The 135,752-nt window shown below is 33.9% G+C and overlaps 5 protein-coding genes across 11 annotated transcripts; 2 read left to right on the top strand and 3 right to left on the bottom strand.

Annotated features, from left to right (window-relative positions):
- The first annotated feature begins 6,616 nt into the window (after positions 1-6,616).
- Positions 6,617-12,265, top strand: LOC101212233 (probable pectin methylesterase CGR2). Of its 2 annotated transcripts, none has more exons than XM_004142316.3 (7): positions 6,617-6,893; positions 7,040-7,179; positions 7,315-7,354; positions 7,481-7,519; positions 8,650-9,024; positions 9,663-9,718; positions 11,839-12,265. In XM_004142316.3, exons 2-7 carry the CDS (start codon positions 7,066-7,068, stop codon positions 11,989-11,991), a joined length of 777 nt encoding a protein of 258 aa, XP_004142364.1. In that variant the 5' UTR covers positions 6,617-6,893; positions 7,040-7,065; the 3' UTR covers positions 11,992-12,265. The 2 variants fall into 2 exon arrangements, with proteins under 2 accessions (XP_004142364.1, XP_004142365.1); XM_004142317.3 differs by having other exon boundaries at positions 6,620-6,841.
- A 9,780-nt stretch (positions 12,266-22,045) lies between these two features.
- LOC101219088 (general transcription factor 3C polypeptide 5) lies at positions 22,046-40,145 on the bottom strand. Of its 4 annotated transcripts, none has more exons than XM_011657658.2 (16): positions 39,678-40,145; positions 38,905-39,051; positions 35,483-35,594; positions 35,289-35,408; positions 35,090-35,182; positions 34,887-34,977; positions 33,175-33,250; positions 32,848-32,890; positions 28,701-28,872; positions 28,500-28,598; positions 28,077-28,145; positions 27,785-27,923; positions 23,559-23,757; positions 22,780-22,895; positions 22,636-22,675; positions 22,046-22,375 (listed from the first exon to the last, which is right to left on the bottom strand). In XM_011657658.2, the coding sequence occupies exons 2-16, from the start codon at positions 39,037-39,039 to the stop codon at positions 22,206-22,208; spliced, it is 1,674 nt and encodes a 557-aa protein (XP_011655960.1). In that variant the 5' UTR covers positions 39,040-39,051; positions 39,678-40,145; the 3' UTR covers positions 22,046-22,205. The 4 variants fall into 4 exon arrangements, with proteins under 4 accessions (XP_011655960.1, XP_011655961.1, XP_011655959.1 ...); XM_011657659.2 differs by having other exon boundaries at positions 38,905-39,070; XM_011657657.2 differs by having other exon boundaries at positions 38,905-39,048; positions 39,678-40,144.
- Positions 40,146-44,328: 4,183 nt separating this feature from the next.
- Positions 44,329-90,595, bottom strand: LOC101211991 (conserved oligomeric Golgi complex subunit 3). 2 transcript variants are annotated; one of them, XM_004142315.3, is made up of 25 exons: positions 90,372-90,595; positions 90,094-90,177; positions 89,826-89,933; positions 87,136-87,180; positions 86,976-87,050; positions 83,565-83,660; positions 77,013-77,090; positions 74,154-74,239; positions 74,009-74,075; positions 68,908-68,970; positions 68,618-68,719; positions 68,330-68,434; positions 68,146-68,238; positions 63,354-63,442; positions 59,239-59,458; positions 58,594-58,680; positions 50,635-50,751; positions 50,526-50,558; positions 50,258-50,344; positions 50,122-50,184; positions 49,028-49,144; positions 48,633-48,725; positions 46,803-46,928; positions 46,386-46,486; positions 44,329-44,758 (listed from the first exon to the last, which is right to left on the bottom strand). In XM_004142315.3, the coding sequence occupies exons 1-25, from the start codon at positions 90,453-90,455 to the stop codon at positions 44,638-44,640; spliced, it is 2,340 nt and encodes a 779-aa protein (XP_004142363.1). In that variant the 5' UTR covers positions 90,456-90,595; the 3' UTR covers positions 44,329-44,637. The 2 variants fall into 2 exon arrangements, with proteins under 2 accessions (XP_004142363.1, XP_031742126.1); XM_031886266.1 differs by lacking the exons at positions 89,826-89,933; positions 90,094-90,177; positions 90,372-90,595 and adding an exon at positions 89,271-89,623.
- A 9,569-nt stretch (positions 90,596-100,164) lies between these two features.
- LOC101211755 (methyl-CpG-binding domain protein 4-like protein) lies at positions 100,165-108,285 on the bottom strand. 2 transcript variants are annotated; one of them, XM_031885572.1, is made up of 3 exons: positions 107,047-108,285; positions 105,757-105,949; positions 100,165-100,721 (listed from the first exon to the last, which is right to left on the bottom strand). In XM_031885572.1, exons 1-3 carry the CDS (start codon positions 108,196-108,198, stop codon positions 100,669-100,671), a joined length of 1,398 nt encoding a protein of 465 aa, XP_031741432.1. In that variant the 5' UTR covers positions 108,199-108,285; the 3' UTR covers positions 100,165-100,668. The 2 variants fall into 2 exon arrangements, with proteins under 2 accessions (XP_031741432.1, XP_004142362.1); XM_004142314.3 differs by having other exon boundaries at positions 105,753-105,949.
- A 9,473-nt stretch (positions 108,286-117,758) lies between these two features.
- On the top strand, positions 117,759-119,949 carry LOC101211510 (putative pectinesterase/pectinesterase inhibitor 45). Its single transcript, XM_004142313.3, has 3 exons — positions 117,759-118,758; positions 118,840-119,000; positions 119,080-119,949. The coding sequence occupies exons 1-3, from the start codon at positions 117,824-117,826 to the stop codon at positions 119,766-119,768; spliced, it is 1,785 nt and encodes a 594-aa protein (XP_004142361.1). The 5' UTR covers positions 117,759-117,823; the 3' UTR covers positions 119,769-119,949.
- Positions 119,950-135,752: the final 15,803 nt, after the last annotated feature.

The raw sequence follows: 135,752 nt of genomic DNA on the forward strand, positions 1-135,752 counted from the left end.
ATGCACTCAAAACGAAAATATACATACAAACATATGATGTTCACGACAAGGGGTGAGGCACTCAATGGGCACCTAAAACTTCACCACTACCTGAGAAAGAAATATTTAAACATACTTTTGATAATAAAACCAAAACTGAAATTCTATTATCACAATTTATACGATTATTTCACATGATCAAAATGTTTCATACCACTAGTAAAAACAATTATCTTTCACTTTATAAACTATTTCTCTCTCATTTTGACTTAAAGATCTCTTTTACAATATTAGTGAATTATAACCACTCTCCTAATACACACATTTTTTTCAAAAAATTAATTTGCAAATTTAATGAGTAATGAATATAATATATATATATATATATATATATATATATATTTTGTTAAACATCTCGTGCTATCGTGGATTCAAATAAATTTTAGTAAGATAAGATTATAGTTGGAAAGAATAGACAGAGTTACAAATTGACCGTTTGTGACAACATAAAAAGCTTTGAACATATGTCATATCCTATACTTTGTTTTTGAAGATGAGAATACACTTCCAGTTCATAACCCAAGTCCAGATTTAAATTAATCAAATTTAGTTATTATTAAAACCTTTTGAGAGTAAATAAAACTTGCTTAACCTTTTATTAAATGGGAGAGGGCAATATAATTAAATACCCAACGGAGTTAATCACACTAATAACAGAATAATCAATTGAAACTAATTACAACAATATCCTAGAACTTCCCATCGGGATGGGCTTAAGAATATGTTTAAGACTTTCATCTTGGATAATAGAAGGTTCAAAGAAGATGAAGGTAATGCCTTTGTAAAAATATCAGCCAACTCAGAAATAATTACTTCGAATGGGCATCAGCTTTTATGCCACCTTTTGTTACATGGTCTCGGGTTAAGTGATAATCAAGCTCCATATTTTTCGATCTTTCATGGAATGCCGGGTATGATGCTATATGTATTGTGACCGAGCTATCATAGAATAGTAAGGGAGGAGCTGGAATAGTAACTTGTATGTCTTTAAGGAGTTGAACAATCCAAGAATCCTTAATAACAATGGCTGCTAAGGTTCTGTATTGATCTTGAAACTATTGTTTGGTTCTTTGATTTCCATGAAACTAACGAATCACCAAAAAGATATGCAAAAACCCATTATAGACTTACGAGATCAAGACAAGAGCCCAAATTAGCATCACTAGAAGCAGTAATCTGGAAAGAATTTGATGTTTTTGGGAAGCGTCCTTGGCCTGGTGTTCTTTTGAGATACCGAAGTAAGGTATGAGGTGCTGTCAAATTAGATTGTCTTGGTTGGACCACATATTGGCAGAGCTTGTGTACTGCAAACATGATGTCCGATCCACTGACGGTACGATATAATAATCTTCCAATAAGTTGCCTGTAAGAAGAAGAAGCTTCAAGAAGTTTGCTACCTTCAACTCTTAGTTTAATATTGGGATCCATTGGCAGAGATGCTGGTTTGCAAGCTAAAAGATCACTTTCTCCCAGCAGTTGTAGAGTATAATCCCTTTGAGAATCAAAAGGCTGGATGAGGATTGAGCTAACTCCAATGGTAACTACTATTTACTATAGTAATTAGACTATTTTTAGGTGATATTATTATGATTTTATTTACTTTAAGTGTATTTCTCTTGGTTATATATAGACATGTATCTCTACTAAATTATCAAATGAAATATAGATTCATTTCATAAAAATAACACTCTAGGTTTTCTTTTTTGTCTTATTGAATTCTAGCCACCGCATCCCGTTCTCTGCCTCCATTGATCCCTAGTCGACGGAGGCAAAACCATCTTCTATTGTTTCAGATCCGAACTTCAAAACCAAGCTAGTTGAGACTCCCAGTTCATATTCACCATCTCTTCTTCCCTTGCAAAATCATCACCTGCTGCCACCTTCTCGAGCGTGGAACTCCCTCTTGAAGCCAGTTATTTTGATATTATTTCCTTAAGTGTATTTCTTTTTGGTTATATATAGGCTTGTACCTCTACTAAATTATCAATGAAATAGAGATTCATTTCATAAAAACAACAATATTTTAGACACCCAAATCTTCAGTTTGAAAACCAAATTTAAATGTGCTTTGAGTTGGAAATGTCAATAGATGATGCACCAATAATCATTGTGTCATCTACATAAATCAGCAGCTTTTTCAAGAGCCACGAGTGAATCCCAAGGATAGGAAAACATGCGAAAATTTGTGAACTATGGTTCAGAAGCTTGTTTAAGACCATATATTGATTTTTGTATAATCTACAAATAAGTTACTTCCCTTTCAACAACCATATTATGCTTGGTAACCTAATGACACACCACAGACTATCAAGAGAATGAAAAATTATGACTTTTACTTAGAAAAAATAGCAAAAATAAATTTAACTTGTTAAAATAGCAAAGCATAAAAATTAAAAAAATAAATGAATAAAACAATCCCTCAAATGCCTCTAACCAATATCTAAAATAAAATTGTTCACATAAACCTCAAATACATTGTAACTGAAATAACATACATACTGCATTAAAATTTTTTCCCAAAAACATAAAGATTAGAAAAGTTGTCATTAATGGAAAGCTCAAAATTTAAAATCTATGTAAGTGATCAATGTTTTCCCTTGGATTTCGGCTACTTACTTTCTTCTCTCATTCGAAACTCTAGAGAAAGTTTGAAAACCATTTGAAATCATCAATTCATCAAATAATTCAAAAGGGGAGTATTATTGATATTATAATAAAGATAAAATCATGAAATTATACCATAGAATTCAAAACTTGTATACGTCAGTGAGTTCTTCATACATTCGAGATTCATTTGAACTTTTCCTCTCTTGTTTGCAAGAAAAAATTTATCTTTCTCATTGTCTTTGTCTCTAGTCGGCTGCCCCCTCTCTCAATCTCTTTCTTTTTTTTTTTCTCTAATAAACCCTAAAAGATGAATATTCAAATAATTGCAAAAATGTCATTGAGGCATAATTAAATTATAAAATTTAAATTCAAATTGTTACTAAAAATATATATTCAAATTCAAATTCAAATTGTTATTAAAAATATATGTTATGTATTATTTAATAAATTGTTAATAAATGGTTTAAAACACAACAAATTTGCAAATATGGTATATAATAAAATATAATAAATTATTTAAATATAACAAATTCAAATTTAAATTAGTGATTGCAATTATTTTAGGGATTAGATTGAGAAATTGTTGAAAATTTCCCAATTTTTTAGGGGGAATATTTATTAAACATAAGTTTTATGAATTAAATAAATAAATGTTAATTAATTTGATTTAAATATTAAAAATCCGAAAATTGGTTATGAATTATAGACATATATTTATGAGATATTGGTAAAATCTTGCCAATCCCAAAAATATCATAAATTAGTTAATATTTTTCAAAATTGATTGCAGTTTGCAAATACATTATATATGTGACGATATGGTATTTGGTCTTATTATTTGTATCATGCAAATACACCGTATCTGTAAAACATGTATTATCTTACATAAAAAGGTATAAACACATATTATACTTCTTGATTTAGACATGCATAGTAAGGATTGAAAATAAAATGTCACAAACAAAATAAAACGTTTAATTAAAATAAATATGAATAATAACGTAATTAAAAAACACAAGGTGAAAAAATAATTATTTGATACAAGAGTCACACCAAATTAATTTTTTTTAATAAAAATCAACCAAAATAAGCGTATAATCATAATTAGCACTATTGTAGGAATGGAATATAATGACTCGGGAATGGTTGAAATTCTCATAACCATTTTTTATATTAACCATAAGAACTATTTATTATCTAATAATTTTTTAAAAATAATTTGAAATATAAATCATACGAAAAATATTGAATCGGTGATCGTCATTATTCTGGGGATTAGATTTCATAATATTTAAATTCAAAATATTATAAAATCTAATGAATAAGGAACGGTTGAAAATCTTTTAGCAATTTTTCAGGGAAATCTTTATTAAACATCTTTTATAAATTAAATAAATAAAGGTTAATTAATTTAATTTAAATACTAAAAATCCAAAAATTTATTATGAATTATAAACATATATTTAGGGGATATTAGGAAAATCTTGTCAATCGTGAAAATATCATAGTTAAAATTTTTCAAAATTTTATATGTGATATTTGACCTCATTATGCAAAGGTTATGAAACCTACCTTGAAGGAATAATATTTAAATAGTGTGAAATAAATAGATGTTATTAAAAATAATTTGTTAAGCATTTGATTTGAAATGTACAAATCCGATAATCTGTTATAAATTGAAGGCGTGAATCTAGCATATATTAAATGAGATCAATCCAAAACATAAATATCTATTTAATATTATTATAAAATTGAATGATATGTAAATACATTGTAATCCAAATTTTATTTATATTCCATTATTTTACGTTGCACAAATATACTATAACTGAAAAAAATGAGTTGCAGAGTATCAATGGGTAAAATCAATTGAAAATTTGCAAAAAAAAATCTACATTATGCGATTTGTTATTTTTCAAATTATACTCTATTATTTTGTCATTTTCACGGTTATCTCTACACCATATGGGGCTGTTCGACCCCTTGACTTGGCATCAGGTGGACGTTGGCATTTGATGCCAAGCCCATGTTTGGTCCCTGGTGTAAAAGCTTGGGCAAAACATGTGGGGTAAATGAAATGTTCTCTTTTAGGGATAGTTACAAATTTAGCAATTAGATTCAAAATAATTAAGTATATAGCAACATTTTAAAAAATTTGCAGTGATAGACTATGTTGCAAATATTGATCTACCAGTGATAGATACGAAGTCTATCAGTGTTACAAGTCTATAAGTAATAGTTTTGCTATATTTATATATTTTTTAAAATGTTGCTATATTCTTAATTATTATTCCTAAAATGGTCATGAATTGCAATTTTCCTTTCTTTTATTTAAATTTTAGTTCTCAAATTTAAACAAATACTTTCACATCCATTTAAAATATTTTTAAAAATTATTACTATAGTTTTTGGGTGACAAGTCAAATAAGTTAAATATTCAAATAATTTGAGTTGGTTTAACTAAAAAAGATTAAAAAATTGTTTATAATTTTATATATTAAATAAGAATTTTTTTCCTCAAAATAGTTAGTGTAATTTTTATTGGTTTGAGTAAATAAATATATAGTTTTTTTATTTTTTATATATGCAAAATAAAAAGATTTTTTTATTACTCAAATAAAAAATAGAAAATTGTATATTTTAGTTCAAAGAATAAAAATAAATTAATACATTAGAACTTTTCTGTTCATCTTTGTTTTATCGTTTTTTGTATGGAAAAAATATGAATTATCTCCTCCAGTAAAACTTCAAGGAAAATAATAAATAACAAAAACTTAAAAATTTGAATATATTTGACCCATAATTAAATTTGAAGACACACGATTATACATAGTTTTAAAATTTAAAACACATGATTATTCATAGTTTTAAAATTTAAGAGTATGTTATACCTATCATTTGAAATTTAGGATTTAAATATATATTTTTCATTTTTTTCTTTGATCACTTTAACTAGAAAACTCAGGACTTATTTGGATTGATTTAAGAAAAAAATATTTTCCACTTTTTTAAAAACTCTTTTAATAAAAGCAGTTTAAATATTATATTACATGTACATCATAGACAACCATAACTATCACTAAATGTAACTCTACTTGACTTTCGCTTTTGCATGATCCTTTTGCTATCTTAATTTGAAATCTAACTATTAGATGCTTTTTAATTTGTTGCTTAATTGTAGCTTTTGTAAACTTCATTCGATTACATAACTTGTTATAATTTGTGAATAGTTTGTAATATTCTTAATTAAACCATTCAGGGTAATGCAACTGTAAATTATTGTTATTGAATGTTAAACTTTTTCGTTTTTACATTGTTGTCATGAAAATCAATAAGTCAAGAAATTGAATCAAAATATTAAAAAGACCAATAAAATATTTTATACATGATAAATCTAGAAGAAAAAAAAAGATTAGCTAAACATAGTAATTCAAAACCAGCATCCCAAACACAAACCTTAAAAATCCAAGTTACCAATTTCTACCCTCAATTCATGCATTTCAAACACAGACATTTATAATTTTTAGGCATTAGAACTTCATCAAATAAGTCTACAGTCATTTAATTCTTAGACATTTGATTTTGAATATGCACGTGAAACGCATTTTATATACTTTGTCAATAAGATGTAAGAAAACATCGTTAGACATAAAGTTGAACTAGCTCCCAACAATCTTTGTACCATTAACATAAATTTATAAACTTGCACAACTGGGAAGGGAAGTGAAGGGATATTTAGAGGGAAATGTAGGTTGAATTAGAATTGTTTTTTCTTTTTATAAATGTAAGGATTTTGATATGAAAGTGGAGTAAAGAGTTGTGTTTGAGTGGACCGTGGACAACGCATATGGGCTTGAAAGAAGAAGTGGAGGCTGGGCCCTGTGGGTATGGATTAGATGGGCCGAGTACGGCCGGCAGAAATGCCGTTCATTTCCATTTTCAATTATTACATCAAACTTCAAACAGCTGAAATTAGGACCCTTTCCTTTGTATTTCTATTTCCCACTTGCACTTCCTTCTTTCTCCACCTCTCCACCTCTCCACCTCTCTACCTCTCTACCATCCATCCTGTTGGATGTAACTACGCCACAACGAACTAATAAAACCCCCCAAAAGAGGAATTTAATTTCCAGATCCAAGATCTACACTTTCACAAACTAAATGCTGCTTTCCTTCTTGTCTGATCTGATCTGAGGTGGTTTTTCCAGATCCGATTCAATTTCTCTTACCTTTGTGTTTGATTCCAGGTTTCTACTACTTTTAGTATCTCAAAATTCCATCGAGTGTCCGTGACTTTCTGTGACATCTTTATGTTTAAACTCAGTTCTGGTTCCATGGAATCGTATTCCGTATTTAATGGCTATGCAATTTAACTATCAATTGTTAAATGCAGAAACATATTCTTTGGAACTCTTAATTATGCAACGGAGGCAACCCACTTCGACTCGTCGCAATGGAAGCTTTCCATTTGCTGGGGCCCTCAATGCCAAATCAAAAGCATCTCCCTTGCTATCTATATGCTTGGTCCTTGTGGTAATTGTAAAATCATTCTCTTTTCTCATTTGTTATATATATATATATTATCGTTTTCTGTAGACTAGTGTGGTTAGTTTTGCCACTTGGTAAAATATAGTTTGAATTTTGACTATTTTTTCTGGGTTTTCACAGGGAGCAATTCTTCTACTTGTCTATGCTTTTAGTGGACCAGGTTTGCATTCCATTTAACATTTTATAGACTTCTCATTACATGATAATGTTATAGGATCCTTGGTATGGTATCTTTACTGACTTTGATCATAGTAGAAGAAATGAACAATGGTACTATTGGGTACAGGTTTATTTGGAGGCACCAAGATAGTCAGCAAGATTGAAGGTAAAATAAGATTTCCCTTTTTTTTTCTTTAACCTCCTTGACGCTTAGGGAATAGGCGTATCACCTTTTTTTATGCGATGCTTATGTCTTTGAAAATTCTTTGATTTCTTTCATATCATAATCCTCCAGTGAAAGCTTTGATTCCATTGATCTACAAAATTTTAATTTTGTTTTTGAATCTATGCTTACCTAGCAATTGATACATTTTTTCCTTTGGGTAAGATCGAAGATTATAGAACATCCAAAGAGGTGAAATAAAGCCTCCAACATTTTTAACTATATGAACAATGAAAAAGAGAGAGAGAGAACTTCATCTTCCATTGCTTGCCAACAGAGCACGTAACAATTTGAAATTAAAAGTAGCTATATCGCTTTCTTTAGAATTCATGTTAAGATATTTACCCTTTTTAGACATTTTACCTACCATAGTTCATAGGTCCCGTAGGAACAAAGAATTTTTTGACTGGTAAATGACCCAAGAAGCCCAAATTGCAGAGTCTACTATCTTCTCTCCCAACAACCCTGGGATTGTGGCACTAGTTTAATTTATTTTAGTGAAGTATGCATTGGCTGAAAAAGTGCAATGAAAAATAAGCAAGTAGAATAAGCACTAAGGATGGATATGTTTTAAGTATACAATTGGAATTCCAATTGCGGCAAAATGATAAAAAAAGGAGGAACTTGGTTAGAGTGAGAAGCATCTTTGATAGATATTTCTTATATCCTTGCACCAGTTTTATTATTGTATAGTATAGTTTGCCTATTTTCAATTTCATATGGAACTTGCTTAGATAATTTTGCAATTTTATACTGCTTGTTTTCCTCCATGTCTTGATCCATTGGGGACAGATGCTATCACATTCCTATTTCTTGTGTCTTGTTTGATGGTTTATTTTTAACAAACTTGCAAGGCTGTAATGTTTAAGAATTTCATATGGTGGTTTGATAATCTGGATCAATCTTAGTTAATATGTGCAAGTGCTTACAATTTGTAATATGGAAGTATTTTAATGGTTAATCCTAGTGATGTTTCTATAAGATTTCAGTGCTTCTATGAGCATTTGCTTTTCAAAATTATAGTTTCGTTGGCTGGGGAGGTATTTGAACACAGATCGAAATTGAACCTGTAGGTGATTTTTCATGCACATTGGAGTTGCAAAGAGCAATACCCATCTTAAAGAAAGCATTCGGCGATAGCATGCGCAAAGTTTTGCATGTTGGTCCCGATACCTGTTCTGTGGTATCCAAGCTGTTGAAAGAAGGTGAAACAGAAGCATGGGGCATAGAACCATACGACATAGAAGATGCTGATGGAAAGTGCAAATCACTTGTGAACAAAGGCATTGTACGTGTGGCAGATATCAAATTCCCTCTACCCTATAGGTCAAAGTCATTTTCCCACGTTATTGTGTCCGATGCATTGGACTACCTATCCCCCAAATACCTGAACAAAACTCTTCCAGAATTTGCAAGGGTTTCTTCTGATGGTCTTGTTATATTTACAGGTAACTTCTTGAAAGCTCTATGCAACATCATAACGATTTCTTTTCATTGAACCATAATTTCACTACCAAGCACTTTCTGTTACATTAGCAACTATTTTTTGAAGTGTATTTGCTGTCACTCTGAAAACTCCACTATCATGTGGTGAATGTCCTCATCCAATGTTGGATGCTCTGCTCCTACTAACTGTACTGTACAAATTGGGTACATAGGATTTGAATCTAGGTGGAAAACTTAAATCAATTAGAATTTTCCAGTTGAGCCATCATTGAGGATGGAATTTCTTTGTTTTGAGATACAAGAAGCTACTAATGTTCAACTGTTTCACTTCTTTTCTTGACCCAAAAGGAACCGATTGAAAAGTTCCTCTCAGCTGATTGTCACTACAACAACCATACACAATCATTTGGACTATAAATCTTGTTACTACGTTATGGATACAAAATAACTTCTAATAAAATTAAAAGTCTTCTCTATTGCATCTCTTGTTTCTCCTATTCCTTTTGCTGACAACATTTTGATGCTGGTCTTCATTATTTCTTATTCAATGTTATTTTTTTTGGAAAGGGATTTCTTATTCAAAGTTAATGTTACTCCATTTGATAATGAACTTGGCCTTTTCTGTCTCTCTCTTGTCTAGGTTCCCCTGGTCAACAGAAAGCTAAAGTAAACGAGTTATCAAAGTTTGGACGACCGGTAAGCTACTACTTATTGCATGTTATTTGAATCTTGTGTGTGCCATCTTAATTAGATATGCTCATGCATAATGTTTTGTGTTTATCACATAAAATTATAAACAATATGGATAATATTTGAAGAAAAATATTTAAGTCCATCCCCAGTATCACCCATCTTTATGCATCCCAGTGATCCCACCTATTAAATCATAATTTTAGATGCGACAAGTTTTTCTTATTTCTTTTTTGAAATATTTGAATTCTTTGTTTGGTGTGATTGGCGAGAGAGGGAGGCAAAAAGATGAGTGCATTTTGGGGTTCATCCAAGTATTAACCTATATGTGAATTCACAATCTAATTTCTAGTGGAACTATAATGAATAAGGAAGCTCTCAAAATCAAAACGTACTCATATGGCTGCCATATTTCTGGTTTAAGTCATATTGCAATCAATAAGCTGACAAATCAAGTTTTTTTTTCCCTCTGCACAATTTCTGGAGGAATCCAGCTTTAGATGAAATTATACATTGGCTCTCCCTCAAATCATAGCCTATTTAAGATTGAATTGGCTTGTTCTAATTTTGAAAAATTGCCCCCTGTTGATTGTAGAATATGTACACTTTGTATTTTTCATGTTTTTGAAAACTATATACAATGCAATCAATTTCTAGTAATTTTATCCTACACGTACCTTCTTTTAGTTTGCCATGGAGCCTATTTTACAGTTTGCAGTGTTATTTAATATTTCATAATTTTGGGATATCTGTTTATTTAATAATTTTCAAGAATAACATTGTTTATAATGAGAAATCAGTTGAATAACATAGTAAACATAATAATGAAGAAAGGGTTGCAAACAATTTGAAAATTGAAGATTGTTCATATCATAAAAAAAACTGTTTCTTATGATAATAAATGAATAAAAATTCAAAGATTGAATTTCTTGTATATTTGTTGGCAAGCTGGAGAGCTAGAGATAATATGACCTATAGAAGATCAGTTTTCAAGGCCTGTTTCATAATCTGTTTTTTTTAGATAAGCTTGTATTAGTAAATACCTTTTGTTTGCCCTTGACTCACTTCTGTGCCCCCATTTTATCCAAAGACAAGTACTTTTGTAATCTGTCTTCAAATTAAGCTTGTTTAGTGTTAGGAGTGCAAACAAAATCCTACATTGGTTGGGAAAGAAAGATATATGGTATATAAGGGAGGACAACTATCTTCACTGATATAAGGACTTTTGGCTAGTTCCAAAAGTAGAGTCATAAGAGTTTATTTCTAAAGTGGAAATATCATTCTTAACATGGAGATAAGTAGAGGATCCACTGTGTCCTTATCATTTAGCTTCAGTCAATGAATTGTAAATCATTTAGTTTGAGGCTCCGTTTGTTTTGGATTTCTGGTTGGATATAGCCCATGCTTTTGTCTTTTCATTGTTTGTTAATAAAAGGTTTCATGGAAAGAAATAATATGCCTTATACTTGTCATATTTTTAAGGCATCGCTAATAATAACTAAGCTTAATATCAGAAACTAAAAGTAGCTGTTTCCAACGAAATTGTATGGGTTAATTCTTTTATAAATTATAGTGTTGAATTATTTAAATCTTTATAAATATATGAACTGACAACAATTTTGGAGAATATAGGTAGAAGTGTCTGAGTTGGAAGCTCTAGGTACGCATTTAAAGGAACTCAGTGTTTAGAGGATAAGGAGCCTAGTGAGGGTTCATGTTTCCTTTTGGGCTTGAAGTTTATATATGTATATATTTTCTTTTTATTTATTTTTTCATTGGAAGCAATTTCTTTATGTCTAAAGAATGATTGAAAAAGAAACTCAAAGGGGTAAAGTAAAATTTAAGGAATCGTACATTAAAGAGGTTTGTCTCTGCTGAATGCTTTAGGCTTAGATACCTTCATAGAGTGAATATCAACAGCAAGTAAATATCTTGATTTGATTTCAAATTAGATGAATTAAGGCTGGAAGAAGTTGGAGCCATATGTTTTACATGTATACTGGAGGTTGATAGTATGGTTCTTTGTTTTGATAAGAAGTATAATATGGTTGTGTGATTTCATGAATGTAATGGATATATTGATTTTTGAGAGGGTAAGGGTTATATATATTACTTGATATTTGAAGGCCAAATTGCGGAGCTCGTCTTGGTGGATTCGATTTTTTGTCCAAACAAGCTTAGAAGAGGACGAAGGTTCTGCCAAGAAATTTGAGCAAGCAGCATCGAAGCAGTCTTACAAGCCCGGTTGTCAAGTTTTCCATCTCAATTCATACCATTGATATCGTGAAATCACAAGCTATGAAATTATTTTCTTACCCCCTTTTTGTCTCCTTTTCTTCTCCGTCTTATGTTATAAACAAACACAAGAGAAGCTAGGGAGGTGGATTTGTTTTGTTTTGTTTTGTTTTTTATATGGTAGGTTGGGGGAACGTTTTTGGCACATAATTGTGAACCATAGGAGATTTTAGTGTTCTCAAATTCTTACATTACGATATATTAATTATTTTTTATTTAATGAGATAAATATAACTGATATTCATATCGTTTTGGCTCTTTGCTTTCTTATTTTCTACCTATTACTTGCCCACTTGATCGATTGAAACTCTGAACTTCAGCAAGCATATATCTGATGTATCTACTATCTTAAAGTGGAGATGAATTGGTTCCACATCTTAAAGTCTACAAGACAAATTGATTTCGATTTAAAATCATTGATGATTTGGTATTGTTGTGAAGTATCGTGTAATGCATATGCCCAACAGATTTGAATATCATGCAGGATACAACCAATCACAGCTCTGACTCTGAAAATTGAAAAACAGAGTCCCACATCCGAACAAAACCAAGCTTTGAGAGATTTTGTTAAGAGGTTAGTAATGGGTTAATTATGATTAGCTTTTGATACTTGGTTTCGTAGACCAAGAAATCGTTTAGCCTTATTGATTATAATCTCCCAATTCAACGTCACTTCAATTTTTTTTTTTTTTTTAATGTTTAACACACCCAAGTCGGAAGTCACAGCATGATAATAATTCAAAGGCAAATTCTGTCCATTGAAAGGTGAATAGCCGAGTGCTTGAATCAAACTGTTTAGATCATGTTAATAGATATAATAATTGTTGGCAGCAGTTTGGGTTATTTGCTACCAATTTCTGCCATCTCTGATACAGTTCCACTATAAGAAAACATGAAATTGTTGTACCAGAATGATGGGTCCTGATCTACCTGAGTCAATGCTGGTTCATGACTATCTGGCCGATTTCAGCTCTTGGTGTTTCCCCTTTGAGAACCCATCCTCAAATCTTTCTTATTAATTTTACAAATTACAAACTATAGGTATTCATATTCGTCTCGGTAAACCCAGCTGGCTGTGGGTCAACCCAACTTCCTTCATGGGCTTTTCTAAGTACACACCCAAACCCAAAATGGTCTCGTAGAGACATTAAGATGAATGAGTAGTTAAACCTTGAACCTTACTATCCCTAAAGTCTTTTAAAGATTCCTGGAGTAGTCCTGGTAAAGAAAGTTAATAAGAAATTTTAAGGATAATTGATTATTTACTTTGGATAAATAGCAAAATTTAATTTAAATCGGTAAAATAATAAAATTGTAAAAGATAAAAAAATATTGATGCAAAAATGTCTTAAATCTTCCTATTCTAGTGAAAAAATGCATCTGGTGCATTTTAAAGCTCCACCAACTTGCTAGAAGTCTGACTAGATTTTTTATGGTCCACTCCATGTTTGAATGATAATTTGTAATTACGCTAGTAGAAAATTCAGTTGTCGTTGTCTGTAATAAACTAGTATAAGAGTTTGTGGTTAAGTTTTGTTATAATGTTGCCATAATTGGGACTCCGAACTTAGTTTTGTCTATATAAGACATAATTAGTTAAGCATTCTCACATGTCATCGCCTGATACTTGAGTTTGCATTTCATTTCATTTTATCGCCATCTCTATCTTGCTACTCCACCGCATAGTAGTGTAAATACATATGATAGAATATATATTGTTTATATTATTATACTATATAGATATCATATAAGGTTAGAATTAGGAGTATTCACGATTTGGTTTGAAGCTGAAACCACATTGAACCGCAAAATGCAAAAAATAAAATCTCATTCGAAATCAAATATATTGGATCTCAGAGAGCTACATAAACATTATTCTTCCTTTAGATATTGAATCTTGGACCTTAGATAGTGGTATCTAGATGTCCACAAATGAAAGCTTCTATCTTTATGTAAATCAATCTAAATAAAAGTCCTACAAAGTTACAAAGACAAATTAAATTAATTTGTATGACACAAAAGTTTCAATTTCAAACATTGAAGTTTCAAAGTCCATCAAAATAATTTCATACAAAGTTACAAACATCAAAATAAAAGTCCTACATGAAATTAATTAATAATGGAATTACTAAAAAAAAAAAACAATTTCAATTTACTTAATTTTCACTAAAATTTAACTAATGTATTAATAATGTAATGCATCATTCAATTGAATATGCAATTCCCGGAATTCTCACACATTTTTTTTACGAACAAGAGGTGAAAATACGAAAACAAAATTGGAATCAAAAGCGTCAATTGTCTAATGGATAGGAGAGAGGTCTTCTAAACCTTTAGTATAGGTTCAACTTCTCCTTCACATTCTTGTTCTTCTAGTTCTTGTTTCTCTCCTTAACTTTTACCTCTATACCCACTTTGAAGTCTAAAAACAATATTGTTATTAATAATCAATATATTTGAATTTTGAAGTATACAAAATAGAAAAAACGTTTTACAAATATGAACCTTCTTCAACCGTTGCAACGTCCTCTAAGTATTTTTTAAAACTAACACATTCAATATTAATTACTCTTGACGTAACTAATTTTGTGCACATACGAGTGTGCAAACAGTGGTTGGAGCTAACATGGAACGAAAACGATCAATCACTTTGCTACTAGTATTAAATGCATACTTGGAAGCAAGTATTGGAAAACGAAATAGGGCTACACGTAGCGAAATTAACATAATTTTTTTTTATCTAACCCTATAATGTAAACGGATCATTCACAAATAGTTAAATTATGAATAAACATACATTTTTGTCGAACTTATCTAAATTGAATTGTTAATAAGAATGATCCTCCAACCCATATCACCAAAACTCCGCGAAATCACAAGCATTTTTTGACGGTATCCACACACGAACTGAAAATTCGAATCCTCGAATTCAAGTCTGCTAGAACCTCACGAAGTGAAAATTTCAACTCTCTCTATTCTCTCTCTATGTAGAGGAAATTTTGTGTATTTACTTGGATGTAAAATAAGACCCTTAAGGTTTTATTTATAGGCTTCTTGGGGTTTCCTCATAAGATTAGGATTCCTAGTAAGCTTCCAATTCTCTAACTAGGCTTATTAGTTACATCACCTGATAAGTTTCCAATTCTTCAATTAGACTTATTAGTTATGTTTCCTAATAGGATTCTAATTTTCCAATTATATTTATTAGTTACCTAACCTAAAGAAAAATTTGACCCAGTTCTTTCGTGTGCAACTTGTTAGTTTAATTTAAGGGTCTTTAACTCATATAGCCTAAATTGCTATATGTATTAGCTTTTTGGCTCTTAATCTCAAATTAATTTATTTTAATTATTTAATTAATTTATGTTTTGATGATAACAAATCTGATTTTTTTATTGAAAATTTTATTAATTTGAATAGACCATATCGTAGAGCTTGGAAAAATGATTCTAACGCCTCTTGAATCACCCAAATCGAAGTTCAAACAAAGAAAATATTGCTAAAAGAAGCTTAACGGAAAAATACGCGAGATGGTGACGTGGCGACCAAACATTCAATTTGAACCAATTAGAGAAAGCCACTTGGAGCAATGGAGGAGTAACAAATGTGGTTTTTGGTTATGTTTTATTGACTTTTATAAAGAAAATGAATTTAAAAAGAAAATGACTTTAATATTATTATTTTTTCTTGTGTGTAACGACTAGTTTTTTTAAAAGATGGCGAAGTTGCTTTATTGGTTTTTTTTTAAACAAAGTATTTTGAAAAGACATATTATTATATTGTTATTTGTATTGTGTCTAACGGCTAATTGAGTTTAAATCTCAACCACTCATTTTTCTTTAACTTATATCTAATGACCCAAAATGATTTTGAATTTATCTTTCATCTCTTTTTAAATACTTCACTTTTCCCAAACTTTAAACTGACAAGATTATTAAAACTTTACAATCCTAAAAAAATGTAAAAAGCCAATATTGTTATTCTATCTGAAGCTTCCAATTTTTATTCTTTTCATCTTTATTGTATTGTGATGATTAAATTTGTGAGCTTCAAATTGTATACTCACTCTTTTAGAGAGTTTTCTTTTGTGTGATTTAAAAACTTCAACATATTCTAACGGTTGGATCCTAACCCATGGAAAGGATCATGTTTGCTCTTGAACCCAAAGAAGGAGCAAGAATCGGTTCGGCTCAAATCCATGAAAAGAGTCAAAAGAAGATTTTCAATCAAAATCCAAAGAGGTGCTTGGGAAAGTGGATGTAGGTTGAGTTTAACCGAATCACTATAAAATTACGGTGTTTTCTTCTCTAACTCTTTTCTAATTATTTTTAAATTTAATTTTAGTTACATATTCTTATTGATTGAGTTTGATTGCATACTTCCATTCATATCTTTTTTATCAATCTTGTTATTAACAAAGTTTACAAAGTTCTTTATTTAAATTAAAAGATATCTAATTAGTTTATTTTACTTTTTATTTGTCAAAAAGTTTATTTAAACCCTATTCACCCCCTCTAGGTTGCCATACCGATCTAACAATATGATATTACATGAAGGATCCAAATTACTAATAAATTTCATAAAAGTCCTAAATGGACTAGTATATTACATAAATGTAGGCTCAAATTACTTTAATACCCATTTATATTATTTAATTGATTTATAACAAATATCTAAATGGAAAAAATCGTCGGTTATAGTTTTGGAAAGAAGTGGGGCCCAAATTAATTTAATGCCAATTTCTATTATTTAATTGATTTATAACAAATATCTAAATGGAAAAAATGGTAGGATACCGTTTTGGAAATAAGTGGGACCCAAAATAATTTAATACAAATTTCTATTATTTAATTGATTTATAACAAATATCTAAATGGAAAAAATAATGAGATACAGTTTTGAAAAGAAGTGGAAAACTTTTCATGATTTCCTTCCATGAAAACGGTTGTCTACTCTTTCCAACGTGGATTACGATTTTATTTCAAAATTTTAGAGAGTTCAGAGTTGAAGAAGAAGACAGTCGACGACCGAAAAATACAAAACTTCTCGAACATAATTTAGTTAAAAACTTCGAGGTTAGTATTGTATATATTCAACACATATGAAATATTAGGTATATTAGGTATATTTCAGATATTCAATTAAATAGCCAATCAAATGAAAATGTAGTTTTGAATGTGATACATTTTTGGGTTTATTGAGATTTCGACGGTGAAGAAGAAAACTTTCGATGACCGAAAAATACAAAACTTATCTGATAGAATCTAGCTAGAAATTTTGTGCTTAATATTATATATATTCAAAACAAATGAAACATTCGGTATATTTTAGATTATATTCAAAACATATGAAACATTTAGTATATTAGGTATATTTTAAATATGCGATTAAATAGGCAAACAAACGAAAATTTAGTTTTGAATGTGATACATTCTAGAGTTTATTAAGAATTCAACGTTGAAAAAGAACGGTCATCCTATCAAAAAAAAAATAATAGAACTATATGTTAGTATATAGTATTATTGTATATAATATGAGGTATATATATACTAAAACATAGAACATAACTATTATAGATTACATATATATTAAAGTATAATGTAATCAAATACATTTATAAAGGAAAAATATGTATGTATGATCACGTCGTTTACTACTGTTTTAGTAATATTTATTCTACGAACAAAAAATTTAAACACAAATTCTATAGAATTTATGTATAAGGTATTATTGTATATAATATGGGGTATATATACTAAATAACATATATAAATTCAGTGTATATTTTATTAGTGAAAGATTCTTATATCAATTTGTTTATGTATTTTATTTAAATATTCATATCTTATGTGGTAAATAATACGTTATGTTTGAAATAATATTGATTATGTATTAAAGTTGTTTATGGCTACAGGAACATGAATGAGAAATAATTATGATGAGTATATGTAATATATATCATCAAAACATTAATTGTTTTATAGTATATGTAATGTTGAGAAAAACTTAATATGATTGTAATATAGAGACTTTGATGAAAGAATTGAAGATCTAGGGAATTGTATGAAAAAAAAAAGAATTATTTAGTAACATACATGTAAGAAATATAATTAATGTTAAATGCAGTAAAAAAAAACACAGAACATAAAAGAAATGTGTATATATTATTGAATATATGGAGTGATATATATGTAACAAATCACAAAACATAAATGAATTCTTCAGTAACATATATATATATATATGTAAGAAATATAAAAAAGATAAGTAATGAATATATAATCTGTGTATATATTGGTATATATACGCGCTAAAAACATCACAAAATATGAAAAAGAACATGTGTATGTATTATTGAATATATGTAGTAGTATATATGTTACAAATCACATAACATAAATTTATTATTCAGTGGTATATCATAGTATATACGAACGACATGACATTTAATACTAAAAATTATATGTTGAACATGACAGAAAAATGAACTGAACAATAAAAAATTAAACAAAATAGGAGGAACATGACCGAAATATATATTACGAAACAGAAAAAGCTTCAAGTGATGGACAATAATAACTGTCGGAGATGGAGAATAATAGGTAAAAATATAATCTTGGAAAGAAGATATAAATAGGTTATTACAAATTAGAATAAAATTACTCATATTATAATATATTTTGATTTATAGTTAATTGAAAAGATACTTAAAATTTATTATCATAAAATTAATCACATTAAATTAAGAACGTTATGAAATTCATATTAAATTCAAATCATTTACAATAAGAAAATATTTCAAATAATATTATGAATAGAATATCTAATTAATAATCGTAATATCTAATTAATAATTATTGAAAGGTTAGAATTGTCCATAAAATATTATCTTTCCTATTTAAGAAAATAATTTTTAAAGTAGGACATTTGTGAAATTTTTTATTCAATTGATGCCTTTTGTCTAAATCTTTCTTAATTTAATATGTCAATGAGCCCATAACTCATTTTATGACCCATAAGTCATAATTGGTCTCTAGCAAGACCTTATGGCTACCTATATTAAATTAAGTCGGTGATCCAACATAACCTAATATAATTATTGCTTTAATCTTTTTATCATGCGATATCCATAATTGACTATAAGACATGAACAAAGTCATCTTATCTAATTCAATTGGTTTCTCGATTAATATGAATGCTGAAATAATAAATGACATTAATACCTTCCTTAATTCATTTATAGCACGACCATGCATTTCCAAAGCCATGCTTAATCGAGGGGTCCAAAGATATATCTCCATAATAAAAATGGATAAATTTTATCTTGATTAATTAGTATGGTTTTAAATGAGGGATTTAAGACATCTCCATACGAGAGATTGAAAGAAATGCATGATTCCATTGCTTGCGTTTGAAATGTTGTACGGTATGTTAGATCATCTCCTAAAAGATTGACAAAGTTTAAAAATTTTGTGGAACAAGAGAAAATTGATTGCAAAGCTCTTGTTTATTTGAATCTTCCAACAAGATAGAATTCTACATATCTTATGCTTGAGTATGCACTTGAATTTGAAAAAGCTTTTCAAATATTAGAGGAAGAGGAGTTGGATTATCAAGACTATTTTGCAGAAGATGAACATGGGAAGAAGAGGATTGGACCACCAAGTAATTATGATTCAAAAAAATGTTAGTATTTGTCATGTTTATTAAGATGTTCTAAATGTCACTAATAAGATTAGTGGTTCTTTATATGTGACTACCAATTATTTCTTTCATGAGATGTGGGAGATTAATGATCTTTTAATTGGTTGGAGCAACAAACATAACTCTATTTTACGGAATATGACTATAAACATGAAGTCAAAATATGACAAGTATTGAGATTCAATTGAGAAAATTAACAAGCTTGTATTTCTAGGTGTGGTGCTTGACCCTTAATATAAATTGAAAGCAGATTCTATATTATACTTGAGTCATCAGAAATTTATTGTGACTTTATAGGAAGTTTCCTGTGCACATAATGAGGTCATTCAGCAGATGTCTAGTTTTCCATCAAAGAGACTAGATAAAGATGAAAGCTTATCCCTTCTTAGAGCAGTTATATTGAGATGAGAGCACTCCTGATGCCTAGTTTTCCATCTCAGAGTTACACTTAGATTGAGGTTATAGAAAGAGAAAGGTAAAGTTTGAGAAACTATTTATTTGTTTTGCTATGTTTGTTATAGTTTTGCCAAGCATGTTTTATTTTAAAACTAATCACTTACTGGGTTTTAATTCACCATTTACAAAAAAATTTACTTACTTTTCAGGTAGAGAACGTGAACCTGGAGCTTGACTCAACTGCTGCCTAATCCCTGGAGTCTAAGTTGTCATACAAGTATGTTTAGTATCTTAACAATACATATGGTATGTATATATACATATAGCTACATTTGGAGTAAATTGGGCTTGTATAGAATGTGTTCTATGGTTTGTTTTTATTTTCTATATAGGACTTGGGAAAACTTAGTTGTTTATGGTTTAGGCTGCACTATAGTTATTAAAAGTTTATCACTTTGAGTTTGCATTTTTGTTCCATGTGTTTAGGTATAAGTTAGAAGTTAGAAGTTAAAGCTAAGGGTCAACAAGTACTGCTAAGAGAAGGATAATATTCGTTGGCTTCATGTCGTCTCTTAGGCTCAGAGTAGCTAGTTGGGGAGGGAAAATGACAAGTTATGCATTGAATTTGAAAATTTTGTTAGGCATCAAATTTTACCCCACCATGAGATGTTGATAATTCTTTCACCTGTCATATCACCTCTCGATTCAAGTAGGTGAATTAGGAGGGAGAGGAGAAGTATGAAATCAACGCAATTTGGTTTCAATCCAGTCAAAGCTTCTTTCTCAAACTATTGTTTGAGAATAATTTATGTATGCAATCATTGTTCGTACTAATAATTTTGGATTTTTAATTTTCAAAATGAATTGAATGTCAATCTACACAATAGAGAAAAACTCGCACCAATGTGGTACTTAAGCACCGACACTTTGACGACCAAGTTAGTGATTGACCAGAGAGAGCTAGAGAGTAAGGAGTTGATGATATATTTGAATGTACTTCATAAGTCTTAAGCCTTTTTGATAATATAGAGAAGTAATTCCATAACAGCACGTGGCTAATCGAACTGAAGAAAGAGCGTCATAAACCTCTCTCCGACAATAAAAAGAAAAAAGATTTAGAAGAATGAAATTTGACCACTTACCATACTTCTTGTAGCCATTTTCTATCTTAATGAACTCAAGTATCATCTCCAAGTCTCCATGCTTCAAAATTCTGACTTAATCTCATTTCTTCAACTTCTCTCTACTGTATTATAATTTGAGTTGAACTTCAATTGTGGATCTTAACTACGTGAGTATCATTTGATCTTAAACCCCAAACAAATGTTTCTCTATTTATTATTTCATATTAAACGTGTTTCCATCCTTCATTACTTCCCAACAGTAATTATACTCTTTTGTTCTTCCCTTCTTGGTTTGGTACTACTTTTTTAAACACAATTCTTAAAATATGTTTTCTTTTTCTTTCAAGAAACAATCAATAATGACAAGTGAGGCAATTAACGATCTCATACGATTCATATACAAAAACATTACATTGTATAGATTTTAATTTTTTATTTATTCATGTCTTTTACCTCTTTGATCACTTAAAAATTTCACATTATTCACTATTCATAGAATGAATGGTATGTCCATTTATGAATCATGTCACCTGAATATTTGTTTTTAATAAAAAATCGTCAGCCATATGCAACACATAACTATTTCAATTTAAATCCGTACTGAAATAACCTAAAACAATGACATAAAATTTTAGCCTGTCTTTGTTTTTTAACATTTTGAATGTAAGATATTTATTATTTGAACCCAATCTCCCATCATACAAAAAAAAAAAAAAAAAAAAAAATAATAATAATATATATATATATATATATATATATATATATATATATATATATTTAGATACATTTTTTATAAAACATATTTTCTAAAGACTTAAGTACATGTCAAGAAGTTCTACTGCCATTCCCACGACTATATGTACACTCCCAACATAAACTAAAAGATTTATATTATAATTACAAAATAACAAAATCAGTTAAGTACAAATAAATTAACTGACAAGATTATGAAAGAAAAAACGATAAGGTATTATTTATTCATCATCCTCGTCAGAGTCCATATCAGTATCTTGCTCATAAATTTGATACTCTTCGTCACTGCCATCTCCATCGTCCATCATCTTCTCCCCATCTTCATCCAACGACGGAAAGCTACCAAACAATTCTTGTAAATGTGTTCTTGAAACATCCTCCATGCCTAAATCTGAAATTCCATCACGTTACTACACCTCAACTCAAAAATCCAACCGAACAAAAATATATATTATATAATTTAAGAAAATTTTCAATATGTATCTCTTAACTTTAGAGGTTGTATCAATTTAAACCTCAAACCATATAGTTTATTTCATAAACCCTCACGTGATTATAAGTTAAACCCTTAAACCTCTATAAGTTGATCAAAGTAGACTATTATACAAGATTATAAAAAGGTAAGAATTGTAAAGAGAGGTTGGAAATTACATGAATGTGAGTGCAGAGAAAACTCATCATCGTCACCAACCTACAAAATAAGGAAATATTGCAGTGACATCACAATTTAGGACATGTTTGGAACAACTAATTCAAACAAGTTTTTAATACATGTAGAATGAACTATAAAATTACCATATTGAAATCGTCATATGCATCTAATGCCTCATTGCCACTCTCAACACCTATGCCGTCTTCTTCATCTTCTTCGGCGTAACTAGCATCCAGTTTGTCATCATGGTTCGCAACTGCTAAATTTAACCAGCATTAATAAACACCCTTCACCTATTAGGCTATTACTAAGCTACATCTTGTTCAATATATAATGAACCCTTGATGAATCTTGAAGATGATTCACTGACGAATAAACCCAAAAAGTTGAAAGGTGGGAAATAGGAGAATAACCAGAAACTAAACTTTACATTGAAGTAATCAATTAATAATATCATGAAAACATAATCAACGAGCAATTTAAAAAGAAGTCTATAGTCTAGGAAATATCAAAGCACGCCAACCAACTTCACTACTTATTCTTAAAAATCTTTAGGTTACTCTCAGAACTGAATCTTGAAATTTTTTTTAACAGAATCAACAAGTGAAAACTAGTTCACTAGTATTCTAATAACAGCAAAGGCCTGATAATGAAATTTTTTAGGATGGAAAATTAGTAACCGATCATCATTACAAGAAACCTCAATGTTCCCAGCCTTGAGATTTGGAGGATTTTCTTTTATACCTTAATAATAAGTTTGATTTATGCGATCTCTCTGTGTTTCTATATTATGCCAAATTTCACAGAAACTTTACTTCCAGTTCCAATCATGCTATATTCCTATCCCCAACGGAAGTAAAAAATAAAGGCAAACATAGGGAAACACTCAAAGAAATAGAAATTGTTGAATTTTAATTTGAACCTGCATTCGCTTCATGTTCCTCTTCCTGGTCAACCTTTGAGCAGTCTTTTCTATCCCCCCTCTTCAATTTTTCAAAGCTTTCAGAGGCTGCTGTGAGTAAAGCTTCTGCACCTGCTGTTGGGAACACTGATAAAAACCTCATCATGATTCGTTGTCGGATGCAATTTAGGATACGCAGAGAAAACCATCCAGATTCATACTGTATGTGCCAAAAATATGAAATCAGATCCCAAATCAACAATAGGATATCTATAATCCTATCACATTTAGTTGCTCAGGAAATTCATAGAATTGTAAATGAGTAAATCCAATCCAGGTACTAAATTACATCATAAGATCGTGACATTGCTACTAAATCACTGGTTTCATGGTTGTATTCGAGACCCAAATTTTCAGATTTTATTAATAGGAGGCCTCATGGTAGAATGCACTAAAGGAATTTGGCAAGGGGAACTCTCTCTCCTTTTCTTTTCCTTCTAGTCATTGAGGTATTGAGTGCTCTTATTTCTCTTATTTATGAAATTGGAGCTTTTGAAGGTTTTGTGATGGGAAAAGACAGAGTTCACATCTCCATTTTTCAATCTACTGATGATGCACTTTTATTTTCCAAATTTACAAAGTGACTACCCGCTGACATAGTCGGTCAGTTAGCCTACCCTATCCCTTCAGAAACCAATAGAAACCGATCAGTCGAAGATCGGCATCCATTTGAACAAAAAACCGACACCACCGGATTGATGGACACCACTATTCTTAATTATGTTGGCGGCCATTGTTTTCAATTTTTCATTTCCAGTGGATGTTTTGCAATATATTCAAGTAAGACATCAGATTCTGGTTGGCCCCTCTTTCAAATATAAATATAAACTACTATGGTCAATCAAAATCTAAATTACTATGGTCACATGCGATTAGAGCTATCCTCCCAGAGATTTGAAAGAAATTAGAGAATCTTCCAGGATAAGTTTCTTCCGACGCCTATTTGTTTTGACTCTACTTGAGTTAAAGTTTCATCGTGATGCTCTCTATCTATGCTCTTTGCATAATTTTCTATTGTTTTTTAAAAGATTTTTTTAATCCAAAAGCCGAGAGCCAAGAGGGTTTTAGAGAGAGAAAGAGATGGGATTCCAATTATTGTCCTCCCCCATCTACTGCTCCCCACCGTCTCCATTGCCCTACGCCTCAAGATATTTCCTCCCCTGATTAACGATGACAACACCATGGCTCTCAACGAAAATCAAGAATAAATTATTACTAGTGAGTTCGATAGAAACCCAAAGGGAGGGTGATCTGCATATCTGAAAATCATCCGAATAAGTCCTACACGCTCTTAGGAGAGGAAATTACTGTTGTATGGTTGATACTCTCTCGATGAGGTCCTGCAAGCCCTGAAGCTCCAAAAGTTCTTCTGAGAGACGTTCTACAACGGTGGGTTCATATGGATTCAAAAACCAACAAACAAGAGAGGGAGTTTGGTTGAGATATCAATAGTGCTGAAATCGGGGAAAAAAGGAAACCTCGTCGTTCCTTTGGGTATTGACTTGAATGGGTGGAACCGCTTTAGACATCTGCTGCTTGACTTTATGAATGGTGAAGAAGACACGAGGGCTCCTCATTCTGAGAAGAGAAAGGACCAAAAGCTTGTCTAAAGATCCAGTTCGGTAACTCCTCAGTCCCTTCTTCCTCTCCAGCTCTCTCAGCCAAAAAAGTTTCCAAGCTCAATACATTGTCACCTCGAGGAGATTAGAAATCAGCACCAAAAAAAGTTAGAAAGATTTATTGGGAGGACACTTTGATTGTCACCAAACGTGACTTCCATGACAACTGGAGTAGAATTTTGGAAGCTATCCAAATGCAAATGCAATGCCCCTTTGTCATTAATCTGTTTCATCCTGACAAAGCTTTGCTCAAATGCCCTGATCAGACATTGGCTTGGCAAGACTCCTAACGTTGAATAAAGGGTGGGCTACTTATGGCTCCTTAACGCGGAAATTGGAAAAGTGGAATCTGAAAAAACATGGGAGAATGTTGGTTTTACCATCATACAGAGGCTGGATCAAATTGAGGAATTTTCCTATGCATTTATGGAATGAGGTGCTCAAGGCAGTTGGTGACATGTTTGGTGGATTTATTGATTACGCTAAGAAGTCAAGTCTCATTGAATGTCTGGGAGTGGCCATAAAAGTTAGGAAATTATTGTGGTTTTATTCCGGCTAAATTCGAGTTGACAGATGGCACTGAAAATTTTAGTGCGCAGGTTGAAACCTTCCAGGATGCCAATCTTCTCATAGACAAAGTTGTCGGAATCCAGGGCTCTTTCTCATCAGAGCAAGTTGCGAGATTCTTCAAAGGTCCGGAGAAGTTAAGAAAGAAGGACCTACAAAACGATTGTTAGATGCAAAATTTCAGGCGAGAAAAGAGAAAGGACTCTGTTTTCGTTGCAATGAGAAGTATTTTCATGATCATCGATGTAAGAACAGAGAACAAAGAGAGTTGAGGATGTACGTCGTCAAAGGCTGATGATGAAGAGTTTGAAATTATGGAAGAAGTGGAATATGATAACAAAGAGTTGAATTGCATAGAAGTAGCAAGAGGAAGATCATGCCATCGTTGAACTCTCAATTAATTCAGTGGTTGGGCTAACGAACCCAAAGACAATGAAGGTGAGAGGGAAGATTGGTGATAGAGAAGTTGTCATTCTGATTGACTATGGGCGACCCATAACTCATCTTCGAGAAGGTTGTGAAGGAACTAAAATTGGCTACGAAGTCGACATCCCATAATGGGTAATTTTAGGCTCAGGTGCTGCTGTTAAAGGCAAGGGAGTATGTGAAAATGTAGAAATCAAACTAAGTGGATGGAAGGTGGTGGCAAATTTTGTACTATTAGAGTTGGGAGGAGTAGATGTAGTAATAGGGATGCAATGGTTGTACTCTCTTGGTATGACTGAAGTGGATCGAGAATCTGTCTTCCTTCAATAAATGCACTTTGGAAAGGGCTTATGATTGCATCCATTACTTGTTTCAAGCGTTCCACTAAAACCTTTGCTACTACCTTGTATGTTAAAGTAGCAAGACTGATAGGGTAGAAATCCTTAACAAGAGCCGCATTCTCTTTTTTCTGCATTAAGTAAATAAAATTCTCTTGAACACAAGTGTTTAACCTTACATTTCTGTGGAAATCCTCCATCACAGATTTGAAATTGTCCTTGAAGCTAGACCAGTGTTTAATTAGGAATTCCGCTGTGAAACCATCTGGGCCCGAAGCTCTGTTTCTGCCAAGTGCCTTTATTGCCTTAAAAATGTATTCCACTGAAAATTGAGAAACAAGAACATAGCATTCTGATTAGGGGTAACACAAGGCCAGTCATTGATAACAGGGATGAATCTGTCACCTGCAATTTTTTTATAGAGGTCCGCAAAACAACCCAGCACAAGCCTTTCTGTCTCGAAACGACTGTCACAGACCCTTCATCCTTCAATTTTGTTATGGGATTCTTTCTTTTCTTTGCATTTAGAGAACGGTGAAAGAATTATGTGTTCTCATCACCCACAGCCAACCAATTTAATTTTCTTTTCTGGATGAAATTGCGCTCTTCAATTTGATAAATACTGAGTATCTCCAATTGCAAGGCTGATCTAAAAACCAACTCTTCCGCATTTAACCCAACGAACTCTGCAGTTGCATCACAAATTTCCAGCACAGTCAGAAAGCTGTTTTCTCTCTCTTTTAACTTGGCCTGCATTGACATGTGCCATGCTTTAACTGCCACTTTTACCTTTCTCATCCGTTCATGCAAGATAAAACCAGCACAACCTTGATAGTTGAAACTGCATAAAGTATCTGCAATGACCTGATTCCAATCTTTGTTCATCAACCAACTGTTACAGGACCGAAAAGGAGAGAGACCCCATATAATTGCACGAGCCTCCAAGAACAATGGGAAATGATCCAAGAAGATGCGTGCTTTGCGGGAAACACGAGAATTTTCGAAAAGGTCATCCCATTCTTTGTTTAAAGAATATTAAAGATACTAATTAATCCTTGATATCGATGCCGAATCGTCCAATTTATAGACACATTGATGGATAGATAGATGTATTGACTGATATTCAATCCTCAATTAAAGGAATCTTCCAGCTCTTTTTTTCCTTAGTTTCCTTGAAATGAATACCAAAGCAGGGGAAAAGTTCTTTGAAAGTATAGTTATATGGCTATAAACTCACCGAACACAATGCTTCCTCGGAGGGTTTTCTTATCTCTTCTTGAATATACTCATCTTGAAGTTCAAAAAGTTGCAATGATGTTTGGAACTTGCGAGGAAAAACTTGAAATGCACTTATCCCTGCATGTCCGTAACACAACCTATGTGGAAGGAAAAATTAAAACTTTATAAATGATGAGGTAACAAAAGAAAGAGCACTTCAATATCAATCAGCTTATGTCCAAATGGATTACAATGAAATTTTGGTTCTTAATGTCTTAAATTGCACAGAACTTACTACTAAACAAACTTACTCGTTAGAAGCATTGGAATTGCAATAACTTCGTAATGACACGGGAACTCGAAAATCAATTCGTTGGTATCTGTTACAATGAAAATGTCAATTCATTAATTTCTTATAAGTGCTTATATTTGTGAATAAACATAAACGTGGAGCAAACTCTTTCTACATAGGTCAGTTGAGAAAATTCTTATCAAGAAAATATATGAATAAACATAAACGTGCAGCGAACATTAAGATGATGCAAGTTAATGTCTTATCAAGACAATGTGTGTTAACTTAACTGCATCCCTAGAAAAGATCATAAAGCAGAAAAAACTCATCTGCAAGCTAGGTTTGTTTCTTAGTCACGGAATCTATTTACATAGAACGATCCTAAGAAATGAAGGAGCAATTAAAATATAGAAAAGTGCAATCATTTAAACAGAGTGCTCACATTTTAGAATTGCGATCTTTTCGAGGATCGTAACCTTTTTTTATCCAAAATCTTTGGAAAGGTCCACTAGAAAAGTAATATGCAATCCTAGAAAGAAGCCTGCACAATAAAAAAAAGATCAAGAAAATCACACAAAAATAAGTTCTCTCTATGGACGATGAAAAGAAAATATCATGGACTGTGAGTAGTTTGGAGGTCAACCTTCTAAGCACTCCATGGCTAAAAGCTAGGCCCATATCAAGCATTCGTTGAACTAGAGAATCCTTTGGCCATATTGGACGTTCCTCAAACAACTTAGACACAGCAACCTGATAATCCCATTCATCTGAGCCTTGGGGTACGTACTTCTCCCATATCACAGTTTTTGGAATATGTAAGAATGTTAAGTCCAATAAAAGAAAAAGATTGTGTTCCAGGTTTACTAAAATAAATTCAATTCTTAGAAAACTTAATGACTAAAGATGACATAAAGACACACCAAGAGGAGGCATTTCGATGAGCATTTCCAAAACAATTGACCCAATCAAGATTTGTTGTGAAAAGGGGGTTTCTTTCAAGCCACAAAACGGCCAATAAGGCTTTGGTATTTGGCAATTTTCTCCGCAAAACTGTACACATTCAATTGACCAACCAGCATCATCCAAACCAGAATATTCACCCTTCTTGGGCTTTAGTCTTCCATATAGCCGTGTACAGCACATTATCAATCAACTCTTGAAATTTTGCAATCTCATCTTCCTTTAGTAATCGATGAAAATTAATAGACCAAGAGTTCAACTATAGAACCCAATGTTTCGCAATTGATCCTTTCGAAAGTGATGTAATTCTGAACAGTTTTGCAGACCGGCTATTGATAAATGGAAACTACAGCCCAGTTTATGCGTGAAGGAAAGTAGCCAGCTTGTGGAGCTTTTGTGTATAATAACTTGTGGAAGTCAAGAATTAAACCTTCAATATCCACATATGAGGAAGTTGGAACCCCTTGGTCGTTTACTAATTCGGAAATCAGATTTTCTTTTTTTGGCGGCTAGAAACCAATGGAAAAACTTGGTGTTCTCATCTCCTAATTTCCTCCAGATTAGTTTACTTTACTGAATAAGGTTTCTTTCCTCCCTCCTATATAGTTCCAGAAGGTCAGCTTCCAGCAACCATTTTAGAGTAGTTTTTAGGGTACTACTCTCTGTTGCCCAATCCAGCTCCTCATCCTTGTCTTCTTCATTTGCCACAGCTTTCAGCAAGCTTTCTTTCATTATATTTCCTGGCTTTTTCACTGTCAATGTTCCATATTTCAGCTGAAATTTGAAGGATCAAAGTTTAGAAGATATAGCAAAACCTGGTGAGTTCTGGAATCCAAGAAGTTCTCAATGAGTCTGTAACACCATTTGTCTAATAACCAACTATTACAGAATCGAAAAGGGGATGGCCCCCAACTAAAAGCCCCTGCCTCTAAAAGTATGGGGAAGATATCCAAGCATAATCAAGCTTTCCGTGTAGCGCTGGTGTCTGCAAACAAATCATCCCATTCAGAGTTAATTAAGAATCTGTCTAGCAAGGATTTGGAAATTGTGTTGCCTTCTCCAGACCAAGTGAATTTCCCATTTGAGAGTGGAATTTCAAACAAGTTTGAGTCTTCAATAAACTTGTTGAATTTTCTCATGCCCCTGGTTTGTCTCCCAATGGGAAATCTCTCCTGAATTATTCTTGTAACATTAAAGTCTCCTCCCACTCAACATGTACCTAAGCAAAGAGTTACAAGGGAATTATGTTCCGGCCATACAAGCTTCCTTTCTTGATGTTGAGTAGGGCCATACACGTTTGAAATCCAGTAAGGCTTCTTGCAAACAGTAGAGCATTTAAATGAGAGAGAGTATCTTCCTTTAATGACTTCAGACACAAATATTTTACTTTCATCCCACATAGTCAAAATTCCTCCAGATCTACCGATTGATTCAATATAATCCCAGTCAATTTCCTTCAAACTCCATAGAACCTTAATTAAGGAGTTGTCAATAGTCTCTTGTTTTGTCTCCAAAATTAGAACATCTGGATTGGTAAACTTCAGTACTCCTTTCAAGGCTAATTGTTTTGATTTATTTAAGATGTCTCTAGGATATGACTTTCATGTTCTCGCTTATTCAGATTTCCTTACATAAGATCAATTCCACAAGCAATAATGAAAGGGACTAACTTTGCAGGTAAGTTTTCTGCAATTCTTTACAGCATGCCTTGGGCACCCTTTACTTTATCTGCATAGCTTAAACCCATGGAGTTTACTGGAGGAATGATTATGTCTTAAGCAAGTCATGTTGAAGGGAGGCATGCCACTATTCATATTTATGAATCAACAAAATGTCCTTGATCATATTAAAAATGAAGACCATCCCTTCTTAGAATCACCTGAAAAGATGTGAATAAAGGAGAAGTCACTATATCCCATTCATGCTACACACCTCATGAACCACCCTGAAGGAGTTCGAAATTTAGTTAGCCTTGTTGATTCACATCCTTCATTTATGTTTTCCAAAAAGAACTTCCATTCTGGTTCTTTCAATAGGTTCGTAATAGCTTCCACAAACCGTTCAAGTTGGAGCTTAGACACTTTAAGAATTTTTCTAAAATCCACATCCTCAATATGGAAATATCCTCTTTCTTTTTTATTTAAAACGGAGACAAGCCTATTTATTATTAATAAATGAGACTAATGCTCAAAGTACAAGAGTAATATATTGATAGAACACTGATACAGTGTTTCTATTTTATTGATATCTTCGCACAAATTACAATATGAAAGCAGTAAAAGAAAAGTAAAAGAACCCTAACCCTATGCCCTTCCTCTCTTTCAAGGAATGTTGCAGCCCTAATTCTTCACCAAATTCTTCATACCCTTCTTCCCTCCTCAACTTCCTATTTATAACCAACTAACTACCAACAAATCTAATTACCCTTTTACCCCTACCCTATACTAATCTAGGTATCTAACATATACTAGAGCAAAATAAGAAAAAGACAGTCATCCAAAAAAAACTAAACAAAGATGAACCCAGATAAAACATATGGGAAAACGACAACCAAAAGATCACAAAGTAGAAACAACAAAAGAACCAAAGCAACAAAGAGTTGAGACACTAGTAAAGATCTTAATAGAAAGAAAATATAAAAACTTTGATGAAAAAAGCCCACTTCAGACTGAAATTTTGAATGCCACATGCTTCAATTTGAAACGAGAAGGGAAAACCAAGAAGAGGCAATTAGTTGCTTCAAAACTATCCAACCCAAATAAATTTTTACAGAGATCTTTGCCCTCCCTTCAAAATCATGATGATGAAGACAAAACATCCAAAAAGCTAAAACTTTTAAGCTAATTGCATCAATCAGAAAATTTTGCAACTTTTTAAACCATATGCAGTAAAATGAATCTTGGTTTTTGCAGCTTCTCATCTCCATTTCTGACACTATTTATATTGTCAAAGTTGGGGGATGCCAAAGCCGGGAAGAAGCCAGGGAGTGGGGGAGGGGGAGGGGGAGAGAGGAGAGAGGACTTACCTTTCTTGAGAGATTAGTATATTATTAGAGAGAACAATTCAAATTTGGGGTTCTTTGTTTATATAATTGTTCATAATTTTTCAGTTTATTCGAATGTGTGAATCTTGTCTCTTTTATACTTCTGCATTTCTTTCTTTCTTTTTTCTAATATGAACAAAGCACCATCCTGATATTCACAATATGTTAATGTTCCACTTGCCATCATCTCACTATTTGCTTTTATTGGCTTAATTCTTATTATTAATCTAAACTAATCACTTTGGTTAGCAAGTGTCGAAATGAAAAAAGCCTTCCTATCCACCAAAACCTTCCCCATACGGAGCGTACATTTTGGAGAAAAGAAGAACTAGAGAGAAAAACCTCTCACTATTCTATTTCTTTTCTTTTTGCCATCATCTCACTCCCCTTACTACTTAATTTTCTATCCAAAGAACAACTAATCCGACTATTTTATATTGGTTACCTTAAGTTTTTATTTGTGAATTGAAATTTTGCAATTCCCTTGTGAATTGATATTTGAAATATTAAAATTTAGTACTTGTTGCTAATGTATACTTGCACTAGGGGACTTTTGTCTCGACAATCATCAATGATCCAACCATCAAACTTTAAAATAATTTCTTTTAATTCGACTCTTGATATTTATTATGTATACCATTCAGTGAATTTCACAAGTACACATGCATGAGAAGTAGTTAAGGCCTAAGGGTAGCAAGAAAATACTCCTGCAGCCAAAACATGCTAAGTCTTCACAGGAAAAGAAAAAATAGCAATAAAATAAAGCAGCATAAGCAACCAAGGATATCTTTAATATTAAAATCAATTGCAAGAACAGGTTCTATATCCACCTACAAAACATGAAGACAAGCATATTAGTTAGAATATCATTAGAAAAATATAATGCAAAACATAAATGGCATTCACAACTACATATGGCTAAGTGTTAGAATAACCTTCATAATGGCGACAACACTCGAAAATGACCAATATACAAATCATTATTTAGTTGCATTTGATACAAAATACAAATACTTTGAAGACACATGCATGAGAAAATTAATAGCATGTAAAAATGAACATACTGTCGATCGTAAATTAAGATCTGTTAAACTAGCTGCAAGCAAGCTATTACCTCGCAAATTACTTCGCAAGGATTTTGTACAGTTTCTGATTTCTTTCTTGGAATATATATAGCAGGTGTTTTTAACCTGAAAAATAGAGCAAATGGTAAAAAGTTTTCAGTTCATACAGTAATCTATCTATTGTTACAAAAGATGACAAGTAAATTTAGGGAAAAAGAAAAGATGAACAATAAAGATAGGAAACTGTAGAATGAAGCAACAAAATAAGGGGGAGCCTCCTAATCCATTCGAGGGAAGTTAATTGTTGTTTGGTCCTTTATTATGTTTGGATATGATGAGGGTGCTAAGGGGGTTTCAACCTAGTTGAGATGCCTAGGTGCACCTTCTAATCCTTGTTTTGTTTGCTCATTGTATAATCCTTTCGTACTATGAGCTTTTGTCAAATTGATTATTTTTTTATAAATGAGGTTGTTTCCTTTTCAGAAAAAAAAAAAGCAACAAAATACTCAGATTTATTTTGTACCAAATATCGGAAAGAATAGCCTTGAAAGCAGTAGTCTATCACATTTTAACTAATCTTGACGAAGTTCAAATATGATAATGTTGAACTGATTTTTAAATTTGAAAATAAGTCAAATGCTGAAACATTTACAAAGAAGTGGTTTGTAAGCATCAAGTAAGTGTTGGTAATGATAACTAAGTTAGTCTTCAATTAGTGGCTAGTAAAAGAAGGTGTTTAGAGCCTTCAGCCTTTCCTCCTCTAGACCGTCCAGCCCAATTCAACTAACATAGCTTCAGTAAACTCAGGTTGAGTCAATTGATGTTGGAAGGCCACCGTACTTGATGGCACTAGCACAAGTCCATGCAGGTTGACCTACCACCATGATAATTAGTCCACTAGTCCTAGTAGCTAAAAAGAGGGACATTTCAATTGCTTTGGAATTAGCTAATAAAACCATGGTTATAAATTAGCTCAAAAATATCAAATATATCATGACACTACTAACCATTTCTTTTTGAAATAGAAACAACTTGTCACAAACAAGCATCTTGTTGCGAATTTGAAAAGTTACACACTTTCTATTATGAAAAGGAAACAAAGCTTTTCATTGAAATATTGAAAAAAAGACTAATTCTCAAGATACAAATACACAAAATAAAAGAAAATAAAAACGCTTTGGAAGCTAGTCAATCCAAGATCTCAACTTAAATTGGAGAGCTTTTATCTTTTCACCTTAATTCTGTTGCTTTTATTTCTTTCGTTTGATTTCTTCTCTATTATGGTTACTTCTTTTTGTCCTAAACTCCTTACTAGTCGTGACCTAGTAAAGACTCATTATCATGGCTTAGTTTTGAGTTTATTTTCCCATTTTTGCTTTTTTTCTTCTGAATATGATGAGGTTGGTAAGGGATGTCAACCTAGTTGTGATGTCCAAGTGCGACTATTGATCCCTATTTCTTGTTTAGTTCTTGTATATCCCTCTTGTACTAAGAGCTACCGTCTCTTTTTATCTATTAATAAAGAGACCCATTTCGTTTCAAAAAAGGTTTCCCTCTTTTGTTATAAAAAACAATGTGTAAATGGTGACTTTCTAATAGTCCAAAAATAAACTAAGAGCACTAATAAATAGTCCTAGTCCTATGTTTGGGTGCTTTTTCAATTTAGTTAAGAAAATCTATAATAACAGAAATATGAGATGTTGAAAGTGTTCCTAGCAAACAATTATGATATAACCAAATGATTAATGCACAAAATCCTTACACTAAATTTTCTGGCACATCCTTAATTGAAAATAGTGGAGGAACTAAAATCATAGTATCCTCCTTGTCCACATCAATGGCATTACTCTTCCCTGCATAAACCACATGTGGAATGTCTCATTTAATAAATTTAAGACAATTTTAGTAACCATATGTAAGTCGCATATGTATAGCAATGTATAAGTTAGACAAAAAGAATAACACCTAAACGTGGCTCGTGCATTTCTGCCCAATTCCCCTTCTTTCTTTGGGTAGCATCAGCATGAACAGCAACGACGTGTTGGTAGTCAACCATGCCTTAAAATATGTTGAAATAAATTTTAGAAAAGAGAACCTATAGGCATCCAAATATGAATAGCATAAATCAGAAAACTGAGTCCAAAAAAATAAGTATCCATCAAACCCTCAAAATGATATGCTTCAGGCACACGAGCAACCATCTCAAAATCAAGGTTTACTTCATCTTCTCCGGGTACTTCTTCAACTTTCATGATTCCCTCGTTAGTATCACTTTTTGAATGGCCTTTCATCATATCAATCCTTGAGTTAGTAATTTCATATGCTTCAAATATTGACAACGAATTAACAAATACGCACATATTTTCAAAAGAAAACCACTGCATGGACGAAGCTCCCCATATGTTGGATGTGAATATGGATCTGCAGGTCTAAAGCGAAGCTCTAATTTATTTGATTGGAGACCACGAACCTAGAACATCAAAGTTAAAGGAGAAAGCCGAATTATCAAGATATGAAGAAATAATGAAAAATATTTTAACAATAAATTAAGTAAATAACGCAAATATAAAAGATGATACATAAGAGATTTGGTCCGTGAACCATTCATGTTCACCAAATGGTGTTTAAAATAATAAATAAAATTCATGTTCTAAGAAATAATACAAGCAACCCCATTAAAAAAGGGCAAAATTCATCTGACACCAAAGGAATAATATAGTTATTTTTAACAAGACACGACACTTATCATTAAGAAAATGAAAAGAGAATAATGCTAAAGATACAAACTCAGAAAGGAGCAAGAGGTAACATTAACAATATAAAACAAAACACAAGAACTGAGACATGGAAAAAAGAATATGAAGAAAGCTAGACCAGAAGGATAGATTTGCTCTCTCCTCTCTGCTCTCTCCTCCCATTTCCCCTCTTTCCTCCTCTCCAATCAACCTTCTTCATCTCTTTGCCTTCCTTCCCCGATCTTCTTCCCTTTCTGACCATCAAAATTTAGCACCCTTTACGTATCCGGCCGTCAAAACCAAGATTACTTTTGTCCTTTATGAATTTAAGTTTATTACGGAAGTTCAGAGTTGCAAAGCTAATGGCTCTTACTTCTGCATTTGGTTTGAAGATGGTAAGTATTTTGTGGAAGATATTGAAAATAAAAAAATCCTTGTCATTAATCAATTCGCATTTAGATTGATTTGTGGATCAAATTTTGGAGCTTCTGCAAGAACGGAGGAGCGAACCTTGACATAATTCCTAGTACGACTCCTTTAATAGACTTTCAATGTGAACTAATCCAGAATGCTCCGTTAGGAGGGATCTCAACAACATAGACATCAAAGCGTTATGGCCAGAAGCATCGTTGAGGCCAAATACCGAGCTATGAGTTTGGGAATATGTGAGAAAACTTGGCTCCAGAAAGTCCTATCTGATCTTCATTAGGAGTGTGGACACCACCGAAGCTTTTTTTGTGATAATAAAGTCACTATTAGTATTGCTAACAACCTAGTTCAACATGATAGAATTAAACATGTTGAGATTGATTGACATTTCATCAAAGAAAGACTTGACAGTGGAAGCATATGCATTCCGTACATTCCTTCGAGCCAACAGGTTGCCAATGTTCTCACCAAGGGGCTTCTCATACCAAACTTCAACTTTTGTGTTAGCAAGTTGGAGCTCATTGATATTTACGTCCCAACTTGAGGGGGAGTGTTAGAATTAGTGATTTTGGTCCTTATAGTATTTATGGAAAGATTAGGGGAAGATTTCCCCTATTTTCTAAACCTTTTCCTTTCTTATTCAATTGTGTATTCTACTTATTCTTCCTCACTGTACCTATTATTCGTTAGAAAATAATAAACCAACAAAATCATGGTTTTTCTCTCGGTACTCAAGTTTCCAGGTACGCTTTGGTTTTGTGTTTATTGCTACCAATAATTGAAGAAGTGAATGCCTTAGATGATAATGGTACTTGGGATTTAGTATCGCTTCCTACAAGAAAGAAGACTATTGAGTGCAAATGAGCGTTTGCAATTAAGGCTAATCCCAATGGATCAATAGCTTGTTTAAAAATACACTTCGTGGCTAAAGGTTATGCTTAGACATTTGGGGTTGATTATTTTGGTACATTTTCTCTTGTTGCTTCACTTTTGTCAGGTTATTCATTTCTATGCAGCATCTCAAGATTGGCCTTTACATCAACCTAACATTAAAAATGTCTTTATCCACAGTGATCTTCATAAGGAAATCTATATGGAGCAACCAATTGGGTTTGTTGCGTAGGGGAGAATGATAAAATGTGTCGCCTTCGCAAATCCTTGTAGGGGTTGAAGGAGAGTCCACATGTAGGATTTGGAAAATCTAGTAAAGCACTTGAGCATTTTTTAATGAAGCAAAGCAAAGCAAATCACTCAGTTTTCTAAGTGGAATTATTCTAGTTGTTGTATATGTTGATGATATTGTTATAATCGACGGTGATACTTTAGGTCTATTGTCTCTCAAATCTTCCTCCAAAGTCAATTTCACACTAAAGATTTGGAAGTGCTAAAGCACTTTTTGAGCATTAAAGTAATCAGAAGCATGAGGGTATTTTTATGTCACAGCGAAAATGTGTGTTTGATTTGCAATATGAGACAGGATAAATGGGAGCCAAGCCATACAATACTATAATGATGTCCGGTATGTTGGTGATATATAATTAAATTTGCCTTCAACCACTAGCTTAAGCTTTTGGATGAATTGGTGGTTTAATATGGTATCAGAGTAGGTGATCAAGCTTTTGGATGAATTGGTGGTTTAATATGGTATCAGAGCAGGGTCCAAGGAGGTCTTGTGTTCAAGCCCCTGCATTATCGTTTCCTCCCCAATTAAAATCAATTTCCACTTATTGGGCCTTTCAAATATTTCAAGCCCACAAGTGAGGGGGAGTGTTGGTGATATATAATTAAATTTGCCTTCAACCACTAGCTTAAGCTTTTGGATGAATTGGTGGTTTAATATGGTGTACAACCTTTAAAAGATGGAGAACCATTTAAAGATCCTAAGAAACATAGAAGATCAATTGGGAAGCTGAATTACCTTACAGTAACACGTATAGACATAGCTTATTTGGTAAGCATTTGAGTTAGTTTATAACCTCACCCATAGTGGAACATTGGGATGCAATACAACAAATTCTATGATACCTTATGGCTACACCTGGACGTGCGATCTTATATAAAGATCATGGTCATATGAACAATTAATGTTTTTCACATGTTGATCGGGCAGGATCAAAAGAAGACAGAAGATTGAACTCTATTGTATAGAATGAAGTAAAGAGTTATTTCATATTTCGCTTTAACTACAACACCACTAATCAACTGTTTGGGGGGAAATTTCCCTTTCTTTCTAGAACATGTTTTCACAATAAAGGGCCTGCCACATTGTTTAACGGAATTTATTCTAATTGTGAAAAATGGAATTTCTCAAATCAAATTATATTACATTGTAAACATTTAGAGAAAAGCAATCAGTACTCAAGACCATAAAGAAAAAAAAAGTTCTTTATTTTGATCAACTTCAACTCCCAAAATGATATACTGTGCTGCTAACCTTCTTTCGTTCCACAAGGAAGTAATGATTTATTAGCGATGAGACCTATGCATAACTAGCTCAAAAAATATATACTCATAAATCAGCTAAGTCTTATATAACAGGGAAACATCAAAATCGAAAAGAGGGACTGAACATTTCAAAATGATTTCCAATTTTTTGATATCAACTATCAATTATACCTTGAGAATTGATTGTGTTCCTCCTAGACTTTCAATTGCCTGATGCTTGGACGAAGGATAACTAGGATAGTGAACTGCAAAATTCTGGGCAGTAGGTAAGAACCCTGAGATAGTGTTGTCTTTCAGCTTCCCCATTCTCAGTTTCTACTATGGAGACAATACACCTCTATTAGGAGCCAGAAACAGTGGTTTTTTCGTAAATTTCCCAATACAACTATTAAAAATAATAATGCAGAAACGTAACAATTAGAAACTATAACAACTCGCACAATTAAGCAAAAGAAACATACCCATTAGAAACTACAACAACTTCCACAATTTAGCAGAAGAAACATCACCATTAGAAACTACAACAACTCGCACAATTCAGCAGAAGTAACGTAGTACCAGCGAAATCTAAGATAAATGATCAAACTTCATTCTTTCAGAATTATCACCAAATCCTTCATTTGCCAACATTTTGGAAAATAAAAAAATGCGTACATAAATACTTCCAATTCAAATATCAAGCTTCAATATTGATGTTCATTTTCTTTAAAAAAGTTTGTAAACAAAAATTCAAATCCTCACAAAACATTCAGTAAACAATTTGTTGCGAACAATGCTTTCAAAGACAAAATCCTTCAGTCAAACAAGCTTTCAAAACCATACGTTTCAACGTGAAACTTTCAAATAGATTACAACTAAACAAAATATTGAATACTTAGTACATAACAAAACTTCCAGACTAATAGTATAAATTATTAAAGCAACGATCCTTAACCAAAACTTACCAAAAAGGCTCTGAACCTTGTTACTTGGTGTTCGGAAACGACCAAGGTAATCTGATTTCAGGCCAATCAGAGCGTGGGTAACAACTGAGAGCCTACTCCAAAGTAAAAAACAAAACGTTGATTAAAGACTCCACAGTTGTCGCAGAAGTATTGAACAATCTGATTGTTCTCGCCGGAGTCTCAAACGAAGAGAAAACACTTCTTCAATTGAACCGTTCGAAGTAGGAGATTGCAGGTTCAATCAAATGTTTCGTCGTCACTGTACAGTCGTCCACAGTTCAAGAAACCTGTAGCGCTAGCCTCCGTCGGGGTGGTTTTGCGTCGCTTGCTTGTGGGTCTACTGCGTGGTTTTTGCCGGAGAAGAAAACCGGAGGGAGGGTGGTCGGTGGCTGTGATGAAGGAATTAAGTACGATGGTCAAAATCCTTCTTCTATTAGAATTACGATTAGTTTATTTTAGGGAAATTTTGAGAGAGATAACAATTTTTTCTTGTAGAATTACAATAAATTTTGGGTAAAGTAGAGGAATAGCATTTAAAAATTTGTAATTTTAAAAAATAACAAAACTATTAGATATTCATAATTTAGAAGATGTTACTAATATTTATATAACTCTCCTTTTATTCTATGTTATAACTTTCATCCCATCAAATTTCATAATGTAACACATAACATGACATGTCCTATAAATAGAGGTATGTGGTGCATTTGTAAGTCACACCACAATTGAGTTCAATTGTTCTCTACTTCGCACATTCTCTATTTCTTCTCTTTTGTTGTTTCATTCTTCTTATTTAGTTTCTTTGTTTTTGTTTTATAACACGTTATCAATACGAGTCTCTACATTTATCATTTGCAAAAGATAAGCTATGAAGTGTTAGTATGTTTTATTGTTTTGTATTTGTGAATATTGCCTGAATTATTCCATGTATATATTACGCATAGTTTAAATGTTTGAGAGTACATACCTATTGCATGTTGTAATTTTACACATTATATTTACAAATTTATTGTTTGTTAAAAATATTATTGTTGGTTAAAAGTATTGTTAGTTCATAATAAGATTGTGATTTGATTCATCTTAATTTATTTATGACTTATGTGATTGTTTATGTTTGGTTCTTATTTCAATTATTTTAAGATCTATATATAGCTTATGGGTTCTTAATAGTTTGTGTCTATAATTTAATTGTCTACTTTATATTAATATAAGTTTTGTAATTATTTTTATGATCTAAATGTTTTTATCAATTTATCTAAACGTATTGTTTTAATATAAGTACTTGAAAATATACTTTATATAAGTGTTATGCCTGTTTCACGCGATTTTAATGTCTAAACGCAAGATAATGAACAAAGAAAGAAACTAGTGAACAGTAGGAAGCATCTTGAGTATAGGCTACGTGATGGAAACTCATCTGGCGATTAACGTCTTCAGGCAAGCAACAAAGTTATGGGTCACTAGAAGACAAGAGCGGTAGTTGGAGGTGATGTGACATGCGACATACATCTTTTGGTGGATGTTGCTAACAAGTTCAGAAGATAAAAGTTTTCCTCCCAATTGCTGCCTATATAAAGTCATCTCCGTCAACCTACAAAGGGAGGGCTCGAATAGGCCGAGAGGCCTGAATAGGCCAAAGGAGACTCAGAAACAAAGGAAGGAGAAAAATACAGAGAGAGAGAGAGCTTGAACAAGCTACCTGGAGGATATACAACTGTGATAAAAGAAAAGATTATTTGTAGTTGATCTTCTAACTTGTAATAACGTTTCCATTCATCCATCTTCCCACTTTTATTCCATTGTAATGTATGTATTGTTCATATTGTACAGTAACCAACGACCTATATTCTTTATACATAGATTGCACGTTTACACCTTTTCAATCCATCATTTTTTAACTTTTCATTTATCTTTATTTTATTAAGTAAGGAGAGTTGTGATAAGTTCTTGATAAGGAGTTCAACTTATAAACCTTATCGCATTAGTTGAGCTATATTCACTACTTGGCCAATGTAAATTGTCAACTGTTCGAATGGGTGAGTAGTAAGGATAGAACTAATGCGTGCAAGGAGGAGTTTGGTGACAACCTTCACCTTAGCGAGTTGACTTCTAATATTTGTATCCTAAAAGGTGACAAGTGCGGACCGTAGGCATCGAAAGGTTGTTGTCCTTAAAAAAGAAACCCTATAAGCATTATAAGTCACGTTCTCTAGGTATAATTTGCTTAAGCAAACATAGTTATTTGTATTGCGAAAGGTGAATAAGTGTGGCGTTTAAATACTTCGAGAGAAGATCGCCTTAATCATGTGCTAATTATGCAATTATAGCACATTAAAGCTATTGCAACACCTTGGCACATAATATCATGTAGGATTTCCTTCACCTTTTACCCGCACACAAGTTAGTTCGATTCATTCTCCATCAAGCCATAATATACTCTCTGTTCAGGAGTCTCAATTTGTAAATAAGTAGTTGTAGTTAATATTACATTTTTCCAATTTAATTGCCATAACGCCTAGACGATAAGTGAAATCTAAAACTAGCAGCTATAACAATTTTCTGTGTTCGACCTTGGATCATCTAGGTAAACCTAATGTTCGCTTGCACTTGGGCGAGCAGTAGGAAAACTTGTACTCAACAAGAATATACGCATCACCCACTGAAGAGGTCCATAGTGAGTATCTTACATGTTATGATCATGACCCATGACTCATCACCTATAATTGAAGCATGCTCTACAGAGAGTTACAGTAAACATATTTCATGCAATGACCTGACTCGATGATGAATGTCAATTGGAATCTACACGCGCAAAACTATTAAATCCAAAGTCCACCGAATCAACCTGGAAAGTAGAAAAACATTTTGAAAGGGTAAGTCAAAAGACTTAGTGAGCAACAATTTTATAAAACAAGTTTTCGTAAACATTTTGGTATAAAATCGTACCTTAAATATATTTATCAATAAACAGTCAACCCCTTCATTTGAAGTCTGAACAGTCGATGGGTAGCTAACCCTCCTACTTTAAGGCATAAAATACCCTTCTTGATTGCATAAACTATAAGTTCGTCAACCCTACCATCAATACGAAGTTAACCATATGTATACAATAGGTCTCATGATATATTTGGTCATGTCATAAAATGTGAGACCCATTTCTAATTTGAGTATAGGAAGTATAAGTCGGCTAAAATATTAAGAAGTTGGCGTTTGAATAAATTTGTTGAAAGGATTAAGCGATAAAATATTTTATGGTTAAGTATACTTTTTTGCAATTAAGTGGGTAGTTCGTTAAAGAAGTTGTGCGATAAAAAGAGAAAAAGTTTTCGCGTGAGTTAAGAAGTGAAAGTTTTGACAAAGTGTTAGACTAGGCGTTTTGGGTGGTCTTCGTAAGAAGAACCAAGTGTTTCGCGGAGAAGAAGTCTGCGAGAAAGCCTTGGAGTTTAAGTTCGCAATAAGAGTTCTATGCGAGTAAAAGTTGGTTAGTTTGCGTGGAAGGTTTCTTATAGTAAAAATATAACCACATGATAAGGTTCTTTGCGAGAAATGCTAAGTGGTTGAAGTTATTCATGATTTGAGTTAAGTGAGAAGCAAGATCTGATGAAAAAAATATCAAATCTAATTTAACAAAGGTTAATGTGTAAGATTAAGAACTTAAGCATGACTAAGTTAAATATTAAATTTACACGTATAAAGTTTTAAACAAGTTGAACTGAATTGTTCAAGTTAAGTTTTTCGCATTACGAACGTCTTTGAATGTGTTCGACATTCAGAGCGATAAGTTATGTTTTCTTAGTATTTAAAAGAATTTGAGGTTCAATTAGACAGTAAGAGAAATTCAAGGTTATAACTAAATCAAATCATATTCCCCTTACTTCGACATTTTGGTCATATTGTGGTTTAGGTCGGTACATGAAATTATTATTCAGGGGTCGATCCATCGTCTTCATACATAACTGTCGATCCATCAACTTCTTACATGTATGGATATGTACGTGGAATGAGGAACATAACAAATATATGTATTACCTGTAAAGGTATTAGATTGATAATAATACTAACAAGAACCAGAAAACCAAGAAAAGCCGGAACATAGAGTTTAGAGTCAACGACAACAACCAGTTCGAAATCGACAACGTTTGAGTTGTGGAATATATTGATATTTTTTAATCTTCTAAATGAATGTAATTTAATTATTAAAAAATATTTTAATTTACATTTAATTTTTATCAATTACGGGCCATTATTAAAAAAAACAATTCAAAAATCATCTTTAATAATAAAAACTACAATTATTAGTGATATTAAGAAAGAGAAGATGAAAATTTAAATTAATAGAAATTTAAATTAAAAAAAAAGAGAGATTTAATTTTTTTTTAAAAAAAGAGAATACAATCTCTTGGGTCGAACTGAAGACATAGGCGAGAGAAAAGACTTTTCTTTGGGTTCAACCCAAGACATAGGAGAGAAAAAAAAACTATAATATTTATATAAATATTTTAATATCTACAATATTTCAATAATTATTTTTGAAAACTACTTTATTTATTCAAATTTCCCTAAATAGAAGCTAAACTCAATCGTAAATAACTAAATATCCTCATGAAAAAAAAATGCATATCCAAACTTTAAAGGTCAAATAAATAGAAACTAAACTCAAAACTCCATAAACATTAGGTTAAGTAGGGCTAAAGCATATAAAAGAGTTCAACAATGAGCAAACTGTACTCTGAAGTGTAAATAATCAGTTATACCCGAAAAAATATTTGGAACTAAGTTATTTCTGTAAATAATGAGGAAACGGCATTTTGACTTTCCAAGCAATGTTTGAAAAGAGAAGGCAACAAGTGCAAGAAGGCTAGACAAAGAATTACAAACAAAAAACTACACATTCTTGCAAACAAAACATTTGTGAAAATGGATGCCACTGTTGGAGATAGGATAAAACTAGGCCAGCAATCTACAGAAGATTATCAAGTTGAGTTTGCAAAATATGGATGGGAGTCATATTGATTGCTTCAGAAGAGTACTCTGCCTTTATCAGATTTTGAACTTGTAGATGAGCTTCCACAATGTTCACTCTGCAACAATCCCGAGAAACGTCTTATTAGTTTATTGCTTAGTAAGGGAAAGAGATCAAGGGATGGAACCAATTCAAGCACATCAAACACATTATTGATTTTAGAAGTCCTAAAACTACTGAGTAGAAAAAAACAAATCAAGAACAGGGCTAAGATATTGTTGATATAAAATATATGATGTTGAAATTGAATCTCCTATATATAATTCTTACCTAATCCAAGAAAAATATCTCCGTCGGATGGAACAAGCTAGTAAATAATTACATGCTTGTATGACATGGAACAAAGGGGGAGCACTAAACTACCAAGTCTGAGTCGAATTTAGAGTTGAGTTTACTCTTTAACTTTGGTAGTAAATACTGTTTCTAATATCAAAAAGAAAAAAAACCATAAAAAAAAAAAGCTTGATAGTAAATGGTCGATGGTGCCGTTAAGCGTAGAACCCTCCTACAACCTTTGCAATTCTTCAGGAAAATATGCTCAAAATATTTGATTGATCATCATATTAGTAGAGTATTAAACTTCAAGCTAAAAAACACATTTTTATCTTAGGTGGTGTTCAAGGCAGTCCGCCATCTAATCTCTAATCCAAACTTAAGATTAATTTTCAAGGGATCTATAAAGCTAAAGAGATGATAGAAAGGCCTACAAGGCTCAAAGATTCCAAGGAGGAAGAAACTCCCAAAAGGTTGATAGACGCCCTCCTAAAGTCGGTGGCACTCCCTATAAAAAGCCCAAGAGGGCTTTTGTACACCAACTGTTGACAGACTCCATAAAGCTCTCATACATTCTCTCAAACTCACCTGCCTACTTTCTAAGCTCTCAACACGTTCCTTAGTGCCCTAGCAAGGCTAACACTGTCTCTACTGCCTACTTGGAGTGTCTTTTACAGCAAGATTGCCCCAAGTGCCGCACGTCTGGTTGGCTGAAACAACCACCACGTGACATAAAGGTTGTAATTTCAGTATCCTATAACTGCCATTGGGAGTGCAAAAATAACATATTTTTGGTCATCTTCTCTCTTGAAGAAGGGTTAGATTTCTTAAATGTAAAAACCCATTTTGCAAAAATGGAAAGGAAATAAAATTCAAGCAAATATGATACAATCAATACAAAAGCTTTGATAGACTACTAGTTTAAATTGGATTGCTTTCAATTCTCCTTTTTGTATTAGTTACCTGTTATTTCTTGCTAAGTGTTTGCATTGTCCACATTTTTATATATTGTTGGACCTTTTGTTTTTGTCATCTATCATATATTTTGAGCATCAATCCCATTTCATTATTTTAATAGAAGGCTAGCTTCAGTTTCAAAAGGGAAAAGGGGCTATAGCTTGTACCAAAAAAACCAAAAAGAGAAGAAAAAGAAAAAGAAAAAACCAAATGAATAACCAGTACAGTCTAACTTAGCTCTTTCCAGACAGTCAAATTTTGAAAAAGTACAGTAATCTCCAATTACGTTGACCCAATATTCTAAAGCGTCGTTGTCAGGTTTTATACCTGGTTTCCATTTCAAACAAGTATGCAAACTATATGGCATTCAAACTATATGTGATATTTCTAATCAAGCCTATCTACTCCATGGCCAGGGCATCATAATTTCAATTTCACAAATTATATCAACTTACTTTATAGGATTGAAAAGAATCATCCTTGTGGTAGGGTTTTGCAGATAGAGTTTCATTTTTTCCATAACCATAGGCAACTGTTGCTGGATAGCAGTATTAACCTGTTTGAGAAGAAAAAAAATTGATCAGAGAGGCTATATGACAATAAATATTTCTACGAATCATTCAAATCCTTCACAGCTACAGGGCATTATCAATTAAATGTCACAACAATGTGGTACTGGGACGAAAAAATAGATAAAAACCCATTAGCAATCTTTACAAACACATTAGTAATTGTTCATAGAGATTTGCACTCTGGCAGCACCTTAAAGACTGCACATAAAATTTAAGAGACCTATTGTATACAAATCTTTTAAGAGATTCTTCCTTTAATACTACTAATTTTTCCACATTCTTTTACGTTATACAACATACCTTTTGAACTAATTCAGCCACCTTATCTGGAGTGGCAAAAGCCTGATCTCTTAGTGGTTTCTCCATGGCCGGTTCTAACTTTTGGTTCTGATTGCCTGACGATAATGCCACTTTGACAGCAGTCACCTAAACAAAACAAACTAATAAAATTAGAAGTCATAAATATAATTTTAGGTCCCATAGGTAAGTAAAACATAAAGAAGGAAATAAACTCACTGAACCTCTTTTATTGTTCCTTTGTAATTTGATTGCACCAATTTTTGAGCTTTTTCTTCTTCATTATATCAAATGAAGATCTCTCATAAAAAGATTACATCACCGAAATGCAAAATCTTATGTTTCTTTAAACAAAAAAGAAATAAATTTATTGGAGAGTTTTTGACCTACAGAATTGGATTTTCAACCAGCCAAACCTCTTGGAAGTTAGCTGAGAGTTGAACAACATAATTCTCTACTACTTGAACAACAATTAACACGAAAAACTAATCCCCACCCCCTTCTATTAGAAACAAAAACAAGAGAGAGAGGGAGATGGAAAAAAAGGTTAAAAATGAGAAGAAAAAAGACAATCTCATCAAACCCATGTCAACAGAGTCATCTTGAGAAGTGGTAAAATGAAAAATTTACAAAAAGAAACTTGCAATGATGGAACGGAAAAAATACAACTAAGAACCAAAAATACAATAGACTCTCGAAGTCATTTTTAACCCAAACACAGTAAAACAATCTAACTCGCTTAAAGGAGAAGACCTTTTCGGTAAACAAATGGAAAAAACAGCGACTTCTCCACCAAATGCTCCAAAGAAAAATTTCAAACAGGAGACAACGAAGAAACATTTTCTTTTGGGTTTATGCCACTTAGGCTTTGTTCGTGATAATCTGAAAGATTTCTCATGATCTCACGTGTTTTGCATGTCTGAAGTTGGAGCATCTCAAAAGCCTTATCCTATTGCACTCTTTATCATCCTTTTGCAAGCTCCTTTATTCACCTCTTTACCAACCCTTCTAAGTAGCCTTTTGTAAGGCATCTCTCCTTAACAATATATTGATAGAATGAAAACGGTAACAGCGCTAGGGAAAACAAAATTCCTAAGTCTTAAGGTGTTAGTGCTTTCCCTTGGGCTCAATTCATATTTTTCATGAAATGACCTCATTTTCGTTTTAAAAAAAAGAATTTCCTAAGTTAAAAGCCCAAAACTGAAGAAACATTCCCTCTCCTTATTTAAAGAATCTCTCCATACGAACTCAGTACAAACTCTCCCTCAGTACATGGTTCCCACTCAGATAATTCCCAACCTCATTCACCTATCATGAAAGTAAAGAACTTGATTCCCCTTCTTTACCATCATCCCCCTCCTGTGATAGATGTATCGTGGGTGGCCTAACAGATTTCTGAAAATTAGTTACCAGGTGTCTAACCTCCAACTGTTTGGTTCAAATGATCCTACTACAAAATGGAAGATTCAAAAAATTAGGTAGACGAAATCCTTTTAGGACTTAGGTGGAAAATTAACTAGCACGAGATGATTGCCATACATCTTTCGGTCTTCCAATAACAAAAGAATTGTTCACATCTAAAAGGAAACTATGGATAGGTAGGGATAATCACCCCTCTTTATTTAAACATTTTTCATTTGGTACAAGTACAACTATTTCTTACCCGATTATTATTCTCGCACGAAGGAAAAACAGAAAGAAAAAAGAAGCTGTCTATAGTAGCCCAAATCAATATCAATCAGACGTGGTCAACTATCTTACAGCTTGGGAAGCATCCCCTGTTAGAATCTATAACTGAATCACGAGTTTCAGAATTTGGGAAAAATGACAAACCTTGGTAACGAATGAGAGCATGGGATCCACAACCAGCTTAGTGACAGACATAATAAACTCTTCACAGGTTGCTTTCAAGTTTTTCTCCAGATCCTACGGAGTAAATAAATAGGAAAAGAGTTCATTGCATGGGACATAATTGTAGCTAGACTGTGTTATTATTTAATAATAATAACATAACCATAGCATAAACATTATTAATGCAGTGCTCAAGAAAATTAAATCTACCCTGCCTTTTTTTCTCAATGGTATGTACATGGTAACAACTACAAGATTGCTATTAAGAAAGAACGTTGCTAGTAAATTGAATGTTAGTGAAAAATGTATATTTTGTTAAGCTCCAATGTGAGATTTGATGGCTCAAAACAATTCCCATTTGAAAAGAAATAAATTACCTTCTTTGCATCAATTTGACTCTCCAAAACTCGGGGGGATAACGTCCTTGCTAATGAGGTTGATTTCGTCCAGTCAAACAGAGAGGCCTGACCTCTAAGAATCCTTCTAAGATGCTCCTGGAAAACTTAAAGTTAATTAATGTTGTATCCAATCAACAGATGACAATTTAAGTCCGCTATGAAGTTGTACCTCAAAAGAAAATTAGGACAACAATATGACGAAGCAGAATATTCATGCTACAATCAATAGAATAGCTAACTGCAGAGGTCTTGTGAATAATGTTTTTGGTATGATTTGTGCGTTTACTTGAGATCTCTACCACCCACATTGGTTCGGTCTTTATCTTCTAGGTTTCCTTTTGTGATCATGGCCTATCTCATTTAACAGTTCACTGGTTTCTCCAACACACAAGGATTATTGTTTTCAGTTGCTCCCTGGTCCTTTTTTTGGTATTGGCTTTGAAGTTCTTATAATCTTGAGCATTGGGATATTTGTTCAGTTTGTTTTTGGTTTGTGAGGTATAAAGGTTTGGTTGATTTGGAGATTTCTACATCGTCTTCCAATTTACAAGTCACACATGGGAAATTGCTAAAAGATCCTAAAAGATGTAGGAGGTTAGTTGGAAAACTTAATTATCATACAATAACTCGAGAGCATATTAAATGAATATTGTGGGATAGAATCTATCTTGTCTCATAGTTGACCATCGAACAAATTTGAAGCTTGCCCCAGGCCACTCTTGAGCAGATTTTACCGGTCCTTTAGTTTTGGTTTGCTTTATGGAGCTAGTTCCCTAGGTTTTAAGTGTTTTCTTTTTGAAGTCTTCCCCTCTTTGTGTCTCAATAGTATTTCTCTTATTGTGTTTTTCTCAGTCTGTATTCGCTTCAAGGTTAATGTATTTTTTTAGTCACTTTTCATTTTATCAATGAAAAGTTCATGTTTCTTTTTCGATAAGCCCTTTCCAAAGTGCATTTATTGTAATTCGAGCATTAGACACTTCCATTATATCAATGAAAAGTTGTGCGTCCTTCCAAAAAAATAAAAAGTGCAAGTCATCAAACATGGAGGAAAAGTTTGCTTCAAAGTTACCAACCAAGACATGAGAGAAATCGAGTTCCTTGTGAGTTGCCGAAAATTCTACATCAAAATTCGCAATCTGAAAAGCAAAATAAAGAAGTTAAGAATCATGTCATGTAGAAGAAGAGAGTAGGACTATAACTAGAACGTACCTGCTCCCTTAGAATGAGGAAGTGCTTTATCAAAAAAAGTTGCCCATCCATAGGGGACGATCTTTTTGCAATAAGTTTACTTGCTTTCTGGAGTAGATAACAGGAAGCACATCATGAAAAAAGCATAAAACTTGGGGGAAACCGTAGAGCAGAAATCATGAACAACATCAGTGAAATCAGGTCATAACAAAAAACGGATCAAATCTCTTCTATTATACGATTCAAATATCTAATTTGACCTTCGAAAAACATTAATTGGCTGTCTTACTTGAATAGATGTAGAACAAACTTCTACAGCTTCCTGGAAAATATCAGAAAAAACAGTAAATAAAAACTGCAAGAATACCATAGGAAATTAGAACTGATTACACGAGTACCTGAGCTAAACCAGTGAATACAACTGGTTCTAGACAACGATACAACTTCGAAAGGTATGATAAAGTTTTATCTAGAGGTGGATACCAAGCCTTCGGTGCACCTTGACTCATGCCAACCTACAATAAGATAAATCTCAGTTTTGTTTGTTATCGATATAATATTTGGGTTGGGGAGGGAGGGAAGGGGGATATGTCGTGATGCATAAATAAAAATTAAACGGAACTTTTAATTGAAAAGTGCCCAATTTAAGGAGTCCATATAATCTCCTTGTGGCCACATCAAGATTTTTTCAATATCAAACAATTTCATCAATTAAATGAAATGATTCAATAGATAGATTTCATCCAAACAGATCACAGAATATTTATCAAACTAGAAAGGATATAATTTAATTAGTTGAATGGAGCTAAATTTTTACACTAATAAAGAGCCATAAAAACAGATGAATCAAGGACTTCTTGTGGAGAATTTTCCTTTGTCTTAGATATTCTCAGAGTTCCATTAATTCTAAGCTAGGAAGCACAGACACCAACATGCAACACATGACACGACACGGCGAAGAACTAAGAATCTGTTGCCGATCTTCTTGAATGAGTTCCATCCAGAGTCAGCTCGAAGTTCGTATTCTAAGTTGCGGAAGTACTATGAGAAAGTCTGATCTCTTACCGAAGCAAGAGTCTCGTACTGATGAAACTCCCTCAAACCAAGGGTTCCAACTGAAATTTCTCATTCAATCGCCGACCGCTCCGTCTCATAAAAGAGACAAGCCTCTTTATTTATTGTTAATAAATGAGACTTAAAGCTCAAAGTAGAAGAGTGTTATACTAAGAGCAAAAAAATAGAGAAGAATTCAGTCAACAACTACAACAAATGCTAAAATTAGGCAAACAAAAGAGATGGCAAGCTAATAAGTGAGTTCCAACAGAAAAATTTAAGCTAAACAGAACAAAAACAAAGAAATCTGAATACAAGCATAACGAAATATCTCTCATAAGGAACCCACTTCGAATCTAAAGACTTGCAAGAAGATGCAACTGGCAGCCTCGTAACTATCATGCCATTGTAGTCCAAAAACCAGAAGAGGCTCGAAAAGGTCTTTCAAAATATCAGCATCAGCAAAGAGGCTTTACTTGCCCCCAGCATGAAGAGAAAACCTGGAAAGACTAAAGATGGACCAAAATCTGGAAGAATACATTTAACGACTGAGACAAGTTTGGCTTCCACTACCCGACCAATGGAACTGCATACCATTCATTTGACTGACACATGGCCTTTTGGCCCCACCAGATCTCCAAAAGCTGTAACCTCCGGCTTTTGGTATGCAATGGACTCAATAATTCAGAGAAAAGTATATTTCTTATTCATATAGAGTCGGAGTAAAGTTACATATATATAGGAAACAAAGAAACCATGAACTGTATGTACAATTACAATAATGGACATAGAATATAAATATATACTATAACACTCGCCCTCAAGCTGGAGCAAATATTCGACTTCATGTTGGGAAAATCTGTTTAAAGAGTTTAATCTAAGGACTCAATTTGTGTAAGATGATGCATAAGAATCTGGCCGTATTGTCTAAGTGGGGACGACGTTTCTCAATTGAACAAAATTCCCTTCGGTGTCAAGTGATTAGAAGCATTCATGGCAGCACCACCTTCAATTGGCATTCAAGTGGAAAAGAAACCGTGAGCCTAAGAAGTCCTTGGATTAGCATATGGCATAAAATTGATTCATTGGCCCTCTTCAAATTAGGTGATGGTAGCAGAATCCTATTTTGGTAGGACAGAATTACCCTGGAGTGTCAATTTCCAAGATTGGTTAGGATTGCACTAATTCCAAATGGGTCAATTTCCGATCATTGAGACTCTTCTACCAGGATTGCACTAATTCCAAACGGGTCAATTTCCGATCATTGAGACTCTTCTACCAGCTCTTAGTCCATTTATTTTAGAAGACTTCTCAACGAAGAGGAAATATTAGACTTCCAGTCCTTATTAAATCAGATTTCTTCCTCACAACCAGCCTCCTCTCTTTTTTTTTTTTTGAAAAGTATACGAGTCTCACTATTATTGATAATGAAAATAGAGAGACAAAGCTCAAAGTACACGAGGGACATACAAAGAGCAAAAGGGAAGGGGGAGGATCAGCAGACGCACCCAGGCATCTCAACTAGGTTGACACCCCCTTATTAAATCAGATTTCTTCCTCACAACCAGCCTCCTTTTTGGATCGAAGGTTTTGGTCCCTTGAAACTTCTGGCTCCTTCTCAGTCAAGTCTTTGGTTAAGCATCTTTCTACATCTTCTCCAATGGATATTTTTCTCTACAAAAGCCTTTGGCAATCTAATAGTCCAAGGAGGGTAAACCTCTCCATATGGATTATGCAGTTCGAATACTTAAATTGTGCATCAGTACTTCAAAGAAAACTTCTCTCCCATGCTCTCTCACCTCATATCTATCCCCTTTGTGTTGATAATCTGGCAAATATCCAGAACTTTTTAAATTGACTGTTTTTGCATCTAAATTGTGGTTCCGCCTTCTCCAAACCTTTTAATATTTGTTGGGTTTTTTATCAAAATTTTAAGAAGAATGCGACTCAAATCCTTGCTGGTCCAACCTTGAAGAAGAAGGCAGTTGATTTGTTGTGGGTAAACGAAGTAAAAGATCTCTTAGTTGAAGTTTGGTTTGAAAGAAATCAAAGGGTTTTCCATGATAGGCCATCGATTTGGATGGAACGATATGATTCTGCTTGTTTGAATGCAACTTCATGGTATTCATTATCCAAAATTTCAAGAATACTCTTTGCAGGAGATTTTGTTAAACTAGTCAGCTTTTATAGCTTTTCCACTTTGAAGTCCTCGGACATTATGTCTTCCAGATTAGCCCTCTACTTCAACAGTTTTCTGCTTAATCGAGGATTAATCTTCATTTGTTCTCAGCCTGCTGCCTTTTTGCTTTTATGTTTTGTATGGACAGTTTATTATTATTATGTTTGGCCTTGTATTTGTGGCTTTTTTGTTGCTCTTGTATTGAAAATAGGAGCCTACTATAAGGGTTTTTATTTTTGCGTCTTAGATATGATGAGGGCGCTAAGGGGGTGTCAACCTAGTTGAGATGCCCAGGTACGCTTGCTGATCCTCCCCCATTTTGCTCTTTTTATAACCCTCCTTTGTGTACATTGAGCTTTTTGTCTCTTTATTTTTCAATATTAATAATAGTGAGACTTATTTCCTGTTAAAAAAAATCTATCGCGGGTTTTTAGAGCAAATTTTAAAGACAATGTGAAGGCCTTATGAAGAGGATCCAACTTGCACAAAGAGGCCACACTACTTTAGGAAAATGCAGTGAAAGCTACCTTGGCTGATATGGTTTGAAAGGAATCAAAGAATCTTCCATGATAAATCGATGGGCTGTTTTGATCGCTTTGAGATAGCACACAGAAATGTTTCTTCCAGGTGCAACCTCTCAAAACTTTTTGTAAGCTACTCAATCCAAGATCTCAACTTAAATTGGAGAGCTTTTATCTTTCCACCTTAATTCTGTTGCTTTTGTTTCTTTCGATCAATATCTTCTCTATAATAGTTACTTCTTTTTGTACTAAACTCCTTGCTAGTCATGAACTAGTAAAGACCTATTATCATGACTTAGTTTTGAGTTTATTTTAACATTTTTGCTTTTGTTCTTTTGGATATAATAAGGGCACCAAGGGGGTATCAACCTAGTTGACATATTCGGGTGCGACTACCAATCCCTTTTTCTTTTCTTATTTAGCTCTTGTATATCCCTCCCTCCTGTACTAAAAGCAACTATCTCTTTTTATTTAATAACAAAGAGACTCATTTCCTTTTCAAAAAAAGGAGGAAAATTCAATCCTAAAAAAGCTTCGAACAAAGTTGTTGATGCTTTAAATAGGAAAACCCACCTATTAACTCATTTACTTGGAACTATTATAGCATTTGATTATCTTCCTAAAACTTATGAAAATGACTGTGATTTCCATCTTATTTGGCAATCTTGTTTTACTAACAGCAATTGTAAAGATTTTCATCTTTTGGATGGCTTCCTATTTTAAGGATACCAATTATGCATACCTCAAGGATCTCTTAGATAAGCTATTTTGCAGGAAGCCCATTTAAATGGCTTGGTATGCCTCGTTGGGAGGGACAAAACACTCATTACTGTGAGTGAATGATTTTATTGGCTTCAATTGAGAAAGGATGTCAATAACTTTGTAAAAGGTTGCTTTATATGCCAAACATCCAAGGTCAATATAATAATATTTGACTTTATACACCATTACCAATTCCTAGGTCTATAGGGGAAGATCTATCCATAGATTTCATCCTTGGATTATGCAAGGCCCCCAATCATCCATAGGTATAGAAGGAGGGGCAAGAAAGGCAATTCAGGATAGACAACATGGTAGTTAGGGGGTCAGTGGTCTGGGCTCCACGTGGCAGTAGTAGGATGGAGCTATATAGTCTGGTATTTTGTGCTAGGGTTGTTATCGAAAACATTAGGTATAATTTTTGGGATGAACTCTGTTTCATTGGGAGAGACACAACCCTCTTATTTGGTTGGAATCTTATCTTGAAGACTTTATGTTTTGTGTTAGCTATTATAAATCGTATAATCGTTCTATTTGATATTTGTGCGTGAGTTACAGTGAAGTGTATGTGGATTTGGGTGTTGTTGCTAGTTAAATTATCTACAGGTACTCGGGCGTCCAACATTGGTATCAGAGCCAGTCGACATCCTGGGGAGGTGGAAGAAAATGGCACAGAAACGAATCGAAGAACGTTTGGATGCTTCAGAAGCAGAGATTGAGGCGATTAAAAAAGTTCAGAAATTACCAGCTGTGGAGAAAACCATGGAAAAAATGCACGCCATGTTGACCGAGATGTATGCGGAACGTCAACGTCAACAAGAAGGGTCGGAACTGATCGGAGTAAGCATCGGCAAGAGGAAACTTCGACCAGACGACATCACGGACGGAGACGAAGAAGGAGAAACGTCTCTGAGCTTGGAAACAGGGGCTGGGCAGGATCAAATCAAATTTAAAAAACTGGAAATGCCGGTTTTCAACAGAGAAGATCCAGATGGCGGAGCATTATTTTCAGATGCATTTACTGAATGAACAAGAGAAACTGAAGATTGCGATAGTTAGTATGGAAGGGAAAGGATTATCCTGGTTTCGTTGGGCGGAAAATAGAAAGCGTTTTAGATCGTGGAAGGAGTTGAAAGATCGGATGTATAATCGGTTTCGATGTCGGGAACATGGAACCAGCTGCGCACGATTTTTAGCCATCAAACAAGAACAGTTGGTGAACGAATACCTGCAACGTTTCGAGGAAGTATCGGCGCCGTTACTGGAGATGGCCGAGGACGTGTTAGTGGGGACATTTACAAATGGGCTGGACCCTATTATTAGGACAGAGGTTTTTGCGATGCGAGCCGTGGGCCTGGAAGAGATGATGGATGCTGCCCGTTTAGCTGAGGAAAAATTGGAAGCGGCTCGGAATCCTCAAGGCCCATATTCAAAAGAAATTAAAACAGGCCAGAAACAAGGAGGGAAAACTTTCGAAAACCCTACGACAAAAATCGTGACGCTAGCCGAGAAGGTACCAACGCACTCCTCTACCCCGATCTCCTCCCAGGTTACCGCAACGGGCAGTGGGGTTTGACGCAAAAACAACTTCCGCAGGTGGACCGGTTCTGAGCTCCAAGCACGGCGAGAAAAGGGACTTTGCTATCGGTGTGACGAACCGTTCAGCAAGGGGCATCGCTGCAAAAACAAAGAGCACCAGTGAGCTGACTGGAAAAGTCTTCTAAAAGCTGAACGGATTCCTAGCCCTAGGAAGAACAGCAAAAACTGATTTTGGAACGTTAATGATGGGGAAAAACCTTCATCATTCAAGACTTCCCTTATACGCAACCTGTCAATTGAATGGCTGAAATTTCCTTGTAAACTGGAGGCTAAGCTTGAATTAGGTGGACTTAAAAACTCAATATCCCATAGTGCATAAATATGCTGCCCCTTTTATGATCAGAGATTTCAATTGTTGAAGGAACGAAGCCACAAATATTTCTTTAACCAGAATCCAAGCTTCACTGCAGTTTGTTCAATTTAAGGTTTCTGTGGCAATGTCAATTACGCCTCCAAAGTGGTCTCTCCTATAGCTTCAAAGGTGCTTCTTCGCCAGAAATCTAAAGGAAGATTCTTTATTTTAATCCAACCCCCAAAACCTTTGATCACAAGTGGCCTACCATTTTTTTCCCCCTCCAATGAAGTCTATGGATGGAGTTTTGTGAAAACTGATGAGGACATTATCGTCGTAGAGGGGGTTTATGACAATTTTTGTTTGGAAAAGCAATTCCAACCACTTGCAAATCATCCTCCAATCATCTGAAACAAACAGTTTTGTAATAATCCAAAGGTAATCAAAGTCGACCTTGACCAATTCATAATTCTTTATTAGCCACTGCTTGCTTGTGTTTAGGAGGAGGAAGACGAACAGGAGCTGGATGAGTTCTAATTGGATTGGTCCTTATTCTCGGATTTTGCTGCTGGATTGGAAGAGCTGGTAGACTTGACCATCTCCACATAAATAGGCCTGTTTGCCAGAAGCTGTGGGAAGGACTTCGAGACATTACCTGAAAACCAGCTGGTGTAATTAATCGTTTCTACCAATTTAATCAACATATTACAAAAGGACCACCATCCTTGCAAATTTTCACTAGAACAAACTCTAACGTTGGAATGCCCTCCTCAATACGGTGAGAAGTCACAGCTAAGAATTCGTCTGGAGTTTGCTTGGAACTTAGACTTTTAGCCGGGCTCTGTGAATGTCTATGTTCTTTTTAAAGAAACCATCAGCGGGAAAGTTGATGAGTTCGACAATGGCTTCCTAGAGCCATCGAATTTGGTCATCAGAAAGGGATAGAGTCCTGTGGGCTTGCAAGTCTTCAATGATGCAGCAGTCGATTTTCTTCCAAATGCAGTAATGAGAATGGTTGATCTTGCAGCTGAAGACCTCCATTCTGAGAGAGCTGGTGGTGGCCAGAGGGGTTGGCTGCCAGAGGGGAAAGAGGAGAGAGGAGAGAGGGGAGAGTTCTTATAAGTCTTCAGGGTTTTAAGACAGATTTTTGGGCTATGAGTTTTTTTTTTGGAAAATGTTCGTAACAAGCTTGAAATTCAGCATAACTAGCCACCCACAAACGGATGGCCAAATCAAGATCACTAACAGAACATTTTGGAAATCTACTTAGATGCCTTTCACGTGACAAACCAAGGCAATGGAACACTTGCCTAGCTCAAGCCAAATTTGCTTACAATTACATGCAAAACAAATCAACAGGGAAGTGTCCATTTGAGGTAGTTTATACTAAACTCCCCCGTCTCACCTTTGATCTTACTAATCTTCCATCTATAGTTGATCTTAGTAAAGAAGCAGAGTATATGGTGGATAGAATACAACAACTACATCAAGTTATAGACCACCTAGAAAAAGCAAATGCATCCGACAAAACTAAAGCTGATGAACATAAAATATTTCAAAGTTTCCAACCGGGAGATCTAGTCATGGTGTTCCTCAGAAAAACAAGACTTCCAGCTAGCGTTCACAACAAACTGTCCAACAAAAAAGTTCCATCACAGTGCCAAGGATGTCTAAAAACCATATTAACTATTGACTCATATGTACAACAGTGCTCATATCAAGTACACAAAACTTAAAAGATATTCAAATCTAATATATTGTTCTTTTTAGCATGCATTATCTGGTCAAAAATTTCTACAAGATGAAAAATGATAAAAAATAAATTAGAATTTATGAAGCCTTGATTGCCTAGGCATAATATGCAGGAGAGAGTAGATGTCATCTGAAAATAGAGTAAACACCAGACCACAAGTACACAAAACAAGGGGTTCAAATTTAGGGTAAGAAGATTTACAGAAGTATTTTCTGCCGATTCCACTGCAGTTTTCTCAAGCTTTTCTGGATACTCCAAGTCTTCGTTGGAAGGAAAATAATTTCCAATCTACAGAAGAAAGTAATGAAAATTTAATGCTGTAATGTTTTTTTTTTCTTTTTGGCGTCATTGCTGGGATCGAACCTGAGTCACCAGCACTTGCTACAGGGTATATTACTAATAATAATTAAAAAAAAGAAATAAATTACAGAAGTAAAGAGAAATACCAAAAATCACAAGAGTTAAAAGTGTATTAAAAGAAAATCCTTAATACAACAATATGCTAAACAAGTGTATTACTAGGACCCCGACTCATGCTGTGCATTAGCACTGGGGTCATCATAGCAGTGTTATGCTCTAGATTTATGTTTATTTGATTTATTTTATGAATAAAAACAAAATTTCATCTAAAGAGTGACAAGAGACTAAAGAATGCAATATAGAAAAACTACATAGAAACAGGAAGTATGGCCTATAAGGAGAAAATTGATCTCACAGGAGTTGATGCATATAAATGAATAGAAAACTTAGTTTAAGACAAGAGTAAAAGATAAAACAATATTCCTACAATCAGTTATATAGCCATAGGAGACAAGTGCAAATACTAGAATCTAATATTAAAATTACCTCATCACGAATGTGTGTTCGAGCACGAAATGTTAGTCGCTCATGAACATCAGCTAAAATTCTCTCGAGTGTGGGACGTAATCCAACTAACGACTCTCGCTGTTGAATGAGTCTTTCTCCCAAAACTTCAACTTTAAGAATATCAACTAGTTCACACAGAAAGTCCAAACTTGTTTCATGAACAAGTCGAGGACGCAATGTATCGTACAGGTAAGTAGATCTGCACAAAAAGTTTTACAAACTTTACATGTTTGTGCAAACCGAGGAAAAGGTAAGCCATATCCAAATTATGCAAAAAGCTAAAAAGAGAGGAATTGATAATACGAAATCAAGAACAAGAAGTATAGTTTTTCTGTTTTTTAAAACGAAAACAAGGCTTTTTATTAATGATAATAAATGAAACATAAGCTCAAAATACAAGAGTATTATACTAGCAAAAAGAACTAGGGGAGAATACAATCTCACAAGAAAACAAAACTATACTTAGGCAACATAAAAAGATGGCAACCTAAAACTAAATACAACGCAAAAAACAAAGCATAGCTTAAAATTTCTCTCAAGAGCAGCCCATTTGAATATTAAAACTTCCACGTCCAAAACATCAAGATGAAAGTAGAAAGAGAAGTGCCAAGGAGAAGCAACTGGCTGCCTCAAAACTTTCTTTTCAATACCATCCAAAGCCGAGGAGAACTCGAAGAAATCCTCCAAAACAAACAAAACCTGATTCCAAAAGAACTCCCCAGAAGATACTCCCCTTTGGCAAGCCAGAAAAACAAAGACCAAACACAAAAACAATATCAAGCAAGCTACCACAACAACAAGGCTATACTCATTCTCCCACACAAGAGAAATTAGGGAAAGACATAAGTTGGTCCAACAACTAGAGGGACTACAATGAACGCCTGAAGAATCAAACTAGAATAAGTCTGCAATCAGCGACTATTGACTTTAGATGATTGGTATTTTGCAAGACTGAGGAAAAGGGCGAGTAGCAGAGGGCAATTTTTCAAAATTCGAGTCTTCCTCATATTGAAATAAGGCATTAAGATCTATTTGTAAAGGCTCAAAATGCCTCTACATCTCAAGCTCGATTGACTTATCAATATGTTCCATTTCCTCACTACTAACGCTAAAAGGAGAGATGAAAGAGAACTCGCCCTTCTTTCTAGAGGTGTTTTGCTTGAAGAGCCCCTAAAAAGTTTCACCTTCAAGTTGAGCAAAGAAAACTCAGGAGTACTTAAACTACATAAGATGAGAGGAATTAGAATCTGACTTAGTAAAACGGGCGGGTTAGAGCATGCAATAGGGTGCAAATAGCTTCCAATAAAACTGGATTAGCCTCTAAAAACACCTTGGAACTGCAGCAATGAACTGAGGAACAATGAGAAAAGACACGATTTGCCTCTAACAAGTCAGGAGCTTGATCTTCAATGGTTTGGCTCTTAAGGATCATTTATTTTTTTCCTTCAAATGAAACACTTGGGAAAGGGCTTAAGATAATTTGGGAAGATCTTTGAAGATTTCTTTCTTTCCGATTTTAATCTTGACCCTGATCTTGCTAAGGAGTAGAGAGCAGAAGAGGAGAAAGAGCCTAAAAATGAAGAGTTGATGGGATCCTGGCTGAAGCAAACTCTGAAGAGCATTGGATGGGGTGGGAACATCTAATGGCCCAATAGGAAGCTGTCGTACTTCAAAGAATTCTAAGTGCCAAACATCTAACTTTTTGCCTTTTGGCATTCCTTTAATGAGGTAAGAACAGAGTTAACTCTGAGAGGAATTTAAGTGAATGTTTAATGGCAGAGTGACTTTTGGATTCTCATTTGGGAAAGCAAAAGTGTTCAATTTCCTTCTCTTGTATTACTATTTTCTGAGTAATTTACATAAATGTAACAAAAACCCATAATATTTACCGATCGTCTAACAAAATAAGAAAAACTCATGCCACGCAATCATCTTTTCATAAATTTCATATATGCCCTTTCGAGTTATATCTTTTTTGCAATTTATTAAATCCTCGACCATCTCGGTGCAATTAAAGCCAATGATCAAATAACTAAAGGTAGAAGTCTTTCATCCAGGCACATATCGAAGCAACGTATTCCCAAGATCGAATAAAATAAAGGCATAATTCTTTCATTCTAGCCATCTCGATGCCACTAAAGCCCGAGATCCAATAACAAAAGGAAGAATTCTTCCATCCCAGGGTATCTCGGTGCAACTAAGGCCCAAGATCATGCACGATCGTTTAAATTTGAAAGTCATCGTTTAAAATGAAGTACAAGATCATGTAGATCTAAACTTCTGTCTTTCATCTCGGACCATCTCGGTGCATTGTATGCCCGAGATCGAATGAATTAAAGGCAAAATTCTTTCATCTCGGGAAATCTTGGGGCATGGTATGTCAAGATCATGTATCAAAACGCTGCTATTTACCAAGAGTCTCAATCAAATTTTCCAAATTCCCTCGTGAAAGACGGTTTAAGGCCTTATATGCAAACAAAGGGTTGATGCTGATTTTTGGTTGAAAGTGATTCTCTAAAGTTTTAACGGTTTTCTTCCAATCATTTTATACAAAGAGCCTAAAGATGATCCATAGACGGTTGAAATCTTCCACAGAAACGTCCTTATCCTTGTGAACCCAGTAAGAAGACCTCTGATTACTCAATTGATGGAAGTTTTGTGCTCCTGAGATTATGCTCTGTTTTGCTGCTGTCCGAACAGAGGCCTGACAAATCTGCTTTTCTGACTTCAGAACAGAGGAGGCCTGAAGAACTTCACTCTCCTTTACTAACACACTGGAATCCTTTATTCTTGTCAAGAAGAGTAAAACCAAAAGACGTAACTCTATCTACACAAGATAAACTTTGAATCTGTGAAGAAAGTTGAGCTGGAAGACAATGGCTCGAAAACCATTTCTTATATTCCAAATTTGATAAGAATCTTTCCAACATCTGAAGAAAGGACAACCACCCCTTTTTGTCATCCCCTGAAAAAACCCAAATGGTTGAGCATCCACCTAAAGCAGACCAGAAGTTGCAACATAAAACCCATCCATTTTCGGATCTAAACATTGAGAGCTTCGTTCTCCCATGGTCTAACTTCCCAAATTTCATAAAGAATCGATCTTCAAGGCCACTGACTAACTCTACGATCGCTGCAAGGAACCAATTCAGATGTTCTTCTGAGACAACTAGTGAACGTTGAGCTTCCACATCTTCCACATTGAGCTTCCACATCTTCCATGTGAAAGCGGGTCTGCCGCATTCAGAGCCTGTAGAAACAGACGCTAATGTTTTGTTTCAATTGGATGAAGATTTGAAAGATGATTAAAAAAGTGCTGAAAAGTGCTCAGTTTGCCCACCATCAGTTCTGCGCTTTTGGCTTCCACGTTTTTTTTCATCATTTCTTTTTCAAATCATGTATCTAAGTTGACGATATATTTGTTTGTGAAATATTTCACAACTATCATTCCTAGTTATATTTCTTTGTGCAATATTGCGGAATTAGAGGATTAGTAGCTTTGTACACCTCCAAATATATAGTTTTCCTACTTAACGGATAAAATAAACTTTTACTATTTTGTGCATATTCAACAATATTAGTACACCTAAAAATGACCAAATAGACAATGAATAACTTGACCTAAAATCCAACATATTTTTAACAATCTTTCTATTTCCATTTACAAAATACGATATTAAAGGTAGTATGACTTGTATAATACAATACCAAAAATAGATCGAAAACTCTAAAACCGAAACTCATACCGAAGAACTTTATCTTAATCAAATTAGGAACTCAAAGACACACCCTACATGCAGACTAAAATAACATGGACCTCATACATAAACTTCCTAAACTAAAACAAAAATAGTTTACACCAACACATACTATTTGACCAACGCTGAAATAGTTTGCACCATAAATAAAGACTATTCAACTTCACATATTATTATAACAACCACAAAGTATAATAACTACAAACTATTATGACCAACTTTGGTCCCAAACAGCCATATTAATATAACAACCACAAAGTATAATAACTACAAACTATTATGACCAACTTTGGCCTCAAACAGCCATAAAAAAAAAGTACTAGACAGTTTACTTACAATGGATCTATTAAAGATGCCAAACTTGAAACATTGTCTGAGGAAGACGGAAAGAAATGATGAAAGAGCTGGTGCTCAAGCTGACACACCTAATAAGGAGACACTTGAAATCAGTATTTTAATCATAGATCATCAATTTGCTTCTTGAAAACACAATTTCACACAAAATGATTATGATGAAGCCTAAGAGATAAGAGAGCTTTCACCAAAAATCAAATGAAGGTCTTTATTATTAATCAAAAGTTATAAATAAAAGAAGACAATCTGTCTATTTAAAGAGAATTGAAAAAAAAAAAAATTATAATCCTAATTAATCACCGAAATTAATCCTCATCCTACTTGTTGAGGATTAGGATCCATTTTCTTGGTTTAGTCAAATGGGATTCGGTCACTAATTGCCTTTTTTTTTAAAGGAAACCTGATTTTATCGATAATAATAAAGCTCAAAGTAGAAAAGGTTTATACAATGAGCTAAACAAAAAGAGACCCTAGGATCAGCAGCCACACCCAGAGACCTCAACTTTGACACCACCTTAGCACCCTCATCATATCCAACAAAATATAGCCCAAGATACAAAATAAAGTCTTACAAGAATACAACAAGCATGGGCTGTAAAGCCAATAAAATAAGAAACAAAGAAAAAACAGCAGCAACACAAAAGAGGTTTGAAAGGCCTGAAGAAGTGTAGGCAAGAATCTTCCAGTGATGGCTGCAAAACACAAGCATAAAGAAGAAGATGACTATTAATCATCTGGAAAAATGAGAGAATTAAGAAAGATTTGTCTTGGAAAGAGACAAGAGAATCTCTTTGAAAGCTGAATTGCAATCACTTAACCGAATAGATGAAAGAAATTTAAGGCAGAAAAGTCAAACAGTACAATAGCACCTAAGGCTTTGGTTTGAAGGGCTGTTTTTACCAGCCTCACAGCAAGATCCGTACATGAAATTAAAAGAGTCTTTTTATCCAGAATATTCTTCTCTTGGATTATTTTCCTGTGACTTTTCTAAAAGTAAATAGGTCTCTTGATCATATAAATGTCAAATGAAAGTGACTAATGGTCTAAGTACATGAGGGCTATACAAAGAGCATAAGGCATAAAGCATAACGAGGATCAGCAGACGCACCCAGACAACTCAACTATGTTTACACCCCCTTAACGCCTCCTTCAAAACATAACATCAAAAAATGGCCAAGGCTTATAAATTCAACCATTACAAATAGGACAAAAAGACAAAAGATCACTAGGCTTGCAAAGGATTCAACAAAGAGCATACAGAAAGCCTAGGCAAAAGTGCAGAAAGTGATTTAACTCAAAACAAAAATTAAGCTAGGAAGATAAAAACTCTCCAATTTGAGTAGATTTCTTGAATGTTGTAGCTTTCAAAAGCCTTGGAGAAAGAACACCAAGAGGAGGCATTCTTACGGGCAAATTCAAAGCGATTCAACCAAACAAGGGCTTTATAATGGCATACCTTTTGATTCCTCTCAAACCATAATTCCATCAAAAGTGACTTTACGGCATGTACACAATAGTGATTGAGGGATTTTTTTGAAATCCACCCCAACTAAAAGTTGCTGGATATTTCCTTGAAAGACAGCACCAACACGCTAGATTAAAGAAAGTGATGAAGTAGGAATAGGGTATTATGGTCAAATCCTTGATTTATTAGATTAGGATTAGGATTTGTTTCTTTTACTATTTAGAATTAGGATTCAGTTTCTTTTTGTCGAGCTATCCTTTTCTTCATTCAATGTTGATGATGAACTTTACAACAGTTATGAATACAGCCTTCTGGGGAAGATTTCAGAAGTTCGTGTTGTGTATTTGAATCATGGGAGCAGAATTAGGGGTCAGCATAATTGAAGTTGTCAAGGGGTTTCTTTGATCATCCCAAGTCACTTTGGGATTTATTATGTCAAATACCAAGTTTGGAAGTTGATTTCAGACATGAGTGTTTTGACTCTTCGGGAGGCCCTCTTTGTAGCTCAGTTTTCTCATTTGGACTTGTTTTCACAGTAGCTGTTTAGTTAGGCTCCATTTTTTTATACTGGTTTTGGTTCTCTTTTGTTTCTATTTCTTTCTAATTTTTCCTATCACAGCCATCTGTATTTAAGCTGGACACTGTTGATTATTCTCTAGCTTTTTGTCTATTCACATCATGTTTAATTGGGATATGATGTTTTGGTGCTATAGAGTGTCAACCTAGTTGAGATGCACGATCCCAACTGCTTTTTGCACTTTAGGCTTCTTTATTACGCTCATTGTATATCTCTATTGTACTTTGAGTTTCTATTAGTAATAAAGAAGTTTGTCTCCGTTTCAGAAAAGAAAAAAGATTCAGTTTTTTTTATTAATTAGGATTAGTTTCTTTTTTTTTCTTTTTTTTTTTTGAAATGGAAACAAGCTTTTTTATTAATGTAAAACTCAATGTAAAAGAGAATTGTACAATGAGAATAATAGAGAAGCACCCTAACGTGATAGTTTTTGAAAAGTCGGTTGATAAAGAGAGTCAAAGACAAACCGAACAAATAGTGGCAGACCTGAATGCTCTATTCCAGCGTCAGGAAGATCTGGATGTTGTTCAGCTGTCCTTGGATAATTAAGTTCAGTCCTATGGAATCTCATAATCATCTGAAGTCACTGGTATTTGAATGTAATCATGTCTTGGTTTAATTTTCCTTTTCATTTCATAACGTGATAGTGAAAAGTTCGATAGTTAATGAAACTTGTTTTATGGAATAACGGAGGATTGAAAGATTCAGAAAGAGATCGACCCCCCAAAGATTTTTTTGGAATCACATAATTCGGTCTTGGCACTTATTCAAGATTAAAAAAAAGAGAATCAAAGGGTATTTCATGACTAATCCCTTGGGTGGATCTTTACGAAATCACTTGTAGCAATGCTACATCTTGGTGCATCCTTCTAAGAAGAGTTCAATGATTACAGCATTTCCAGAGTTCATCATGATTTGGAGAGCTTATACATTTTCACCTTATCTGTGGACATAGAGCCGATGGGCCTTTTTGTTCTCTTTAGTTCTTTTGCTTTTGTTTATAGGCTTCTAGTTGGCCTCAAATGAAAAGTTTTGGTAGTTTTGTAAGAGTTTGTTAAGGGCCTTGGAGGGTGTCAACATAGCTGTTTGTCCAGGTGCACCAAATGTTCCTTGGTTCTTTAGCTCATTGTATAATTCTCATATACTTTGAGTTGTCTCATTATTATATTAATAAAAGAGACTTGTTTTCTTTTCAAAAAAAGAAACCCTGATCCTACTAAATTATTCTATCCCTCCCAAAAAAGCTCATCCTCGAGTTCCAAAAAGAAAATAACACAATTTTTCTCTTTTTATAATGATTTGTAAAAACCCCAAATAAAATTGTTGGCCTATAAAAATCTTGCACTGCAACGACAAAGATTAAAGGAGACCATAAAAAATCTGGAAACTGTCGAGTGAGAACGTCATCAAAAATTTTCTTTGGTTGTCGAGAATTATATACACGTCTGCCAGCAAGATTTTTGCAGTCAAAGCAACCCATAAACCTGTTTCAAACTTTATTGTTGCATAAGCCTAAATTAGCATCCTTACCCAATTTGTACATTCTGATTTCATTTTCTTAATGAGGAGACTTGATTTTTATTTTTTATATAAGAAATAAACCCAAAGTTTGTGAAATGGGTTGAAATAAACCCACACTGAGGAAGGCAGCAAATCGAAACTGGGGAAGACTGAACTCAAGACGGGCTGCACAAATTTTAAAAAGATCAGATCTCATGGAAATTATGTTAGAAATTAATACATTAATGGATAGAATTGCGTAGGTCGAGTCAAATGAATCATGATTTTCCACATATTCTACCCTGCCGTGTTCCAAGGAATAAGTTGCAACCAAAGATTTGAACTTCTTCAAATCGAGTTGCCCATGACTATCGTCCTATTCATCGAAACCGTCTCTATCTATTATGCTGTCTTCTTTCTTCTTAGACACAACTTCCCTAATTTTAATCACAGTCTGATATGTAATCAGATGATTAAGGCATCCATATAATCTGATTTGTAATCACAGTCTAGTCTTGTAAGTGAGAAAAGGGAGTCTCAAATTTCCACAAAATTACATCAACTCTTACCAAATTCTATCAATGGCTTAGAACGAACCACATCAACTTTAAATGATCAGGTATTTCACAAGACTGGGACAAGAGCGAGTTGCAGAAGGAAAATTTGCAGATTTTGGCTCTTCCTCACATTGAAACAGGGCATTGAGATCTGTTTCTAGAGGACATATTATAAACTTCACCTTCTTGTCTACTTTCAATTGATCTCACAAGCATGGGATGAAGCAATACAGTCAGTGATTATACCTCTAAATGCCAACCAACTCCCTGTTAGCTGCTAATGGAACATATATTTGCTTTCTTGCCCCCATCTCCGGCTAAACCAAACATTCCATAAACCATCCATCTCCAGAAAGGAACTTTGAAAAACGAATTACTCCATAGTTACGTCCATCTTTCATACAAAAGAAAGCATTAATCAGGCCCTTTAGCAGCTGAATCAAACCATCTTCTAGCCATTTTACCATTAACGTTGAAAATTAAGACCTTAGGCTTCTTCCTCAAATATTCCGCAAATAAGCCATATTCTTCTCTCCAAATACAAAAGAATTAGTCGCTGATGTTAGCTCTCGACTTCAATCAGTATGATACTTAACCAAAACTAAATAATAAAGTTAATGAACAAGAGGCATCCTAACTTTCATTGACTGAATACCATTTAATGTAAGAAAATATTACCTGCATCAGATACCCACATCCAGATCTAGTCAATGATGGGAGAGCCTCCTTCTTGGAAAACTCAGATATCCGTTGATGCACTATGTTTTTTATCTAAAAAATATTCAATATGAGAGAAGAAGATATTGACACATCACCATCTATCCGAAGGCTATAATGTAGGAAAACAACTAAGTGAGCTCACCAGGGAAAGTCGTTGCTCACAGTAGAGTCTATGGCATTCTGCAAGGATCTCAGTATATTCTTTCCTTGTTGATCTGCTCTCAATTTCTTCCAGTACAGGTTTCAGCTACACAACTACAATATTTAGTCATGGATACTACAAGAACTAGAAGTCATCCAGCTATAATGTTTCCAAGGATTTCTAGACTTTGGTCGTGACACCACTTGGCTCCTTATATGGAAAACTGACAGCTTGTTTTAGAATAATAGTGACAAAATATTTCATTGTAAATGCAAACAGAACCGTTACCTCATCTGCAGCTGCCTCAAATCGCACATAGATAAAAGATGCTTCTACACCCTCAGAAACAGCAGAATTGCTGCCACTACTACTACGCATTGCTGCCTGAACCTGGTAAATGGAAACAGCTACTACAATTAAGAGATCTAACAACGAGTTAACAAGATATTTTGTTTAAATTTATATTTAAAATAAAACAGAGAGATGGAGAGATCAACCACTGTGCCTAATCATGCTGATATAGGTATTAATCAGATATGCACTATAGATAATTATGAACAAGAGTTATTATTCTTCACCTGAGAAGAAGCACTTTTGAGAACAGATACAACATGAAACCGAATCATACCAAGTGCCCGAGACTGTACAATGATAAAAAAAATATATATACATAGTTAACAAGATGTACATGGCTGTCATAAGAATGGAAAAAGATGGGGAAAAGTAACTTGCTGACAAGTAAATGAATATAAAATGTGTCAATAAGGCTAAGACTCAAAATCAAGTTACCATTTTTATTGTCTCAAAAGGGAAGCATAATTTATTTGCTGGGAGCTCAATTGACCCAGGGGTTGAAAGATGGGCATGAGCAAAACAAGTTCACCTTTTTTACCTCCTATCGTCCTTCCATGAATCCCACTAATAATATTCTTCGCTACTGTTACTTATTGTTGAATTTCCTTCTTTTTTATCTTGTAATATTATTTTGTGTTATTCTTCATTTATGTCTAATATTTTTTTCCTTACTGGTTTGTTGGTGTTTCTCTATATAAGAAGACCGTGTATGTTTTTATTTTAAGAACATGCTGGTAGCAAAATTAACCACCTTGTAAATAGGAGCAAGGTCTCATCAACAATAAAAGATGGGGTCTCCGCTTAGGTGGCATTAAAGTTCATAATACTGCTTTGCTTGCTAAGTGGGGGTGGAGATTCTCAAAGGAAGAGTCAGCTCTTTGGAGACAATTAATTAGCAGCATCCATGGTAAAGAGGCATTTGACTGGTTTACAAAAGGAAAGTCCAGTAACAGTCTAAGGAGTACTTGGGTAAGCATTGCTAGAGTGTGGACGTCGGTGGACTCACTAGCTTTATTTAAACTAGGCAACGGTCGTAGAATCAGATTTTGGACAGATCTTTGGGCTGGTGTCACCCCTCTTAAGGAGCAATTTTTCAAGCTTTTCAGAATTGCTCTTTTGCCCAAACAGCACGGTTGCAGCGCATTGGGACTTTGAAACTTTATCTTGGTCCTTGTTCTGATGTTTGAAAGATGATGAAATTGCATAATTTCAATCTTTATTATCTCTTCTCTTGTCTAAAAAAGTGAATAATTCTGATTATTACAGATATTTCGGTCCAATGATTACCGGTAAACTGTTAAGTCTCTTTCGGCTCACCTAAAAATTGGCTCCCTGATGAACAAACGTTTATTTACAACTTTATGGAAATCAAGCAGCTCATGAAGAATTAATATCCTGATTTGGATTATGGTGTTCGGGTTCCTTAACAGCTAAGAAATCTTGCAAAAGAAATCCCCCAATAAATGTCTCCTTCCTTCTCTTTGTTCAACTTTGATTGGGTTTTTGATTGATCCCTAAACGCAAATTCAGCTTCTGCCGAGCCCATCTCTACATATGAAATCACGTTTAATATGGAAAAACTTCTCAAAAACTCTCCTCGCAAAATTAAGGTTCAAGCGTAATCAACAAATTTTCCATGATAAAGAAAGACCAAGGGCAGAAATCGGTTGTTCAATAGAACATAACGCAGCAGCTTGGTGCTCCTTAAATAAGGATTTCAAAATTATTCCATGCATTTGCCTCAACTGAACTGCTTTTCTCTCTCAACCAGCATTTTAGTTGTTGATTCAGTTTGCAGATTATTCAGTCTGAATGTTTCGCACAGCAAGCCTCTTCCTGTGTTCTAAAAGTCTTGGTAGATTGTTCCTTTTTTAGCCTTGAAATTTTGTGTTTTTATGTTCTTTGGCCTTCCCAGGTGTTAGATTTTCTTCTGGTTCTTTATTGTCTGCTGGCCCTATGTATTAAGCTGGACATTAATTAACTTATATAAGTTTTGGTTTTGTATGCACAATATATGATGGTTGGCGCTAAGGGGGTGTCAACCTAGTAGAGATGTCTGGGTGTGCCTCCAAATCCCCCTAGGTTCCCTCTTTTAGACTTCTTTATTGCTCTCATTATCTAAGTCTCTTATACTCTGAGTTCTTATTAAGAAGTTTTGTGTCCGTTTAAAAAAAAAAGAACTCAAGAGCTAAGAAGACCTTGTATTTTCTTTTTTCAAACGGAGACAAAAACTTCTTTATTAATAAGAACTCTAAGTACGAGAGATTTATACAAAGAAAGCAATAAAGAAGAAAAAGAAAGTGGGAATCTGAGGTACACTCGGACATCTCAACTAGGTTGACACCTCCATAGCGCCAATCATCATATCTCGAGAAAGAAAACATCGAAGCAACACAAAAAACCAATAGAGGAGCAACCAAATATCAATCAACCTCTTTATTAATATGAACTCAAAGTACAAAACATTTTATACAAAGAGGAATAAAGAAGTTATAATCAAGGGAGTCCTAGAGGGATCAAGAGGCGCACTCAAACATCTCAGCTAGGATGACACCCCATAGCGCCAAGCATCATATCTCGAGAAAACATAAAAAACCCAACAAAGATACAACAATAAAACATTCAGCTTGATACAATGGTCCAGAAAACAATATGGGACCAGAAAAAACAGCAAGAAACAATAGGGAAGGCCCAAAATTACAATCTCAAAATTAAAGGCTACACATGAGCAATCCTTCAGCATCAGCTGTTATGTGATTTAAATGATTATAAAATGGTTTTCAAACTATTAGTTGCTTCTTGAATGAGCTAATTGTTATGTGCACATAAGGTTAAAGGCAGCCATGTAGAAAAGGCTTGCATGGTGGAGTGAAGTCAGCTAATGTAGAAAATGACTGCATTGTGTTAGGCGGCCTGAGCAACAAGGATGAATCTATATGTTCTCGAATGCCGTTGATACAATAGTCTAAATGCGAGGTAATGAGACCAAGCGTAGAGAACGATTCGGGATCCTTGGTGAAAGGAATGATTGTGACTAATTGGTGTTTATGCGAAATGTATATTTGATGTGATTTGCGAGTTGATCTACTTCTATTGTAAAAATGATTATATGTGTTTTGATGTGTTTTGTGAAATTATGTATTTATTGATAAACTGATTTGTATTGAAATTTATGATTGGGCAAAAAGGATTTATCAAAGGGTATTGTGAAAAGGTTTTCATAAAACCTCACTAAGTCTTTTAGACTTATGTTTTAAAATTTCATCTTCCAAGATCAGCCGTTTAGGCCAAGTAGAGAAGAAGGTTGAAGGGCTTGCAGAGGAGTTGAGAAAGCTACAAAGTGTTTAAAAAGTTTTGATCAATGTCATTTATTTTGGTCAAGGTGTTGTAATTGTATGTTCATATACTAAACGTCTGTTGTTGAATAAAAGTTTAAGTTACTTTCGCTGCGTTATGTTTATCTTTATCGCTTGGTAGTTTAAAGGAGTTAAGTTTGAGCTAGGCGATAAGACCAATTTCAAGGTTTTAAGCTAAATCGCATCCTATCCGCACTACTTCCTGCGTTCTGGTTGTTTTGCGAATCGGGGTGTGACACTGAGAGTTCTCAACCCCGCCATTGGAGTCATGGGTGTTTCTATCCTTCCATAGTTGACAGTCATCGAGTTCACATCAACCGTCATCGTCAAACATCATCGAGTTCACATTTCAGTTTGCCATCAAAGGTCAATTTCTACTTACCCCTGATCGTCGCTTGGTTCTCTCCAACCTTTCTCCAGAATCGTCATTGTCACTAGTGTTGTAAGCCATCACTCAGAACCCTAGTCTTCTTTTGGTTTGCAAATCCATTTGTGTTTGATGATCATTGGTTCAGTTCACACCAACCAGACTAAGACCAGTTCAAATTTGGTGGTTCTCATCTAGTTTGGCATTTTCCAATTCATTTTTTTGGTCTCAAAGTGTACTTACCATTTTTGTTATTAAGGAAACAGGTTTCTTCCACTAATGTGGCTGCCATTTCTTGGTGGTTGTTGTGCCTTAAAGTTTACCTTAGTACGGAGCAAATCAATCAACTTCCACAACTTCTACGACCGAACATCTCTTCCGGTAATTTTTGTGTTTCCTTGGCACAAATAGGTAACTACCCTCACGCCTTTCTTTATTTTTCTTGAAAAGGAGACAGACTCTTTAATAATAAAAATACGACATACCCGAACATCTCAACTAGGGTAACACCCCTTAGCATCCTCTTCGTATTCATAAAATAACAATGATAATAATAAAATAGTACATCAATAGAAAGCAAAACAACTAAACCACAAAGTTAATAAAATTGCCAGAATACAAAAGCAAAAGCCAACCAAAGAAGTGAAAAAACTCATCACAAAACATTTTAAAAGTAACTCGATAAATGCTGAGAAGAAACAAAGGAAAGAAATACAAAAGCAAAAGCCAACCAAAGAAATGAAAAAACTCATCACAAAACGTTTTATAAGTAACTCGATAAATGCTGAGAAGAAATAAAGGGAAGAAATCCACCATCTTCCACTTCTAGCAGACTTGAGAGATAAAAGGCCGACCAATTCAAACACAAATCTTGAATAGAGTAGTCATTAAACTCCTTATAAATCATCTTCACGCCTTTTCTTTAATAATTCATCTTCATGGATTTTTGATTTCAGAGTCTCTAATCACATTACTAGTTTTTTTTATACATAAATCAAGACATAGATTAACCAAAGGTCAAAGTGGTCTGAAAACAATCATCAGAAATCCATAAACAAATTAGTAAGAAATGAAAATAAGTTTAAATATTGAAAGCAATAACATCATCAAACAAAATTCTTATAAAGGAGAAGGTCGATTCATATGTAATATGCCTATCTTATCTTCCTACGACAGAACAGACAGCGGATATGCTAATTGCTTACTAAAGGCATTTTGAAAAGACAATTTGATAAATGTCTTCGCAAGCTGACTAGGGATGATATCTACAAACCAGTTTGAGGGGGACTATTGAATTTTCTTTTTCTCTCTTGTAATATTATTTTATGTTATTCTTAATTTATGTCTACAATATTTTTTTCCTAATTGGTCGCTGGTCTTTCTCGATGTAAGAAAACCTTGAAATTTGATTCATAAAACACAGATGATAATATTACACTATTTTCTTCCAATTTGAAGTTTTATCAAACTCAAAAGTTGGGTACTTGTTACAAGTCTATATCCTTCACTCTTATCTCCAAGTTCTAGCTACCAGCCGTAGAGAATTACAGGAAGAAGGGGAATGAAAAACATCTCAAAACAATATGTACATCATCAAAATACCTGAAGTTGTCGAAATTTGAGCAAATAGACGCTGGATTCAGCATATTGGGGATTACTTTCAGAAAATCTGAAGAAAACAAAACAAAAACTTTAGAATGTCAAGCTCATTATTAACATGAGTAACAACGACCTCTTAAGCACTTACAATATGCAATCATCAAGCCTTTTCAGCATGGGAAGAAAGTTCTCGTTTCCAACACTCATGTTGGGGGAATAAAAAATGGTAGTAATCTGCGAACAATTGCCAAAAGAAATAGGATAATCACAATGCATTATTGTCTACCATAAACGATGGAAGAGTTTTTTTAATTAAAAAAAGTATTACTTCAAGTAATGAAAAGAGGCTAATTTCTCGAAAGTACGAGATAAACAAATAAAAAGAAAATAAAACAGCTTTATTAATGGATAAATAAATGCATTCCAGTTGAGACATATGTCATGGATAAAAATATTGCAAAATGTCTTAAGAGAGAACACCAAACGGATCCTTCGAGACGAGAGAGCTAAAATAATCACACCAAAGACAGTCCTTTTAAGACAACCTTGGAGAAGCATCCCTCGGTAGTGGCATAAAGTGGCATTGGCAGTTTTTAAGGTGGGAAACGGAGACAGGAATCCTTTTCTGGCTGCATCCATGGATGGACAGCATTGCTTTGCGGATCAGATTCCCGTGCCTTTTCAGAATAGCCCTACTTCTCAAAGGATCGGTTGCAGATTATTGGGACTCCTCCTCCTACTCTTGGTCCATTATTTTTAGACGTATGCTTAAAGAGGAAATTTCTGATTTTCAAATTCTGCTTGAATCCTCAGATGCAAGAAGGCCAACCAATATGGAGGATAAAAGAAGCTGGTCTTTGGAACATCATGGGGAATTTTCAGTGAAGTCACTTTGTGCCAAATGAAGCTGGTCCCGCATCCCCATTGGATCCCCTCTTGATTAAGTCCCTTTGGAAATCCAAAAGCCCTAGGAGGGTGAATATAAACTATATGGGTTATGATTTTTGGCAGCTTAAACTGCTCCTCGGTATTACTTAGGTTGGTCTCCTTTCGTTTGGATATGACGAGGGTGCTATGGGGTGCCAACCTAGTTGAGATGCCCTCATGCACCTGTTGATCCTTCACGTTCTATTGTTATAGCATTTGCTCCTTGTATAACCCTCTTGTACAATGACCTATTGCTTCTATTCTTATTATTGCATAAATTTGTTTCACTTTCATAAAAAGCAGATGCACAATTTAAACTACCAAACAATTGGTAGTTTAAAAGAATCAATCAAGCTATACTCACCCTTCTCGTACTTGTAGATTTCTATAGGCATTTATCCAAGTAGATGCATAGGAAAGGCTGGAGTTAAATGCCTAGATAATGATTTAACTAAAAAACCCCATTAGTTTCCAGCAACCAGATTCTCTTATTATCCACAACATTGGATAATCTCATCCTTTCCAAATAAAGGAGAAGATGAAAATTTGAGATTTCAACCTCCTCCACTTATACTACTGGATTATTTTTAGTTTAAGTTACAATAGTATGTGTTTGAGGTGTACACTATTTTAGTTTGAGAATAAAATAGTAAACATCGTAGTAAAGAATAAAAAAAACGATGAATGTAAAATAGTAAATACGGTAGAAAATAGTAAATATTGTAGCAAATGGAAGATTTTAAAACAGTGTTTACGCTAATTGGGAACTTTTAACGGATAAGTGATGGGGGCCGCCTTATAACGTAATCCCCACCGATCGACTGGTAGAATCCTTTGCAGACGACTGATATACACGACAGGGTATTTTAAGTGGCAAAGTGACCTTGCTGCCACAAACCACCGAGATTCAGCCCTCCGTGGCTCTGATTCGAAAAGCTACCGGAGATTTTTAAATAGTATTTACAGTAACAAGAGCTGGTTATTATAGTCTTATATAGTCCTTTCCCTAAACACTCCTTTAGAAGATTTTGGAGGAAAGATTTTTGTGCCTCCTTAATGAATGTCACCTTTGTAACCAGGAGGGTAATAATAGACCGAAAAGGAACTTTGGATGGGGGCTGGTTGAAATAGAACTTCCCTTCTTTGAAGCCAAAGAAAGTATTTGCAAATAAACACACCTTTCTTCTAAAACATCTGGATTCACTTCAACACTTTGTCATCCCACCTTTTCTCCCTTCTTCCCATATATGTACAATTTGCACACCTTCCATTCATAAACTTGAATTAACAGGACGCAGTATCCATAAAATTAAGTTTACAGCAAGTGTAGATTCCAAGGTTAACAAAAAAAAGACGGCATCCTATAAGAGGTAGAAAGTCCCATGCATCGAGGATCAGGGAAAAGGTAAAGGCCTACCCAAATCACTCTTTTCCGCAAGTTCTCTCGCCCTTCTCTCTCCTCTCTTCCCTTCCCTTTTCGACAACATTCCAGTAATTTTTCTTTTTTGGCATCCTTTCCTTTCTTCTCCAGCAGATACACTCGGTTTAGCCATAAGTATGGAGTTACAAAGCTGCAAGGTGAATGGCTCTTCCTATTGCACTTGGTATGATTCTGACAACTTCTACGCCGAGGATATGGATGTTAATATAGTCCTCCCATTGGCTAAGAGTCACCTTCAAGGGTTTGTGGAGCGGATCTCATAACTTCTTCAGGGGTCAAGTAACCGTTTATTTCTCCAAAATGACATGGATGACTCAAGGGCAACAAGGTTGTCCAAATTCAGAGACACTACCAGCTGGGTTATGAGATGTATAGTCTGGCCAAAAACAGCGGCAGTAAACAGCAAAGGAAAAGACCTTACACTTATCTTACAAATTAACAAGTTATTCATTAAGTGCTCAAATAGTAAGGAGGATACCTTAACTCTTTTTTTTAACAAATATATGACACTTTTCATCAAGTTCTAAAAGATATAAACTCCTGAAAGAAGATATCTTACAAAATGACAGGAGCAGTTTATTATCTAAATAAGAGTGCAACATTCATATTGAAATTTTTATGTCAAAAGTCAAACCTTACATTCTCCAACTCATCGAAGTAGTTAAGCTTAGTGCGAAGTGCTTCAGCAAATTCAATTAGCCTTTGCTTCTCCATTACCTATAATTAAAATTTAACAAACAAAGAAAAATTCGTGGTAAGTTTCAAATCCCAAAGTTCCTGATTATTCAAACACATTAGTTTTTTTTTTAACAAAGTCAACCACATTAAAGTTTTACATGTAAAAAACAAAATGTCACTCTCCACTTAGCATCATACAAGAGCAGTAAAGTTACCAAGAGCAGTCTAATCTCTCTCTCCTGCTTCTTTAATATTCCTTTTTATCGACGATAGTAAACAATTATCTAATTTTTAAGAAGCTAAGCTTTCATAGATAAAATGAAAAATAACAAAGGCATAGAGAAAACAAGCTGAAAAACTAGAGTCCAAATCCAACAAAATCAAACCAATATCATGATTATAAAAAGGCCTAGCAACAGACCACAAAGTGGTATCCTTGCTGCATCTCGAGGGGTACGAAGAAGAAGCTTATTGATAGTACAAGGGATACGAAGAAGAAGCTTATGTACACTTTCATCAAACAGAAGAAACACCAATGAAAAAAAAAGAACTAGTACAATGAAGTTATGAAGCAAAACAATCAACAATGTATCAGTGGAACAACATTATAGTGAAGATATAAAAGCACTCCAGGTTAGGCAAATGTTTTGAATAGAATAATCTGCGTAGGGCAGAGATAGAGATGACCATGAAAAAACTATGAGCTGTGTTGAGGAGAAACAGTCTGACCACGCAAGAGGTTTATCGTGGACGACTCTCTGGTTCCTTTCAAACCATAATTCCGATAGCAAAGGTTTGACTGTGTTAGACCATAAAATATTTGATTTTTTGGATGGGGTAGGGCCACTAAAAATACAGAGAATATTATCTTTAAAGCAAGAGCTAAAACACCCAAGAAATCTAAAAATATGAGAACAGCCTCCACCGATATTCACTCGAGTAGGAGCAATCGAAAAATAAATGTTGCAAATCCTACCCTGCAGCATGGCAAAGTGGACAAACTAAAGGAGAGAGAGCATGAGCTTGAAGTTTTCGTTGAAGAGTTACAGCACAGTTTAAGGTAGCAGTAAGCATCATCCAGATCAGAATGTTTACTCTCTTTGGACTCTTTGCTTTCCACAGTGCTTGATAAATGTGGTTGTCAAGAGGTGAAGAGGCATTTAAGAACTTACGTTAAAGATTTAACCAAGAAAGTTCCTGAAGTATCTAAAGACCATACCCTCAAGTCTGAGGTACAGAAAATTGCTTTGGCTTGTAATCCACCGAGAAGAAGCTGAAATTTTCCTCATCTATTAGTGCAGGTCAGAATGCAGGGCTCCAAGAAGTTGAAGAATCCCAGAATGCACTCACTTTGGTCGAGGGATTGGCAGCAATTCAGAAAGAATTGGGAAAAGCAAGGCTGAATGGTTGGGATAAGCACCAAGGATCCTTCCAGAATGTGATTCTTTGGCCATCACGTAGCTTAAAAGATAGAAGGCGGTTAAAGAGCTGCATTTTTTCGAAATACAAATCTAGGGGCTGCAAAGACTTAAACCGGATTTTCCATAAGTGTGCCATTGAGATGAGTCGGATACATGAATGCTTCTCACTATTTTACACCAAAAAGCATGGTTCCTTCAAGAATCTCCAATTCCATTTAAATAGAAGAGCTGAGTTCCTGAGGTTTCCTAACCCAAAACCTCCATTCCCTAAAGCTTGTGAACAGATTTTCCAGTTTACCAAGTGATTTATTTTGCTGCCTTGCTGTCCTTCCCAGAAAAAATTGCACATAATTCTCTCTAATTCTGCTACCACCAAGCTTGGCATTTGAAAGATAGACATATAATAAGTTGTGAGGTTTACCAGCACTGAATTGCAGAGAGTTAAGCGACCACCATGTGACAGATTATATCTTTTCCAGCAGAAAATTCAAATTTTGATGAACGGAGAATTCAAATTTTGCTAGTGTAGGGGCCCATCTTTCTCCAGATTATGAAATTTCCAATCATTTCAAGTGTGCCAAAGGAAGTAAATCATCTCACACTCCAAAAATTCCCAAACATTACATCCGCGAGCAAACCTCCTTCAACAATGTTTTGACTGCCCTACTAAAATCAGAATTAAATGGGGCATGTGACCTTAAAATTCCCTCTTTGGACTCTCTTCGGATCCATCCCATCAAGCACTCCATTTCTGATAAAAACCCGGATCTTCTGGAAGTATACAGCTCTAATGTTCAGGCCCCTGAATGCTTCATTAGGTCAGTAAATGCAGATTCCACATCTGAGCTTTTCAATTTTTCTAAATCCACCATCACTAACAAAATGGCTTCTATTCTGCAAGGCTCCCCCTGCAAAGCTGATTATTCTTTCAAGAACCAACTTGATATTTCCTCTCCATTCAGGGTTAGTAGTGAAGAAATAGCCGGTGCTCTCAGCGCATTTGAACTTAAATTAGACTCAGAAATTGAAGGGGTGGATCTTAACGTCTGTTTAATGATGAAGGCTTCCCTCCAAATAAAACTTCCCTTGGATCTGCCAAAGGATTTATTGACAATAGTCAATTATTGAGGAATTATTTTGGCTTAAATTATCAATTCAGCCCTCCCATGTTGTTTGACATCCAATATTATTCCAATATAGTAAGAGAAAGCAGAAAGAGAAGTCGGAAGTTTGTGTAATGGCTTTGCTCAGGATGACTCAGGGGTGGAATGGCTTTTCTCTGTTTCAAAAAAGAAAAAAAAAAGATTGAAGCTAAAGTTCACTGCTTTAATCCTGAAGGCTTCACTAGTTTTATTGGTTTGCTTGAATCAATTCCTTCTCATGATCTTGGTCCGAATTATCAACTATTTGAGCATTCACCTTCAATTTTGAGGTATGTGTTGAAAAAAAGGTTTGCTCGTGGTTCCTATGGTAATGTATTGCTGGCTTTTCATGGTGGTAACTGCCAAGAAGTATTTAGTTCAGAAGGCGAAAATGTTAATGTTCCGTGCAACTCATCTTTGAAAGTCTTCATTGCCAGAAACTATGGCTGCTCTTCTAATATTTCTCAAGCTTATTATCTGAGATTATCTTGTTCATCATGAATCGTGTTATGGTCAAAAAAGGTGCTGGAATCTATTAAAGAGGCTTATGGGAGAAATATTTTGGTGAATATTTTTAATACTTCTACACGCTTGGGGGATGAGTTTTCAATTGGAACATCAAACTTTGTGTTTGAAGATTCAACACACCGTAAACGAAGTACAACCTTTTGCTGATACTGATATTTTGAAAGGTTTTTCTGTTCCTCTTATGGGTTTGGACTACTTTGGCAAGATAGCTTTGAGATCACCAAAATTGCATCTTTTTCCTAGTCTCTAGATCTAAATGGTTTCCTTTTGAGAGAGTCATTTCGTTATGCTTTGTATTTAGATCTCTTCGTTTTGGTTTTGTTTTAACTTCATTTTTTCTGTTGGATTTCACTTTTTTAGGTTTTTCTTTGTGTTTGTTTGTTTTGGTCGTTTTCCCTTGTTTTGGCTGAGATCTTCTTTGGGCAGTTTGTTTGGATGTTTTTTCTTTTCTTTTTTTTTTTTTTTGCTCTTAGTATAATTCTTTTGTACTTTGAGCATTAGTTTCATTTTCCTTTATTAATAAAGAGGCTTGTCTCCGTTTCAAAAAAAACTTTACTAAGTACTATAAAAAATTGTAAAAAAATAATATTAATAAAAAATAGAAAACAGAAAGTTACCGAATGAAAGGAGACTTTTTTAAGCGCAAGAAAACTTAAAGGCCCAGAAGAAGTTTTTTCTTAAAAAATGATTTTTTATGGCTGAAATTACTTCCTGGTATGATTTGTTAAAATAAATATATTAAATTTGTTTATTGGATATACATTAAAAAAATATCATAACACTACTATCATAATCCTTCCCCCAAACGCATACTATCATAACACTACCTATCATAATCCTTTCCCCAAACACATATTATCAAAACACTACCAATAATAAATCTTCCCCCAAACACATATTATCATAATACTAGTTTTATCATAATCCTAGGATTATCATAACCCTTATCCCCCATAACTCTTTCCCTCCCCCAAACGCCCCCTTAGTGTTAGAGTTGGGAAGTTTTGAATAGTTGAAATGCTTGGTAGGAGAAAATGAATTTACTGACCTGGTGAGGCCATTAGAGGTCTGAATTTTGGAGCTACAAACCTCCAAAAGGTCTAGATTAATTTCTGAAATAGATGGCTCAGAACGGTGAATCCGAGAAGGGGCTAGATTAGTTGGTTGGTGAGTGTTGTCAAAGTAGGGCAATGCTTGCCATCCCTCGCACTCTCTTTTGGGGGCTCCGAGAGGGGCTGTGAAAAATTACCTTAGAACCTGGATCACTTCAAAATTTTCTTGGTCTTCTATCAATAAAAACCGAGAACATAGGATTCCTAATACAACCACTGATCCACTCAATTCATTTAGGATGGAATACCATAAACTGGATAGAAGACTCTAAGAAGCTCCAATTCACCCTATCAAAAGCTTTTTCTAAGTCAAGAATCCACCATTTTTTCTTCCTTGCACGATAGTCGTCAACACCCTCATTGGCTACAAGAACCTGATCTTCCTTGTATGATAGTCCTCAACAATCCTCGACAGCCTCATGAGGAGAAGGTTAATCAAAAAGCCTTGATTCCACCAAAAATGATTTCTTAAAGGACATATAATCTTGTTAATTCAGAAACTCAGAGGAGCTCATCTTTTTGGACTTGCAAAGAGGAGGTGGATATGAAATTACATTCAATCCTTTGATTATTAATTTTCCTTTTCCTTTTTTTTTTTTTGAACAAGAAACAAGCCTCTTCATTAAGATAATGGAATGAGACTAATGCTTAAAATACAATAGGAAATGAAAAGTATACCAGGCATGTCAACTAGATTGACACCTCGCAGCACATCACCATATCCAATAGAAATTTACAAGAAGCATTAAGGTCCACTCCAAGTCAAAAACCTCTAAAGTTTTACTTTGGTGCTTTTTCGATAGCAAAGACACCATGGTGTCGTACATCCAGTCGCATGAAATTAGCAACTACTGACATTTATCCCCAATTTCATATATTGTCCTTATTGAATAGTGACAAATTTCATCATTTTAGACCCATTTGTATAGGTGTTAAATGAGCGAATTCTCCCTTTGAGTTAGCTAAATCATATAGTCCAAAGCTAGAGTTTGATATTTTCTTACATTTCTTGACAATCACTCTCGCATGACTTGGTTATATTTTATGAAAAATCGTTCAAAGTTGCATTTTGATCTCCATTTTCATGTTGAAATTTGAACTAAATCTAGTGTTTCCCTTATGGCTTTCAGAAGTGAGTACATTTTAGAAGCACTTAGATCGTGTATCTCTATAAGCATGGAATCATTCATCAATTACCTTAAGCAACTCCGTTTCAATATGGGTTCCTGAATAAAAGAAAAGACTTCTTCTTGAAAGTGCAAGACCATTACCCTTTGAAATGCACATTCCAAAGCATTTATGGGTCGATGCAATTTCCACTACTTTTTTCTTATTGATTGGTTGTCTTCGTCTGTTCTTCCAAGTTAGATTCCTTATCATGTTATCTTTCCAACAAAGTCACTGTTTCCTACTAAGCCAAAAATATTTGGTTGCACTTATTTTGTTCGAGATGTTTACCCTAATTTTACAAAAATTAGGTCCTAAGTCTTTGAAGTGCATTTTATTAGGCTATTGTTGTGTTAAAAAAAAGGATGCATATGCTGCTACAGCATTCAGAAGTTCAACTTGAATTGGTGAGCTTTTATTTTCAGATTTTTTAAGAAAAATAAAGAAACAAAACAAAATATCTACACTTCATGGTAAAAACCCACTGCACAATTTTGCTACAAAGTTTAAATATTTTGTCAACACAATTCCCCTTTTTATTTTTCCAGCTTAATTTTGGGCCTTGTATTGGTTGTCCTTTTTGTTTCTTTATTGGTTTCTTCATCTTCTTGTACTAGTAAGGATAGCCCTTTTTCAATTCTTTGTTTGAGTTGTCACTGTTGAATAGGTTTTTTATTAGCCTTGGAAAGTACCTATTTCATTGTTTGTAGGAGATGATGCTAAGAGGGTGCCAACCTATTTGAGATGTCAACCCTTTGGCTTTTTGCTCATTATATAATTCTCTTGTACTTTGAGCTTTTGTCTCATTCTTAATAAAGAGGCTTGTTTCCTTTTCAAAAAGAAAAAAAGATAAATATGCTATTGTCAAATTTTGAATCGGTATCTTGTATCTCAAAGGTGTTATCATCTTTGAGGACAAGCCTTTCCCATCTAAAATATTTGATAGGAAGGAACTACACAAATTCACTCTTGTTCCCATTGTTTTATCAAATTAAGAAACAAATAAAAAATTGAAATGAAAGCCAACCATTTCATCAACATTTTGTTCTAAGCCCTATTAACATGATGCTAAAATATATTGGCAAAAAAGTTTGGCAATTGAACACTAGTACATCATAAGACAATAGAGATCAAATGTCATACCAGTCTATCACATGCATCATGAAGCGTTCTAGTCTTTGTTGCTACAGCCTGATGTTGCAATTGAAGTTCGTTAAATAAGCCCAGTGTATCATCTACCTGAATGAGAAATAAAGCATAATAAGTTGTAACTACCATTACTACATTGAACCTATTCATTATCATGCAAATATAAAAATAGTTCTAAAAAAACATTCTTCAAAATTCAAATAAAATACAAATAAATTAGACTATAATTGTTATGTTTCACACGTTATTTTTTATTATTCTTCCACAAATTAAAAGATTTTAACAATTTTTAGTAGCTAATATCTTATTTGACTACTTTTAACCTTAGCTTTCAGCATCTTTCCAGAAGAAAGTGAAAAAAATGGATAATGATGCATTAGCCCAACTTGACCAGAATAATCATCTGGCTAAAATAACCTTACACTCGATAACATGTTTTTCCTCCCTTGAGTGATTCCCAATTTGCTTCCTCATGGAAGGTGGAAATTACCAAGAAGTTAGTATTTTGTCTAGCAGGTTATCCACTGTTAGACCTCCCATTAAGCAAGTATATAAGAGAAGGGGCAAAAAGGAAATTAACCCCCTGAAAAAGGGGTAGTTGGCTGTGGACACGAGGGCTGAGGTGGCAAGGGAATGTTGGTATTGTATTGTAGTTTTGTGTTAGGGTTAGTTATCTTGGTTTATGTGTTTTGAGTTGAACAATAGTTCACTTTGGAGAGAGCAGCCCTCTTATTTGGCTGTGTGCTACTTGGTTATTATTAATATAGTACTGCAAATTCCTTGGGTGTTGCCCTGTTCTTGTGTTGTTCTTTTGTTTATTACAGGTGACATCGAGCCTTGCATCCACAAATTTCATTCTGGAATTTATAAAAGGGCAAAAGATCAAGCCAAATGAGTTACAAGAGTGATATATGAATCAAGAAATCAGAATTGAATCAAATGAAGAAGTTGAAGAGATGCAATGCTTGGAAGTTGAACAGTTATTTGGACAACCCAAAAGTCATAAAATTAAATGTTTAAAGAATTATGTATTTATGTGTTTTCATTTATTACGGTAGTTGAAAAATGTTGTGACCTTTCATTTCATATTTTAACTAGTATAAATAGGGTTTAATTTCCACTTTAAAAAGGAGAATTTGGATGAATGAAATCTAAAAATTCTAGAATGTAGAATTTTGTAATTGTGTGTTCTTGTGATAGAATGCACGAATATTTGGATTATTCAAATGAGAATTGATCTATCTTGCTTGTGGACTGTGAAGTGGTTTGAAGATCGAGGACTGATGGGAGTTTCTAACTTTGTTCGACCCTTGGTTTCTTAGATCACCTAAGTAACTTGAATCAAGCCTATCTTAGGGGTTGAAATCAAATTAATTTTGTGACTGTTGGGGTTGTGTTCTTTTAAGTCTTGTTTAACATGGTTCTTATATCCAATGCCCAGGGATTTCATATCATTTTTAATTTTATGCCCTTTCAATTACTATAATAAATGAAACCACATAACAGTAAATAAATACATAATTTCTTAATAAATATGACTTTTGAGTTGTCCAAATAACTCTTCAACTTTCAAGCATTGCATCTCTTCAACTTCATTTGATTCAATTATGATTTCTTGATTCATATCAAAGAGGCTTCTCCAAATTGTCAAAAACAAATGTAAAGTTATAAGAACTATAGAAATATGTACACTTGAACCAGAACATAGCAACAAGTATTGTAAGTTCAAAATCATAGTCAAAGAGCTTCCTCTTTCCGTTCAAGAGGTGGTTGTTTCTCTCCTTCCATGAAATCTACAAGAAAGCTGGAATAATATCAAATATGCATCAGAGAGGGGGCTCATAAGCTCATTGAATAGATAAACTCATCCTTCATCAAATTCCAACACAATTTTCAATAGTCAAGACGACCAAGAGGATTATGGTTAGAAATTGTAAATTGTGCCCAGCAGCTTGAATCATATGTCCTTGTTACATCATATATGATCGTTAGATCACCCTTTTGATGAGGCAAGAACTCCTGAGTTGTGACATTTGTTTTCACGTATCGGGTATGCAACAAACGTGCATCTCACTCTTTCCTTGTATCGTTGGTCCAAGGTAGAGAGATCCATCATAGTGAGCATCTCGCATGATATGATCATGACCCATGACTTATCATATAAAATTAAGCACGCAATACAGAAAGATATGGTGAGCATCTTACATGCAATGAACCTGCTTCATGATATATTGCGATTGCACTATGCAAATGCAAAACCACTAAGTCCCACAACAACAACCAGTTACATTGATTAAAGTTCCAACTTGATGAGGTTTGGGCATTGGTGGCTTATCTAAGAAAATTTTGGTTTTGCTTGCAAAGTGGGGCTGGATATTTTTTAGTGAGCCAGACTCTCTTTGGAAGAGAGTGGTTTCTAGCATTCATGGTTTGGAAGATTTTAACTGGCACATACTTGGGAAACAATTTTATTGTCTTTACAATCTATGGCTCAATATTTCTAGAGCTAGGAAATCAGTGGAATTGTATGCTTCTTTTTCTTTGGGTTGTGGATCCATAATCCATTCTTGGCATTATCATCACTGAATCGGTCCATCACATTAGAGGCTGGTTTTCATTGACTTTTCTGCACTTCTTCCAGACCAAATGAGATGGGTTTTAATTTTAGGTATTCAAATTGCTCTGCTTGGAATATTGTATTTTGAAGATTGGTTAAGATGAAATTGCAGATTTCGAAGCTCTCCTTGAAGTTCTTCCAAAAGCTAAACCTGGTTCTATATTTTTTTAAAGGACATAGAGGTTTCAATTGATGAAATGAAAAGATTCTAAAGCTCTAAATACAAGCATACAGAAAGTCTTTTCAATTCATCAACGAAAAGTTGTCTCTTGTCAAAAAAAAAATTAGCACCTAGGATAGGGTGGGGAGGTAATTTGATGGTCTGCATCTGTTTTATCTTGTGTAGGAGTGTGCCAGAGGATATTGGTGCCCTCTTGATAAGTCTTGACATGGTGGAAGACAGCCTCGTAGAATGGTTGTTGGTGATTTAGAAACAAAGTTAGGATCTTGTGGTCTAGTCTAACATAGTGATAGCGTTCCTTTTGTCTCCTTTGAAAAGAAAGAAACTAACAAAAGGAAAAATTAAGAATCTTGCATCTAAGTAGAATGCTAAATGTCTAAGAATCTTGCATCTAAGTAGAATGCATCTAAATAGAATCTTGCATCTAAGTAGACTGCATCTAAATAGAATCTTGCATCTAAGTATAATGCTAAATGTCTAAACATTTCCATGATCAATTGAGTTTTTCTTATTCTCAGTGATTAAAAGTATATATTAGTTAATTAAATATAAACACAACCCAAAAAGTTCTTTCATGTTGATTAAGGAAAAAGTAATAACAAATTACCTGACGAAGTATAACATCACATGTTCTTATGCGATCTGTTAAAGAATTCAAGTAGTGGTGGTATTTCTCCTCTGTCTACAATAAGGAATAGAATGCTCATAGAGAATCTTCTCGGCTTGCAACGGAAGAAAAATTAGAGAAGAAACCCAATTGTACTAACCTCAGATTTCATGGCTGATTCTAGATCAGAAAACCATTTGTAGAACTGCAAGAGATTCATTAGGAAAAGCAAAAGTTATAGTGATATGACTTCAACAATACCAGACAACATACAATACCAGACAACATAAAGTGAAAATAGATTTTGCTAAAGAAGATAACAAGGTGATAGAACACCAAGTAATGATTCTATTGGTTCATTAAGCAACCTAACTAACTATTACAGAATACAATACTCAAACCAGTCTTGAAAACACAGAACAAACAAGTACTATTACAGACAATAACCAAGTTCAAAATAAAATATTCAAACATCAAAAGTAATTTACGATAATGGAAAACACTTTCTAAGATTAAAATAACTGAACAACTTCTGTAATTCTGCTCTCCAGAAACTACAGCCCCTCCACTTCCAGAGCTGATTAACCACCCTATCTTTCCTTCCATGTCTCCCTTTTAACCTCCCCCCATGTAACTAACTGTGGTTTCCACTTCCATCACCTGTGCACGTGCAGTTCCACTTGTCTTTCTTCTCCTATATTGTATTACAATCGGTGGTCTATCATTACTCTCCCTCTCCAAAGACACCTTGTCCTCAAGGTGGAAATGAGGAAGCTTTCGTGCAAAATCATCACAATTCTCCCATGTAGTCTCATGAGGTGGTATTCCTTTCCATGTAATAAGCACTTCCAACTCCTTTGTTGCTGATTTTTAGGATAGCCAAAAATGTCTGCTGGTAGTAACTCTTGAATCGTAGGAACATCATCAATCCCATATAATTCGGTAAATGTCATTCCTCCCTCCAAAGCTCGACATTCTATCAAGAAACCTTGATCAGATGGGATCCATGTCTTCATCATGTGTTTCCAACTCACTCTAGTCTTTGTCAAACTCGGGTCACCCCTTATAACAACATTCTTTTCATTTTGTATGAAAGTTAAAGTGAGTTTCCGCCAATCCACTTCAGTTACCCCCAACGTGTGCAGCCATTGCATTCCAAGGATGATATCCACTCCTCCCAATCTAATGGAACAAGTTTCCAATCACCAAATGTTATTTCCACTTGACTACATATGCCCTTACCTTTCACAGCAGTACCCGACCCCAAAATGACCCTGACCCCATAGTGAAAAGTTTCCTCCAAGGGCAATTTCAACTAAACCATAGTTTTTCAAAAATAAAGTTATGCATTGCACCGCAATCTATCAAAACCACCACTGACATCCCTTGAATTACTCCTTTTATTTTATCGTGCCCGGATTTGTTAATCCCACCACCGAATTTAATGACAATTCTATCCCTGGTTCTTTTTTTTAATATCAAGTTCAATAGCTTTTACCTCAAGTTCCTCCGTATAGTCATCCTCTTCCACTACTTCCAATTCCACCCCATTTGCTTGAACAACTAACACTCTGAGTTCCTTTTGATCCTTCACCTTACATCTATGGCCTGCATAAAAATTTTCCTCACAATGAAAACAGAGTCCTTTCTCACGTCTAGCGTGAAACTCCGCATCAAAAAGTCGTCTTCATGGTCCTTCCCGTCAATTAGTTTGCGCAGCCACTCCACAAAGTGTGATAGTCCTCATTGGAACAGTACCTCCTGACTTATTGTCATTGGAAACTACAGGAAATTGTGTATTTAAAGAAGTAGAAACCTGGGTTTTATCATCTCCTGCACATTTGAAGTCTAATTCACCCTTTATCACCTCTCGGTCCTCAATTTTTTGGGCCAACTTCATCATTTGAGCAAGCCCAACAAGTTCCCACCATTCCAATTCTGCCTTAATCCAAGGTTTCAAACCATTCATAAATGTCTCTTCTATGACTGTCTTCTGCAGAAAAGGCAAAGGTGCCACCAATTTATCAAATAAATTTTTGTCCATTGTAGTGTCTAGTTTTATCGTTAAAAATCTGCCCAAGATTGATCCCTCACGGCCTGATCGAAATCAAATAATAAGTCTTCTCTTTAAATTTTCCCAATTAACAAACGATTCACGATCCTCATGAGATCTATACCAATCCAAGGCTGCTCCATCAAAACTAATGATTGACACCGTCATCTTCTCTGATTCAGTAAGTTTGTGTGTCTGAAAATAACGTTCTGCTCTAAATAACCAAAAATCCGGATCAATACCTGCAAAAACTGGCATGTCAATTTTCTTGAATTTGCTTCGGTCCCCTGCAGATTCTTCTCCTTCCAACTTGGTGTGTTTTTCTTCAGATTTTCCTCCCATAACAAATGAATCACTGACATCAATCATAGTTTCTTTCTTGCTGGACGAACCTTATGGAACTTCTTCCCATGTTGTCTTTCCCTTAATCATTCCTTCAATATATTTTATGAAAAATTGTTGTTGCTGCTGTTCCGCCTGCACACCCAGCCTTTCAATGCTCTTTGCCAACAATGAAATATCTTCCTTAATAAATGGTAATCCATGTAACTAACTGTGGTCCCCACTAAGGTGGTTTCCCTTTCCTCCACTTCACGTGCAGTTCCACTTGTCTTTCTTCTCCTATATTGTATTACAATTGGTGGTCTATCACAAGGCAGGACATCAACAAATTAAATCATGTACCAGAGTTAAAATCTTGAAGATTATGATTGTTACCATCACAAATACTGTAATAAAAAAATTAAAAATAATGAAGAAGGCTGAAGACATTGAATCCACCGTACAGTATAGGCTACCTGATTGGTATTGACCAAAACGGCTTCAACAGCATCGGAATCATCGTTGGTGGTATTCTTAACCGAAATAGACAATGCATTTTCTTTACCTCCTATCCTGTCCTGTGCCTAAAATAATATTTAACATGAAGCTGTAGTTATGAAACATTTCGTCTCTAAAACAAACGTACGAAGTGGCAGTCAGCACTAGTTGAATTCAAATGAAGAATTAGAGAACACGAAGAAGAAACGAGTTGAAAATGAATGAAGAGCAGAACAAAAGTCTCACCAAATCAACGGGAAAAGGTCGCTCAGAAACGGCATGACCGAGTGTGGCAATAGCCGCTTGCTGTTGCTCCGTTAGAGGAGCATTCTGGAGGATTGGGAGATAACAAAATTCCAGAAAACAAAACAAAACTGTAAGCATCGAGAATGAAGAAGTGGCGCAAACAGATCTCATCGCATAAAATCACATCGAAAGCGAGATCGAACAGATAGAAGCAAATTTCAGGATTCAAATTGGAAAAGGGAAAGAATTAAGGAGTAAAATGGAAAAGATGAAGGTACCTGCTCCCAGGTAGAAGCAAAATTGTAGCCCTTAGAAATTGCACCGGACTTGGGTACACCGAGAGGGGCGGCCTTCGCAGCCATGGAGGTCGTCAGACTTGTTCGTGATCCAGAGCCCGTATATGCTATCCCCTTCGGCCAACACACTTCTCTCGTCCGTTCAGACTCCTATTCCAGGAAGACGGGCTTTTTAGGCATGCCAGTTCCTTCGAGTGCAGTTTTTTCTGTCAAAAAAAAATAATAATAAAACAAAATATGATTGCTTAATTTTCATAGATTTGAAAACAAACAATAAGTCTATTTTCATAATTTTTAAAGTTGCTCTTCAACAATGTAGATCATTTTTTATTTTATTTTTTTCTTTTCTCCTTGTGATTTATTAATCCATATTATTAATTTCTTCGTATTATTTTTTTTTTCATTTTACACTATTATGGTTATTTAGGTAAATATTTACCAATTCTTTATGTTATGTTTTAGAATTTCTTTCCTGTTCTTCATTTCTCAAATTCTTATTTTTCTTTTCGATACAAAATCTAAATGATATTGGTATAGGATCTAAATAATACTGATGATCTAAATGACATTGGTATAGGATTTAAACGACACGATCCTATACCAATATCTCAACAATTAGTTGTCTATTCTAAATAGACCAATATCACTAATAAATCGTTTTGATTTTGTACAAGATCGTTTAGACTAAGTACAAATGTACAAAATTGTTTATACTTGCTACAAGATCGTTTAAACTAGGTAGAATGGTATAAGATCATTTAGACTTGCTATGAGATCTCGCTTAGACTAGGTAGAATGATATAAGATCGTTTAGACTTGGTACAAGGGTACAAGAACGTTTACACTTGTTATGAGATCATTTAGAAGTAAAAAAATTACTTTTTTCACGTGTGTGACTAATTAATTGGAGGGTACTTTTGTTATTACACGTTATAGGCTTTTTCCTTTTTTAAAATTGTACTATACGGTGCAAACATTTTTTAGCTTTGTTCTTTTTCTAAAAAAAACTCATGAAAATTTGCAAAAGCAAGGGAAATTGAGAAAAACTAACACATATTTTGTTTTACATCTTAAAAATCGTACACTTTTTAAAATTTTCGTAAATTTATTTTTGGACATTTTTTAAAATATCAAAATAAATTAAAATATCTAGAAACTATAACAAAATTTTGGATTTCATCAATGATATAAACTGGCACACTTTCATCACTGTCTATCAATACACTAATAGAAGTATATTAGTGACTATAAATATTTATTGATATAACCTGAAAATTTTGTTATATGTTGAAAATATTTTTGTCAAATTTGCTAATTTTAACGATTTTCCTTTATTTTTCTTGGTCAATCTCGATTGACCTCGACACCGACATTTTTATTAAACTTTAAAAAATCATTTCAACATCGGTAGAACTCAGCACCAAGATTTTAGGTTTTGTTTTTAAATTTTAAAATAAAGGGTATTTCAAAATACCCTTGGAAGCCCGAACATTCGATATTCGTAAACTCTAAACCATGTGCCTATTTATGCCGAGACAAAACCTGTTTGCTCTTAAAATTAAAGAGATTTGATGGATTTTTGCATGCCCAAATTTCAAGAAGTCATTCTCAAGCTTAAATCTATGAAGGTAATTTACTTTGAATAGTTTCATAGTTTAGGGCTAGATTTTAAGTTGTGTAATAGTGTTTTTTGTGAAATATGAGAATGATGAAAAAATATGTAGTTAGGTAAGATTTTAAGTTAATGCAAGTGGTTTTGTTTGATGAATCTCGACAACTTCGTCAATTCGGACTCGTGAAGATGAAGAATCTCGATTGAGATTGATGAAATTGCCCCGAGATTTGTTGAATGAGACATGAGATTTGTTGCATTTCATATGCATTTTATGGGATAATCTCAAGGATGATTTCGCCTGAGATTGGGCAGAGATACATTATAGAATGCATATAAACCCTTATCCATTGTTAAGTCTTGTTATTCTCAACCAAGATTGTCTCAAGTTTAAGGACATATTACTAATTTTGTTTTGTTATGTGTGCTTTTCATTTGGCATATGCCTCTGTCACAAAAATTCGTAGTGCAGACTTCACCCTTGCAAATTTGAATTGTTGTTCACACCTAACGAAATCGTCTTGAACAATAAAAACAAATTAACACCTATGTAGATGTATATGTTTAGGAAAACCATGTTTGAACATTTCTTGGACGTTAAGTTGGTTTTCAATAGACCCTTGTGTCATTACATCTTGCGTATAGAGGTTAAGAATGAACGAGAGGACGTTGTTAGCTTTAAATTACTAGGTGAGAAGATTTCCTTCGGGCGAAAAGATTTTGACATTATGGCGAGGTTGAGGTATAGGCCGAAACGTGCAATTGAATTTAAACAGAATAAATCTTTTAAACTATGATGATTATATTTAGGCGATAGGATGAATATGAATGGTGCTAAGTTGGATAAAGATTATCAAAATATTCAACTTTAGTATGATGAGAATGCAATAAAGATATCCATAATCGAGCTGGCGCTGATGAGGAGGGAGAGAAGATAGCCATGTTAGACCTTATAGATGATTTGGAGGACTTCGTCAAATACCATTGGGGTTGTGAAACTTGATTCTAATTTGAGTATAAGAAGTAAAATTTGCTCAAGTGTTCAATTTCTCGATTTAGACAAAGCGTTTTGGTTAGCTTACGCGATTAAGAGGATAGTTCGCGAGGAATCTTTGAGAAAACAAGGATTTGCGATAAGACCTGTGAAGTCTAGGTGTTTACATGAGAAAGAGTCTTTGTGAGAAAGTTGGGTAGTCTGCGAGAAGAGTTATGCATTAAAACCTTTGAAACTTATGTCAAACGGTTAAAGCTATTCGCAGAATGGAATTAGGCGAGAAGAAAGATTTCACGGAAAAATGTCAAATTTGATTTGGCAGGGGTTAACATATACGATTAAGAATTTAACCATGACTAAGATAAATATTAATTTTATACGTATGAAGTATTAAGTATGAGCTGGCAATCAGACAAATAACTAAGGATGACTAACTTTGGTTACAAGAGTATAAATAGAGGATTTGGTTATTAAGTAAGCACTAAGATTTTTTTTAAGTGCTAAAGTTGATAGAAATAAGACATGCACAGCGGAAAAAGAAATCGAAATTCTACCATAATTGCCACAATTAACAAGTAACCCTAAACTAATCAAATTAGGGTTTTAGGAAATATTACCTTTGAAGCTTTCAAAAAACTTTGATACCTTCTTAGCAATTCAAACCGAGACCACCACTAATGCTCAACTATTATCCTCTGGACAAAGAACCGGGTTGTGGGACCCAATTTGATGTAGAAAGTAATGGAGATAAAAGAAAATTGGAAGGTAGAAGTATTTTGTTCTTGGTTGAGATTTTTGGAGTATATTCAAAAAAGGCAAAAGTTTTCAACCATTTGAAAACTCCCATATTTATAACCTAAATACATGCAAAAATGCATGTAATTAATTTGCAAAATCTCAACACCTAATATTGCACTAACAGTTAGTGGAACTTAGTGGGTTAGGTGCCTACATCTCTATAGCCACATATCCCACTAAGAGTTAGTGGGATTATCCAACAAAATGTTGGATTTTCCCACTAACTTAAGTCAAAAGTCCAACTTTGACTTTTCCAACTCAAAAATCAATATTTTGACATTTTACCATTTTGTACGTCTTGACTAATTCCAACCTCCCGAGCATGAATCCACATTCATTTTTCCAAATTTCAAATCACATTTGAATATAAGGCCGGTCAAAGTTTGACTTTTCAAAGTCAAAAGTCAACCTTTTGACTTTTTTACTATTTTTTGACCAATTCCATCAATTCCGAGCTTCTTAGTATGAATCTACATTCATACTTATAATATGTAAAACATAAAGCTCTATTTTTAATTAGAAGACTGACGACTATATCACTATATTTGTCGGTTTCTCTTTCTTCTCCCAATTCGAACAATTCGACTTATTTCATCACATTGTTCTAAGTTTAATCCAAATGAGCTAGCAGGGGAACTTAATGAACCTATAGATCATGGGCTTCAACGATTCAAGATTAACTAGCTAAACTCTTTTAGACCGAGTTAATCAACATTCGTTAACTGACGGGTCATTCCACTAAAGTCCCGTAGTTGCACTCCCTTCACTATAGATATATTTGTGTCCATTTGATAAAACCATAATCAGTAACTTAATCCTTCACAGGTTGCTCGTAACCTTGGCTGGGTCAAAATACCGTTTTACCCCCAAGATTACATCTTGCTCCTTAAGTCCCACTAATCCACTATTGAACAATTGGTTTAAGGTTCAACCTATAAACTTAATCCCTCTCAGGCGAATGAGAGGGTGGGCCCCCTTGTTTAAGACTTGGATTAAGTGCTTAAGAAAACAACCTATCTACTAACCCTAAAGCGGGTAGGAGTGAATTCCATCTTGTAACCTATGTTCCCAGCTATCCACTCGATCTTACCCCTGAAATGGGAGGCTTATTGGGCCAACGCTGATGAGACCCATCCTCTCTCAAAGAACTACCTCAAGACGCTTGTTGTCCATGGCAACTTCTGTGGAGAGAATCGAAGCTACACTTCAAGAAGTCTTGCAACGACGTGAGAATTTAACACCTCCCCAAATAGAGCATAAAGAAGATCAACAAATTGTTCGTGACTGGGGGCAGTGGTGCAGGAATGCATAAACCTAGATGAGTTCATGAAGAAAGAAGATGTGAAGCTTAAGAAAGAAGGAGACCATTTAAAAATTACCAAGTACCCCTTCTAAGAAACCAAGAACTTCAAGATTGGAGTTCCACTGATGAAGAACTACCATAAAGGCCAGTTTTTTTTTAAAACATATGATTCCAACCTCAGTTTGATGAAAGAAGAAGGAAACCAGCAGAATATAGGAGAATATTGACCTTCCTAGGTATGATGGTAAACATAATCTTGAAGTTTTCCTTGATTGGTTGAAAAATATTGATTCTTTTTAATTGCAAAAATACTCCCGAGATGAAGAGGATGCATCTAATAGCATTAAAGTTGAAAGTTGAAGCATTTGCTTGGTGGGAGCAACTTGGGGTTAATAGGCAAAGAAATGGGAAGAAGACCTATTACCTCGTGGGAAAAAATGAAGAGATTGATGAAGACTCGTTTCTTCCACCTAACTATGAGCAAACCCTCTATAATCAGTACCATAATTGCCAACAAGGAACAAGAACATTTGCTGATTATATAAAATAATTCCACTGCTTGTGTGCAAGAACCAATTAATGAAAAACGAAAATCTTATTGCTCAGTTTGTCGAAGGTTTGAGATTTGATATCAAAGAAAAGGTAAAATTACAACCTTTTTTTAGTCTTTCTGATGTTCTTACCTATGCAGAGTTGGTAGAAGAAATTAATGAATTGAATTCAAAGAAAAGTATAAGAAGGGGATCGTGGAATACCAATAGTAGCTCTAAGCCTACTTCTACATAATCCTCTCTTACTCAATATGCTAAAGATTAAGAGAAAGATAAAGCTAGCAAACTGAACGGGAAGAAATCTGATGCAGTTCCCAAGAAACAAGAAGAATATAAACTGCTTATCAAAGACCCAATTTGAGTAAGTGCTTCCACTGTAATCAATCTGACAATCTCTCAAATACTTGCCAAAAAGGAAAGACAGTGGTTATTCTTGAGGAAATGAAGATTGTATTGAAGAGTAAGAAGTAAACTTCTCTCAAGAAGAAGAAGTATTAGAACCCGATGATGGAGAAAGGTTATCTTGTGTACTCCAAAAAGTCTGAATTGCTCCAAAGAGTGGCACCTCTAACCTACAAAGGCATAGCCTTTTCAAAACCTGATGTACCATCCAACACAGGGTGTGCAATGTAATCATTGACAATGGTAGTAGTGAAAATTTTGTGTCTAAGAAGCTGGTGACAATGGTAGCAATAATGGAGTTACATCGTGGTTATTATTTTGTGGTCCGATATTATGCAATCTTGTTGCATATGATACCCTTACTTGCATGTCACCTATACGAATGCATTATATCATTGTGTTTGTATCAAATACGAATTGAGTCGTATTCATAGTGTTACCAGGTTGAGGTACCCAACCTTATCCTTATACTATAGACCCTGTAAGCTGATCTCGAATATTGATCCTTGAATGTCTCTACATACTGTTCAAGACTCATTAAACAGCTTACGATGTTAGTTTATTAGATTTGGGTTATTAAGACAAAACTAATAATATAACTCATAACAATTATTACAGTAATCACACTTTATTAACAATCGTCAATGGATTATATTTACAATCGACGAGTTTTAGGACATAAATATTAACAAATGGCATGAGGAACCTCTAAAGGACAATGTCATGCGTGGAGTTACTAGGTTGTTGGCTTGAGACTAGGCGAGATAACCTCTAAAGAGGTTTATCTAGGCGTTAAGGCAATGGGATAGGCGAGCAAAGGAGGCTTGGGCAAGAAGAGGTTTGCGACCAAGAAGTTTAGAGGTCTTGTTGGCGAAAAGACTTGCTGTTGGCGAGTAGGATAATAACAGTTAGGCATTTGAGGTTGATCCTAAGCATTTTAGGAAGTCAGCGTAGTGGTTTCCAAGTATCTTTAGCATGCAAAGTCTGGTTTCATGCAAAGTCTGGTTTCATGCAAGTAGAAGGCATACAAATCCACTTTACAAAAACCTCTTTAAATAGACTCAATTCAGAATCAAAGTTCTCTTTTTTCCCTCGTGCAAATTGAGAACTTCCCATTGGAGAAGCTTACTTTGTGAGGTTTCCATACGAAGAAGATCAAAGGAAGTTTGAGTTAGAAGATGAAGAACACAAGAAGGTCAGATTTTGAAGGATTCTGAGCAATGTTGGGTTTTTGAGGCCTAAAGAACTAAATTCTTCCAATTTGAAGCTGAATTTTTTAGGTAAGGCCGTTGACTAAATTTTAAGCATGTTATAAGAAGCAAGTTTTCCATTTTGAGTTATGGTTAAATAGTTATAAGCATTTGGAGTTGATAGTAGATTTTGGGAAGTTTTCAGCGTTCTAGGTTGTTGCTGAAGTTGGTCGAGTTTCAAGGTGGAAGAGTTTGGTGAATGCACAAGGTAAGTGAAAAGTGGTTATTTGGGCGTTAGTGTGTCATGCGAGATGGCCAAGATGCATAGCTAGACGAAAAGGGGCGCGCGTTAGGCTATGCGACAAGCCATGCGCAAGGGTGTGCGTGTACGCGGCCATGCGACACGAGATCCATGACACACTACGTGACAAGGCCAGACATGCATGGAAAGCATGTGGTTAGATCCCCTCATGGTCTGCATGCGCATGCCTGCCACCTAAGTCTTGCTATAAGCAATTCCATTAATTCCAATTGTGACGGTTTTGATGTTTTTTGAATTTTTGGAGTTAAACTTGAATAGTTTTTACTTTAGGGTTGATTTAAGTTAAAATTCACTAATTTCAGGACAAGAAAGTATTGAGCAAATGTATAGGCTGAAAGGCTAATCGAATACTATGAGTGACCTTTAAATGTTTTAAAAGTAGTTTCTAACTTATTTAAGACAATTGTTTTACAAGCATACTTCCTTAAAGAAAATGTTTGTTATTAAGCTTCATGGAAAAATTTATGTTTAAAGTATGATTTTGAGCAACTGATTTCAAAATGCAAATGATATTTAAAAGCTATAATAATTGTGAAAGTATGTTTTATGAGTAAAGCAATTTTAGTACTTAAGTTTGAGCATGATTTGGGATTTTTGAATGAGATTTCTACAAGCATAAGATTTAATGTTTTAGTCTATACCGAGATTTAATATGAGATACATATAGCAACCCTACAAGGGTATTATAGTTTCCTGCGCAAAGAGGTTCTGTGGTGAGGATATTCAGTAGATACCTAGCATTTCCACCATGGTGAATATGTTTGAGATGATGGTCTCTACGGACGCCTAGCTTTTCCATCTCCTAGCTATCTACGAGATAGGGCACTACTAATGCCTAGGTTATTCGTCCAGTAAGTATCGTATCACGAGATAGGGTTTCCATCCTCACTTATTCGTCTTGATTGATACATAGACATATATGGTATAACAAGACAGAGAAAGTTTAATTTATTATTTCAGAATTCTATTTCGTAAGTACTGGTTAAAGCGATGTTTATTTGAGATGAAAATTTATGAGCTTTGCATTTACTCGAACTATTTTGTTCAAAGCATTTATTTAAAGCATGTTTAAGTTATTTATTTAGTCACTCACTAGGCTTTCCAGCTCATGCTTTACAAAATATTTTCTAACTTTTCAAGTAAAGATCGTGGAACCGGTACTTGACTCCATTGTCAATCTGCTAGTGGCTGGCACAATTTTGAGTTTCCTTCCAGTATGTGTTGTTTAGAGTTAGTCTTTTGGGTTGTTTATGAGATTGGAGTTCTAGTTGTAGGTTGTCCGAGTCTGTTAGATTTAACTTTGATGTTAATTTATTTTAGCTTTGATGTTAGTTTATTGTACACATGTCTATGTTAGACTTGTCGTATTGTATATTTTGTAGATGCGGGCTACATTACAAGTTTCTATGTGTTTATATTAGTTGAATGTATTTTATGTTTTTGCTATGTTATAGAGTTTTTAGTTAAGAGTAAGTTTCAAAGTCAATAGGTATCGCTAAGGTAAGTGGTGGTAACTATTGACCAGTTGCACCGTTTCTTAGGCTAAGAGTAGGTGGCCTGAGAGGGGGTGACAAGTTTGATGCCGGGTAGAAGGATGTAAATTGTCTTTAGCTTTTGTTCTAATTCACTATTATTTAACTACGGTCTTTTAGCTTATGTTATATTTTACTGTTATGCATTAATTAGTTAACTAAAACTACCTTAGTTAATTACTATGTAAACAATTACTAGTACTATTTTCCCCTGCAAATAAGCATCTTCTCTCAACATCAATTACTAGTACTATTTTCCCCTACAAATAAGCATCTTCTCTCACATTGAGTGGCCGAATATAAATTGAAATAAAAGATTATTTGGTTTACACCACATACTTTCTAATACATTTTGTTATAATAGTTGCGAAGATCATTCTAGTGAAAGATGTCCTTACTTGTTTATTTTGTGTTTATTGCAGAGAAAACATGTGATTTACTATTGTCTTATGCTCGATAAGAGAAAAGAACACCAAAAGGATGGAGGAAAGTCAAAACCCTTTCTCATCGCAAACATGGAAAAGACTCCGACGCAATCAAAGATGAGTCCTCCAAACCTCCTATACCATGCTTTGTTTAATATGACCCCGTTGAACTAGAGACTACATGAATTGTAAAGCCATGAATGCTGGCAAAGATCTCTAGCCCCATTACAATAAGCTTGCGAATGACTCACATTTTTCTCCACACCCCATATAAATTCTAAGTTTGTCAATGAGGTCTCAATCTCAATTATCTAAGCTTTTATACAAATATAATGCCAATGAGGTGCACAGTTCTTTACAAAGGAAAAATAGGAATACTGAAAACTGATTCAGAAGATAAAGAAAATTATTATTATAAACACTTCATTTTCAAGACATTCATAATTATTATGTTAATGACATAAAGTTTCAATATCCATAATATATTTATAAATTCATGCGGTGCTCAAATATTCAAACAGAGATTCATGGTTCATATCTAAATCATTATTTTTAGACTATTTAAACCACATGGAACACATGTAGAAAGATTCATGGTTCATATCTAAATCATTATTTTAAAACTATTTAAACCACGTGGAACACATGCAGAAACCAAGTACATCATGCAGTAGATTAAAATGCAAAGGTTGCAGCCATATACAAAATATTTAGTGAAGGGTAAGCCACTCTTGGTGACAAGCCAAGACGTTTGGAGACAACGTGAACAAAATCCATTGACCTCACTAACAGTGCACAGCTTCAGCTTCAGCTACAGTCTAACCTAACCAGCTAGCTGTTGGAGGAGAATTTCCTTTTCTCCCCTTCCTAGTATATAATGTTAATAATAGGAGATAGATCGATAACAAGTTTAAATAGTTCCCAACCAAACTCCCAAGTCCCAACATAAAATAACATTTACAAAACCGATAGCACAAAAGAATTTCTTTTTGTCAGAACATTCCAAAATATGCGTAGAAAGGGAAGTAGAGCCTGAAATTCACAACTTCCGCTTCTCGAACAAAACCATCTACAGCCAAATAAGATCAGAGCAGGTGCTTAATGCTGTGGAGAAAATCCCAGTAATAATTAAGCATGTGATCTTTAGGTTCTACTTCACTCCAATATCCAGTGCAGAATATCGCATGTGCATCAGCACCATACCTGTCTCAAATCACATCCTCAGCTCAATAATAAAACGTAAGAAAAAGTCCCAGTATCATAATTTATACAGAATAATGAGCAATACAAGAAATATAGAAACATAATCCCTAGATGTCTACATCGAGCTATTAACTTAAGAAATTAACTTTCAAGATCTTCCCTTCAACCTCCAGCCACTAACTTAAGCCGAAAGTACCCTCAACGTGGTCAAAAACATAATGATCTTTGCCACAATATTATAAGTACAGTCTACAAACGTTGCAATTTATGTGTGGACTTTTCACAATGTTTTTACTCTATGTGTTTAACTTCGACTTTTTCCTCTTTTATCTTTGCAATGTCCACTCAAATTTTCCGTGAAAGTTTGAGCAACTGCAATTTACATAAATTGATTGGAACACCAAATCCATGTGCTTCATCAATTAATCTTTCAACCCCTTCATTTCTTCACGTAAATACATCATAATCTCTTCAAGAGTCTTTTTCATCTAATTTCATGGCCAGAACTAAACTATTTCAATACCTATTTGATCGTATCCAAAACACAACCAATATACATTGAAAACTAAATGATGAATTTTCAGGATAAACCAAGTCAATTGGAGAACTTGAACCCTCTCTTTCTTGTGATCAAACAAGCCGCCAAACCAACTGAATCAATGCTTAACTTCCTTCTTCCCCACCCCTACTATTTGTAACACATTGACACAACCCCTTCTCTTGGCAATTATTACTTTTGGAATAGGGCCCACGCAAACACAAGCCCCCACTGCCACAACCCCCCCCCCCCCCCCCCCCCCCAAATTTGCAATGGAGATCGCCAACCTAGGCTAAGGGTTTTCTTGATCGCCCAAAAGCCCCGTCCAGGTCAGTTCTTGCCAATTTTTAATATACCCTTATAATCCTAATAATATTCGTAATCTTATCCTAATACCATTTCTATTCTCACAATTCCTTCTCCAATACTGCACCATTCTTCTCCACCTTGATATTAACGTATTCAGAATGTCAAATTGGAACAAATGAAACAAAACATTTTCTATACAATGTTTATACTGATAATAAGTGCAGGATATATTCACTTGGCTAATCTGGTCATGAGTGCTAACTTCTCTCCCACACACAGAAAATCTAAATTCTAACCTACCTTTCACTTGCATACTTCATAAATTTATATTAGCATGTGTCTGTGAGGCCCCAAATATGTTACACTTATTCGAGGGGAAGAAAGGAAATACACAGGACACGGATGAGGTTTGGGAAGTAAACTGAGGAATCAGTTGTGGGGTCCACTCTCTCAAATGGTGCTGAGAATTCGCTTGTTATTTCGAGTTCCCTGTACTTGTTGTCTTTTCTGTGAACTTCTATTTGCTTAAGCCTATCAACTATCCCAACAAGAGATCATCGACTCTGTTGATTTTGGGGTTGTGTGTTGCGTTTTACTGCTTGTAGGTGACTCAGAACTTAACAGTGTTCTTCCCTAGGCCCAAACTAATTTCCTAATGCTATTTCTGGGGTAAAATTCCCCATTTCTCCTTGCCCTTCATACACTCTTACAAAGGATGGTTTAACACCAAGTTCTTCCACAATTTGCTTATGTGGTCAATTCCAACAATATAAGGTTGACTAAAATGTTTCTCAAAGAAGCAAAGATAGAATTATGACAAATGGCTGGCTTGGTTTTTGAAGAGTGCGATGTAAACTCTACTGTTATATTTCAACTCTTCTGTTAGTTAAGCTACCTGTTATTTAATAGGCTTTAATTCATTGTTAGTTAACTACCTAGTTAGTTACTATGTAACCAACTATTTTCCCCATAAACAAAGTACATCCTCTCACTTTGAGAGGCAGAACATTCATTCAAAAATAAAACTCTTTGGTTTCACACCAATTGGTATCAGAGCACCATAAGCTCTCGGGACCTTTGGCTGTCCGGCGAAACCAACCGGCAGCGACCTGCTTAAAATCAAGAGGCGGATGAAACACCCGTCCTTTCTCCAAGAACCACCTCGCAAAGCTTGCTGTCCTTGAAGGCTTTGATTGAAGGATTACAAACAACAATGCAAGAAGTTTTACAAAGGCTAGTGACATTAGCACCTCCTCAAAATGTTCATCAAGAACATCAAGAATTTGTTCATGATTAGGAACAGCGTGGCATCTGTGGAGCTGGAATTCATAAACCTGGACGAGTTTATCAAGAAAGGAGATATGATGTCCAAGAACAAAGGAGACCATTTCAAGACTATCAAGATCCTTTTCCAAAAAACCAAGAAATGTATCAAGAATCTCAAGATTGGAGTTCCTCTGATGATGAGCTGCAAGAAAGGCCAGTTTTTAAACAAAAGAGAAGATTTTGACCTTAGTTCGATGAAAGGAGAGAACCAGCAGAATACAAGATGAAAATTGATCTTTTGAGCTATCACAGTAAACGTAATATTGAGATTTTTCTTGATTGGTTGAAGAATACTGAATTTTTTTTCAATTATATGAATACTCCTGAGGTGAAGAAAGTACACTTAGTAGCATTGAAGCTGTAGGCTGGAGCATTGGCTTGGTGGGACCAACATGAGGTTAATAGGCGAATTGGTGCTGCCCTCACCCAAGGAGGTCATCCGGTAGAATTCTTTAGTGAAAAATTGAGTCCTAGGCAAAATTGGAGCACCTATGAGCAGAAACTTCATGCACTTGTGAGGGTCTTAAAGCAATGGGAGCACTACCTATTATCCAAAGAGTTTGTGCTGCTCACCGATCATTTCTCCTTGAAGTACCTCCAAGCCCAAAAAAACATTAACAAGATGCATGCCCGATGGGTATCTTATATCCAACGATTTGATTTCTTAATCAAGCATCAAGCCGACCAAGAAAAAAGAGTTGCTGATGCCTTAAGCAGAAAAGGGACTCTCCAAACTGTGCTCTGAGCTGAAATTACAGCCTTTAACCATCTCTCGAAGCTATATGAGAATGATGAAGACTTTGGTGAGACTTGGAGTCATTGTACTGCTCATATCCATGATAGAGATTATCATTTGGTAGAAGGTTTTCTCTTTAAGGGAGATCAATTATGCATTCCCCATACTTTCTTAAGGGAAGCCCTTATAAAAGAAGCCCTAATGCATTCCCCATTGTACTGCTCATATCCATGATAGAGATTATCATTTGGTAGAAGGTTTTCTCTTTAAGGGAGATCAATTATGCATTCCCCATACTTTCTTAAGGGAAGCCCTAATAAAAGAAGCTCATTTGGGAGGCCTTGCTGGACACTTCGGTCAAGAAAAGACTTTTCAGATTGTCATCAAGAGGTTTTATTGGCCTCAAGCTAGAAGAGACATTAATAACTTTGTGAAAAAATATCCTATTTGCCAAAGAGCATAAGGATCTTCATCTAATGTCGGTCTCTACACTCCTCTACCGATTCCTAAGAACATATAGGAGGATTTGTCAATTGATTTCGTAGTGGGTCTACCTAAGACTTAAAGGGGATTCGATTCAGTTATGGTTGTGGTGGACAGATTCAGCAAGATGTCTCATTTCTTGCCTTGTAAAAAAACCACAGATGCAGTGCACATTGACACTCTATTTTAGAGAAATTGTTAGACTACATGGCATCCCAAAAACAATAGTTTCTGACCGAGATATTAATTTCCTTTGCTATTTTTGGAAGACATTGTGGAGGAAGTATGACACCACCTTGCAATTTAGTACCATTGCTCATCCACAAATGGATGGACAAACTGAGGTAACTAACCGGTCCTTGGAAAATTTAATTTGTTGCCTTAGTGGAAACCACCATAGACAATGGGACATGGTTCTACCACAAGTCGAATTTGCTTTTAACAATATGATGAATAGAACTACAGGCAAATGCCCCTTTGAAGAATACAAAAACTTCACACAGAAGTCATTGACCATATCACTAAGACTGTCGAGTCTTACAAAGAAGAGAATAATAAGAAGAGAAGGGAAGTACATTACCAAGTTGGAGATCTTGTAATAGCACATTTGAAGAAGAAGAGGTTCCCCATTGGAACCTATGGAAAGTTGAAAGAGAAACAGATTGGCCCATAGAAGCTACAATGCACCAGATGAGTTTCAGCTTTCATAACAAACTCAGGACAAGTATGATGTTAGAGGGTGGAATGATGTAAACTCTACTGTTATATTTCAACACTTCTGTTAATTAAGCTACAAGTACTTTTACTCATTAATAGGCTTTAATTCATCGTTAGTTAATTACCTAGTTAGTTACTATGTAACCAACTATTTTCCCTATAAATAAAGTACATCCTCACTTTGAGAGGTAGAACATTCATTCAGAAATAAGACTCTTTGGTTTAACACCAGAGTGTCTATGTAAATTTGTCAAGATGAGGAAGAAACGTCCTTCAAGACAAAATGGAAAGGAAACAACATCTAATGCCATCCAAAACCACTAAGCCCTCTCCCTTCAATAGCGTATTAAACAAAAGAATCCATATTTCAAGTAGTGACGATTTAAGAAGCATAGACACGGATACGAGACACATATATGAGACACGACACGGACACGGCGATACACTATATTTTAAAAATCTAGGACACGACAAGACAAGGACACATTCATTAAAATATTCATTTTTAAAATATATATATCATTTTTATAGTAAAAGAAAATTCATAGCAAATGAATTAATGCATTTATATGCTTAAAAGACTTAACTTGATGTATTTCATGCTCAAAAGTTGTTATTATAGTCATATATGTGTCTTTTTAACTTACTCAATAAGTGTTCTATGTATGTCTAATACATTTGTTGGACTAGCAAGCGTGCAATAGATGCCCGCCAAGTGTCCAACATGGACATGCTATCCAAATTGAAGTGTCTGTGCTTCTTAGGCGATGATACATAGTCCCACGTTTGTGATTCACCACCATCATAGCCTTTAATGATGGATGAGTTCATAATTTAAGTTTTGGGACATGACTAAAATAAGCATCTTAGACTGAAGAAATAGAATAGTCAACAGGAAAGTGTACAAGGATAGGCTAAATACTTGCCGACACCAGGAAGTTGGGTGACATGGCTCCAACTTTCTTTTAAATACATCTCAGATAAACGATGCATTGTTCGTGATCTTTTCCTATAGAAACCAAGAGGTCGAATGATATCTTCTATCTGCTCACGTGATACCTCCAAAGTAGCCTTTGGATTGGGACACAAACTGAAGAGTTTAGGTATCACTTCTTTTGCCTGCAATTTTCAAAATGCCAGGTCAAACAAAACAAAACCTATAGGACTAGGGTGCATAATCAGGAAACAAGACATGAAATTATCAAACTATGAGTTAAGTTGGCAAAAAAACAAGCATTAGCAAAAAGTTAATACAGCCTTCACACTGCAGTAAGTTGTGATTACTGATTGTGATAGTATGCTGTTTGTCTGACTTTAGTTCCCCCATTATTCATAAATCCATGTAGGACCAAGATGATAATATGTCCAATAGACATGCACAACCATGGACCAAAGGCTAGGCAAAGGAACTTCAGTCTTTAGGGAGCAGATATGTGCATCAACGATGATATTACAGATTTTTTACATATGTAACATTTGTATATATATCAGAAACTTCTACCTTCTACTCACATAGAAGTATGACCAAAGGTTTACAGATTTCTTTTTAAACACAAGACAATTTAATTGATATTTGAACAGTTAAAATTCCCTTTAAGAGTTTACAAGAAAGCAACAGAATAAGAGTTCAGTTAATCACACTTAAAGAATTATAACAAATATTCACTGTAAGTAGTACACATAGTTACTGTTTGACCTAATTTGGTTTCAGCCTATTATCCTCTTCAATTAATCCTTGGTTTCTGTTCCTCCAAATACCAGGAGAAAAATAAGCTTTCTAAACAGAGAGACACCCAGTTCTCAAAATGAGGGGTGGGTCTAAATACTTGGTATTGCACGTGTATAGTCGTTGGACCCAGGAAATGTCAGTTAGTTAGGTAACTAACGGTATGTTGTGATTTAGAAAGGGAATTGAGTATTTGAGAGAGGGGGCTCTACTCCATAAATATGTTGTGCTTGTTCATTTTGATATATTTCCATTCTAAGATACTCGTGGAGTAGGTTGAAACGAGATGATATTTATCCACTTTTCCTGTATATTTGGCTCAAAGATGTAGTTGAACTTCATTTATGAAAGACCAGCTGCGTAGTCGTGGAACAGTAAAATTGTAATGAAAGAAAGAAATCAAATTTATGTGCAATGAGAAAAATATAATACAGTACGAAATTAGAAATTGCATACAAGATCAAGTAACTGGATAGCGCATGAACAATACCTGTTGCCCACTTGTCCGGTTGAGGAGCATACATATGACTAGAACCCTCCAAGGGTCGTACGCATGATCATGTTGGAGAAGGCGAGTTCCAGAGGTAGGAGGCTTCCATGTATCATATGGCGATTTCCTTCTGTAAGCTTCCAAAAACAACTCTGCAGCAGTCAGAGTGGTCCGAGGTTTAGTAGAACTTGTCTTATCCTTCTCTTTCCTTTCATTGACTGGTTTACGGAGCCTTTTAACAGATTTCGCACACTGATTTAGCTGCTCTGTAGCCTCTTCCTGATTGTTCACGGCTTGTTGTTTCCCTGATTTTAGAAAGAAACGTGAGACCACTTTCTCTTCTTGTTGATTTGATTTTGAATTTTGTAAAGAAGGTGATACTTCTCGATCCATTTCAAGACTCTTTTCATAACTCTGAAAATAGCCCGAAACAATTCGCACTTGTGTATCTGTTCCCGACTTCTGAACAGAGCGTGCAGTCTTTCCCACTGAATGATGATTTGTTTTTGAGTTATCGGAGCCGGGGGTTACGTCTTTCCTCCTCCTTTTGCTTGATCTTTTACTTGGCTGCTCTGTGAGATTGCCACCATCGTTCTCATCCTCATAATGAGCTGTTCGTTCCTTCACCGATTCTTGAAAATATCGTGAGACAATTCGTTTGCTTTGTTGGGTTGATCTTGAGTTTTGGAAATAACGCGAAACCACACGGGTCCCTTCTTGAGCAGGTACTGAATTCAGGACAGAATGCGAAGTTGCTTGCAACAATTTTTTATCAAATCCGAACTCTCGGTAGAAAGACAAGACTCTACGAGCGAGTGAAGGCTGTTTTGGCGATTGACGGGGTAGTTTTCCATTTTGAAGATCCTCTAGTGTTAATATAGGAGGCTCGTGGACTTCAGAAGATGGGGATGCTAAGGATTCGTTGTGATGATTGCTGGGTTCTGGAGTTTGGAGATCATGAAGAGTAGACAGTGGGGAGTGCTGGGTAGAATCCTGGTAGGGATTAGGGTCTTGTTGAGCGGATTTGGAAGGAGGAAAGCGAAATCTGGAGCGAGAAGTACCTCGAAAGACGAATTCAGAAAACAAATCGTGGGGATACGAAGAAGATGACGGTGGGGTGAGGTTAGGGTGGATGCTTGTCGTTGAAGCCATGGCGGGATTCGCTACGGAGCACCGAAAACAAGAACAATCGCTTCACTGTCTTCGCGCGCTTCTCCTTGGGTTATAAATCCTTTCTACCATTTTAGCGCTTTTTATTTTTACTAGTAAGTAACACGTTATGCAGGTCAATTTTTGATACAAAAATAGTATGAAAGTATATTTATTTAGTCATGAATTTTTAAAATAATTTTAAAAAATATATTTTTTAGTTTTATTTACAAAGAGATTTCTTCTACCATACTTATTATATGCATGTATAAATAGAATGAACTAAAATATATAAAGAATTTATAATATAACTATTAAATAATTCATTCAATCAAGTGTTAGATGGATTAGAATGAACTAAAAGATATAAAGAATTTATAATATAACTATGAAATAATCCATTCAATCAAGTCTTAGATTGATGAGTAGGGCTTTTTTCATATATCAATTACATATTAAATGTTTAAAATAGCAAAAATAATTTTAAGGGATAAATTTGATGAATGCTAGAAAAAAAGAAAAGTATGTTTTTCACTTAAATGAATATCATTTTAACACATTAAGATGACCAAACCAACGGATAAAAAGTAAACAAACAGCCAATAAAAGATAAATTTTCTTATTATTCAATTTCCATAAAGCCTAAACAACATTTTTTTCTCTTTATCGCTTATCCAAAATTTCCTTTTTTCTTCATCTATTTACAATGTTACACTCTAGACAAAAACAAATATGACTAACAAACAACATAGGGATCTCTCTTCAAGCTTTCAAGCAGCACCAAAATTATGGCATAGACACCAGAAGACAGCCTCTCACCTCAAATTGTATGTAACCTCAGCATCAGCCATAAAACAGAGGCATTTTTTTTTACTTATATAATGTACAAAGTCATTTTAGCCTCAATACCAAACTTGTTCTCCCCAACTCAAACTTCAAGTTGTTCAAAATTGGAATGTTCATCTCAACAAGTTCAAATGAAGGTTCGTGGACTTTTGTAGCATTGACTCACAAATCTTCGTTTAAATTTGTTAAAATATTAATTTTTCCACACACACCAACTTTTTGTTGTGACTTGAACATGAAAAAATAAATTAAAAATGGAATATTTATACTTAATAATTTGAAAAGAAAAAGAATTTGAAATGTTGAAATAATTATAAAATAGTTAATATAAGATAGAGATATGTGAATAGGTGAAAGATACAGGGATGTGAATGATTTATGAAAAATGGTGACGATATGATTAATTGAAAAAAAAGTTAAAATTATTGATATATATGTATTTATTAATAACTAATTTTAAAATTAAAAATTTGAAAATAAATAAAAAGAAAATTACAAATTAAGAAACAAACAAATCTTTTTAAACAAGAGTAAAATGGAAAATAAAAAGTTTCAACCCATCCATACTTTTATAAAGATTTAGTGTAAATATCTAAATTATCAATCAAATTTCTTAATTTTTCAATTATTATCTAAACTAAAAAGATTGTAGTATTTTTTAACAATTTTAACTTTCAATATTTTAATTTATTTTACTATTTTTAAAAAGGTCACAAATATATATTTTTATAATTTTCAATTTCAATCACAAACTGTAGCTCCAGATCCAAGATTTGGAATTCGAATTTTTGACATTTTCCTGCATCCCCTACAATCTAGCAGCATCATCCTTACTATTTTTAAAGGTACACTTAATTTTAGAGTTTCTATGATCAAGTCACCGAAAAAAAAGATGCACCTTGTTTGTATAAGTATTAACTTTTAATTATTTTAAATATTTCTTAACATTACTCTAATATTCGCATTATCTCTCTCATTCAGATGTGATATCAGTTCATTCATGTCTCCCTCCTGCTTAGTTTAACTTTGGAGTTCTTATGATCAGACCACCGAAAAGGAAAGTGGACTAGCCACCAAAAAAAGAAGGTGCACATTGTTTATATAAGTATTAACTTTTAATTCTTTTAAATTTTTCTTAACATTACTTTCATGCTTTCAGGATCCCTTTCATTCATATGTGATATCAGTTCATGCATGTCTCCCTCTTGCTTAGCTTAACTTTGGAGTTCCTATAATCAAGCCACCGAAAAGAAATGTGCATCTTGTTTGTATAGGTATTAACTTTTAATTCTTTTAAGTTTTTCTTAATATTACTTTCATGTTCTTAGGATCGCTCTTTTGATTTGACAATTTTGAATTGGTTGATATTCTTTTTTTTTTTTGTTCATTCTTCTTTTTGTATAATTTTTAATTTCCATTTCCTAGCATATAGTATTTTTCTTCCAGAAAATTGTTATTTCTACCTCAATTCATCTTCTAGTCATGTTCGGTATACACAGATTATAGAATATGCATTATGTAATTTTTTTACACATATGACAATGTATTTTTTGAAGTAAATTTTTGTGTTTTGTTACATATATACTCTTGCATATATTGGATAATACGCTCACAGTTTTTTTAGTTATGTAATTTTTAATACTTCATTTATATATAACTGCATACAACAGTTTAGTATTTTTTTAACCGTTACATATATATTATGTGATTTGTTACATATATACTACCTCATTATATAATATTGCTACAGATATATACCACTTCATATATACAATAAGACATATATAGTGACTTTAATATAATATTTTTGTTATGTGATTTAGTATATATATGTCCCTCTTATTTACAACATAAATATTTAGTAACATAGTTCTAATATTTTTTGACAGGAATGCCCAAAAAAACATATTGTTTGTTCTTTTTTTTACCAGTATGTTATTTGATTTATGCATTCTGGTCATGTTTTTAATTTATAGTTGTTTATCATATCTTCCAGTCATGTCCTTAATATTTTGTTTAATTACGACATATTCCGATCATCTTATTCATATTTTTCTTTAGTAAAGTTTCTGTCAACAAAATATACATTTATATATCACTGTTTAATCAGATATATACATCTTATTCATATTTATGTTATGGGATTTTTGTTGCATATATACTACTACATATATTCAATAATACATAATTTATAGTTGAATTTTATTATATATCACTACATACACAAATAATGTTATCAATATATACATCTCTATATATATATATATACAATAACACATATTAGTGACACATCTAATTCATTTTTTTCCTTCATGTTTTGTATCATTTTCTTTATTTTTTCTATATTCGATTAGTATTTTCTTTGTTTTCTTACATATATTCTACTGCACAATACATTTATGTTCTATGATTTATTACATATACATTAGTGCATATATTCAATAATACATAAATTGAAGTTTGTATCCTTCCATCGAACGTAAAACATTCAGTTGGTCGACCAAAAAATATTATAATTCTTTCTAAAATGAGTTCAATAGATGCATTAAATGTGGTAGTTGAGGACATGTTAGCCACAACCGAAAGAGATGAAAGTTTTCGTTATTAAACTAGTTTTTTCTTTCTATTCTTAAACTTTTAGTATGTTGATTCAGACTTTTATTTGAAACTATTATCAACATGTGATATGCACGATAAATGTCAAGGTTTTATTAAAAATTTAAAATAAAAATTTTCAAACAAAACTTATAACATTTATTCTTTTAATATTTATAACCTACTTTTATTTTTATATAGTTGTTTAGAGTTAAAAAAATATAATTGAAATTATGCTAATAAACTATTTGTTTAATATTAGGTATTGTAATATACATAATAAATCAAACATTTTAAATGATATTTTCAAATATGTATATGGTATTTTTTATTATGTTCTTATTAAATTATATTTTTATAAAATATTTTATTATTAGAAAAATAAATTTTTAAATGGAAGAAAAGTTTGTTGGAAGTATTTGAGTGTGTTTTTTTACATATTGGTAATAATACTTTTTATACTAATAACCATAAGTTATTAATTACCTATTTTTTTTAAAGACAACCCTAGATTGTCTTGAGTATGAATCGAGTATGAAATACAATAAAAAATATCCTAGATTCACACCTTCATCTTGCTTGTATGTGAGTTGATGCTTCAATGGCGTGATCTCAAACATTCTCATATTTCTATATCATTGTCCATTATTGCAGGCTTGAGATAATTATATTTTTCAATTAGCATACTGAGCTTTATATAGTTAATTAAATTTGTAGAATGAGAAGAGATGTTAGATGTAAAAATTTCTTTATTTATTATTGGTGTGAAATGTTAATTGTTAGTAGATGGTTTTGTAACAATAAATTTTTTTAATGAAAATTATTTTAAAAAATAATGAATAAAAATCTAAGAAGCTAAAAGGTTTTTGGAATTAAAATGAATAAAGTGTAATTAATATCTAAGTAATGTATTTAGATTTTAATCGTTAATTAAATTAACAATTCATGTGAATTTACAAATTTCTTTTGAATTTTTATTTAACAAATTTTTAAAATTCACAAAATTACCATTAATAACTACTTAAAATTACCGTTTTAAAATGTAGAAAGCTAAAAGGTTTTTGGAATTAAAAAGAATAAAGTGTAACTAATATCTAATTAATGTATTTAAATTTAAATTATTAATTAATTTAACTCAGGTAACTTTATAATTTTTTTTTGAATTTTTATTTAACAAAATTTTAAAGTTGACGACATTACCATTAATGTTATACTTAGAATAAATTAAATGAAATGGATAAAATGGAAACAAAAATTTTCATCTCATGTAGTAATCAAAGTTTTGCAATTTATTATATTTAATATACTACTCTTCATACACAATCACTGTTGTTTCAAACATAGTTGATTATTTATTACATATAATATGAATATTTGAAATAAAATTCATAAATCGGTTTAACAAATTGATATTATAACATTTCATTCATAAAATATACAATGTATTATTTTTATATACACCATTCATAAACAATTTTTAACATTCAACCACTTTTTTATACAATTCTTGGAATCCTCTATTTGTTCATTAAACTACATTGCAAACATATTCAGTTTTTCTCAACATTACATATACCATAGAATAATTAATGTTTTAATGGCATATATTACATATACTCGTCATAATTTTTTCTCATTCATATTTTTGTAAACATAAACAACTTTCATACATAATCACTATTGTTTCAAACATAACGTATTATTTACATAAACAAATTAATATAAAAACCTTTCATTCATAAAATATACACCGTATTATTAAAAAAATATACTATAATTACGTGAAATATACGAAAGAAAGAATGAACGGAGAGAGATCGAGAGGGGAGAATTTTTTTAACAAAATTACAAAAAGAAAAATAATTAAGTAACAATTTTTATTATAGTATTATCATAATAGAATTAATCACTTACCATATTTACAAGTGATATCTAATAAATGCAAATCTTAATTATGGTCCACTTTTTTTCTATTTTTAAAATATAAGATTAATAATAAAAATGGGTCAATTTGTCATTTTGATGAGTAAATTTGTCATTTGGGCCCTATATTTCTGTAAAATATTAGTCAATTTAGAACATTTATGAAAAAATTTCAAAATTTGGGTCAATCTTGTAATATGGTATACCATTTTAGGTCATCTTAGTTAAAGACCGTTTTATTTATTAATTATTATTTTTTAAGGCAAATATTCATTTAAACCTAAAAGGGGTGTTTGACTACTTGTTTTGGCATTAGTTAGGTTTGACATTTGTTTGGCCCATAGTGTAAAATCATGGACTTAACAATGGAGTAAACATAAGATTTTTTTTTAGTTCTTAAATTTAAACTACTACTTTGAGTTTTGAACGGTATATTGAGACACACATGGATCAATTTTTGAGATCAGCTTAAATGGTCTATAATATAGGGATAAGGTTGGGTACTTTATCCTGGTAACATTATGGATACGACTCACTTTGTGTTTGATACAAACACAATGATCTAACGCGTTCGTGTAGTTGACATGCGAGTGTGGGGTATCTTATGCAATGAGTTTGCATAAGACCGAATCGCAAAATAGTAACCACTAGATGTAACTCCGTTAACTAGTTAGGTTTCTATTTCACTAAGATGACCTACGCAACTTAGTCATAATCTTGAGTGTGTTATAAACTCCTGTGCGCGAGAGATTGTCCTTTGATTTGTAAGGGTGAGAGTGACCAGATCGCCGACTCAATAAGCTTATTATTTTGGGGACAAGACCAAGTGGGAAGTTGAGAATATAATTACACAAGATGGAATTCACTCCTTCCCTACTTTAGGGTAAGTAGATGAATGTTTCCTTAAATAGTGTCTACAAGTGAACAAAGAATCCTACCCTCTTTATGACACGAGAGGGGTTTCTGTTTATTGGTTGGACCATAAACAAGTTGTTCACTGAAGGAGCACTAGTATTTAAAGTTTAGAGGTAACGTAGGGGTAAAATAGAAAATTGACCCAGCTAGTGTAACGAACGTTCGTGAAGGACTAACTTACTGTTATTGGTCTATATCCATGGACATAGAAATATATCTACAGTGAGAAGAGTTTAGTTGTGAGTTTTTAGTGGAATATACACACAGTTAAAGAATATTGATTAATGTGGTTAATGAATTTAACCAATTAATCTCATATCGTTGTAGCTTCTAATTTGTAGATCCATTAGGTCTCATTCCAAGCTTGTAAAGGGTAATGAGATTTATTCATATTGATTGTAGTTTGAAATGTTCATATTTACTTAGGGAATTAGTTTAATGTATAGTGATACATTATAATATAAATTTTATCGAACTTTATTATATAAATTTAATTTTGAATATGATTAAAAATTAATTTATGAGAGATAAAATAATTGAATGAGTTCAAAATATTAATTTAATGTGAACGTGATTCATATTAAAATTATTGATTATGAGATAAACTTATACTTGAAATTTAATATAACATATTGAATTTAACTATTAATTAACTAGAGAATTAATTAATAGTTTAATTTTATTTAATTAAATTTGATTTAATCAAATCTATAAGGATCGTTTGAGAGAAGAAAAGAAATGATAAAAAATAATCATTTTCTTGTTTGACCCATGGATTAAAGGGTGGGAAAGTAATACCCTTAATCCCTTTATTCATTCTCTTTCCTCATTTATTATCCAACTTTTCTCACTTAATCCTTTTATTTCTCAATATAATCCTTCCATTTTCAATATAATATATCTTTTTTCTCTTTCCTCATTTATTTATTCTTCTCTCCAAATCCTCTTTTTTTTTTTTTATTTCCCAAAAAAATTAATCCACCTCTCTTCTTCTTCATTCTTTTTGTGTCAAACGAATTAATCATTCTTTATTATGTTGCTTATCGTTCTCATAAAGAAAAAAAATTAATAAATGAAAGAAAAAATATTAAAAATAAAAACAACATAATACAATTTTTTGTTGTATAAGATTGATGATACAAACTTCAAATATAAATTTATTTTTGTATTCTATTTACGGTACAATTTGAAAAAACATATTTTACATAAAAAAGAAAAGAGTTTCTCTCAAATATTTCTAAACCTTTTCCCATCCAAATTAGTCATATATGATTTGCAATGTTACCCGGGTAAGCACTTTGAGATGAAGGACTTAGGAACCTTTAGCTATTTTCTTAGTTTTGAGATCTCATCGTCAGCTTATGGCTATTACTTATCTCAAACAAAATATGCCTTTGACCTCCTCAGTCGATCTGGTATTATTGATTACATCACATCCTCAATACCTCTGGATCCAAATGTGCGACTCACTCCTTTTGATGGGTGTTCCTTTTGATGATCCCACTTTGTATTGGACAACTTGTTGGTTGCCTGATTTACTTAACTGTGACCTGTCGAGATATTGCGTATGTAACTCACATTGTTAGTTAATTCATTGTTGGTCCTCACATTATTTACTTCCCTGCTATTTTTCATATTCTCCGCTATATTAAAGGCACTTTGGATCATGGTCTACAGTTCTCCTCAAAATCCTCTCTAAATTCTCTGATGCTGATTGGACAAGTAATCCTACTGATAGAAGATCCACCACTGGTTATTGCTTCTATTTAGGTGATGCTCTTATCTCTTGGCGTAGCAAGAAACAATATGTTGTTTCTCGTTCCAGCACATAGTCTGAATATCGTGCTCTGACTGATGCCACTTTTGAAGTACTATGACTTTGTTGGCTTCTTACTGTTATGGGAGCCCCACAGACATCATTCACTATTCTTCATTGTGATAATCGTAGTGCTATTCAGTTTGCACACAATAATGTTTTTCATGAACGAACAAAGCATATTGAGAATGATTGTGATTTTGTTCATCATCTTTAGACCAACACTCTCCATCTCCACCACTGACCAACATGTTGATATCTTCACAAAAGCTCTTCGTTCTCCTCATTTCACTCAATTATTTCACAAACTCAAGGTGGTCTCGACTCTACCATCTTGAGTTTGATGGAGGATATTGCTGTAATTACCATAATCAAGCTATAATTTTGGTGGATAGTATCTTTTTATTTATTTGCATATACTTTTCTTAAGTTGTTTTCGATTTGTGTATAATTACATTTATAATTCTGAAATTTATCAATAAGAAATACCAATATTCAATAAAAATATCAAAATGTATGGAAAGTGCATGCTAGGATACCCTTATTTTCGGTGAATTCCACCTCAATTCTCCCTTCATAATTTGCCACATAATAAACTGTTTTTCTCTTTAAAAAGGTTTTTAATTCTTTTTTATTTGTGTGTGAAAGATTAGATTCAAAAGCACAAAGATGAGTGGATGTTGTAATATTTTTCAAACATTTATTGTTATTGATTAAATTTAACAGAAATGAAGCATCTATATGAAAATGGCAGAAAGTCTGTATAGAGTAGATTAAATTTAGCTCCCTACATTTTCATATAGATACGAGTTGGAATAAATCAAAGATGCAGAGTTGTCGTCACCCGTATGCTTATTCGGAGAACATAAAATCTCTCATGGAAATTAAATCACCTAATAATTGACGTGGATATCACATATAGTCTCTCCGGTTTTTGATAACAAAACAGACGGAGAATTTAGTTATACTGCATTCAGTCAGCTTGGAAAGAGGAAAAATATGATTTTTTTTTTTTTTTTTTTTGAAAAAAGGCCATGGTTCATCGAGAGAGAGAGAGAGAGAGAAAGAGAGTAAGAATAGGAAAGAAGGGGGTGGAGAAAAGAAAGATGGAAAAAAAGGGATATTAGCCTTTAAAATCGTTGATTGGCTAAGAGTCGTTTTCTGAAGGTGCGAGTATTGCGGTTGGAATTGTTTCAATTCTCTCAACATGTTTTTAACTAACTTTTTCCTTTTCTAAAGATATTCATAACACAGACCTCAAAACTCTCCCCTCCAGACTTGTTCTCCAATTATCCCATGATAATAAGACTCTCCATCCCAAGGCCACTTACAAGGGAAAAAAAATAGTTAAGATAAAAACTTAAAAAAAAAAAAACCAACAAAAAAAAAAAAAACCGAGTCCTAACTAAAACTAAATAAATAAACGTCCTTCAACTATTTCCCATTAATTTGTGTTGTGGCCTCTGGCTTGAATTAACCTAAGGCAGAGTTGTCTCTGCCTTAGCCATTAGCTATTAAGCAAATTCATCCACCATGGTGTTCCAAGATTTCGACCAAATCTCCGAACGCCGACGAGCCGAGAGGGCACGTAAGTTCCGGAAGAGAGTCATCATTGCCGTCGTCTCGGCCTCTGTCATCCTGCTCGTTGTTGCGGCAGCAGTGTTCGTTCAAGTCTCTTCCTCCAAATCCACCACCAAAAATGATGACAGCGGCAGTAGCAGTGGCAACTCCAAACAACCCCTGCCACCAGAAACAAAACAAGTATCACGTGTCGAGAAAATGATTACCATGATATGCAACTCCACGGACTACAAAGGAAAATGCGAGAGCACGCTGAAGGATGGTGTCCACACAGATCCTAATTCCTCCGACCCAAAAGACCTCATCAAGCTGGCAATCTCGGCAGCTGCGCATGAAGTGAAATCTGCGGTGAAAAAGGCATCAGGGTTCAACTTTGCGACCCCGGAGGAAAAGGGAGCGTTCGAGGACTGCAAGGTGCTGTTGGAAGACGCAATAGAAGAGTTGGAGATGTCAATGAGCGAAGTGAACAAGAAGAATATGGGAAAGCTGACGGCAAAAACGACACCGAATCTGAACAATTGGCTAAGCGCGGTGATGTCGTATCACGAAACTTGTGTTGATGGTTTTCCAGAGGGGAAGATGAAGAGTGACATTGAGAAGGTTGTGAAGGCTGGAAAGGAATTAACAAGTAATTCATTGGCGATGATTTCGCAGGTGGCTTCATTCTTCTCGACGTTTGAGATGCCGGAGGGAGCTGCATCACGACGTCGTCTAATGACCACGAATGGAGTGCCGACTTGGATGGACAGAAATCAGCGGAGGATGTTGAAGGGAGCTGCGGCTGGAGAAAAGCCAAAGCCTAACGTTGTGGTCGCGAAAGATGGCTCTGGAGAATTCAAAACGATCAATGAAGCCTTGGCAGCCATGCCGGCCAAATATGATGGACGGTAATTACGTTATATATATCCTTCAACCCATCGTATATTTTAGGTCATCGTGTTCAATTTCATACTTGAGAAAAAAAACAGGTACGTGATCTACGTGAAGGAAGGAATCTACGATGAGACCGTAGTGATTACTAAAAAGATGGTGAATGTAACAATGTACGGAGATGGATCTCAAAAGAGCATGATCAGTGGAAGCAAGAACTTTGTGGACGGGGTTAGAACCTTCCAAACCGCGACATTTGGTAATGATAATCTAAAAAGTAGTCCTGGCAGATATTACATTTATAAGGATTATTGTTAATAGAATTTATTATAACACAGTGGCACTTGGAGAGGGGTTCTTGGGGCAGGCCATAGGATTCAGAAACATAGCAGGTCCAGAAAAGCACCAAGCCGTAGCGGCGAGAGTCCAAGCGGACAGAGCCATATTCGTGAACTGCCGGTTCGAGGGATACCAAGACACATTATACACCCAAGCACATCGTCAATTCTACAGAAGCTGTCTGATAACAGGAACCATAGACTTCATATTCGGGGACGCGGCAGCCATTTTCCAAAACTGTAACATGATGATAAGAAAGCCGTTGGACAACCAACAGAACATGGTGACAGCACAAGGAAGAACCGACAAACATGAAACCACAGGGATTGTCCTACAAAACTGCAAGATATTGCCGGATAAGACACTTGAGCCTGTGAAGTCACAATTCAAAAGCTACTTGGGAAGGCCATGGAAAGAATTCTCAAGAACCATTGTAATGGAGTCAACGATTGAAGATGTGATTCATCCAGATGGTTGGATGGCTTGGGAAGGGGATTTTGCACTCAAAACCTTGTACTATGCTGAATTTAACAACAAAGGGCCAGGGGCTAAGACCGATGCTAGGGTCAAATGGCCTGGCTACAAGGTGATCGATAAGGATGAGGCTGCAAAGTTTACAATAGGAACTTTTCTAGAGCTGGATTGGATCGAGAGCACCTCGGCTCCTGTTCATGTCGGCCTATTTTGATATAAACACAGAATCCTTTTTCATTTCGCTTCGCCTCTCTTTAATTTCTTTATCTATTTTTCTTTTTCTTTTTTAATTTCATTTCTACTTGTACCTTATACGTATACCACACACCCATATATACCTCTAACACAAAACTATTCATTGGTAATATTTAAAAAAACTAAAACATTTTCTTTCGTATTTTCTTTTTCTTTTTTCTTTTAAATTATGAATATAATTTGCATGGATCACATCACACCCTACGTAATAACCATTAGATGTGGATTTAAAATAAAGTTTGCATTCCCTCAAATAATACTACGGTAAGGAGATAAAAAAAATGAACGTTTCAGGCACAATTATATTCTTACTTGAAGAAGTAGAAAAAGGAAAAAAGAAAGAAAGGAAGAAATATTACTTCTTCAAAAGGAAAAAAGAAAAAAGAAAAAAGAAATATTACTTAACCTGCTACGTTAATATCTTATTTTGGTTTTTAAACTTTTTATTTTGTTTGATTTTAGTTTCTAAATATTTAAAAGCATCTTGGTTCCCAAACTTTTGAAAAAACTTATTTTGATCTAACTTTTTAACGAAATGATGATGTGACCTTTGATGATTAGACTCTAAATTCATCAAATTAATTAAATTGATAAATAATCAATAAATCTTATTGATTTATTTGATAATTTTTTTAATGTAAAAGAGAGTAGCAAACCAAATAAAATCAAATAAAAAACTTTTTCCTTTTTCTCTAAAACTTAAATTTCTCACATCCTCATCTAGACTCCCCAACCTTTATTTTTTTCAAATTGAAATCATGAAGCAAATCGGAATTGACCATCTAACAATTAAAGTAAGGTAGAAAAATAAAATAAACACAACACATGTATAAAATAAACTCTACGAAATTAGAGATAAATTGTCACACACCCCCTCTCTGACATCCTCTCTAGCCATGAGAAGTGGTGTGAAGCTAGTGTATGTCGAATCACTTACGATACAAGTTGACCATCTAACCTTGTAATAGTATTCGAAAGATTCTTTAGAGTCACACAACCGAAAACTTGTTTTAATACTAGGTAACTGAAGCTATAATTACCTACACATACCTTTGACTCAACATAACCTAAGAGTAATATACGACACACAAGTCCGTCAAGGATAGTCACTACATGAACCTGACAAACTGGACATTTGGTAGTGATAAGCTCAGCTTTGGAACCACAACCGTTACTTAGGAAATGAAAACATATGAAAGAGTGAGCTGGAAAGCTCTGTGAGTGACTAGTTAAAGAAATCATGAATAAACTTTAATCTAAACTTTGCCTCCTAGTTTTACTAAAACCTTCTTAAACAGTTATCTTGAAATAATGCACTTAAAACAATAACTCCTAGATCTACTCTTTCACTTATTTGATTTGCTACTAACCTTAGCAACTCATCTATTCCCATTGTGGTGGGGATTACTCGACACAGTCGATGACAATCTAAATGAGTTTGTTATCTAACCTACAACTCATCTAACCACAAACTGTCACACTCCATCTCGTAGACCTACTAGCTTGTCTTGTGAGATGTGGTGTGACTTGAGTATCTTGACATTTTAAAGGAAAAAACACTCAGACTTGAGGTCCATAAGCTTTGCTTAAATCGTTTGACTTCTTTTCTGTAACTTAAACTACAATCGTACTTTAGGCGGTAAAACAACTTAATACAAGAGAAGTAAACCAACCGAAAACTTTTTTTAACTTTAAAAAGTAACGCGTTCTACGACACTTAATACAAATTTAAAAAGTACAACTCTTAAGCTTAAAATGTAAAACACGTGGCAGCTCTTCTCGTCTAGCAATCCCTTCATTTCTTCTCTACTTGGCCTTAACGCCTGACTCCTAGAAGATGAAATTAAAAAATGTAATTCTACAAGACCCAATGACGTTTTAAGAAAATCTTTTCATGAAATACTTTTATGTAAACATCATTTTTCCAAACATATCAAATCACATAAATTCATCTTTTCATAACATTTTGCACAAATGCTTCATCTCTCGCATAAACACATTAGTTATCAACATTTCTTTCGCCAAGGATTTCAAATCATTCTCTATGTTAGGTCATGTAACTTCGCTTTTAGACTATTATAACAACAGGATTTGAGAATATATAGATTCGTCCTTGTTGCTCAAGCTAAAATGCAATGCACATCTTCTATATATTGTCCCGCCTCAATTCACCATGTAGTCCCGTACACCCCATGGTGCCCTTCACTCTTTATGTGCACATAATAATTAGCTCATTAAAAGAAAGTAACTAATGGTTTGAACACAATTTCATAACAAGTCGTGCTTTGAAACACACAATACATACTTTAAACATATAAATTTTTTGTATGAATCTCGCTGACGTGTAGGATTGGTCGAGTTGATGTTAGAAGTAAGAGATTATGTAAGCTCGGTAGAGGAGAAAAGAACCTTGCCTAAAGGTGAGTTAGAACTCTCGAAAAGAATGTATGGGCTAGAGATAGCCTTTAGGCTACCCATTATCGAAGTAAAATTATGGCATCATGCAGTTGAGAAGTGATGACTATGACACTTGGCAAAGGTACAAGTTTCTTTAAAAAAAAACACCAAACTTGGACCTAAGATAATTGATTTTGTCTTTATAAACTATGCAATATGCATAGTGCTGGTTATAGATTTATGATGATTAAATAAAAAATATTGATATAAATAATAATACTATAACGAAATCTATTGAAGTTGAATTATTTGAGAATATATTTCCTTTAAAGAAGAAAGGACACAAAATTATTGGTGCAAAAGAGCCAATGAGGCTAGATGATCAGAAAAATTGAGTATAAACTCAGATGATCAGAAAAATTGAGTATAAACCTAGAAGAAGCAAAATGAGAAAACTACTTTTTTTTTAGACATGATTTCATAACTTATATGATATGAGATGCCTCAAACTTTTCAAGAAGTTGTAACATCTCCTAATGCACCTTATTGGAACGAAGCTATCAATAGTGAGTTGGAATCCATTTTAGAGAACAATACCTTTGAAATGATTGATTTGCCTCTTGGAAGCAAACCAATTGGGAGTAAATGGATTTTTAAAAGAAAACTAAAGGCTAATGACACTATTGATAAATACAAAAGCTCGCTTATTGGCTAAAGACTTAAAAAAAAAACAAAGGCTAGAGTTCTTCTATACCTATTCTCCAATAACAAGGATTACATCTATTAGGATGTTGATTACAATAGCATCAAATAGATGTAGTTTGAATGTACATCAAATAGATGTAAAAACTACATTTTTAATTAGTTGAGATTTAGATGAATAAAGTTATATGTAACAACTTGAATGATTTGTTTTTAAAGAGCTTGACGATAAAGTTTGTAAACTTGGTAAGTCTCTTTATGGATTGAAACAAGCACCAAAACAATGGCATGAAAAGTTTGTTCACACTATAAAAAGTGTGATAAATATGTTTACGTTAAAACCCTAAATCAAGAGTATGTCATTCTTTGTTTGTATGAGGATGACATGTTAATAATGAGCACAAATAGGAGCGTCATTGATTCCACTAAAAGAATGTTGAAACCCAACTTTGATATGAAAGACCTTTGTCTTGTTGATGTTATCATTGAAATTCAAATAACAAGAAATCCAATCGGATGCATACTTTCTCAATCTCACTATATAGAGAAAGTGTTCAAATTTTTTGATTAGTTTGACAGTTAGTCGGTTATTACTCCAATTGATCCAAAATGTAAGTTGAAGAAAAACAATGATGAAGGTGTGTCATCTCTAAAATATTATAGAGTTATTGGTAGCTTAATGTACATAATGAATTGTACAAAACCTGATATTGTTTATTAAGTAAGAAGGTTAGCAAGATACACCAACAATCCTGGACATGACCATTGGAATGTGTTAGTTAGAGTTCCAAGGTATTTGAGGTACACTCTAGACTATAAATTTCATTATATGAGGTATCCACATGTACTATAAGGATTTAGTGGTGTGAATTGGATTTCTAATAGCATGGAGACTAAATCAACCAATGATATACTTTTACTGTAGTTGGAGTTGTCGTATCATGAAAATCTTCAAAATAGACGTGTATAGCACGTTCTACTATGGAATCAAAGTTTATAGCTCTTAATAAAGAAGGAGAAGAAGTCGAATCGCTATAAAACTTCATTGATGACATTCCAATGTGACCAAAGCTTGTAAGTGCAATATGTATCTATTGTGAGAATTTAACGACTTCTATGAAAGTTAAGACTATTGTGTATAATGGCAAGTCCCAACATATTAGACGTAAACATAATTCAATAAGGCAATTGCTCTTTAATGAAATAATTTCCATTGTTTACGTGAAATCAAAAGAGAATATTGCAAATCCTTTGACCAAAGGATTGTCAAGAGAGCAAGACACATATACATAGATGACAATGGGGCTAAAGCCTATGAAATGAGTTATTTGGTGGTAACCTAACTAGTTGACTGGAGATTAGAAGATTTAGGTTGAATAGACAAACTAGCTAGATAATTCATAATTGACACACTTTGAAACTTACAATTTAATTCCAATTTCTATGATGTTCTAAAGTGTGTGATCTGGTCATGTTAATGTTATATTGATATCTTATTTTACAAGAGGAGTAATGACAGAATACTCTTAATTATATCACCTATGTGAGAGTAGAAGTTCAGTCGCTTCTATGAAAACTTTTCAAATGACTTTTTTTTTTTTCTAAAGTTCTTATGAATTCAAAAAAAAATTTAGGACCAAGATGGACACAAACGTATAGTACTCAAAGATACAAGATGAGTTGTGTGTGATATCTATTATCTTAATTCACCAATTAGAAGAATAGTTCTAGAGCTTGCTCTCCATATTTCTTTAGTGAATTCAATTTATATTCACTAAGGAAGGTTCAAGTCCAAAAGTCACCATCTTTTGCTGCTTAGCTTGTTTGTTTGCTCTCAACGGTTTTGTTTGATTTTTCTCTTTCTTTCTTGTTGAGAATTTGTTGGGCCAAATATTGACCCATTTAAAGATAGTCTATTCTCAATTCTTATTATGCATATATTTATAATTTTTATATTCTTTTGCAGAATATGAAGTAGACTCCGATAGGAACCCAACGACACGAAAATCACCTAATTCGGACTTCAAACTAAGAACGGGCAAATTAAACATGAGGGGTATTTTGGTAAATATTGAAGAAGATTGACACGTGAGTGAACTACACGCGCACGAGCCATTCGGACGCCACAAGTTCGAATCTCACAAGACGCAATTTAAATTCTGATTATCAAAGAAGAAAACGACGTCGTTTAATTCTCTCCACGCTCGTACCTCAGATCACAGGTTCAAATCTGGCCTCACTCACGAATTAACCAATCTTATTTGAACCTTCAATCCGTGTCTTCTCATCTCAGCCTGTCTCCGCACGACACGTGGTGGGTTCTCCTCAGCCACCTGAGTACGACTCCCACCTAACGTAAACCATTTTATTTTTAGTGGCAAATTCGTAATTATTTGCCAAATTTCCAAAATTTCTCCATTTTCCGTGATATTTAAGTGGGAATGGGCGTTGAGAATATAATTTTGGGCCATTTTCTATAATCCCCCAATTTTCCCATAAATACCCCTACTAACTCCTAATTTCATATAGTTCATCATTCCTTCCAAAATTATTTCCAATTTCTCTTCAATTTCAATTTCTTTATCCCATTCTGCCATTTTTTTAAAATTATTGAAGATGCAAGGCTAATTTCTCGAGGTAATTTGGGTTCAGGTGATTCTAATATTCGAGAATTTTATTACTTTGATTTTTCATTATAATTAGGGTTTGATTAATTTTTGATTTTAATGTAATTTTTGTTAGAATCATCAATCATTTGTATCAAGAATTAGATATTTAGTCAACATGAGCTTACCTCTATGTTCTTGTGAACAAGAGGTTCCAGATTCAAATCCCCACCCTAGCATCTATTACAATACCTTTGCAAAAAAAAAAAAAAAACGAATTAGATATTTAATTCAATTTTTGTAATTTTGAAAGAACAATTAGGGGTTTAGTTAAGATTGCAAGAATTAAACTAATCCTCGATGAAATTTATCTATTTTTTTGAATTTTGATTCAAAAATCCTCCAAGATCAAGCATCTTTTAATTAAGCATGATTCAATTTCCTTTACTTTATTTGATTCAATGATAAGATTAGATTCATGTCTAACCTCATTTCTAAATTGTATTGCAAACTAAATTTTCCTTCTCATTTTCTCTTATAATTTTCCCAAAAATTGTTTACAATACTTTTCTTTTCTTTTTGTTACTAATCTCATTCATTACATTCCAGAAAACGTGTAAAAGTCAAGGGTAAACTACAAATGATTTTTTGTCCAGACGGATTAGGTAACTACCCTTTACAACCGCTTTAATTTCCAAACATAAATGTGTTGACAACGACCTTGCCTATATATTTTGCATAATTCTTTACTTTTTGCATATCAATTCCGTCCATGTCATTATTGTTGGATATTTATAGTAAAAGAAAGTGAAACTTGGTTGAATTTTGATAAATAAAAAAATTGATTTTATTGCTTAAATTAAATTCATTTGTTAAAAACTTCAAATTGGATTCAAACCACACAAAATTATGATGTTGTTTCATGTACAAATTTAACACGTGTATGGAAAAATTGTTATTTCTTCAATTTGAATTGAACATATTTCATGTACATTGTTTGTAATTAATTGAAATATTTTCATTTTCTTAATTTACTGAAAATTTGGTTATTTGCTAAGTGGAACTGAAAACAATAATTACAAAAAGAAAAAAGAATAAAATAAATAATAAATTAACTAACAAAAAAATATTAAAAGTCTTCCCCGACGCACGTCGCACATCGGCGAAAATCAACATCAGGGAACGTTTTTCCCAACGTGCACTAGTGAACGTTTCCCCATTGTCGACATGATTTTTATCGAGGAAAGTATCCCCGACGTGCTTTCTCTGACGTACCTTTCGACGTCGACTCTAACATCAGGGTAACCTTCCCTAACGTTTTTCATGTTTATGCTAATGTGGGGCGGCGTCGAGAAAGATCCTATTTCTTATAGTGTGAATCTAGAATGAGTTATGGAGGAGGTTTTGATATGCAGAATAAAGGTCAAGGAAAGGGAAGTACCTCAGAATGGATAGAGAATGTGCCTCAAAGAAAGTAAGTAATTTGATCAGGTTCAAGTTTTGAGGAAATGAGTAGTTTTTCAAAGAATGGCTTCAACTTCAAACAACCAGGACATTTTGCTAAATATTGCCCAAGCTTGGGAATTCAAGGTAACCCAAGGACTGTATCACAATTAGTTAATCAGCTTTACCGTCAAGATAAGCTGAAGTCGGACCTAGTAGAATTACAGGACTGGGAAGGCCTAAGTTCCAAGGAAAGGTTTGTGTTATATCTTAGAATGAGGTCATAAACAACCCTCACATGATCACAAGTTTGTTAATGATTTATAACTCTCTGCTTGCTTGTGTTTGGACTTAATAATTTTGTGTGTTTATAACACAAATGAAATACGTCACTAAGTACGATCATGTCTTTCTGTGTTGTACTCTTAATTCTAGGCGATATAAGAATTAATTAACTAAAGTATAAAAGAATAGAACTAGGATTAAAACTACTTATGTATGCCTAGAGAATTTGTAAAAGAGAATAAATGAATGCGAGATGGAATAATATGCAAACTAACTTGTATGTGAGAAAGAGTGGAGGAAGGTCTACGCATCATTAGGCGATTAAGCAATGCGAGAGCTTTAATGCGATATAACTTACTCAACCAGATTATGATGAAGGCGTGCTCCTCCCAGAGTCATTAAACACCACACATAGTCTTATTTCAAGATTTACACGACGAAGTCTGATTAGGCGAGATATATCTAGAAGACTTCACTTATAAAGCTTATAGAACTTCGCGATTAAGAATGACATCTCTAGGCGCCTAATGTTCACACTTTTTCACCTTTTGGAACACAAATGATGGAAGTTTTCTCTCAAAGGTGGAGTTTATCGCCAAACTTCTCCTTACGTGCATTAGCCTCATCCTTGCTACTTATCCTCTCGAGTAAGTGGTGATCGACGCTGGCCAAGCGATGAACAAAGCTCAACTAATGCGATAAGGATTATAAGCTAAACTTCTTATCAAGAACTATCACTAAATAAAACTACTAATAACACTTTGACGAATGAAAAGTCAAGAAATGATGGATTGGAAAGGTATAAACATGTAATATATATATATAAGGAATGTAGGCCTTAGGCCATTGTACAATATGAACATCATATATTACAAAGAAGCACAAAAATGGAGAGGAAGGAGAATGGAAGATATTAGAAGTTAGGGACAACAGGAATGTGGATTCTTCCCTACTTAGGAGTTAAGCTCTCGCTTTTACAACTAATCGAAAAAGAAGAAGACAACGCTTACAAATGGCGAAAAGGAATTGAAGGAATTGAAAAGACCAATTGGAGGAATTGTTAGAGAAAGTTACATATGACCCAATACTTCATGTTGGGGAGCCATTTTGGTTTATTCACAAGACGTGGAAAAGTACGTTGAACACTTGAGGGTTGTTTTACAAACTATGCGAGAAGAAAAGTTGTTCACAAAGTTTAGAAGTGTGAATTTTTGTTGAATCAAGTAGTTGGTAACTTGTAGAAATACAAGTTATTGTAGTCTTTTAAGTAAAATAATAGAGTCTTAAAGCATGAAAATAGAAGAAAACAAAGAGAAAAAGTAGGTGATTTGATTACTCTGCAAAGAGCCTAACATAAACGAACTTCATTCCTATTTCATTATGTTTTAGTGCTCTTATCGTAGGATTCTAAACAAAGAAGAGAGAAGCTCGTTGAGTAGCACGTTTTACGCGAGGAGACCTAGCCAACCTCTTCAGTGTGATTAGTAGATTTTAGACGATCAAGCCGATAGCAAACAAAAGAGGTTGGCGGGAAAGTCAGAAAAGCACAAATAGGACAAGTTATGCAACATAACGACCACTTTTCAAAGATCTTAAATGGTGTGTGTTGGCATGTCAACATCAATCCGTGCATATAAATAGAGCTTCTCACTCTAGAACAAGGTGTGAAAAAATTGGTCGGATAAGCAAGCTCCTCATATCGTCAATTTCTCTTCCTTATGTTGAGTTTTAGGTGAGAGCTTAAAGCAAAAAAGCGAGAAATTCATCCCTTCCATTGTCCCCTTCATCTATAGGCAAAATCCAAAGCCAAAGAGTATGAGAGATCAAACTCTACAGCGTAACACATATGTTGTATCTTCACTTTTTATTTTCTATATTGTGTTGTTTTGTAAGTAGAACCTCATAGTCGAAAGGCCTAAAGTGTTATTTATGAAAGCATGCATTTCTTCTTCCATTCTCCCATCTTTCTTATATTATATATATAATTGTGTAGATAAATATTAATGAATGATGTATTCGATACTTAGAAAGTTATAATGAATGCAGTAAGAGTTTTGTTCAGTTAAGTGTGAGTATCTTAACACTGTTCATTTGAAAGAAGGGCAAAAGTAGATATCGTAATCACTAAACAAGTGAGAACCACTTTTAGCTAAGCAAGTCGCGAGAAGAATGTAGCAGTGCATTCTTGTAGCCAAACTCATCCTTTACATACATTACTGAGAGGTTAATGTGTGTGTCGAAAACATTGAAAGGTATATGTCTTAATTAAGGATAAGCTACTATTACTACATTCAAAATCATTAGATACAACGCATCACTTAACTTATGTATTTGCATTCCAAAAGGTGAGCAAATATGGCATTGCACTAAGAAGTTGCCCGCCTCAATTCTTCGTTAATAGACGTTTGTATAGCTTCAAAGTGTTGAAACATTAGTTATTGTATTTAGTAGTTCAATTTTTTTCCCCGCCATGTCTATATTGATGTCATATTTCGCCATGCCATACCACCCCATTCACCTTATGCCGCCAAGCACATTAGTGCAAATAGTTAGGGTAATTAGTATACTGTTTATATGTTTTACGGTAAAGTGTATACCCCATGATTTAGTAAGAGAATAATTAAAATTCGGAGCTTAAATTCCCTAAGTTCGACCCTGGACTTACCAGAAAACCTCTCTTTGCTTATACTTGGGCCATAGAGACGAAAGCTTGTGCGACAATATTTAATTATCATGTTAGCAACACGTGAATAGGAGTGCACCTTTTATTGCATAACCTTATTTTGTCGTCTATTAGTCGATAATTTTAGAGTCGTTCACGCTAAAATACGAGTATAAAACTTGAGTGAATTTAATGCATGAACTAAAACAAGCAATGGTATTCCTTGGGCACATTATATCCTTAGTCGGGTTGAAGGTTGATTCGCAAAAAGTTGAGGCTATTGAGAATTGGGAGCACCTCAAAATAGTTTCTGAGATTGGAAGCTTTCTTAGTTTGCCAAGCTATTACAAACGTTTTATTGAAGGATTATCCAGAATAGCCCTTCCATTAATAACACTTACGAAGAAGGCGATAAGATTTGAATAGACAAATGAATGCAAAGAGGAGCTTTCAAGTTTTAAGCCTACTTCACCGAGAACTAGTGAAGTCGTTTTCATTCTTGCATTGCCCTAAACCCTAAACCCTAAACTTACTTCATCCCTCATTCTTGCATTGCCTACGCACGAGAAAGAATATGAAACCTTTTATGACGCATCTCACCAAGATTTAGGATGTGCTCTCATGCAAGAGGGAAAAGTGTAGCCTATCTATTCAAAACAGTTAAAATTGAATGAACGGAACTACCCAATGTATGACTTAGAGTTGGTCGCTATAGTCCATGTGTTGAACATTTGACGACACTATCTTTTTGGAAAAAGGTATAACATTTTCACTGACCACAAGAGCCTTAAATACATATTTGATCCAAAGGAGTTTAATTTGAGGCAAATGCTTTGGATGAAACTTATTACAGATTATGATTGCACTATTGTCAATCACCCTAGAAAGGCTAACATTATGGCTGGCGTGTTTAGTAGGAAATGATGAAAACTGTAGTTTGACCCAACCAAGATTACAAGCAACCTATGAAGGATTAACTTACTTCTCATGGTTATATCACATGGACACAAATATATCTATAGTGAAAGTAGTGTAACTACGCGACTTTAGTGGAATTAAGGATCATAATCCTACTCTAATTACAACTAAACTAAATTAGAGATTAACATGCATAAAAAAGCCTTTATTAAAACAAATTAGGGTTAATAGAAATCATGCCTTCATAGCTTCTCAATTCATCGATATCTCCTCACAACATGAACTCAGGACCACTACCAGACTTTACTCACTATTCTCTAGACTTAGAACTGGGTTGTGGGTCTCGTTGAGTGAAGGAACTAAGAGAGATATATGGAAATTGGAAGGTAGAATTTTAGAGTTTGAGATTTAGGAGAGAAATAATTTGATGAGATAATATTGTAATTCATAATTACAAAATTGGCAAAACTCCTCATCACATTTGAAAACGACCTTATTTATAACCTAATTACATGTTTGTGTGTAATTAGTTGGCCAAATCTCAACACCTACCATTTCACTAACCATCAGTAGAACTTAGTGAGCTAGGTGTTTACATCTTATATGGTCACCTATTCCACTAAGTGTTAGTGGAATTATCCAACAAAATGTTGGATTTTTTCACTAACTTTAGTTCAATGGCAATTTGATCATTTGTCCATTCAAGTAAAAGTCAACATTTTAACTTTTTACTATTTTGTCTGTCTTGACTAATTTCAACATCTCGAGCATGAATTCGTATTTATTTTTTCAAAATTCAAATCACATTTGAATATAAAGTCGATCAAAGTTTGACTTTTCAAAGTAAAAAATCAACATTTTGACTTTTTACCACTTTGACCATTTCTATCAATTTCGACCTTTCGAATATGAATCTGTATTCATATTATTAATATTTAAACATAAACCTATATCTCAAACTTATAACCGACGACTATACCAAATATATATTTGTCGGTTTCTCTCTGTTTATCTAAGTCAAATAATTCAAATTATTCCATTATATTGTTCTAAGTTTATTCCATATAAGCTAGTAGGGAAACCTAATGGATCTATAGATCATGAGCTCCAACGATTCGAAATTAACTGGCTAAACCTTTTAGACCGAGCTAATCAACATTCGTTAACTAACGGGTATTCCCACTAAAGGTCCATAGTTGCACTCTCCTCACTATAGATATATTTGCGTCCATCTTATATAACCATGATTAGTAAGTTAATCATTCACATATTGTTTGTAATCTTGCTTAGGTCACAATACCATTTTACCCTCGAGAGTACATCTTACTCCTTAAGTCCCACTAATCCACTATTGGACAATTGGTTTAAGGTTCAACCTATAAACTTAATCCCTCTTGGGCCAATGAGAGGGTGAAGCCCCTTGTTCAAGACTTAGATTCATTTCTTAAGAGAACAACCTATCTACTAACCCTACAGCAGGCCGTAGGAGTGAATTCTATCTTGCATTCTATGTCTCTAGCCATCCACCCGGTCTTACTCCTGAAATGAGAGGCTTATTGGACCAGTGTCGTTTAGCTGCCCTCACCTATTCAGATCTATGTATAAATTCGTTTGAACAAAAGTTCATAGCTGGTTCTACCTTTTTTTTTCTTCTTATCATCACGTCACATCTTCCATCTCGCTGCTCAAAACAATTTATTTGTCATAATAGAAAAATCAAAATTTTCCCTTTCATTCATTCTTTTTTGCAACCTTGTTGGGTTAACTATTGTATGGTTTTTTTCACGTGCAATGCACATAAAACTTCAATTTTATTTGATCAAATATTGAATTTAAGCCTTTTTATGTGAAGTTAAAGAGTTGAGTAATGTTGCTAAACCGTTAAAAGCCTAAACTTTTTTTTTTTATATATAATTTAGTGTAAAGTTTTTTTTTTATAATTTGTCATGTCTTTTTGAAAACTACCAAAGAAAACTATTAAAAAATTTCAACTTTTGAAATTATGAAATTATAAATGGGAAATCATAAATTTTTTTAACAATTTTGTAGGTAAAAAATTAAAGGAAAGACTTTTATATTTATAAATATTGGAATGAGAGACAAATAGCACACATTAATTTACGTAAAAACTCGAATACCGAGAGAAAAACTACGATTGTTTGTTGTTATTATTGTCTAATGAATAATACAATAGGTACAAAGGAGAATAAATAGAGAACACCAAGGAATAAAAAAGGAAAAGATTTAGGAAATAAGGAAAATATTCTCATAATCTTTCTATAAATATTCTAGGATTCTAACAAGGAAAATATTTAGAAAACAAGGAAAGGATTCCAACACTTCCCCTCAAGTTAGGATGTAAACATCAATGAGGTCCAACTTGCTAACACAAAAGTTGAAGTTTGGTCTGAGAAGCCCCTTGATAAGAACATCAACAACCTGTTGACTCGAAAGGGATGCACAAAATGCATATCCTCCCACTGTCAAGTCTTTCTTTGATGAAATGTCGATCAATCTTAACATGTTTAGTTCTAGCTATCATGTTGAACATGGTTATTAGCAATACTAATAGCGACTTTATTATCACAGAAAAGCTTCAATGGTGTCTCACATTTCTGATTATATGGGAGGACTTTCTGAAACTAAATTTTCTCACATATTCCCAAACTCATAGCTATGTATTCGGCCTCAACTCTACTCATGAGTAATCTTACTAATCGATAGAAGATTATATGAAATTCGTGACACATGCAACACATTGTGTAACGAGAACTTGTCAAAAAGAAAAATCTGCCCTTTCCCGACAATGAGAGCCAAGAAGCCATCAACAATTCTTATCTTCTCATTTCTATTACATGAAATGTAGGACACGAAGTGTTCAGAGGAACTAGATAAATGATATGTGGCACCAGAGTCCAAGATCCAAGGATTCTTACCATCAATACTAATGAGACTAAAGGACTGAGGTATACCTGACTGGACAACAACTCCAAGTGTGGTTGGACTAGCATTCTCACTCACATAGGAAGAAGATAAAATAGGAAATGAGGTTACCAAATTCTTATAACACATCAGTACAAGAGTGTTAGATGTTGTCCCTAGGGTGGCCCCAATTGCTACAATCTGTTGTTGTAGCCCTTCCAGTTGTTGCTGAGTTATTCCTAATGAGGAAGCTTACACGATAGGGTTGGAATGTGCCGAAAATTCACCAACCTCAAATGTTGAGTGAATATGAGGATTCTTATCATCAGGATAATAACTAAGGTCATTGGATGGTAGAGCATACAGATTTGACTGCAAAAGCGATGATCTCCGACCGAGATTAGGTGGCAGAACACGAATCGACACGTGGGGAACACTACAAGCAGTGGATGAAGATGAGGGTGACACAGTTGGGTTGGCCAACGACGTATGAACATGATGGACTGATGCATGAAACTCCGATGGCGGCGCGTGGAGGCGCATGGGTTGGTTTTGGCGGCACCGACGATGAGAATATATGCTGAATTATGTTTCCTAGCATTTTCTAAAGGCGACGAAGCCATTCATCCATGGCACATTGATCCGAGCATCAACGACGACGACGGTCACACTAAAACTAGCGGATGTGTTCCTGTATGTGATTTTCATCGTTGGTTGTGTTTTCTAGGATGTGTTCAATGTCCCACTCTGATACCATATTGGAAGGAGAGACAAAGAGCACACACTAATTTATGTAGAAATCTGAGTATCGAGAGAAAAACTAGGATTGTTTGTTGTTATTATTTTCTAATGAATAATACTATAGGTACAAGGGAGAATAAATAGATTATACACGGGAATAAAAAAGGAAAAGATTTAGGAAATAAAGAAAATATTCCCATAATCTTTCCATAAATATTTAGAAAATAATGAAAGGATTCCAACAATAACTATGAAGTTTACACATTTCATTACCTTTATGTATACTTAATAAATTCCAACAATATTTACGTGGTTTTAACAAAATAAAATTATAAATCACTCAACCATTTTATTAGTAAAATAACTTTAATTAAAAATAATTAAATGAAGAAAAAAATGAGGCAAAAATTCATTCTTTTACAATGTCCAAGATTTCCATGGTTACATATAAAAAATTCTCATGATTGCATGACTTATACAATTTCATGATTTAAACTTCATAGTTGTATCTGTACATGTCAACCATGAAGTTGATGATTCGAGTCTCCCCTACTTCTATAGTGTACTAAAAAAAAACTTATAAATGAAAAAATATACATAAACATATTTCTATATAAAAACATGGAATGAAATAAAAATAAGAAAAAAAATTAGAAGAGAATAAGAAACATGATCTGATTTTTTCTTCACACTTTTAACTTTTTTTTGTTGTTGTGACTTGTGAACTTGAATGGAAAAGAAAAAGAATGAGATATTTATATTCAAAGATTTAAAAAAGGGAAATTGTTTTTGAAATATTGAAAAATATACAAAATATTTAATATGAGAGAAGAGAATGTGAATAAGTGAAAGATCAAGAGATGTGATTGGCTTTAGATAAATTTTAATGACATAATTAATTTGAGAGTAAAAGTTCAAATTATTAATACCCAAATATTTATTAATAATTAATTTCATATTAAAAATAAATAAAAAACATACTACAATAAAATCAAGGTAGGAAACAAGTAAATGACTACGAAGAAAAATTGAAAGCAATAGGTTTCTCTTTGTTCATACTTTTATATATACTATAGACTAGATAGAGAGATTTTATAAATCTTTTGATTAATTTTGTCGCTTAGAATAAGAGATTTATTAAAAAATATAACAAATCAGTAAAATATTTACAAAAAAAAAAACCCATAGACTCACAATGGAGAATACCAAAAATACCCTAGTTAACACGCGATTAATTGACCAGATCGTGTGGGTAATCTTCTTTTAA

This window comes from Cucumis sativus, chromosome 5 (assembly GCF_000004075.3).
Source record: "Cucumis sativus cultivar 9930 chromosome 5, Cucumber_9930_V3, whole genome shotgun sequence".
Classification (NCBI taxonomy): domain Eukaryota; kingdom Viridiplantae; phylum Streptophyta; class Magnoliopsida; order Cucurbitales; family Cucurbitaceae; genus Cucumis; species Cucumis sativus.

Excerpts from the sequence above, each read along its gene's own strand:
- LOC101212233 (XM_004142316.3), top strand. The coding sequence starts at position 7,066 with ATGCAACGGAGGCAACCCACTTCGACTCGTCGCAATGGAAGCTTTCCA. Across the intron at positions 9,025-9,662 it reads TGGTCTTGTTATATTTACAG|GTTCCCCTGGTCAACAGAAA; the intron begins GTAACTTCTTGA and ends TCTCTTGTCTAG. Across the intron at positions 9,719-11,838 it reads TATCAAAGTTTGGACGACCG|GCCAAATTGCGGAGCTCGTC; the intron begins GTAAGCTACTAC and ends TGATATTTGAAG.
- LOC101219088 (XM_011657658.2), bottom strand. The coding sequence starts at position 39,039 with ATGGGGAAGCTGAAAGACAACACTATCTCAGGGTTCTTACCTACTGCC. Across the intron at positions 35,595-38,904 it reads GAACACAATCAATTCTCAAG|GTTCGTGGTCTCCAATCAAA; the intron begins GTATAATTGATA and ends TTGATGTTCTAG. Across the intron at positions 22,896-23,558 it reads GGAACATGAAGCGAATGCAG|CAGTTGCGAACCATGATGAC; the intron begins GTTCAAATTAAA and ends GGTTAAATTTAG.
- LOC101211991 (XM_004142315.3), bottom strand. The coding sequence starts at position 90,455 with ATGGCTGCGAAGGCCGCCCCTCTCGGTGTACCCAAGTCCGGTGCAATT. Across the intron at positions 83,661-86,975 it reads GTGATGTTATACTTCGTCAG|GTAGATGATACACTGGGCTT; the intron begins GTAATTTGTTAT and ends TTTCTCATTCAG. Across the intron at positions 77,091-83,564 it reads ATGATGCATGTGATAGACTG|GTAATGGAGAAGCAAAGGCT; the intron begins GTATGACATTTG and ends TTTTAATTATAG.
- LOC101211755 (XM_004142314.3), bottom strand. The coding sequence starts at position 108,198 with ATGGCTTCAACGACAAGCATCCACCCTAACCTCACCCCACCGTCATCT. Across the intron at positions 105,950-107,046 it reads ACCGGACAAGTGGGCAACAG|GCAAAAGAAGTGATACCTAA; the intron begins GTATTGTTCATG and ends TGAAAATTGCAG. Across the intron at positions 100,722-105,752 it reads CAACTTCCTGGTGTCGGCAA|GTATGGTGCTGATGCACATG; the intron begins GTATTTAGCCTA and ends GATTTGAGACAG.
- LOC101211510 (XM_004142313.3), top strand. The coding sequence starts at position 117,824 with ATGGTGTTCCAAGATTTCGACCAAATCTCCGAACGCCGACGAGCCGAG. Across the intron at positions 118,759-118,839 it reads CCGGCCAAATATGATGGACG|GTACGTGATCTACGTGAAGG; the intron begins GTAATTACGTTA and ends GAAAAAAAACAG. Across the intron at positions 119,001-119,079 it reads CTTCCAAACCGCGACATTTG|TGGCACTTGGAGAGGGGTTC; the intron begins GTAATGATAATC and ends ATTATAACACAG.